Consider the following 144,179-nt stretch of genomic DNA (forward strand, 5'->3'; position numbering starts at 1 on the left):
TTTAATTTGAATATTTTTTTCCTTTTATATTTTTTTAAAAATATTTTTAAATTTTATCAACTAGGTTCCATTAATGTTTTCAAATTTAATAAATGTTTTGGTTCCTATAAAATTTTATTTGGTATACTAATTTGAAATGTATACAATTATAATTTCTTGATAATATTTGATATATCGAAGAAACAACTCTCCTCTTAATATTGAATATTTTATAATATTATGTTTCCTTTATCGTAATTTTTAATTATTTTATAAAAATTAATTAATATTGAAGCATTAAGAAAATATGTGTGAGTATGGGTATGAGAATATACCCGTTATCTGGTGGGGATGAGGATAGACAAAAATTTGATATGGGGATGAGGATGAATGATTTTCTGTGGAGATAAGTACAGGATAGCGAAACTCGTCCACATCTCCGGTTGTTAACCCTATTTGGTGGGATGATGTTGTTGGCTTAAATTTGTACTTTTGGCTTATATAATAATATTTTTAGTATTCAAAAAGTGGTTTACCATAACATTCACAAATACTCATTGTTTGTTTGTGAATATCTTATGGTTCTCCTTTGTCATCTTGTTGTTTCAAATTGGTTAACTTTTCTTATTCATTTGTATAGAGAAGTATAGTTCCTAATAAATCAGTATTAAAACCTCCACTTTTAATGGACACATGTAGTAATGTTACCATATTAAATTATTTGTTGGAAAGTAACTATCCAGTAGAAGGTTGAACATAACTTATTATTTATTTTCTTGGTCATGTTGTTTATTTGATTTTAAAATTTTAATTATTATTTTGAAGGTGACTAAATTTATTCACACAATTTTGTATAATAGGATTAAATTGCATCATCAAATATGTCCACAGAGGCAACAATTTCAGCGAGAACAACTAATCTAGATTCTCATTACATTCTAGATGCATATGAAACTGACATAATGCATAGAATTACAGAATGGGATGGACACCAACCAAATCTTAACATACATGTTCCAGTTTCATCTAGTTTAGTTGTATATCTGAATCCACATTTCAATGCTTCGGGTGCTAGTTCTTCAATTGCTCACCATAATACAAGGCACACTGAAATTGGCATTCCTATATTACCCTACTATGGTTTTGGGGAATATATGATCACACATGACTCTAATGGTTTCATTCTAGGCAACTATTTAGGTGATCAACACTATCAACCCATTGCCCCTCTTTGGTCAGACCATCCAGAGTACCATGTCTTTAATTTTCAAACACAACCTGTGCAAGAGGTCAGAGGTCACTCAATCAACTTTCATCTCCCAAGCAGTTTTTCAACACCCATACAAAATGCTTCATTTGCGAGTGCATATATGCAGCAACCTCCACCTCCTGGACATCGGATGAATTCTTCTCGTGTTTCCTTTCTTGAAACTGTAATATGTCATTCTCTTTAATTTTTATTGGATTTAATATAAACAAAACACTAGCTCTTGTTTTCTTTTTTTACAAGTTGTCTTTTCTTGTGCAGGATGATAGTTTATTATATGACTATTATTTTGACTTGGACATCGAGAACAAGTCATATGAGGCAAGTATATTATGTATATTTTGATTTACGAATGTTTTATGAGGTTTTGCATACTAAAAAGTTGGTGATTATGAAAAGCTTTAATTTGATAACTCCTTGGAATTGGACAATAGGAGGTTGTTGAGTATTTTGAACAAATTGGCAACGTAGGCACGGGCTTGTCAGAAGAAATTTTTACATGAGTAGTGAAAACAAAAACTTTTTTAGCGCCTAATAACTTGGAGGGAGTTCTGATGAACAAGAAACTGATCTTTGCGTTATATGTCAGGTATGGATTTTAGTAGCATGTATAATTCAACGCATTATTATCCATCAAATGTCTTATTTTATTGGTATTATTTACTCTTTTTAATTTACTCCACTAGATTATTCATTTGGGTCTGATATATCACAGAGTAGTTAACATTTTCCTTTTGCATGATTTCACAGGATGAATATAAGAACCAAGAGGAGATTGGAATTCTTCGATGCCGACATGAATACCACGTAGATTGCATAAGAAGATGGTTACATGAAAAAAATGTTTGTCCCATTTGCAAATCAGAAGTATTAGATCATGAATAGAAGATGGAATAGAAAGCACTTATTTCACTCTTTCTATGTGCACACTTCTCATCTACTACACACTCTAGCACATGTAGTTAACATTGCCGATTTCATTTATTACGATGTACTAGAACAATTGTAATCATGTTGTATTGATGTTACTATGTTAACTTTAGGAGATTACAATGTTGTTAGTTGTTTTTAGTTTTTGCAACCATACTCTTATATATCATATCAAATAAATATATTTTATAGAAATACAAGTTATTATAAATATATATTGGATTTAAATTACAATCGGATTACTTTTAACTATTGATACCTAAAAATTTGATATTTAACATATAAACATAAATGAAAGATGACTAATTGAGATAATAATTAATAATATTAAATATACAATAATATTTTATATGATTTTTTTTCTCAGGAAAAAGTTCAAACTAGACATCACTGTATACTCTGAGTTTGAGTTCAGGATAGGATTGAAAAGCTTGATATACTTCTAGAAACGACTTAGTTAAAATGTTTCAGAAATTATAGATTTCTTTAGTTTAGGAATTATAAAATCATAACAAAATATATTTTGGTTGATATCTAAAACAACAAATAAATTTAAAAACAAGAGGTATTAAGAATCAAATCAATCAAAAACATACACATATACACACACATATATATATATATATATATATATATATATATATATATATATATATAGTAAAATAAATGTTGTGTTTCATTGTAGTCTGGGTCATACAACAACAAACAACAACGTATGGAAGTTCATTGTATGATGATGTTGAAGCTGGGTCACACAAGAAGAAACATGGTGGCGTGGTTGAGATGATGTAGAACTAGTTAAATACATTATAGTCTGATCGATGTCGTTGTCTGTCTAGTCTTGTTCCTGTCTTCAAACACACACACACACACACACACACACACATATATATATATATATATATATATATATATATATAGTAAGACAAATGTTGTGTTTCATTGTAGTCTGGGTCATACAACAACGTTATTTTATTTTCCCTATGTTCATTCTTCATAACAAATGAACAAGATCGGCAATGGCGGATCTTCACCAAAATTTTTGGGGGAACCAAAATAATATACTCAAAATTTATATATTTAATATTATTGTGACTAATTCAATAAAAATGAATACATAATCTAGTACATTTATATTTATCAAAGAAACTGCACATATATAAAGGAATGTCTATCATTTTTTCATATTTTTAAACTCATGGTAATTGAATTATAATTAAATTTTTCAGTTAACTTTTTCAATGTAAATAACCGTATGATCTGCAAAATATTCATCTTCCATTTTATTAACATGCATTTTATTCAAAAAATATTCACAAGCTTTCATTTCATTGTTATGCGATAAATAATCATATTATCATGTTTTCATCTTCACCAGTAGTTTCTCTATCAATTTTAAAAAATAAATTTATTCTTTTGTTTTTCATTAATATACCTATTTAAAAAATAAGTTTAAGACTAAAAAATAATTTATCATAATCTAATCAAAAGTTGAGAGACACAATCTAAAAAATTTACAGGACAATGTAAGTAATATTAAGTCTTGACGACTTCTAAAATAAATTCGTCCTTGAAAAAGTTGAAATCATCATAGTACCTAACGTGTAATCAACTGAAGTCGTTAGGTAGAATTGGCGTAATTGGAAGGGTGCTAATGTCTAATGATTCTAGTTGATTACAAATATAAAGAAGTTGTTAGGAATTATGACGACTTTAACTTTTTCAAAATTTATAAAGTAATCGTTTTTATACATAACGACTTTACTATAGAAGTAGTTGAGACTCGGCACGATTCATCTCTTTTTGTAAATTTTTAGTTAACTAGCTCATTTTTGCAAAAAAATAGGTTAAGTTAATCCAAAACCGTAAAAAATTATCACAAACATGATTTAGAACTTGTGGGCTTTTTTGTATTTGGGGTCTATTTGAAGTCAAATTTGTATAAATGGGTTCCTTTATTTTATTTATTTTTTTGCAAAAAAGGGTTAAGTCGTTAGGGTGGGGGACGACATTGCAGGTGAAGTCATCCTCCACCTAAACGGTTTTATTTAAAAGTCAATGTCGTCCTTACAGAGGACGTTTTGCGTGTGGTGGAAAAAGTTAAGTCGTCCTTTAACATGACGACTTCACTTTTTCAGTATTTTTTTTTGGTTCTGATAACCCAAATTTAAAAGCATTTGGAATCTGACTTGTCTGTACTTAATTCAACGATGTCAACCATGAAGACGACTTCACTATGGAGATGACCAGAAATCGGCCTCCAACCTAACAACATCGCTTTTTTTTTTAAAAAAAAAGTGAAACCAGCTGGTAGAAGGACGACTTTACCTTTAATGTCGTCCTCTCCCATGACGACTTGACCCTGTTTGAAGTTACAATAAACCCCAATTACCAAAAAGCCGAACTTGTGGAAAAGTTTTTACTATACTAAAATACAAAACCCGAAAGCATTAAAAAACTAAACACACTCACAATTTTAAAACTCCAATGCTTAGATATCCTTCCTCCATAATTCATTGTTAGTCAAAATTAAAGAAAAAATGAAAAGTTAATGGGGTGAGAGAGGCTCGAACTCTTGACCTCAGTATCACTCAAAAGCTATGAGACCTACGTGCTAACCAACTGTGCCACCACCCCAATTTCTCACGTGTGACCTATCTTGCATTTCTAGAAAATAATCAATGTTAATAGTAAATAGTGTGGCTTAAATATGATTTTAGTTTTAGTAAAATAAGTTAATATTTTATAAAATTAATATTATAAAATATTAATTTTCAGTTTGAACACACACATTTAAAATAATTGGCTATAATTATTGTTTGGTAAAGAATATTTTAATGTCTTTTTGTCACTTCATTGTCTTTAGTTAGTTCCTAGATTAATTATCTTAATTATGTGTCACGGATTCTACTTGTTTATGGCGTCAAGTTGGTACGGGGATATGCTGATTAGATCAATGTTTTTAGTTGACATTTCAATTGTATCATGAAACTAGTGAAAAGGATTTAATCTCTCTTAATGATGTTGATGAATTTTCCTTACTTTATTTGCAGAGAAGGGTTGAGTAGATTAAGTTTCATCTTCTTATTTATGGTTTGGAATATTTTTTTTCAGCCATCTAGAGTAATCTGACACACATTACATTTTCTTGTTGAGAATTTTGTAAAATATCTTATTATATCATTTTTATCTTAGAATAATTTGAGGAATCTTAACTAGAATATTAATTAATTTGTTGCTTCTTTGAGTTATAGAAGCCTTTTCATATTAGCTAGAGTAATTTTTGTTGTGTAACAGATATGACTATTGAGAATATCATTGTTTAAAGTGTAAAAGAACAAAATCAAATTTTAACTTATTTTAAAAATGATAACAATTATGAATATGAAAGATCTGGTATTACAACAATAAGAAAAAACAAATACTTTGAAACACTTTTACACTCATTTTCATGTATTCTTACTCTTTTCTTAATTACATGTAAGTCTTTACCATGATTGAACAAAATTTGAATGGATTACATTTGGGTTCGGATCATTCAATTTGTTAGCCTTCCAATGTTCAAACTTCCAAATTTGTTAAGCTTAATAGATCTAGTTAAAAAAATATTATATACACCTTTGTTAACATATAACATAAAATGAAAATAAGTTCCTAATTTCTAAAATTACAGTTAAAATAATAAATACTCTACAAACATTTATTTATTTAAGACTAATTAAGATATTTCTTTTTCTGTTCATGCACTCATCAAACATTTACCACAATTAGACTTTCAACACCTCAAAGTCAAGTTAGATGAATCCTCGTACCACATCATGTTCCTTCTTTCCAAAGTAGTCACAAACTTGTCTTATGATCGGAGTCATGTATGCAATCACTACAAGAAAATATTTCATTAGTAATCAATTTTAGTGATTAAAATTTGTTAGTTACTATAGTGACCAATTTAGATATCAATTTAAAAAATAAAAAAATTATTGGTTACTAAAATAATCACTATTATAAATAAAAAATTATAATTGATCATTAAATTGGTCTTTAAAATTAGTTACCATGGTTTTGGGTATCAAAGAAAATTGATCACTAAAAATTAGTTAAATTGGTCACTATAGTGACTAACAACTCTCCCGTATTCTACCTGCTAGATAAATATTTGTCTCGTACCCGTACTCATATTCGTTGGGTATCAATTATGCAGGTACTTGCCTTTTTTTTATATCTGCGGGTATCCACGGATACCCGCGGGTATTTACAAAATTATTTAAAAAACAAATATTTAATCATAAATTCAAATAAAATACATCAATGTCATAAATTTTAAATAAATTTATTTCCTACGGAAAGGAATAAGGAATGTGAGGGAACACAAGTAATGCCTTACCCCAATCCTTGACTTCTCGAACTGGCTTCTTCTTGACTTTTACATGTCGTCTCTTAATGTTGGCGGTTTGGACCCTTAAGGGGTTACCTGCGGAAAGGGCTTCGACGATCAAGTCAACAAAAGACTCTCAAAAGTCAAATCTCATATTAGTGGATTAATGAAAGTGTACCTTTAATTGTTAGGGTCCACATGTATTTATAGAGTCATTAATTGCGCCTAGTCCCCCATTTATGGGCTAAGCCAGTATTCTGATTCTCGATGGGCTTGGGCTAGGCCAAGTCATGAGTCTCTATGGAGAGCCTAAGTTTAGAGTTTAACGGACCCTTACTGCATTGTACCCTTTATAGTAGGCAGCCTAGGCCGGTATGTAATTGTGGTTGACTGCTTCTGTCTAAATTTGCCTAGATATAGTACAAAGTTCAAACAAACTCAAGTTCATACAAGTCCAAATAATTATAAAAATAAATATAGAATGACGTTCAACACAATAGTTGCTTTGATCAACAAGTTCACTTTCTCCTTGATTCCTGAAAAATAATCAAATAATAAACCTCAACTGCCACGTGCCAAGAATTCTTATTTTGATTCCATCATTTGACAAGAAACATGCCATAAACGTCATTGTCTATATAGGGTTTAATGTATATGTCCAATTTCAAAGAAGGAAAAGAGAAGAATGTCAAGGGGTTTACTTGGAAGAAGACAACGTACCAATACTTGAAGCTGGAAGAATGAAGACAGAAGACAAGACAAAATATGCAGCTTAGAAAAATTTAGGTCAGAATGGTTCACTAATATATATATATATATATATATATATATATATATATATATATATATATATATATATATATATGAGGGTATTTTTGTTAAATAAAGTTTACCGGATACGGGTATCCACAGGTACAGATACTATGATACTCGTACCCGCCCTATTAACATTCGGATATCAAAAATACCCGTACCCGCAGGTAGCGGGTATCCATTTTTCATATTCATTTCCTACCCATTGTGGGTTTTATCCGTGAATACCCGCGGGTATGAATATTTTTGACATCCCTAGTCACAAACATCATACATAGTGTTTTTTTGGCTTTTATAATTAAACTGACAGTGAATTCTGACTGAATAAGTGTACATTATTTTTTATATTGGTAATGTGTATTTATATTCTAAAATAAGTGTACACAAGCTTTGTTCTCAGTCTTGTTTTCAACTTCGTGTGCAAATTCAACTTTGCTAATTCCCGTTGTTGAGGTTTGCAACTACACTAAATAGATGTGCCTTACTCAGAGAACCTTTCACTCGTCACTTCTTGCATCTTCTGGAATTGTATTCATTAGTGTGTTTTTAATTATCTATTTCATTGACCACCCTTTTGGTCTTATATTTTGTACTCTTCTCAAAAGTTAGTATAAATAACATACCACTGAATGCATGTTGTTAGTTAAGAAAAAAAAAACATGAAAATCAGACACCCTTAATTGAGATAAAAGGAATATTATAAGCTTTGTTTAAAACATGTGCAATGATCTTTCTCTGTAACAAAATGCCACCCTCAAGAAATATGAAATCCTGCAAAAACAGAACCCATACCCTATAAACAAAATTGTCAAAAAATATGTACATAAAAAAATCAGAAGCATTAGAAAACTAAACACTCCAATACTTAAATGTCCTTCCTCCACAATCCATTGTTAGTCAAAATTAAAGAAAAATGAAAAGCTAATGGGGTGAGAGAGGCTCGAACTCTCGACCTCAGGATAACTCAGAAGCTGTCAGACCTACGCGCTAGCCAACTGCGCCACCACCCCAATTTCTCTTGTGTGTTTGTTTCTTCATTCCTGGAAATTACTTTCATGTTAAATAATGTAGCTTAGGTATGATTTTAGTTATAGTAAAACAAGTGAATTTTAATTTTAATTTATGACATTGAAAATAGTAATTTTCAATCTTAGTACGTATGATATCATATAACGACTTATATGTTGAACAAGTCTAGTAACTATTTTTATGTGATACATAACAATATTGTGAAACTATTCTTTCAAGAAAACATTGTGGGTCTTCCAAGATAACGTGGAAAAATTGATCATAGATCGAATAAAAGGGAAAATTATTCATAAAAGATTCTTGGACGTTCAAGTTAGTGAGAATATAAAATATATGAATATATAAAGTAAGTATGTATGAAATAAATTGAAAATTGATTATGTACTCCCTGTGAGAATGTGTTTATTTATAGACATTGAATTTTCAGAATATTCTTTATTTCATTTATTATTTCCATTTATGTGTGTTAATTATTGAATTTAATGAGATTCGTATATTATTATGCATTATGCTCATAATTATTTTTAGGGTTAAATGTGTTTTTGGTCCCTCAAGTTTCAGTGAATTTTGGAATTAGTCCCTCTTCAAAACTTTATATCAATTTAGTCCTTCATCTTTAGAAATGCGTGGATTTAGTCCTTCTTACCAAATTTTATTAAGTTTATTTGACATTTTAAACACATTTTATGATAATATTTGTGTTAACATTGAAGCAAAAATGTGTCAAACGGGGTAAATAATTCAAATACTATCATGAAATGCGCTTGAAACGTCAGATAAACTTAACAAAATTTGGTTAAAAGGACTACATTCACGCATTTCTAACGATGAAGGATTAAATTGGTCAAATGTTTTTTAGGGACTAATTTCAAATTTTGCTGAAACTTGAGGGACCAAAAACATATTTAATCCTTATTTTTATTATGGTATAATATTTAAACGAGAATAATATATACATATTGCATGGTATCATGAGAATATTTATATTTATTTAATATTATTATCTAGCTCGAATTGAGGGGAAGTATATAAGCCCCCAAGCTTAGAGCTCTACAAGGCAAGCAAGCGAGCTTGTAAGTCTGGTTCGATACAAGTTGGAGATCTTTTAATTATCCTTGATCATTGTGTTTAACTTTTCTCATTTTCAAGTGATGTGATAGTTTGTTTTCAAACATGTTTTTACCATTCATTTGTGATTTGTTGTTTTATAAACAACCTCAAATTGCATTCTCCAACATTGGTGTTGTAATCACGATATTCAATTGTGTTTTGGCTGAGTTATCCTTAACATTGTTTGGTCATTTGGGCAAACCCGAATCAATTTTTTCACCTTAGTAGGTAATGTGTACCTCCACCTTTGTTGGACAACTCACCTTACTCACTACCTCAGTTGATAAAGTGTAACTACACACTTTTAAGAAAAACTAAGCCTTTGAAAACATGGTGGCATTTTAATAATTGACATTATCATGTTTTATTTTTTGTTTATTTCAATTTTTATTGTAATTTTATTATTATCCTTTTATATATTTTAGGGGTTAATTTACAAATTTGGGTCATTTATAAACGTAAATTACAAAATGGGGTCAGTTGAGTAATTTATTATTACACCACAAGGGTGAAGTCATTAGGACTCTTGATACACAAAGTGAAGTCGTTATGTGTTGCAACGGTTCTTTATAAATTTTTAAAAAGTGAGAATCGGTACCACTAATAACGACTTGTGTGCATATGAAAGTAATAGAAGTCGTGGTAAATCAAAACGACTTGCATCTAAAGTCGTATACATTCCTAACGACATTAGTTTTTATTTTTTTCAATTAACTTTATTTTTATATATAGGCGCGTTTTTTACTAGAAAAATTAGAAAATTAATTAAAAAACAATAAAATACTAATCCTTTTAAGTTCTGTGCTTGGTGATGTTTGCAGGAGTTAATAAGGTTGTTATTATATTTAGAGATATTTTAGGAGCAGAAGATAATTTCATTTTTTGTGAGGTTGTTATTATATTTAGAGATATTTTAGGAGCCGAAGATAATTTCATTTTTATTATTATTTTATTTTGTATATCTAGAATTTAATATTTTGTAACTGATTATGATATAAATAAGAAGGTTGCTCCCATGGTCAAGGGACGAGAGTTTTTTGGCCTAAGCAAGTCACAAAAACTTTCTTTTTGTTTTGGTGAAGAATTATCTAGTATTTTTTCTGAACTAGAACATTGGCGCCCACCGTGGGGCTCGGTAAAACTCGATCCTTACCCCATTAGAATAACAAGCAGAAAAGAGACAAACTTGAGGATGAACAAAGGCAGAGGAGCGACGCGTGAAGGACCTACCAGGCAGCAGATAATGCAGAGCATTCTGGAGCTGCAACGACAGAATGAGGAAATCAGACTGAAGGCGGAGGCTGATCAGGTTCAACTAGAAAAGGAGAGAGAGGAAACTCCTAAGAAAGCAGAGGAAGATTTACAGGCTCTTCGGGAAGAGCCTTTGGGAGAGAGAGAAAGATTACGGAAAGAGGCCGAAGAAACACATCAGCGATTAGAAGAGGCACTTCGGCAACAAGAACAACCACGAAAGGTAAACGAAGAGATGCAGAACCGATTGGAAGCCACCAGGGTTGGTTTCCGATATGCTAGTCGGTTGAACCCCGATGTGGGTGATGCCAGTCCTCTAGCAAATTTGATCATGGAGGAGCCAATTCCATAGAATTTCGTAATTCCAAAAATCACGCCTTTCATGGGGAGTTCTGATCCCGAGTTACATTTAAAAGCGTTTCAGGCCCGGATGTTGATATCAGGAGGTAATGACGCAATACGTTGTAAAATGTTTATGGGCATGCTAGCCGAGATCGCTCTGGAATGGTTCAACACTATACCGAGTTCTTCAATCAACTCGTTTAATGATTTTAAACATCTTTTCTTGGAGAGATTTTTAGCCAACAGGGCCAAACCAGTGGAGATGGCAGACATGTTTGATATACGACAGACAACTGAAGAAACATTGAAGCAGTTCCTCAATCGATTCACCAATATTAGTATGAGGTTAATCGACCCTAACGAGGGTTTGCTCATCAAAGCCTTCGTGAAGGGACTTCGACCCAGTTCTTTCGGTGAATCCTTGTACCGATTTCCTCCAAGGAACTTAACGGAGATTAGACAAAGGGCGGCTGTGGAGATAGAGACCGAAGAGGCCATGCGTCATAAAAAAGCAGGGGACAAAAGAACGTTGGCCCATTCCCGGAGTGAACGAGATATGAAAGCTTATCGAAGAGAAAGGACTCTACCTCGGACAAAATCGGATAGGCGTTTTGTCCCTTATATAGCACAACGAAGGACCGAGTATCGACGAGTTCAGAAAATCCCAAGTTTCAGGGTGGCTCTCGCCCAAATACTAGAGGATGCGGAAATATCAAAACATTTGCGTTATCCTAATATCACGGGGAGGGCACTCGACAATAGACTGGATGCTTGGTGTGAGTTTCATCAGGCTAGAGGTCATGACACAAATTCGTGCGATGCTTTAAATAATCAGCTTTCTACGTTAGCAGATAGGGGACTTCTGGAGAAATTCATGAAATCTGATACAGACGCGAAACCATCTGAAACTCGCACGGTTCCCGATTTGCATGAGACACCCGTCTTGGGGGATTTTAATATGATAGCAGAAGGTTTTGCGGGAGGAGGACAGACTAGCTCGGCTAGGAAGCGATATGTAAGGAGTGTCATGACTACAGCCAAGATTGACAGGCTGAAGAAAGTTCCAGCTATAATATTTTTGAGTGATGATTTAAAAGGAGTAATCCCACATGAAGATGATCCCATAGTGTTGTCTGTGATTATGATGGGAAGGAATGTTCATAGGATGCTAGTTGATCAGGGGAGTTCCGTCGATGTGATGTTCTGGAATACCTTTACAGGGTTGCAAATACCGATGGACCAATTAAAGCCATTTGATGGAGTACTTGTGGGTTTCTCAGGAGATCAGGTGGAGGTTAAAGGGTATGTTGATCTTCGAACGACTTTTAGGGACAAAGAAGATGCAAAAACTATATTTATACGGTATATAGTTGTCAACGCTCCTTCATCATACAACTTACTGTTGGGAAGGCCTTCTCTCAATAAATTAGGAGCAGTGGTATCGACAGTACACTTGAAGATGAAGTTTCCTTTTGATGATGGGAAGGTGCTCACTTTATCCGTAAATCAGGAGGTCGCTCGCAAATGTTATGAAGATAGTCTAAGGTCAAGGAGGAAAGTTGCATATTCAGTAAGCACAACGGAGGTAGTCATAGATCCCGAGTTAGATCCTAGACTAGTACATCCTGAGAGAAGACCTCAGCCCGTAGGAGAGGTGAAAGAGGTGCTTATAGAGGGTAAAAAGTTAAGAATTGGAGGGGATTTGAGTTTAGAGCAAGAACAACAGCTTATACAAGTACTGAAGAAAAATCTTTCTTCATTTGCTTGGAGTGTAACGGATTTGACGGGAATAGATCCCGATTTTTTATGCCACAAGCTCAACATTAACCCTTCGGCTAAACCTAAAGTTCAGAAGCGTAGACGGTTGAGTGGAGATCGCACCCAGGCAGCTACTGAGGAGATATGTAAGTTATTAGAAGCGGCTCATATACGAGAGATACAATATCCGACTTGGTTAGCAAATGTGGTGATGGTGAAAAAGTCCAATGGAAAGTGGAGGATGTGCGTGGATTTCACGAATTTGAATAATGCATGTCCAAAGGATTCGTATCATTTGCCTAATATAGATGCCTTAGTTGATAGTGCATCGGGTTGTGCTTTGTTAAGTTTCTTGGATGCTTATTCAGGCTATAATCAGATCAAGATTCACTCATCAGATGAAGATAAGACAACATTTATGGGAGGAACGGCTAATTACTGTTATCGGCTAATGCCATTCGGGTTAAAAAATGTGGGAGCCACTTATCAAAGGTTAATGGACCGAATTCCGGCGTCCATGTTAGGGACGAATGTCCATGCGTACGTGGATGATATGGTGGTTACTTCGGTAGAAGAGAAGAGGCATAAGGGAGATCTGAAGGAATTATTTGTTACAATCACCAAATACGGACTTAAGCTTAACCCCGAGAAGTGTGTTTTTGGGGTTAAAGCAGGAAAGTTTCTGGGTTTCTTGCTTACCGAGAGGGGAATAGAAGCTAATCCTGATAAATGTGCAGCCATCATAAATATGAGAAGTCCAAGTAATGTTAAAGAAGTACAAAGACTGACGGGGAGGATGGCGGCCTTGTCCCGTTTTCTTACTAAAAGTGGAGATCGGGGTTTTCCCTACTTCCAATGCTTGAAGAAAAATGAAAAGTTTCAATGGACCGATCAATGTGAGGAAGCTTTCCAAAAATTGAAAGAGTATCTAAGCAAACCACCGGTATTGTGCAAGCCTGAGAAGGGCGCTGATCTAGTGTTGTATATTCCGGTGACCGAGCACGCAGTCAGTTCGGTGTTAGTCCGAGAGAGCGATGGGGAGCAGAAACCGGTGTATTTCGTAAGTAAAGTGCTTCATGGTGCTGAGGTGAGATATCCCACTATAGAGAAAGTTGCGTTGGCTGTAGTAGTGTCCACTCGGCGTTTAAGACATTATTTTCAGAATTATAGTGTCAAGGTGATGACGGATCTGCCGATCAGGTACATATTACAAAAACCTGATATATTGGGCAGGTTGGTTAAATGGGCAATAGAGCTCTCGAAGTATGGGATACAATATGAATCATGAGGGCCGATCAAAGCTCGGTTTTTGGCTGATTTTGTGGTAGAGTTATCTGAACCACCTGTTGCGGATCAGAGCGTAAAGGAGATAACATGGATCCTATCAGTGGATGGGGCTTCTAATTTAAGAGGTAGTGGTGCTGGTATAGTTTTGGAAGGGCCAAAAGGAGTATTAATTGAACAATCGTTGAGGTTTGCTTTCAAAGCTAGTAACAATCAGGCAGAATATGAAGCTTTGATAACAGGGATGCTTTTGGCTAAAGAGATGGGTATCACTAGGCTGTTAGTCAAAAGTGATTCCACATTAGTAGCAGGTCAGGTGACCGGAGAATTCCAAGATCGTGATCCACAGTTAGCTAAATATTTAGAGGTCGTCCAATCTGTTGCGAAGAATTTTGTTCTCTTTGAATTTGTGCATGTTCCGAGGGAACAAAATTGCCGAGCTGATTTATTATCCAAGTTGGCTAGTTGTTCGAAACCGGGGCAGCATAAGTCGGTGATAAGAGAGACGTTGGTGGTTCCTCGGGTAGATACGCGAGAGAAGCATAAGGTTTTGGAGATTTTGACGACTGAAGAATCTTGGATGACACCTTTAAGAAGCTATCTTGCAGATAACAAATTACCTGAGGATGCTAATGAGGCGCAAAAAATAAAGAAAAATTCAAGCCGATATACGCTGATAGATGGTCATTTATTTAGGTATGGATTTTCCAGACCTTTGATGATTTGTGTAGGAAGGAGGGAGGCGTCTCGGCTCATGGCCGAACTTCATGAGGGCATTTGCGGGAGTCATGTTGGGGGGAGATCATTGATGTTGTGGATAGTTCGGGGAGGGTTCTTTTGGCCCACTATGAAGAATGACTGTGTGGAGTATGTCAGGAAATGCGAATCGTGTCAGAAACATGCCGATTGGAGCCATGCTCCGCCAGAGGTGCTGCACTCTATTAATACACCTTGACCTTTTCACACTTGGGGAATAGACATTCTGGTACCGTTTCCTAAAGGGGTGAGACAATTCAAGCTTTTGATTGTGGTTGTAGAATATTTTACAAAGTGAATTGAAGCTGAGCCAGTTGCTGTGATCTCGGGTAGTCGGGTCCAAGAATTTATCTAGAAGAATATAATATGTCGATTTGGTGTTCCACGCCGAATTATTTCGGACAATGGAACTCAGTTTGCATGTTCACAGGTAAGGCAATTGTGCGAGGAAGTCGAGATTAAACAGGTTTTCTCTTCGGTGGAGCATCCTCAGACGAATGGACAAGCAGAAGCAGCCAATAAGGTGATATTGATGGGTGTGAAAGGAAGATTACTGACAGCAAAGGGAGAATGGCCAAATGAGATACACCGAGTGTTGTGGGCATACCATACCACTCCCCAGACGTCTACCCGAGAGACTCCCTTTGCTTTGGTGTACGGCACCGACGCGATGATCCCCATAGAAGTTATGGAGAACACGGGAAGAGTGAGGTTGTTTGACAAGGAGATTTCTGAAGTGGGCTTGCGGGCAAACCTTGGTGTTGTAGATGAAGTTAGGGATTTGGCTCAGATTTCTAATGAAGCAATGAAGAGGAGGCTAGAGAGAAGTTACAAGACTAAGGTAGTACCTCGGGGTTTTCAGGCACAAGACCTGGTATTAAGGAAAGCACAGTTAATTCAGATGGATAGCAAGTTGGCGCCAAAGTGGACTGGGCCTTATCGTGTTAAAGAAGTATTAGGAGAAGGAGCTTATAAATTAGAGACATTAGAGGGAAAGGAGATCCCACGGACATGGAATGCGGCTAATTTGCATTTTTACTTTAGTTGACATTTTGGTTAAATTATTTTGGTTTTTGTAGAGATATTTTTTCTTGATTTTAATTTTTTAATACTACAGTATTATTCAGACCTATGTGTTCTATTCCGAGCCTATGAGCTTGAGGTTAAAAGAACCTATGTGTTCTATTCCGAGCCTATGTGCTTGAGGTTAAAAGAACCTATGTGTTCTATTCCGAGCCTATGTGCTTGAGGTTAAAAAAACCTATGCGTTCTATTCCGAGCCAATGTGCTTGAGGTTAAAAGAACCTATGTGTTTTATTTCGAGCCTAAGTGCTTGAGGTTAAAAGAACCTATGCGTTCTATTTCGAGCCTATGTGCTTGAGGTTAAAAGAACCTATGCGTTCTATTCCGAGCCTATGTGCTCAAGGTTAAAAGAACCTACGTGTTCTATACCGAGCTTATGAGCTTGCGATTCATGAACGACTTATTATTTGCTTTAAAGTTGATGTTTGCAGGATTGAGAGCTCGGTTCATGAACGAGTTATTATTTGCTTTAATTTGGATGTTTGCAGGATTGAGAGCTCGGTTCATGAACGAGTTATTATTTGCTTTAAAGTTGTTTGCAGGATTGAGAGCTCGGTTCATGAACGAGTTATTACTTGCTTTAGTTTGGATGTTTGCAGGATTGAGAGCTCGGTTCATGAACGAGTTATTATTTGCTTTAAAGTTGTTTGCAGGATTGAGAGTTCGATTTATGAACGAGTTATTATTTTGTTTAAAATTTTGATGTTTGCAGGATTAAGAGCTCGATTCATGAACAAGTTATTATTTGCTTTAAAGTTGATGTTTGCAGGATTGAGAGCTCGGTTCATGAACTAGTTATTATTTGCTTTAGTTTGGATGTTTGCAGGATTGAGAGCTCGGTTAATGAACGAGTTATTATTTGCTTTAGTTTGGATGTTTGCAGGATTGAGAGCTCGATTCATGAACGAGTTATTATTTGCTTTAAAGTTGATGTTTGCAGGATTGAGAGCTCGGTTCATGAACAAGTTATTATTTGCTTTAGTTTGGATGTCTTCAGGATTGAGAGCTCGGTTCATGAACGAGTTATTATTTGCTTTAGTTTGGATGTTTGCAGGATTGAGAGCTCGATTCATGAACGAGTTATTATTTGCTTTAAATTTGATGTTTGCAGAATTGATGGCTTGGTTCATGAACGAGTTATTATTTGCTTTAGTTTGGATGTTTGCAGGATTGAGAGCTCGTTTCATGAACAAGTTATTATTTTCTTTAGTTTGGATGTTTTCAGGATTGAGAGCTCGGTTCATGAACGAGTTATTATTTGCTTTAGTTTGGATGTTTGCAGGATTGAGAGCTCGATTCATGAACGAGTTATTATTTGCTTTAAAGTTGATGTTTGCAGAATTGAGAGCTCGGTTCATGAACGAGTTATTATTTGCTTTAGTTTGGATGTTTGCAGGATTGAGAGCTCGATTCATGAACGAGTTATTATTTGCTTTAAAGTTGATGTTTGCAGAATTGAGAGCTCGGTTCATGAACGAGTTATTATTTGCTTTAGTTTGGATGTTTGCAGGATTGAGAGCTCGATTCATGAACGAGTTATTATTTGCTTTAAAGTTGATGTTTGCAGGATTGAGAGCTCGGTTCATGAACAAGTTATTATTTGCATTAGTTTGGATGTTTTCAGGATTAAGAGCTCGGTTCATGAACGAGTTATTATTTGCTTTAGTTTGGATGTTTGCAGGATTGAGAGCTCGATTCATGAATGAGTTATTATTTGCTTTAAAGTTGATGTTTGCAGGATTGAAAGCTCGGTTCATGAACGAGTTATTATTTGCTTTAGTTTGGATGTTTGCAGGATTGAGAGCTCGATTCATGAATGAGTTATTATTTGCTTTAAAGTTGATGTTTGCAGGATTGAGAGCTCGGTTCATGAACGAGTTATTATTTGCTTTAGTTTGGATGTTTGCAGGATTGAGAGCTCGGTTCATGAACGAGTTATTATTTGCTTTAAAGTTGATGTTTGCAGGAGTGAGAGCTCGGTTCATGAACGAGTTATTATTTCCTCTAAATTTTTTATGTTTGCAGGATTGAGAGCTCGGTTCATGAACAAGTTATTATTTGCTTTAAAGTTGATGTTTGCAAGATTGAGAGCCCGATTTGTATCGAGATTAAATGGGAGTGAATAGGTGATGGTTAATTGAAATTAGTTAAACTAGGGTGATATCAGACGTTGCTTAAGTTAATTTAAAGGTTGAAATTGTGAAGTGTAGAAATCGATTAAGGGTGGGGTGTAGTACGGATAGCGATCTGGATAAATTACCGAGTTGATTAAACTTTTATATACAAGCTGTGTGATTTCTGAAGTTTTTAAGTGTAGAGTTTAAGGAGGAAAATGAGTAATTTAATAGTAAAATAGGGGAAAGTAAGATTAAATATTAAGGCATAATGTTCCAAGGAAAAACAAGGAAATAAGAGTAGGAAAACAACGAAATAAGTTTGAAAGGCGATATGGGAATGGAAAGACTTGAATGATAAAATAAGGATTTTTAGTCATCAGTGTCCACCAGTTGCCCGTCAACCACCGACTTGGAGATATCCGCTGGAGATAAGTCTGCGTCTGGATAGAGAACTCAGACTTGCTCAAGGGCCAGTTGGAATCCCTTGTTTAGGGAGGAACCGATCTGATCTTTGAGAAGTTCTGAGTTGTGGAGGAGATCCTTCTCTTTAAGAGTCCAGTTTTCCTTCTCGGCTTCAAGGGTTCTCAGTTGGTTCTGCAAATCGGCGAGTAATTCATCCTTTCTTTTTACCTGGTTGGTTAGCTCTGTGACTTCGTTGGTCAAACGGGAGGATTCGGTTTTGGAAAGTATCAAGGCTTGATCTTTCTGCTCCAAGTCAAGGGATTTCTGAGTGGATTGGAGGCTAAATTAGTCCATCAGCATAAGACTAGATGCTTCGGCCTTATGGAGATTAGCCAGGATGCTTTCGTGAAGAGTTTGGAGGTCCTGGGTTCTTAGCAGGCTGATGTTGTGGCGGAGGTAGTTGTGTTTCTGACTATGTTGGGAATGAAGGAATTGGGGATGCCAGAAGCTTAGCTCAATGTCATCTGCTGTATGGAGGGGAGCCAATTGAGTTTGGGAGGTTGAATGTTGGGAGGTGGTTTCGAGGACCTTTTTGCCTCGGGCTCTGAATTTTCTGGTTAGGGGCTCGAGGTCAGGCTCGGATGTCTCTTCGTGGAGTTCAATACGAGGAGGGGGAGCTGAAGGACTTGCGCCAGGGGTGGAGGTTTTTTGTTTTTTAAGTTGGCGAGCTCGTTTTAGCATATCTTCGTGGGACATCGCCATCAGGTTCTCTGCAAAAATAAGTAGAGTCGGTTAAAAGGGGGGAGGAAGTATTAAGCATGTTATAATAAGAGGACAGTTGTAAAGTAAGTACCGATGTGGGATTTTAGATTCTCCACTCGAAATTCAAGCTCTAATAGTTTTCGGGTATCAAAAATAACATCCAGTTGTTCCAGCATCAGGCAGTCTTTTTTCTCAGAGGGATCCAGGTCTTCTAATTGCCGAGGGGATTGAAGGTTAGGTGATTGGCACCAATACAAGGGGAAGCCTTCTAGAAGGGAAGGGCTGTGGTCGGGGGCGACTATCTTTATGAAGATACCTTTGAAACCCTTGTAATAAGAGTTGTATAGGGTTAGGAGGGCTCGACCACTAACTCCACTGAGAGATGCTAGTAGTTGTTTATGAGGGGCTCGTAACTCGAAGAAATAGAGAAACATGTTGCTTGAGGGGGTAATACCGAAATGGGTGCATAAAATTTGAAAGGCGCGAATGAAGGCCCAGCTGTTAGGGTGAAGTTGACAGGGAGAGACATCCAGGATAGTGAGGAGTTCTTTCTCGAAGGTGTTAAAAGGAAGACGTAAACCTAGCTTTTCAAATAAGGTGACATACATAAAGGTAAACTTTTGAGGGGAAATAGGGAATAAATTGCCATCCCTACAGATAGGTTCATCACCTTCGCAGGCGATTAAAGTTACATCAGATTCATTGCTTTTACATAAGGTTTGGTGGCGTCTAAAAGCTCTAACCCTAGTAAGGGTAGTCATGGTTGAGGTTTCCCTCCGCAAGGCCAGAGGGGCCCAGGAATAGAGGGCATTATAGTGATCATTCATGGAGGGCGATTAAAGGTATGTCGAGGGAAAAGTTTTCTCAAAATAAGTTAGGGGTGATCAAAGAAGGGAAAAACAAGTGAAAGCTAAAACACAGCGCAGAAAACAGAGATAATGTATAAGAAGTAAGTACAGAAAGCAAGAAAGTGCAGGTGTGGAATTTGAATGGGAAAAGAAGAAATACCTGGAAGAAGGAAATGGCGGTTGAGCAAGACGTTGGGGAGTCGAAAAAGCTTGAGTGTGACGAATGTGAAAGGTGAGGGGATAGTTTAATGGTGCGAATTAAAAGGGGGAAACAAGCGTCGTTTGGTATTCAAAAAGGGGAGTGAAAGGGTAACCGTTAGATGGGTTACACGTGGAGGCGTAAATGCAGGGAGTAATAATGATTTTACGGGGAGTGGTGAAGGGCAGTTATTGACAAGACAAATTCTGCTCTCCTCGTTTTAAAGGCGAGATCGTGCAGAATTTGGAGAGCTATGTACTGGACTAGAGGATTGATTCGGTTACAGACCGAGAGGACAAGTGGGTTTTGGTATCGGGTCAGTAAGGCACCGAGGTAGAATACTAATCCCGTTAAGTTCTGTGCTTGGTGATGTTTGCAGGAGTTAATGAGCTTGTTATTATATTTAGAGATATTTTAGGAGCAGAAGATAATTTCATTTTTATTATTATTTTATTTTGTATATCTAGAATTTAATATTTTGTAACTGATTATGATATAAATAAGAAGGTTGCTCCCATGGTCAAGGGACGAGAGTTTTTTGGCCTAAGCAAGTCACAAAAACTTTCCTTTTGTTTTGGTGAAGAATTATCTAGTATTTTTTCCTGAACCAGAACAATATATATACCATTTAATTTATGTATATCCAACTACTTTCTATCTTTAATAAATAAATAAAATAATTATATAAAAAACAGTACCAAAATTAATTATTCCACAAAACTATCGCAATATTATATTGTAAGTTTGATAGATATTCCGTTGTACTTTATCTATGAAATATTTGTGGAACTCAAATAAAAGATCAAATATATAATATTTGATCTTAGTTTTTATTATTGTGCGTAATCTATTTTATGTGAGAAGATATAATTTATCCTTTGTATATATAGATACGTCGAGTTTTTAATTAGAAGTCGTTGTATTTTCTGTATTTTTTATTATTATATGTATACATTGTTATATTTTATCTTATATATTTCTTTACTTTTACTTTTAAAGTTTTAAAGTTATAGACACACATAGCATTTATTTTATGAAATAAAATAATCTTTATATACCTCATTTTTTTCAGTTTTAAAAGATAAAATGGCACCCATATCAAATAAAATAGATATTTAGAATTAAATATTAAAAATTGAATTTATCTTTACTAAAGATTTCCTTTTATTTTAATTTGTATACATATAAATAATCCATGCTAGTTTTGCAAACTACACACTATTAACCATTTCTTACTTTTTGCTCACCTCGTTGTCCTCGTTGCTAGTACTTTCTTTGGATTCTTTATTTTCACTAATTTTTTCTTCAAAGGGAACCTGAGTCGAAAATCTACGAAAAACTTGTGAGTTTGATAACGAGGTATGTATATGTTCTCCTCGTTTTCAGTTTTAGTTGATAAGTGATGATAATCTTGGATCCAAACTTTGGTGTTATTCTTTTAATTCCTTTTAATTTTGGGTTTTCATCATTGGAATATTATTCTTGGCATACAAATTAAGTGATTTTCTTTGTATTTTTGGATTACTAGTTGGTGGTAGGGATGACAAATAAACTTGTTCTCGTTGGTATTTCCTTAACTCGTCCCCATTCTCTTAGGGAATCCCCGCATTGATTGAGTATGTGTATGAATATGGGAAATCACTGAATTTCAATTGGGTATGAGGATGTAAATATCCACCATGTCCTTGTCCTCATACCCGCCATAATACCTGTCCCCACCATATCCTCTTTCCACTTTAAATTATTAAAATTGTAACCATATATATATATATATACACACACACACACACACACACACACACACACAAAACACTTTCTATTTTTTATTTTTTCTCATGAAATTTATTTCCATCTCCAATATATTTTTCATATAATTATAACATTTGCGTAATTATGTTTAAATGATGTATGTCAATTAAATATTTTTTATGTCTCACATTTAAATATTTTTGTTCTTTTTTAATAATTTTATTTATTGTATATTTTCCTTTCAATTTAAGTGTTTAATAGCATAAATCTTTCATCTACTAGGTAATATAAAATTTTTTTCTTCTTAACTCTATTTTATTAAATTTTCTTTCATTTGAAGAACTCTTTTAGTTCGCTAAATCAATTTTCATTATTTCTCAACCATTCATTGTGTTGATATTTGAAAAGTTTGTTAAATCTCTAAGATATTCTTCATCTTATCATACCCTTAATTATATTTTACATAATTATTTTTTATTTTCTAATTTATTATCAATCATACTGTAATTTTGTCACTATAATTGAATAACTAAATTCTATTTATTATAATATAAAATTTTAATGTAATTTCCATGAATTATTTTTATCACTATCCAACAAATATTGAAATTCAAAATATACAACATCTATGTTAAAATTTTGTTATTGTTAGTTTAATATTTGTTTTGTGCATGATTTTGATCAAGTCATGTATTATAACATTTATTATTGGATAAAAAATAGATTCATTAAAATTTAAAAAATTGAAGTAAACAAACATTTAAAATATATTTTAATTTGAATATTTTTTTCCTTTTATATTTTTTTAAAAATATTTTTAAATTTTATCAACTAGGTTCCATTAATGTTTTCAAATTTAATAAATGTTTTGGTTCCTATAAAATTTTATTTGGTATACTAATTTGAAATGTATACAATTATAATTTCTTGATAATATTTGATATATCGAAGAAACAACTCTCCTCTTAATATTGAATATTTTATAATATTATGTTTCCTTTATCGTAATTTTTAATTATTTTATAAAAATTAATTAATATTGAAGCATTAAGAAAATATGTACGAGTATGGGTATGAGAATATACCCGTTATCCAGTGGGGATGAGGATAGACAAAAATTTGATATGGGGATGAGGATGAATGATTTTCTGTGGAGATAAGTATAGGATAGCGAAACTCGTCCACATCTCCGGTTGTTAACCCTATTTGGTGGGATGATGTTGTTGGCTTAAATTTGTACTTTTGGCTTATATAATAATATTTTTAGTATTCAAAAAGTGGTTTACCATAACATTCACAAATACTCATTGTTTGTTTGTGAATATCTTGTGGTTCTCCTTTGTCATCTTATTGTTTCAAATTGGTTAACTTTTCTTATTCGTTTGTATAGAGAAGTATAGTTCCTAATAAATCAGTATTAAAACCTCCACTTTTAATGGACACATGTAGTAATGTTACCATATTAAATTATTTGTTGGAAAGTAACTATCCAGTAGAAGGTTGAACATAACTTATTATTTATTTTCTTGGTCATGTTGTTTATTTGATTTTAAAATTTTAATTATTATTTTGAAGGTGACTAAATTTATTCACACAATTTTGTATAATAGGATTAAATTGCATCATCAAATATGTCCACAGAGGCAACAGTTTCAGCGAGAACAACTAATCTAGATTCTCATTACATTCTAGATGCATATGAAACTGACATAATGCATAGAATGACAGAATGGGATGGACACCAACCAAATCTTAACATACATGTTCCAGTTTCATCTAGTTTAGTTGTATATCTGAATCCACATTTCAATGCTTCGGGTGCTAGTTCTTCAATTGCTCACCATAATACAAGGCACACTGAAATTGGCATTCCTATATTACCCTACTATGGTTTTGGGGAATATATGATCACACATGACTCTAATGGTTTCATTCTAGGCAACATTTAGGTGATCAACACTATCAACCCATTGCCCCTCTTTGGTCAGACCATCCAGAGTACCATGTCTTTAATTTTCAAACACAACCTATGCAAGAGGTCAGAGGTCACTCAATCAACTTTCATCTCCCAAGCAGTTTTTCAACACCCATACAAAATGCTTCATTTGCAAGTGCATATATGCAGCAACCTCCACCTCCTGGACATCGGATGAATTCTTCTCGTGTTTCCTTTCTTGAAATTGTAATATGTCATTTGTAAGACTCAGGAAAATTAAATAGTTATTTAATTAATTATTTAATTAGGACGGGTAGCGAGAACATTTAAAGCAATAAATGTGAGGGACTATGACGTGGAAAAGTGCTAGCTCATGTGGTTGAGAGTACTTTATTGTGTGTGAGGACTTGGGTTCGAGTCCTATGTGTGTCACTTGGATGTTACTAAATTATGTATTTTTATGTAATTATGTATTGAATGCGTGGTGTCATGATAAACTCTCAAAATTGTAGGATTTATCATGAAATAAGGATTGGTTGAATGGTTTGGCCTTGGTTGGGTATATGCATTAGTATGGGTTCAAACCTTGGTGAGAACTAAATAAGTACTTTTTGCCAAATTTTTCTTTTGCATGGATGTGAAAGGACTAGAAACCTAGCAGCCAAAGAAGAGGTAACCTAAGGGTTGGAAAACAGAGGGTTAATTGAACATTTGACTAGCATAGGTGTAATCCTTAATTAAAATTCGCATAAGGCACTAAAAGGGTAATAAGTGAGGGTGATTGTAAGAGAGAAGGTCATAAGCAGAGGAAGAGTGCACTGTAAATTCGTACTCACCATAAGCAAGGTTTTTTCTGAGTTTTGGGGCTGATTGAGAGAAGTGGTAGGGCTGAAATCACCAAGGCTTGGACTGGAAACAAAGGCTAAGGAGGCTTAGTGAGAGGATAGGCATACAAATTCGAATTTGGGCAAAGAATCCAGGTAAGGGGAGTTGTTTTCGATGCTTTAGATATATATATACATTGTATTGTGCTTTGGTGATTGAAACTACATGCCTTTCACCTGTTTTTCTGCACTGTTCGATTGGGTTTCTGGGTTTTTCCCAGAAACCGCCTGGTGGTTTGGCCCCTACCGCCAGGCGGCTCATCAGAGGTGAGCGTCTGTTCTTGTTTTGGCTTGAACCGCCTGGCGGCGATGAATTCCTGCTAGGCGGTGCGACAGCGTCGCGTTCCTTTTGATGTTTTTGATGCTATTTGTACAAGAGTGTATGTGGTTTCTGTGATTGATGTGTGTGGGTGTGATCGAATACTTTGCTAGACCGAAATTGAATACCAATTTGGAGTATGGCAAGGTTGAGAGACGATTGTGTATGAATCGATTGGGGTTACGCATGAGTGTAAACATAGAGACACCTTTATGAATCAAATTGAGAATAGAAACTAGCGCGTAATGCAGGTCTGTTGCGTCCTGATGATTGGAATTGATAGGAATGGAAACTGGAAAATAGATGGGGTACGCCATAGGTAATGGGAATCTGCGCTGCTGCAGAACACTGGTGTACCGCCTGGCGGTGTGCTACGTGCCGCCAGGCGGCGATGGGTGCAGGTCTGGCTTTGTGTGTTTAAAAAGGGGGAGAAAATGATGGAAAGGAATAGAACTTGGATGAGTCATGTTTTTTTAGTCAACTATTGATAAAAAGGTATGAGATAAATAAGCTGTAGCATATAACTAGGGAAATTGGATTAATCATGAAGGTATGGGCATGAGGTGGAAAGATTGTAAGAAGGTTAGTTTGTAAATATAAGAATAAGAGTTTAATGACAAGTCACAGGTCTGAATGAACATACTTGTTGGGATCGTATCGCTGGAATACGAGATAGTGAGATTAAAATTCGAGGTAATACCATGATTTGCGTACAACGAATTATAAATTAACTGAGTAGAGAGTGTGGTACTGTGATAATGCCATCTGAGCAGGGAATGTAGTATGAGGAAAGGTACTGTGTGGTTTCATTAGGAATTTGGAGAACTTATGGTATAGAGTTGGAGGGAATTGATGAATCGTAAGAGTGATAGGGAGATTGGGAATGGGAGTTATAGGCACTACGATCAGACATGAGGCTGGTTAAGAATTCAGAATGAGAGTGCGATTCACCAAGGTTGTTTTGTTACTTTGGAGAGATTAGGAGAGTGTGAGTTACTCTGAAAGAGAGGTGAAATTAGTGAGTGGTACTGTACTGTCACGGCGCCTGGCGGCTGGATTGGGTGCGCCAGGCGGTGGGAGACCCATTAAGGGGGTCTACAGAGGCTGGCGCCTGGCGGTGAGACGAGATCCGCCAGGCGGATGCGAGACAGCGAGCTCCTGTTAGAGGCCATAGCGCCTGGTGGTGGGACGTAAACCGCCAGGCGGCCTGAACCTGTTTCGCCAGGCGGTACTGGTGGGTGCGCCAGGCGCTTGCGTGGCAGGTTATGAGCTGTGTGTGTTGTTTTAACTGATAATGATGTTTTGATTGGATCGGGAGATGCTGTGCCATGAGCGGGTAGGTTCATGGATGGTGATTGACATGTGATGATATGAGCGGGGAGGTTCATATTAAGTTACTCTCACGTGGGGATACGAGCGAGGTAGGTTCGTATGTTCCGTGCTCACGTTGAGAGATGCCACGTGTGGGGAGGTACGGGGGCTGGTGGATCACATGTGTTGGACTACGGGCGGGCAGGTCCGTAGAGTAGGACTACGAGCGGGGAGGTTCGTAGAGGCAGGACCACGAGCGGGCAGGTTCGTGTGAGCATCATGTTCCCGAGTCCAAGGCTAACCAATTGAATGATTTGAAGACTGATAAGTCTTGGGGTTAAGGTCTTGGCCAAGAAATAGATATAATGAATAAAATGGGTGCACGATTTATCTTATGATTTATATACTTGTTATTTATTTTCTCAGCTCACCCTTTCTGTTTGTGTGTGGCGATGATAGTGTAATTCGTTACACGGGAGCAGATGTTGATACAGGTGGTGCTGAGGACGTTCAGATGGCGGAGTGAGGGCTAGCCTGGGACTAGAGCTAGGATTTTTCTCTTACATGTATTATTTTAAGTTTTATTATGAACACGAATAATGGGAACTTGTAACCATTGACTAATTATGATATAAATTTTGGCGCGTGCTTTCATGAAATTGAAAATTCCCGCGTTGGGATTTTTATCGAGACGACTGTTAATATAATGAATTTCTTTTAATATTTATTTTTAAGTAATATTCCCTTGGGATGTTACATCATTCTCTTTAATTTTTATTAGATTTAATATAAACAAAACACTAGCTCTTGTTTTCTTTTTTTACAAGTTGTCTTTTCTTGTGCAGGATGATAGTTTATTAAATGACTATTATTTTGACTTGGACATCGAGAACATGTCATATGAGGCAAGTATATTATGTATATTTTGATTTACGAATGTTTTATGAGGTTTTGCATACTAAAAAGTTGGTGATTATGAAAAACTTTAATTTGCTAACTCTTTGGAATTGGACAATAGGAGGTTGTTGAGTATTTTGAACAAATTGGCAACGTAGGCACGAGCTTGTCAGAAGAAATTTTTACAAGAGTAGTGAAGACAAAAACTTTTTTAGCGCCTAATAACTTGGAGGGAGTAACTTCTAATGAACAAGAAACTGATATTTGCGTTATATGTCAGGTATGGATTTTAGTAGCATGTATAATTCAACGCATTATTATCCATCAAATGTCTTATTTTATTGGTATTATTTACTCTTTTTAATTTACTCCACTAGATTATTCATTTGGGTCTGATATATCACAGAGTAGTTAACATTTTCCTTTTGCATGATTTCACAGGATGAATATAAGAACCAAGAGGAGATTGGAATTCTTCGATGCCGACATGAATACCACGTAGATTGCATAAGAAGATGGTTACATGAAAAAAATGTTTGTCCCATTTGCAAATCAGAAGTATTAGATCATGAATAGAAGATGGAATAGAAAGCACTTATTTCACTCTTTCTATGTGCACACTTCTCATCTACTACACACTCTAGCACATGTAGTTAACATTGCCGATTTCATTTATTACGATGTACTAGAACAATTGTAATCATGTTGTATTGATGTTACTATGTTAACTTTAGGAGATTACAATGTTGTTAGTTGTTTTTAGTTTTCGCAACCATACTCTTATATATCATATCAAATAAATATATTTTATAGAAATACAAGTTATTATAAATATATATTGGATTTAAATTACAATCGGATTACTTTTAACTATTGATACCTAAAAACGTGATATTTAACATATAAACATAAATGAAAGATGACTAATTGAGATAATAATTAATAATATTAAATATACAATAATATTTTATATGATTTTTTTTCTCAGGAAAAAGTTCAAACTAGACATCACTGTATACTCTGAGTTTGAGTTCAGGATAGGATTGAAAAGCTTGATATACTTCTAGAAACGACTTAATTAAAATGTTTCAGAAATTATAGATTTCTTTAGTTTAGGAATTACAAAATCATAACAAAATATATTTTGGTTGATATCTAAAACAACAAATAAATTTAAAAACAAGAGGTATTAAGAATCAAATCAATCAAAAACATACACATATACACACATATATATATAGTAAAATTAATGTTGTGTTTCATTGTAGTCTGGGTCATACAACAACAAACAACAACGTATGGAAGTTCATTGTATGATGATGTTGAAGTTGGGTCACACAAGAAGAAACATGGTGGCGTGGTTGAGATGATGTAGAACTAGTTAAATACATTATAGTCTGATCGATGTCGTTGTCTGTCTAGTCTTGTTCTTGTCTTCAAAAACACACACACACACACACACACACACACATATATATATATATATATATGTATATATATATATATATATATGTATATATATATATATACATATATATATATATACATATACATATATATATATGTATATATATATATATACATGTATATATATATATGTATATGTATATATATGTATATGTATATATACATATATATGTATATATATATATGTATATATATATACATATATGTATATATACATATATATACATATATATGTATATATATGTATATATACATATATATATATATATATATAGTAAAACAAATGTTGTGTTTCATTGTAGTCTGGGTCATACAACAACAAACAACAACGTTATTTTACTTTCCCTATGTTCATTCTTCATAACAAATGAACAAGATCGGCAATGGCGGATCTTCACCAAAATTTTTGGGGGAACCAAAATAATATACTCAAAATTTATATATTTAATATTATTGTGACTAATTCAATAAAAATGAATACATAATCTAGTACATTTATAATTATCAAAGAAACTGCACATATATAAAGGAATGTCTATCGTTTTTTCATATTTTTGAACTCATGGTAATTGAATTATAATTAAATTTTTCAGTTAACTTTTTCAACGTAAATAACCATATGATCTGCAAAGTATTCATCTTCCATTTTATTAACATGCATTTTATTCAAAAAATATTCACAAGCTTTCATTTCATTGTTATGCGATAAATATTCATATTATCATGTTTTCATCTTCACCAGTAGTTTCTCTATCAATTTTAAAAAATAAATTTATTCTTTTGTTTTTCATTAATATACCTATTTAAAAAATAAGTTTAAGACTAAAAAATAATTTATCATAATCTAATCAAAAGTTGAGAGACACAATCTAAAAAATTTACAGGACAATGTAAGTAATAATAAGTCTTGACGACTTCTAAAATAAATTCGTCCTTGAAAAAGTTGAAATCATCATAGTACCTAACGTGTAATCAACTGAAGTCGTTAGGTAGAATTGGCGTAATTGGAAGGGTGCTAATGTCTAATGATTCTAGTTGATTACAAATATAAAGAAGTCGTTAGGAATTATGACGACTTTAACTTTTTCAAAATTTATAAAGTAATCGTTTTTATACATAACAACTTTACTATAGAAGTAGTTGAGACTCGGCACGATTCATCTCTTTTTGTAAATTTTTAGTTAACTAGCTCATTTTTGCAAAAAATAGGTTAAGTTAATCCAAAACCGTAAAAAATTATCACAAACATGATTTAGAACTTGTGGGCTTTTTTGTATTTGGGGTCTATTTGAAGTCAAATTTGTATAAATGGGTTCCTTTATTTTATTTTATTTTTTGCAAAAAAGGGTTAAGTCGTTAGGGTGGGGGACGACATTGCAGGTGAAGTCGTCCTCCACCTAAACGGTTTTTTTTTAAAAGTCAATGTCGTCCTTACAAAGGACGTTTTGCGTGTGGTGGAAAAAGTGAAGTCGTCCTTTAACATGACGACTTCACTTTTTCAGTATTTTTTTTTTTGGGTTCTGATAACCCAAATTTAAAAGCATTTGGAATCTGACTTGTCTGTACTTAATTCAACGATGTCAACCATGAAGACGACTTTACTATGGAGATGACCAGAAATCGGCCTCCACCCTAACAACATCGCTTTTTTTAAAAAAAAAGTGAAACCAGCTGGAAGAAGGACGACTTTACCTTTAATGCCGTCCTCTCCCATGACGACTTGACTCTGTTTCAAGTTACAATAGACCTCAATTACCAAAAAGCCGAACTTGTGGAAAAGTTTTTACTATACTAAAATACAAAACCCGAAAGCATTAAAAAACTAAACACACTCACAATTTTAAAACTCCAATGCTTAGATATCTTTCCTCCATAATCCATTGTTAGTCAAAATTAAAGAAAAAATGAAAAGTTAATGGGGTGAGAGAGGCTCGAATTCTTGACCTCAGGATCACTCAAAAGCTATGAGACCTACGTGCTAACCAACTGTGCCACCACCCCAATTTCTCACGTGTGACCTATCTTGCATTTCTAGAAAATAATCAATGTTAATAGTAAATAGTGTGGCTTAAATATGATTTTAGTTTTAGTAAAATAAGTTAATATTTTATAAAATTAATATTATAAAATATTAATTTTCAGTTTGAACACACACATTTAAAATAATTGGCTATAATTATTGTTTGCTAAAGAATATTTTAATGTCTTTTTGTCACTTCATTGTCTTTAGTTAGTTCCTAGATTAATTATCTTAATTATGTGTCACGGATTCTACTTGTTTATGGCATCAAGTTGGTACGGGGATATGCTGATTAGATCAATGTTTTTAGTTGACATTTCAATTGTATCATGAAACTAGTGAAAAGGATTTAATCTCTCTTAATGATGTTGATGAATTTTCCTTACTTTATTTGCAGAGAAGGGTTGAGTAGATTAAGTTTCATCTTCTTATTTATGGTTTCGAATTTTTTTTTCAGCCATCTAGAGTAATCTGACACACATTGCGCCTAGTCCCCTGTTTATGGGCTAAGCCAGTATTCTAATTCTCGATGGGCTTGGGCTAGGCCAAGTCATGAGTCTCTATGGAGAGCCTAAGTTTAGAGTTTAACGGACCCTTACTGCATTGTACCCTTTATAGTAGGCAGCCTAGGCCGGTATGTAATTGTGGTTGACTGCTTCTATCTAAATTTGCCTAGATATAGTACAAAGTTCAAACAAACTCAAGTTCATACAAGTCCAAACAATTATAAAAATAAATATAAAATGACGTTTAACACAATAGTTGCTTTGATCAACAAGTTCACTTTCTCCTTGATTCCTGAAAAATAATCAAATAATAAACCTCAACTGCCACGTGCCAAGTATTCTTATTTTGATTCCATCATTTGACAACAAACATGCCATAAACATCATTGTCTATATAGGGTTTAATGTATATGTCCAATTTCAAAGAAGGAAAAGAGAAGAATGTCAAGGGGTTTACTTGGAAGAAGACAACATACCAATACTTAAAGCTGGAAGAATGAAGACAGAAGACAAGACAAGATATGCAGCTTAGAAAAATTTAGGTCAGAATGGTTCACTAATAAAGTTGGGGATACGGGTATCCACAGGTACAGATACTATGATACTCGTACCCGCCCTATTAACATGCAGATATCAAAAATACCCGTACCCGCAGGTAGCGGGTATCCATTTTTCATATTCATTTCCTACCCATTGTGGGTTTTATCCGTGATTACCCGCGGGTATGGATATTTTTGACATCCCTAGTCACAAACATCATACATAGTGGTTTTTTGGCTTTTATAATTAAACTGACAGTGAATTCTGACTGAATAAGTGTACATTATTTTTTATATTGGTAATGTGTATTTATATTCTAAAATAAGTGTACACAAGCTTTGTTCTCAGTCTTGTTTTCAACTTCGTGTGCAAATTCAACTTTGCTAATTCCCGTTGTTGAGGTTTGCAACTACACTAAATAGATGTGCCTTACTCAGAGAACCTTTCACTCGTCACTTCTTGCATCTTCTGGAATTGTATTCATTAGTGTGTTTTTAATTATCTGTTTCATTGACCACCCTTTTGGTCTTATATTTTGTACTCTTCTCAAAAGTTAGTATAAATAACATACCACTGAATGCATGTTGTTAGTTAAGAAAAAAAAACATGAAAATCAGACACCCTTAATTGAGATAAAAGGAATATTATAAGCTTTGTTTAAAACATGTGCAATGATCTTTCTCTGTAACAAAACGCCACCCTCAAGAAATATGAAATCTTGCAAAAACAGAACCCATACCCTATAAACAAAATCGTCAAAAAATATATATATAAAAAAATCAGAAGCATTAGAAAACTAAACACTCCAATACTTAAATGTCCTTCCTCCACAATCCATTGTTAGTCAAAATTAAAGAAAAATGAAAAGCTAATGGGGTGAGAGAGGCTCGAACTCTCGACCTCAGGATAACTCAGAAGCTATGAGACCTACGCGCTAGCCAACTGCGCCACCACACCAATTTCTCTTGTGTGTTTGTTTCTTCATTCCTGGAAATTAGTTTCATGTTAAATAATGTAGCTTAGGTATGATTTTAGTTATAGTAAAACAAGTGAATTTTAATTTTAATTTATGACATTGAAAATAGTAATTTTCAATCTTAGTACGTATGATATCATATAACGACTTATATGTTGAACAAGTCTAGTAACTATTTTTATGTGATACATAACAATATTGTGAAACTATTCTTTCAGGAGAAGACTGTGGGTCTTCCAAGATAACGTGGAAAAATTGATCATAGATCGAATAAAAGGGAAAATTATTCATAAAAGATTCTTGGACGTTCAAGTTAGTGAGAATATAAAATATATGAATATATAAAGTAAGTATGTATGAAATAAATTGAAAATTGATTATGTATTCCCTGTGAGAATGTGTTTATTTATAGACATTGAATTTTCAGAATATTGTTTATTTCATTTATTATTTCCATTTATGTGTGTCAATTATTGAATTTAATGAGATTCGTATATTATTATACATTATGCTCATAATTATTTTTAGGGTTAAATGTGTTTTTGGTCCCTCAAGTTTCAGTGAATTTTGGAATTAGTCCCTCTTCAAAACTTTATACCAATTTAGTCCTTCATCTTTTAGAAATGCGTGGATTTAGTCCTTCTTACCAAATCTTATTAAGTTTATTTGACATTTTAAATACATTTTATGATAATATTTGTGTTAACATTGAAGCAAAAATGTGTCAAACGGGGTAAATAATTCAAATACTATCATGAAATGCGCTTGAAACGTCAGATAAACTTAACAAAATTTGGTTAAAAGGACTAAATTCATGCATTTCTAAAGATGAAGGATTAAATTGGTCAAATTTTTTTATGAGGGACTAATTTCAAATTTTGCTGAAACTTGAGGGACCAAAAACATATTTAATCCTTATTTTTATTATGGTATATACATAAGGGTGCTAATGTAGTTAGGTAGAATTGGCGTAATTGGAAGGGTGCTAATGTCTAATGATTCTAGTTGATTACAAATATAAAGAAGTCGTTAGGAATTATGACGACTTTAACTTTTTCAAAATTTATAAAGTAATCGTTTTTATACATAACGACTTTACTATAGAAGTAGTTAAGACTCGGCACGATTCATCTCTTTTTGTAAATTTTTAGTTAACTAGCTCATTTTTGCAAAAAATAGGTTAAGTTAATCCAAAACCGTAAAAAATTATCACAAACATGATTTAGAAGTTATGGGCTTTTTTGTATTTGGGGTCTATTTGAAGTCAAATTTGTATAAATGGGTTCCTTTATTTTATTTTATTTTTTGCAAAAAAGGGTTAAGTCGTTAGGGTGGGGGACGACATTGTAGGTGAAGTTGTCCTCCACCTAAACGGTTTTTTTTAAAAGTCAATGTTGTCCTTATTGTAGTATTCAAAATGTTAAGGAGTAGCTAACTCCCTTATTCATGTGGGTTGGGTTTAATGTATTCTTAACTCTTTATGAATTTATTCAATATAATTCTTTTACATCACTCTTGCGTTCTATTCTTGTTTTAACCGCATATTCTAGATTGATTGCATATGTGGGAGTACTTGTTGATTGAAAGATAGTTTGGGAAACCTGATTAGGATAGAACAACTAATATATTTCACATGATAGACATAGATGTTGAACATTTAATCATTCATAATTTAAGAATCTTAATCATTAATGTGAACTTATAATAAAAATGGTTAAACATAGTGTTTTTATTATTTAAGTTTAGACTTGTTGGTAATACATTACGACTTATTATAAAATGTGTAAATGCTAGAGAAAGAATTAGAAGTATATTGTTTAGTGTTTTTGCTTTGAATTGGATCATTTAACCTAATCTTAGTGAATCATTTATCATATATTGTTGCACACCATATGTTTCATAAAAATATAAAAATAGTTTTTTTTTTAAAAATTTGTTATCTAAATGAGTTATGAATCGCAAGAGTTGTCAAGTGTTGCACCAATCTCTTGGGAATCAATACTTGGACTTTCCACTTTATTACTTGTGTGATTTGGTACACTTGCCAATCTCGTTACAAGTTTTTGGCATCGCTGTTCGGGAATTGTGTTCAAACACAAGGAAATTTAGGCATTTGTATCTCTTTTAGACTTTGTTATGTGTTTTATTTTATTTTATTGTGTTCTCTTTTATGCATTTGGTCTATAGATGTTTATGATTTCCATTGATTTATTTTGTGCTTAATGCTTGTCTCGGGGTACGCCTTAGAGCATGATCTAGTTGTTGGAAGGTCCTAGACATGGGACTTCAGTACCCTAACTAATCAAATCAAACCAAATATTGCAATTCACTAGAAATGAGATTATGTGTTTGGCCCACATTGTTATGGTTCTTAATGCAAGTTTTGATGCATGCTTAGTCCAAGAGATTTGGTAAGTTATGTGAGACTTAGATAGGAATTACAAAAGATACATGTGTGTCTAATCTTAAAGAACAAGGAAAGTAATATTCATCACAAATGAGAGTATTGAGTAATTTTGCAACAAGAGACATTTCAGTGAGATTACTTTGGAAATATGTTTAATAATTCTGCATATTATAATTATTGTTTGGTTTGTGTTCTTATGTTTTTGCAATTAAGAGACATCAAAGTGAGGTTACTTCATATTTTTTAGTGTCTAGTAGTTGGCGGTAGGGTTGGTCGTTGTGCGAGCCAGGTTGGTGATGCAAAGGGCTCGTTGGGCGAGTGGCGGGGTAGTTGGGTGAGGGAAAAATTGCGAGACGAAGTGGTCGCTGGGCGACTGGTGATTGTTGAATGATGATTGGGGTGGTCACTAGGCGACTGGTGTTTTCTGTGTTGATACTTGTTTGGTCGTTTTGATTGTCATGTTGCCTATTTGGCATGTTTTACTTGTTTTGACTATGATTGTAGTTATATGGTGATGATACATGTATGGTATGATGAGTTAAGTTATTTTATAATGAATTCACCTATTGAGTTGTGGTATGTTGATCATATGATGATATATACATGTACGTATGTATGTATGTATGTATGTATGTATGTATGTATGCATGTATGTATGTATGTGTCTGATGGTGGTGTATGTATTCTTTTGTAATTATAAAGTCAAGTTGGTTCTTTTACCCATAGGGCTTCGGTTTGTGCGCATGTAGAGTTGTTGCTTGTAAGTTTTATGGAAAGCAAGGGAAAAGCCCTTCCCAAAAGGTGTTGGTGCTCAGGAAAGGTAAACGATTTGTTATGAAAGTATGACATTCCCAATGGTAATTACTTGGTGGTAATAGGACTGAAGTATTTTTCATGTTGTGGTTTTGGAACATGTGATGGGTTTGTTTGGCTTGGAAGGTATGGGTGAGTATGTGTTTGGATAAATATTGTATGTGATGTTTTATCTAGTTAGTTCAACCTCACTTTTTTTGTCTTTGTGTTTGTGTGATGATCGTATAACTTGTGTTATACAAGAACAGATGTTGATATAGATGTTATTGGTGATGCATAGGTTCGAGGAGACGTGCTGGGGAAACTTTGGGAGTTTTGGAAAAGATTTCGGAATTTCTTTTAGCATGAATTTTTCTTGAAATTTGTTAAGTTAAAGACACATATGGAGCTTATGATTGTTTTGGATATTTTGCAAGGTTTATATTTAAATGAACTTTGGCAGGTTTGTTTTTTTTTTTCTGAAATAAAGTTTTTAAAAGTTCCAATTTAATTAAAATGATATTAGAGATGTGTTATGGTATTATTTATGGATTTACAAATAACATGTGGCATCCTGAAATAGGTGTTACAACAGCTGCAACTAGCTCAAACCTGCATCTGTTCATGCACCATTACAAAGCACACAAGCAAAAACAATACCAAAATAGCACTAGAATAGTGGTAAAGATAGTCGCAAAGCTAAGACTATATCTAAAAAAATATCACAAAAAAAAGGAAAAGAAAAAGAAGAGTGGAACAATGGGTGGGGGAATTCATGGTTGTGGCCACATCAGCCACAACATTCTCATTCATTCTCTCAATCTAACAAAAGAACCATAACCTTCCATTCCACTTAAAAGAAAAGGAAAACGAAAGTTGCAAAGAATATGTAGGTTTAAGAGTGAAAAATTGAGGTAACCTAATTTAGGAAAGACGCAAATTGAAGAAGGAATCGGGTGTGGTACTTGAATGCCAAGGGAATCGAAGTTCATGATGTAGATCTTGGCAGAGACATCACCCAAAACACAGAGTTCCTTCATAAAAAAAATCTAAAGCAAAAATTTGGCATCCTTCACAACAATTCAATCTCTAAGCATAGCGATGCAGTGGTGCAATAATGTGACGGTATAGCACTATAGTAATGTGATGGTATGGCGGTGCAACAATGTAGTGGTGAAGAGGTGCAATAATGTGTTATGGTGAAGCGGTGCAATAATGTGTTGTGGTGAAACAGTGTGGCGATGTAGTGCGACGATGCGGTACTACATTGCAAGTGAGGCAATGTGGTGGCACTTAGAGAGTGTTGATGTGGAGGCATAGGGTTTGGAATAAAGAAGGAAAAGAAGGAGGAAAAGAATAAATTAAAAGAGGGAAAAAGTAAAATGAAATTTATTAAAATTATTTGCTTATGAAGAATATTCAAAAATTATTTATTTGTTGAGGTTTGAAAAAAAACCCATAGTATTTTTGTGCAACTTAACAGATGTTAAAAAACCTTCGTTAGTTAAATTCATTATCAGCGTTATATTAACTTCTAGTAAAAAAACCTCTGCTAAGTATGATTTTTTTTCATAGTAGCAACATTCACTTTTATATCACATTCATTTGAAAAACTACTTCCTATAACTTGTCATTCATGTTGAACTACATAAGAGAAACTTTTAGCAATTGAAGGAATGAGGTCCATTAAGATACGTGAGACTTTATATTATTCATTTAAAACTTGTAGGAACTACATTGCATGATCTTCACTCTTTCTTTTAGCAATTAGAGATATCATACCAAAGAAAGAAAGGGAAAAAGATGGGAATCTCACCTCATGATGAGATGAAATGACGAAAACAAGAACAAAGAAAGAAAGGGAAAAAGAAGAAACAGAAAAGAGGACAAAAGAAAGAATTATAGATACTTCAAAATAACTTGGCTCTATGTCATATACAAAAGTGAAGCAAGGACTGAATTGAAAATTCTTCCTCATTCTGTTAGTGAGGTGGGATAGCTGGCATCAAATAATAAAACAGTAAAGAGAGAGAGAGAGAGAGAGAAAGAGAGAGAGAGAGTAACAAACTTAAGTGGAATTATGGGGTGAGGCTCAAATAGATATATAGGTCATGGGGAATAGTGAGAGGGGAGAAATGGGTAGTCTATGTTTTCTTTCTTCCATATTCTTCTTTCTTTGATATTTTATAAATTTCTACTTAGGTAGCACTTCTTTCACTGTTAAGTTTCTTTTCACAAAAATAATATCACAAAGACTATCTTTTTTCAACATCATTGCAGTTCATTTGTTATTCTTTGCCTTGGCTATTAACATCATAATAATTAGTGCTTTCATCGAGCTCTTCCATGGATGAAAATACTCGCTTGAAGGAATTAACTTCTAATGTTCAAAACTTAGCATCTGATGTTAAATGGCTACACAACATGATGGAATCACGCCATACTGAATACTCAAACAGTTTTGATAGTATGGAAGTTACAATCACTACCCTAAATGTCGTGGGTGATCATCAAGACTCTCCTAGGTTAACAAATGCGAACTTCATTGCATCCCCATTCTAGGTTTGTAACATAAAGCTTGATTTTCGATGATTTAATGGGTCTAATGTCCTAGAATGGATTTTTAAGGCTGAAAAGTTTTTTACATATTAAAATACCCCTGATGCACAATACCACATTACTGTTGTTGTGCACATGGATTTGGATAGAGGTGTCAAAATAGGTAACCTAGCCCGGCTTGACCCTCCACGAGTTAATCACTTAGTAAGCCAACCAACCCGGCTCATTTATTAGCGAGCCAAAAAAATTTGAACTCGGCCCGGCCCACCACGGGTTGGTGGGTTAAATGGGTTGGCTCACAGGCTCACTTAATTAAAAAAAATACAATTTTTTTATTTTTTTTCAATCAAAAATAAATTCTAATTCTAATTAAAATCTAAATAAACTTCAATACACTCCAAATACAAACCAAAATCACAAAAATACAAATTATCTATGTGTTGGCTAAAAAAACAACATAATTTGACCCAAATTCAAAGCCCAACTTAACAAAAAACACTTATGTGACCCTTTATTTACGGGTTGGTGAGCCAACCGGCTCACCACGGGTTCAGCCCAGGTGAGCTGGGTCAAAAATCAATCCGTATTGAAATTTGTAAAAAAATTTCAACCCTACTCGGCACGAACCCGTGGTGGGCTAGGTTGGCTCGCGGGTTCCAACCCATTTTAACAACCCTAGATTTGGATATGATACCTTGGTTTCAAATGCTTTATAAGAATAATTCGTTTCAATCATAGGTCGGATTTACCAGAGCTTTAGAACTCAATTTTGGGCCTTCACCATATGAATGTCCACGTTCTACTCTTTTTAAGCTTAACCAGCAGGAATCGGTGCAAGACTATTATCGTGAGTTTACTGCTTTAGCAAATTGTGTGTATGGGGTAAGTCTAGGGATGGCAATGGGTCGGGTCGGACACGGATAGTATGATACCCGTACCCGACCCGCTACAAAAAAATCCGCCCGTTACCCGTCCGTTTACCCGCCGGGTATCCGCTTAAAAAATATCCGCGGATATTTTTAAAACCCGCGGGTACCCGTGGATACCCGATACCCGCAAATATTTAAAATAATATGTATTTTATAAATTTTTTAATATAAAATTATAAAAATAAAATATAAATTAAATTAAATTATAACTATAATTATAATTATAATTAAATTTGACATAATAAAATATACTGTTACTTCTAATTTTAATTAAGTTTAACTTAATAAATATAAATTAAATTTTAATTTTAATTTTTTGCGGGTTACGGGTACCCGCGGGTACGGATAGTATGATACCCGTACCCGACCCGTTTATAAGCGGGTATTAAAATACCCGCTACCCGCTACCTGCGGGTAATAAATACCCGCGGGTAGTAACTATCCATCGCGGATTTTATCCGCGGATATCCGCGGGCATGGGTGTTTTTGCCATCCCTAGGTAAGTCCAGATGCTCTATTAGACTGTTTTCTTAGTAGCCTTAATCCTGAAATACGTAGAGATGTTATTGCTCAAGATCCTACCTCCATGATTCGTGCAATGTCATTAGCCAAATTGTATGAAGAAAAGTATACCCCTAAATAACAAACTCACCTATCGTTTTTATATTCCAAGCCTTCCACAACCACAATGAGCCAAACACATAAAACCACTAGCCTTCCACCATTGTTACCTACTCCTACTAATATACAACCCAACCAACCAAGATAAAAAAAATTCTAGCATCCGAAATATGTCCACTATTGAAATGCAATTAAGACGTGAGAAGAGCTTATGTTCACTCCATTACATCGTTGTCCTAACCAGACATATTTATTATTACATATGGAGGAAGAAGAAACGAAAGTTGAGGAACCAGAGCCGCCGGATGACAAGAAGGGCACTCATAGTTTAGAATTAAAATTTAGATCATCACTTGTATTTCAATGCTCTAACGGGAAGCGTAGGCGTGGGAACTATGAAATTTTAAGGCACTATCAATGGTGTGGCAGTCCAAATTCTATTGGATAGCAGAAGTTCAGATAATTTTCTACAACCTAGCCTTGCACATTATTTGCAATTACTTGTGGAACCAACTTATGGTTTACAAGTCATTGTGGATGAAGGTCATGATTTGACAATGGAGGAATTGATTAGAAACGTGGAAGTTCACATTCAAAACTATGCTTTGTAGTTATCGATGTTTAGTCTTCCAGTTGCAGGCACAAACTTGGTGCTTGAAGTAGCTTGGTTAGCTACACTTGGTCCTCATATCTTGGATTATAATGCACTAACATTCAAATTTTATGTCCATGGCAAGTTTATTACTTTAAATGGGGAAAATCTAAATTACCGACTCCAACTCAAACTCATCATATTAGTTGAATCAATGCCACTCGCGTTGTTTCAAAACCTTTTATCATGCCTCTCCAATTGCCTTATTTTGCTCATGATTATGCCTCAAAAAGCCCAGAGGCAGGGGATCCATATTTCGCAACTTATAAGGATGTGATGGCTATTCCTCAACGCTTACCTCTTAGAAGTGACAAGGATATCTTGGATACTAGGTGCTACTTTGGAATGTTCCCAACGCTCACCACATATCTCATAATTTTCTCCTTATGATGGAACATGACATTGGTTCAGTGCTTCCAGTAGTGTAGATTTTGTAGAGTCGAATTATTATAGATGGAGGGCAACAAGTGCAAGAAGTATTAGTGAAATGGGAAAGCTTAGATGATCTCCATGCTACATGGGTAGATTGAATACTAAGTCAATTGATTTACGTTGTTGATACCAACCTTGAGGACAAGATGGATTTCGGCAATGGTTGAATTAAAAATTCTTCCTCAGTTTGTTATTGAGGTGGGACCGCTAACACTGAATAATAAAACTATAGAGAGAGAGAGAGAGAGTGTGTGTGTGTGTGTGTGTGTGTGTGTGTGTGTGTGTGTGTGATAGAGAGAGAGTAACAAATTCAAGTGGAATTATGGGGTTAGGCCTAAATAGATATATAGGTCATGGAGAATAATGAGAGGGGGAAATGGGTAGTCTATGTTTTCTCTCTTTGTATTCTTCTTTCTTTAATATTTACTAAATTTCTACTTAGGTAGCACTTCTTCTGTTAAGTTTATTTTCACAAAAGTAATATCATAGAGACTATCGTTTTTCACATATCACTATAGTTCATTTGTTCTTCTTTGTCTTGGTTATTAACAACATAACACTTTGGTCATGTTGAAGACAATGTAGTTGTGGTGACACACAAATTTTGCAAGGAAAGAAACAAGAAGTAGAAAACCATGAGAAGAAAACTAAAAATTTTATTTTTGTAACTTGGTAAAACTTTTGTACAAAAGAACAAGAGATATACATGTATAGAGAATAGAAAAGAAGAAGAAAAAATGGTCTAAACACTAAGTGAAAGGAATTAGTGTTGAACGACTGGGTTCATGACTGGGAGCTATTATTTTGAGAGATGTAGACATCTCTAGTTATTAAAAAAAATTTACTCCAACAGCTCTCCTAATTTTGTATCCATTTTTATTCTATATTATGTATTTAAGTTTATGGATCATTTCCTAATAAAATGTTATTATAGAGAAAAGAGATTTCATAGATTGAATGAATAATTATCTGATGTGTGAAAATAGAGTAGGCCCAAATGTAAAGGGGCACCAAAAGGGAAAATGAACTCCCTTCAAGATGGGAGAAAATATTATCAACTCCCATTTTGGAAAGAATAAATAAAACGGAATGTCTTGGCAGGGAGTTGGTGAAGACATTTGCAATTTGATGATGCCTTCTGATATGGAAGAGTTTGATGATGCCCTTATCCACTTGTTCTCGGACAAAATGAAGATCTATTTCAAAATGTTTGGTCCGCTCATGGTGAGTAGGTTTTTTTGTCAAAATATACTACGGAAAAGGATGTAAATATATGAAAGTTAATGAGCGAATTTCTAAGCCAAGAGATTTCAGTAGTCATAGATGCAATGGGGTCTATACTCAGCTTCTACAGAAGATTTGCTAATTATAGGTTGTTTCTTGGATTTCCAGGAAACCAAAGAATTCCCGAAGAAGATGTAGAAACCAGTGGTTGAACGTCGCGTATCAGGACACAAACCCCAATCAACACCCACGTATGCATGTAAAGAATGGTCAAAATTAGATTTAAATAATAGAACTTGACCAATCGTATGTTTTAAGTATCTAAGAAGAAAATGTGCAACACTTAAATGTTCAAAACACTATTTAGACAAACAATTGGCTTAGTTTATGGACAATAAAACATATGTCAGGTCTAGATATAGTGAGATAAAGAAGTCTGCCAATAAGGCGCCTATAAATATCGGCATCGGGTAAAGGATCTCCAAAGCTAATATGTAGTTTGTTATTAGGCATCATGGTAATAGAAGAAGGCTTACAACCCATCATGCCACAATAAGAAAGAATAGATAAAATGTAGTGTCTTTGAGACTGGAATATACCATGCTTGGACTGAGACAGTTCTAATCCTAAATCTTTCAATTTAAAATGGTTATACAGTAAAGTAGTAGCATATTTAATGACAGTGGGATTAGGGTCAGCAAGCAAAATGTTATCAACATACACTAATATGGCTAAAAAATCAAAACTAGTGCCTTTAGTGAAGAGAGAATAATCATACCTTGATTTAGTGAAACCATTTGAGGTTAAAGTGGAACAAAAAGTATGACACTAACTACGAGAGGCCTATTTAAGACCATATATGGACTTATTCAACCTACAAGCTAAAGTTTGGTTAGTGGTAGAGGGGCAATTATGAGTATAGCCTTAAGGAATATTCATAAAAATTTCTTCATTAAGTTTGCCATTTAAAAAAGAATTGTTTATGTCATGTTGAGCAAGATTCCAATTTTTAGAGACAACAATAGAAAGAAGAAGTCTAAGAGTGGTAATTTTAGCCATAGGGAAAAAAGTTTCTTGAAAATCAATACCAAATTGTTGGGAAAAACCTCTGGCCACTAATCTAGCTTTGTGTTTAGAAACAATGCCATCATAGTTTAATTTCAATTTAAACAACCATTTACAACTAATAGGCTTTTTACCAAGGGAACAATGGACCAAGTTTGACTTAAATCCATAGCTTGTAACTCAGAATCTATAGCAATTTTCTAATGAGAATGTTTAACAGCTTGACTATAAGTTTGCGGTTCAAAATTAGATGATATTTGACAAATAAAATGCATATAAGATATAGAAAAGACGATAATAGTCAAGGTAATGGTGGATAGGATAAACGCTATGAGAATCAAAGCATATATTATAGCAATGATAATCTGAGAGATGAGTAGGGGGACGAATGTTATGAAAAGACCTGCGCGGAGGAGGAGGGGCATTGTCAACAGATTGAGATGGAGGTTATGTTGTAGGTTCAGTTAGAGGTGAATTTAAAACAACTGGTGGAGGAGAGGTAGGCAATGTAATGGATGGAGCAGCAGGTGTGAAAGCGTCAGTAGAGGAAAAAGTATCATGTAAATCAGAATCATCTTCAACAAAATCATTAGTATAAGATAAGGTAGGCAGAATAGGTTTAAACATGTTTTTTAAGAATAGTTTTCAGGAGGATGATCTTTAAATGGGAAAATATGTTCATAAAACTGGACAACTCGAGACACAAATATTTGGTGAGTATGTAAATCAAGCAATTTATAGCCCTTATAATTAGAAGGGTAACCTAGAAAAAGGGCAGCAGTGGCTCTAGGACTAAATTTGTGTCTGCATGAAGATAGAGTGGAAGCATAACACAAAGAACCAAAGACCTTATAAGAGGTGTAATCATGGTTTTTATGAAACAAAATTTCATACGGAGATTGATTTCCTAAAACAAGAGTAGGAGTACAATTCATAGTAAAGAGAACAGTGTGTATACAGTCACCCCAAAAAGTAATAGGCACATTTGATTGAAATACGAAGGATCGGGAAATATTAAGAATATGCAAATGTTTGCGTTCAATGATGTTGTTTTGTTGAGGTTTCTCAACACAAAAATGTTCATGTAAAACACCTTTTATAGAAAAAAAATCTTTGATAGATAGCTTTGGAGCATTGTCCAAATGAAAAGCTTTAATAGTGGTGTTAAACTGAGTTTGAACATATGCAAAATCTTAGGAATAAGATGCAAATAATCATTTTTATTTTTAAGAAGGTATACCCGAGTAAAGCGACTTTTGTCATCAACAATAATGAGGAAATAACAACAATCATTATAAGTAGCATGCTTAAAAGGGCCTGAAATGTTAGCATGGACGATAATGGCGAAACTTCAACAAAAAATTTAGGGGGGCAAATTATATTTGTTATATATAAATTATTTTTTCTGGTTAAAAAAAGTTTTCATTTTCTCACATCATTTTCTCTATTCAAAACAAGCACTCATAACGATAGAATTCAAAAAATATGACAATAATATATATATATATATATATATATATATATATATATATATATATATATATATATATATATAAAAGTAGCATAAAGTTTATCATCAACAATAATATATTAAAAAAAATAGCAAAAGTTACCTTTCCGGGATCACGTTCTAAAGCATTTCAAAATTCATTATATATAACTTTAGGAACCTTAGAGAGTTGTTTTTCATTTTCTTCAATTTTTGGATTCTCATAAAGTTTCTCAAGTTTATATGACATAGATGTACTTTTTTCATCTTCATCACAAGCCTTCCACTTAAAATAAAATCAATTATTTTACTCTTTGCCATAATTTTTCTAATATAAATGTGTCACCTCTCACCTATTTAGAAAAATATTAAATTATGAATATCATAAACTAAATCTTAAAACCAAGACTCAATATTCTAAGAAAAATAATAAATTCTAGATTATTACATTCCCTTACCTTAGAGATTCTTAATCTTGTTTAAAAGTCTAGAATAGCTCTATCTACACAAATAAGAGTTTGATGAACAATTAAAGCATGATTTTATGATCTCTAACTGATAGAGATATGCCTAGAGTGTAAAAAAGGCACATATTACTTCGGAAAAAAAGAGTAAAAAATGAATTTATTCAAAAGAAAAAATTATTCAATCCAAAATGTTCCTTTAACTCCTCAATTTTTTCGTGATGCAATTTGATTTTGAAAATAATAAGAAATTGATTATGAAAATTGAAATGGAAATAAAAGAAGAGAAAGAGATAGAGACACGAAAAAAAGAAAAACCAAATAAAGAAGTAAAAGAAATTATAATAAAAAAGAAAAAAATATTTTTAAATTTAAAAAAGTTTTTTTAAACTAAATTAATATAAATAAAATAATAATATATAAAATATTTTTTAAAATATATAAAAAAATAGAAAAAAAAAAGTGTTGGGTGAACCATGGCTTCCCTATGTCAACACTAAGTCCCGCCAATGATGGACGAGGTCAAAATAGTTAGGACTGAATTTATTATGACTAGAAAATATTTATTTTATTTTGAAAGATGACAATATCACAATGAAAAGAGGGATCAATATTAGCTAAATGAGTTTTCTTAGAAACAATTTTATACACAGAAGCAAGGATGTGACCTAAACATTTGTTCCAAACATCATATGAAACAAAATTACAAGAGGAAATAATGTTTGTAGGGGAAACAAAATCCAAAACCAAAATCCCATGAAGGAGTTTATCTTTGCCAATCTTCCTCTAGGTGTGAAGGTCCTATAAAACAAAGAGATTAGGCTCCATAACAAAACGAAATAAGTTGGAAGAGATGAGAGTAGTTAAATACAGAAGATTTAAGTGAAAAGTAGGAATATAAAGAACATTGTGAAGAAATATGTTTTTGCTTAGTCTTATACTACCAATACCTTCAATCTTAACTCGCATAGAATTAGGAAGTAACACATACAATTCAGAAACACTAGTGAACATGTTATAGAGATTTGAAAATCAACAAATATGGGATGTTGCACCAGAATCCAAAATCCAGCGGGAAGAATATTTAAAAGAAGAAAAAGGAGATTACTTAGCACATTTGTAGCAACATCAACAATAGTAGTAGTATTAGGCATAAGTTTGGTAGAAAGAAGTTTAATTAATTGCTGGCATTGAGCCGGTGTAAGATCAGTGGAAGAAACATGTGAAGTATCAATTTGATTGACAATACTAGGATAACGATTCTTGAAATAGTTGGTTGGTAACCAATAAGCTTATAGAACTTTTCTGTAGTGTATCCAAGTATATCACAGTGGCTACACTTAGGACGTTGTTTCTTAACAATTTTATCATATGAATTAGGCAAAGGGCATTTTTTTATTATCATGAACACAGAAAGCAAGGTATTCAAAATTCGAAGTGTTTTGATCAACAATTTCATGTTGTGCCTCGTCTTGTAAAATGAGTGAGAAAACATTATTGATAGAGGGCAAGGGATCAGAGAGGAGGATTTGACTCCAGATTTGGGAGAAAGTGTCATTGAGACACATGAGGAACGTCATCACATACTCTGAGTCAGTGTAAGCTTGAAGAGATTGAAGGCCACCTCAAGAACATTGGAATTGGGGGCGATATTCTGACAATTCTTCCCAAATCGATTTAAGGTTCGTGTAATAGGCATTGACAAGATCAAGACCTTGCTATAAAGAAACAAGTTGGTGACAAAGCTAGTAAATTCGAGGGTCGTTCTTCTGAGAGAAGTGAATCTTCAAATCTTCCCAAAATTCACGAGCAATGGTTGCAAACAAAATATTACCGACAATTTCCTTTGAAATCGAATTGTAGAGCCACGAAATAACAACACTATTTGCTCTAGACCAAGCAGTAAAGAGTGATTCGTCGTCAGAGGAGAAATGCTGCCATCAACGAGGGGAAGCTTGTTCTTGACCGATAAGGCAAGAACCATGGCGCGACTCCATTTTATGTAGTTCTTGTGGTCAAGAGGCTGAGAAGTAAAAAACAAGTCAGGACCATCCGAGTTATGTAAAAAAAATGGGTGATCAGGATCTTGAAGAACATCTTTGGCGGGTGGAGGTGGTGGGTTTGTAACGGTGGTCATGAAAGAACAAGAACCAACAAGAAAGCAAGAACAAGAAGCAGAAAGGGAACAAAACGATGAACGAAATAACGGAAGAGGGAAAAGAAGAACCATAACGTGGCTCCGATACCATATTACAAAGAAAAGGAGATTTCATAGATTGAATGAATAATTGTCTGATACGTGAAAACAGAACAGACCTAAATGTAAAGGGGCATCAAAAGGGAAAACGAATAAAACCATAAAACAAAATCATAAAACAAAAAAGAGGCCAAAACAACTAGGATGTCAACGGGACGGGTAGGATACGGATAGTAACTTCCTGTATCTTACCCACTGGATAAATATTTGTCTCGTATTCGTACCTATATCCGTCGGGTATCCGTTATGCGGATACCCGTCTATTTTTTTCATATTCGTGGGTATCCACTGATAACCGCGGATATTTACAAAATTATTTAAAAAATAAATATTTAATAATAAATTCAAATAAAATAAAATAAAATACATTACTGTCATAAATTTAAAATAAAGTTCAAACAAACTCAAGTTTATATAAGTCCAAATAATTATAAAAATAAATATAAAATGACGTTCAACACAATGGAAATTCTTTAATTAGTGTTTTGATTAACAAGCTCACTTTCTCCGATTGATTTATGAAAAATAATCAAATAATAAACATCAACTACCACATGCCAAGTATTCTTATTTTGATTTCATCATTTGACAACAAGCATACCATAAACGTCACTGTCTATATAGGGTTTGATGTATATGTCCAATTTCAAAGAAGGGAAAGAGAAGAATGTCAAAAGGTGTACTTGGAAGAAGATAACATACCAATACTTGGAGCTCGAAGAATGAAGACAGAAGACAAGATGTGCAGCTTAGAAAAAATTAGGTCAGAATATTTTTTACTAATATATATATAAGGGTATTTTTGTGAATTAAAGTTTAGCGGGTACGGATATCCACGAGTACGGATACTATGATACCCGTACTCATCCCGTTAACATGTGGTATTAAAAATATTTGTATTCGCGGATAGCAGGTATCCATTTTTAATATTTATTTCCTACCCATTATGGATTTTATCCGCGGATGCTCGCGGATACAAATATTTTCCACATCCATATCCAAAACCCATTATAAATGTATCGCTCGGTACTAGTCTTACCCTGGTTCTTTCTCTAATATTTTGTTTGGAGATATTATATCTTTCTTCCTTATGTCTTTCACAATATTAAAACAACATTTTTTTATGTTTTCTTTTTCTGGGTAAGCATATATTTATTTTAATATTCTTCTTTTTGTTTTTTTATTTTTTTTTTCTTTGAGGAATATGTTTCTTTAAAAACATGAATTGTTATTCACTTGACTTTCTTCTTAGAAATCAGTGGTATACCACTTTCTCATATATAATTTGTCCACAAATCGGTTCTATTGAGATCTTTAAAAAATAGACTAAAGAAATTTACCACTGCACGAAAATAGAGGTATTTTTATTCCTATCCTTAAATCAAGACATGTTAGCATTCTCTTTCGGAAAAGATATTGATATTCCAGCACATAATCCAACTTTTCTATTGGCTCCTTTTCCTTTAAAACAAGAGAATCAACCTCATCAATTCAAACATTTTCCAAATCAAGTTGAATAGAACTTAAAATCTTTTTTTATTGGCAACCAGATCCTGAACATTTCCAAAAACTTATTCTAAACTCTTAGAGCTTGTTTTAAATTTTGTAACTTTTATTTTTTGTAAAACATAGGACAACCAAAAACAATTTCAGACCAAACTTGTTTAATTAGATCTTTACACCCATGATGTTGCTGCCACATTTTAAAACATCTGAAACAAAAAGGCTTTCAAGGAAAATTGACATAAGAAAGAAAAAACAAAAGGGGTTATGATTTGAACAATTTGTAGGGAGAACAGAGTATCTAGAATTGCCCCACTGATCAATACAAGAAAAAAAATTAACTAAAACACGATCCAGTTTCGTAATAATCCTACTATGCCCCAATCTACCAGTACTCCATGTAACAAATGGATCTCTAATAGGCAGAGTAAATAAATCATTGGAATTAATCCAGCTATGAAAATCAGAACAAGCAACTTGGTTAGGCACAATTCCTTTTTTAACTTCATCAGAGCCTAAACGGAAATGATATTATAACTTTATTTTTTCATTCATTTTTTACACCATCTACGTCTCATTCATAAATTTCATTTTTTATTTTTTTAAGTATAATTACTGATTTGATACCCAATCTTTTGGTTAAGTTCAAATTGGTCTCCATATTTTTTATTTGTTCAATTTAGTACCCAATTATCTAAAAAGATTTAATTTGGTTTCCTCCATTAAGTTGGAGTTAACATCGTGTCTGTACACGACACGTATCAAGCCATAAAATTTTTAATTTAAAAAAAAAAATTTCTTTAAAAAAATTTTTTTTTCAAAAAAATTTTAAAACTACTACGTGTCAGTTTACCATCGTGTCACATGGCAGCTTACCTTCATGACACGTGGTAGTGATAATAATTGTTTTAAATTTAGTCATCTATTTAAATTTTTTGTTCAATTTAGTACCCAAATTTTTTAAAATGATTCAATTTCGTCCTTTCTAATTTGAGACCAAATTAGTAAAGTTTAATTATAACTTTTATATATAAGTTGTAATTAAGTTTATTTACTAATTTGGTCTCAAACTGGAGAGAACAAAATTAGATCATTTTAAGAAATCAGGGTACTAAATTGAACCAAAAATTTAAATAGAGAACTAAATTGAAAATAACTATTACCACTGCCACGTGTCATGATTGTAAGCTGACATGTGGCAGTTTATAAAATTTTACAAAAAAAAGTAAGAAATTAAAAAAAAAATTAAAAATTTCACGGCTTGACACGTGTCCTGTACGAGTACGGACACTAACGAAGATGACCAAATTGAATCTTTTTAGATAATTGGGATACTAAATTGAACAAATCAAAAGTATGAAAACCAAATTGAACTTAACCAAAAAATTGGAATACCAAATAAGTAATTATACCTATTTTTTATTTGTATTGTTAACGTGTGGTAATTAAACCAAAATTATTTAACAATGTTCTCCTCCATAGATTTGGCAGAATCAAATTTAAAAGACTTTTTCCTTCTGCTGTTTCCAAGAACATGCCTAATCATCTTACAAGAAGAACAAAAAGGGAAAAATTTTCATGTATGTCAACATTTCAGAAGTAGACCATGTATCCTCATGCACCACCGAGCTTTAGTTAGTTTTATTAAATCCAGAACAAAATCTTTTATCCAAGCAAAATAATAAACCCTTCATGTATGTCCTCAAGAGGCAAAATCAAACTCATAAACCCTTCATCTAAAAGAATAATTTTCCAAAATCCTAAAGACTTTCATGTATGTCCAACTTTTTACATACATCACTATGAGTAAGTGATTTATCTCTCTCTGACAGAATAATTCTACCATAAAGATGATTTTTACATTCTTCCAAACCGGTCAGATAAATCTCCTTAAGAAATCTGTACTGCAAGTATATCTTCTTTATTATATGATGATGTAGATAACTGAGATAAACAAATATTATAAGCATTATTTAAAACATGTGCATAGATTTTTCTTTGTAACACACAAATACCCTCAAATAAAAAAATGAAATCCTGCAGAAATAGAACCCATACCCCCTAAACAAAATCGTAAGAAAAAAAATACAAAAAACAGAAGTAATAGAAAGCTAAACACCCAAAACCCTAAGTCCAAGTCCTTAGATATCCTTCCTCCACAATCAATATTACTCAAAAGTTAACAAAAATTAAATTGGGTGAGAGAGGCTCGAACTCTCGACCTCAGATCACTCAGAAGCTATGAGACCTACGCGCTAGCCAACTGCGCCACCATCCCAATTTCCCTTATATGTCTACTCTTTGATTTACCAAAATCTGATATTAAATAGTGTAGCTTAAATATGATTTCAGTTTTAATAAAACAAAGTAAATTTTTATTTTAATTTCTATGACATTCAAAATAGTAATTTTATGATATCATATAACGACTTATATGGTGAAGAAAAGTCAAGTGTCTCTTTTTAAGTGATACATAATAATATTGTCAAACAATATTAATATGCATATGAAACCTAATAAACTCTTAAATTAAGAAATATATTTATTCAATAAATATTAAGCTTTTTTGGGATACACATAATAAAATACGATGTTTAAACGTAACTCATTAATTCTACATAAAAAAAAAATCATTTTTAAATCTAAAAGTTATATTTAAATCATGTTATGTAGTCTGTATTTATGTTTCTGTACCATTTGCTAATAAAATGTATTCCTCATCTCGTATCATTCTTACCCTTTATGGTTCCTTCTGCTTCTCTAATGTTTTTTTCTTTTCAGACTTATTATATATTTCTTTCTTGTGTCTTTCAATAGTGGTAGATTTAAAATTATTAAAAGAACTATTCATCTATGTTGTCTTTTCTTATGTAAGCATGTATTTATCTTAATATTCTTCTTTCTGTTTTTTCTTTACTTTTATTTCTTTGATGAATATGTTTTTAAAAAAACATGATTTGTTATTCACTTAACTTCCTTCTTGGAAATAAATGTTATACCACTTTCTCATATATGAGTTGTTAACACAATATCGGCGCTATTGAGATGTTTAGAAAATAAACTTATGAGATTTACTATTGAAGTATGAGTTGTCTATGTAAAAATTAAACTTATCATTTTCAACTTAAAATTTTAACATTCAAGATTTGTAGATTTTTTTTATATTATTCAACTTGAAAAAAAAAAGTCTTAGTATAACTAAGTGACTTGATGACTCCTGATAAATGCTCCTGAGAACTAGAACACATGGGAAACTTCACTGGTCTTTGACGCTCAAGTAAGTAAGATAGTTTTAGGATCTATGAGAATAGAGTAATGGGTATGAGAATTTGTGTGTATTTCCTAGTGAAATACCATGTGTATTTGTGGGGGTTTATGGGCCTTATGAGGTTTGTTACAATAATTGATAATATTAAAAGAATATCAAATAATATAAACAAATATAACAGCTTACAATATATATGATAATTAGCGAAATAATAATAATAATAAATGTGATACCTTATCTAATATACCAAATATTCTGTAAATATATAATATTAGGGAATATCAAGACATAATCAAACTCTCGAGATTTGGTCACGTATATTGTTAATATATGAATATTTGAACCAATAAATATATCTCATAATATCTTCCAACCACTTTAGCATATTTGTTGAGCTGGGTATGTACATAAGCCCTACAAGCTCGGAAGTTTGATTAACATACAGGAATGTTTATTGCGATTGTAACTAGCCCTTTGGTCAAGTCGTAGCCGACTTTACGTTTGCAGGTGGATTGGTCGTTTGGTCGAACTATATGTGGTCATCTTTGACCATGCTAAACTTGTTGTTAACTTAGGTCATTCTTGATTGTATTGTGGGTGGTCGTCTTTGATTTTGTAGGTGGATTGGTCGTTTGATCGAGTTGTGGGTAGTTGTCTTTGAGCATGGATGTTGTTTTGAGCACTTTGAATTATTGACTTAGGCAAGATCTGATGTCACTTATCTAAGCAACATTTGTGTTATCGACTTAGGCAAGCTTTGTGTGTGTTGTCGATTTATGCAGGCTCAGGTGTCGCTTGAGAGGGTTTAATTTGATGCTACTATTTAGGTAGGCTAAGGTGCCGCTTGAGCGGGCTTATCTTGTGTTACCATCTATGTAACTCGGGAGTCATACTTGTGAGCTTATGTTGTCATCTAGATAACTCGGGTGCCACGTGTGTGAGCCTTTGTTATCGTCTAGATAACTTGGTGCCTCGTTTGAGAGTTGTGCTTATGTTACTATCTTATAAGTAACTTTGTGCCTCGTTTAAAGGTTTTACTTAGGCAATTGTCTCAATAACTTAGTGCCTCGTTTGAAGGCTTTCGTTTATGTTACCATCTAGATAACTCAATGCCTCGTTTTGATGGTTTTTCTTATGTTATTGTCTAAGTATATTGGTGCCTCGTCTAAAGGCTTTGCTTATGTAATAATAGGTTTCTTCTATGTTTTCCCAAATGTGACATTTACTTGGGACACACAATCATACACTTCTTCTTCAGTTAAGGGTGGCAGTGCAATTTTTTCTTCTTGACATCCATTGGAAGCCTTTTCCAATCGATGATATGGGTGATTACATCTCAAAAATCTTCAATGGCCAATGTAACAAGTATTCCTCCCATGTTTTAGTTGACGATAACTTGTGTTTTATTCACATATCGGACAAGCATAATGTCTTTTCACTATAACCGCTCAAATTTTCATAAGTTGGAAAATCATTAATGGTGCGAACTAACAAGGCTCATAAGTTAAAATTCATTTTTGCATATGCATCAAACATCTCAACTCCTTCATCCCCCATCAATCTTAAATCTTTTATCAACGAATTTAGATAAACATCAATATTGTTTCTATGATGTCTTGGTTCAAATATCATCATAGATAACATCATGTATTTTCTCTTCATGGTCAACCAATAAGGCAAGTTATACATGATAAGCAAAATAGGCCACAAACTATGCTTTCTACTTACATTACCATAAGGCTTCATCCCATCAAGTTATAAGACCAAGCCTCAAATTTCTTGGATCACTCCTAAATTATGGGTATATAGTATCAATTTTCTTCCATTGAGGTGAATCAGCAGTGTGTCATAACAATATAGCACTTTTTCTTCCATTTTCATGCCATTTAAGGTTTTTTGCATCATTAACATTGGAAAATAAATGCTTAAATTGAGGTATGATTGGAAGATACCATAACACTTTTGTAGGAGGACCATTCTTCATATTATCTTCATCATCGTCGTCATCCTTCACTTTGTATCATGATACTCCGCATCTTGGACACTTAGTCAATGTCTTAAACTCTTTTTCACACAGTATGCAATCATTGGGACACGCATGAATTTTGTGGTACTCCATACCCATTGAACATAGTATCTTCTTCGTCTCATAATGACAAGTTGACAATGTATTACCCTCTGGGAGCATGTAATGCAACAGTTCGAGCAACTCAGTGAAACTTTTATCCTTCCACCCATTTCTGACTTTAATGTTAAATAATCTTGATACAACTGACAAACGACTGAAACTCGTATAATCGGGATATAAAGTCTTTTTTTGAATCATCTTTCACTGAATCATACATGTGTGCTTGTTGAAAATTGTCTTCTTCAATATCTAGAATCATATCTTCCATGCGATCCTCACAACGTAGATTGGACTCTTGACTTTGAGATATAGTTGGAAGGTGTACAACTTCACCATGTTAGGTCCATATTGTATAACTCTTTAGGATACCATCACATAGAAAGTATTCTAGTATCAACTTGATTTCTTGTTGTCTCCTGTTCAAACAATTAACACAGGGACAATAATACTTTCTGTTCTTAGAAGGTTGAATCTCCCAAACAACTTTAGGGGTTAACAAACTCAGCTCCAAAGAGAACTCATCTTCCAATCACAAACAAGAAGGGGGAGGTGTCTGCAAAAGACACTATGATGCCAAAGTCCCTTGACGCCTGTCAGTGCAAGGACAGACATCAATTTCAGCCTTTTTTTCCCTCCTGTTGGCGAGAGTTGAACGTCGAGTGCGAATCGAACAGACGTAAAGGGATGTCAGGCACCAGTTTTCAGACGTTAGCTAACGTTAGTTTTTTTTTCAAATGTTAATTTTTACGTCACATATATGACGTCGGTATTTTTGCAGACGTCAAAAGCTGAAAATAACATATGTTATAGGCACTTTTTGTGTTAGTGGACTGAACAATTGTACACTGTTTTTTTATGCATAGTTATCATATTCTAAAATAAAGATATCAATTAAAACTAATGATATAAATTTAGTACGGAACAATTGTATTCTTTAAAGAGTAAAAGGTTAGTGTTGGATATACTGTACTAGGAATATTTGGTCCATGACTTAAAGTAATCTTTGTAATGAAAACTTTTCAAAACAAGAGGTTGATCATTCCATATCAATCATTCACATATGATAACCCCTTGATTAAATTGTAGTAAGTAGAAAGAAAAATATTTTCTTTTGATATCGATAACTACAATTCGATAATTCATTAGAAGAGTATAAAATGATTCTAATGAAAATGTCAAATGATTATAAAAACCTTTTTTATGTCAAAGTATTATATTGTCCTTAGAAACTGTTTGATTCTCTAGATTTTCCATTGTTAAACAAACTTCGCCAATTTGTTCAATCTGGTTACCTCATATAGATTTGTTGTGATCAGTCTTGCACTACCCTTCTCAAGATGTGGCTTTCCCTCGCCAGGAGAACATTGTCATTCAAACCTTCGATGTTGCATTTTCTGGAATTGCATTTAGTATAGTGAGTTTTTAATGGTCTGGTTTTGGTTGTATATTTTGTACCCTTTTCAAAGTTGCCATATACAATATAGCACTCAATGCATTGTTAGTTAAGAAAAAAAAAAACATGAAAACCAGACACCCTTAGTTGAGATAAAAGGATAAGCATTGTTTATAACATGTGAAGAGATTTATCTCTATAATAAAACAGACGCCAAGAAATATGAAATCCTGCATACACAGAACCCATGCCCCCTAAACAAAATCGTAAGCAAAAAATACAATAAACAGAACCCATGGAAAGCCACACCCAAAACCCTAACTCCAAGCAAAAAATATCCTTCCTTCACAATCCAAGTTACTCAAAAATAAAATTTTTAAGAAAAAAAATTAAAATGGGGTGAGAGAGGCTCGAACTCTCGACCTCAGGATCACTCAGAAGCTATGAGACCTACGCGCTAGCCAACTGCGCCACCACCCCAATTATGTTGTACATGTGATGTCCACATAGCATATATTCTTAAAATAGATATACATATCTTACTTAGGCCCATCTAGACAAGGTCCAGGAGAAAAGGTATATAAGTCAATCACTAAGTATAAGATAAGATTTTCTCTTATAACACACATAATATATTACTTGAGCCTCAAAATATTTGTAAGTACCATATTTCAAATCGGAAATATGACTAAGGAGAGAACACCTAATACAAGTAAGTAAGGAGAAAATATTTCGGACAACAACACAAGAAAACTTAGGGTATTGTGAGAACATTTCGGTCACACATAAAAATATTATTAAACTTTAACCTTTCTTTTGTTTTCTTAATATGAGACCGTCAACGAGTAGCAGATCTTCAGCCAAAATTTTGAAATGCTAAAATTTTGGTTGAAATTACTTCTTTGATCCATTTTTTCGTCCAAAAATTTTAAGTTGCTCCTCTAGTTTTTTTAAATCTCAATTTGGTCCGATTTTTTAAAATTGATGTACTTTGATCTTTTTCATTAAATATTTTGAAGCAAAAGAAATTTTTTTTATCAAAAATTGATACTAGGATTATGTCAATTACACCAACAAATCAAACAATCATTCTTGTTCACAACTTCAATTTTGATGAAAAATTTGATTCAAGAAATTTAACGAGAATGATAAATTTGATCATTTTTTTTCAAAAATCGGAATCAAATTGAGACAAGAAAAAAACTAGAGAACCAACTTGATATTTTTGAATGAAAATAGAAACCAAAAGAATAATCTCAAATTTTTTATATAAACTAGTAAAAACATTGTATTTAATTTTTTCATAATAATAAAAAATAATTAAATTATAATTATTGTCATTATTATAATTATAAAATTAAATATAAATAACTTTTATAATTTTACTATAATTAATTTTCATTTATAATGATTAAATTTTTAAAAAATCAAATAAAAAAATAGTTAAATTACACAAATAATCATTTAAAAGATAATATTAATAAAATAATTATTTTTATTTAAAAAATATTTAAAATATAAAATTTGAAAAATAAATGTGGACCCAAAAGAAACTTTTTCTTATATATAAATATAGATATATACAAATTTATTAAAATATCAAATATATGAAATATATTATAAATATTAATTTTTGAAAAACATATTTAAAATTATATATTAAAATATATAAATATATAAAAATAAATAAAAACATAAAAACATAAAAACATGGGGCCATGGTCCCGTCCCTGTGAAGGTCACCACTGCTGTCAACTCATTTTGTATTCTTAATTTCTTTCTCTCTTCATGTATATAATTATGTTTATTTAAAGCAAAGGTTTCGATCATAAGGAATGAAATAATTAGGTAAAATAATAAATGGGGAATGTGGCTTGTGTTGTCCGAACAAGAGGGAATCTACATTCATCACGTATAAAAAAGATACACTATTGGTGACTTTAGAAAGATAGACTATTGTACATATTAGGCCTAACAAATATATTAAGTGATGTGATCCAATAAAATCCATTTAGTTTTATTGATCTAAAGTGGTTGAATTTTGATATATATTTGTTGGTGTAAATATTCATATATTCATATATTAATATTATATGTGATTAAATCTCAGTAGTTTGATTACGTCATTATATTCCTTAATATCATATATTTACAGAATATTTGATATATCTGGTAAGGTGCTATATTATTATTATTATTGTTATTATTTATTCAGGATAAGTTGTTATTTTATTGATATTGGTTAATATTACATTATCTATTTTATCAAAGGTTCAAAAGGCCCTATAAATACACATATTATTTCTAAGGAATACACATTCTCTCATATACTCATCCTCTCTTATTCTAAAAAAATTCAAACTCTCTTAATGATTTGAGCACTACTTGAATCTTACGTCACTACTCGGATTTGTCATCTAAACAAGGTTCACGCTCCAAATTTCGGTAAGAAAAACTATATTTTTATACTGACATATCAATTAAACTCTTCCACCTGAAGAATAATTTTAATGTTTTTTTGTCACTTCATTGTCTTTAGTTTGTTCCTATGTTTATCTTAACTAAGTGTCATATTCTGATTGTTTATGGTGTCAAGTTGGTATGGGGATACATTGATTAGATCAATAGTTTTTAGTTAATATTTGAATTGCATTATGTTGAACTGTCAAAAGACCTTAATTAATCTCTCTTAATGATGTCGATGAATTTTCCTTACTTAAGATTGATTGGTTAAGATTCGTCTTCTTATTTATAGTTTGGGATTTTATTTGTTCCCGTTAATAAGTCATCTGGATTCTAGAGTAATGACACATTAACTACATTTTGTTGAGATTTTTGTAAAATATCTTATTGTATAATTTTTATCTTAGAATATTTTTTTGAAGAATCTTAACTGGAATATTAATTTTACCTTGCTACTAATGACAAGTGACTTTCATCCAACAAGTTTTAATTAAACCAATAAAAATTATTTGTTATTTTCATTAATAAAAATGTCATCTTATATTTAAAACAAAATATTATATTTCTTAACTTGTAGATACAATTAGTAAACTAAATAATGATAAGATAATAATTACATCATTTAATTATTAACAGACAAATTAAAAATAGAGATTCAATTAAAAAATATAAAAAATTTAAGTCTTGAATAAAAATAATTAACAGAAGTTACGTAAAAATACTCAAATATATAAACAACTTTAATTTCAGTTAAGTCTTTATTAAAATAATAACATCTCTTTTAATATATATATATATATATATATATATATATATATTATCTATTACAATAAACCCAAATATTAATGGATTTTATTTGAAATAAAAAAAAATAGGATTTATATTTCTTTTAAGCAACTTTCATTCTTTTAAGAAACTTTCATTCAGCTTGCAATGATAAACTTGTACTATTTGTATAAATATTACATTATTATATTAAATACTTTTGAACACTAATAGTTAAATTTTAATATTTTCTTAATTATTTTATATACGAGCGCTTAGATGATAATGAAATGGAACATGTGTGTTTGTTTATCTCCTTCCAACCCTTGCATTGAAAGTTCGTTTTTATTTCTATGAATGACTATAAAAATTTTGTCTTATTTCTTTTTCTGTAAGAGAATTGATATTCGTTCATCTAAAAATTCAAATATTAATTAAATGTGTTTTTTTAGACGTAATCTTTATTGAATGGGAAAGAATTGTAACTGATAAATATTTAATTTCAAATAGTTAATACAATTAATTATTTAAGTTTAAATGTGAAACTGTGTATTAAATTAGAACGGTCCAACGTCAGTATATCTTTAATTTAATTTTTATTTATTGAATCATAAAATCTTAGTTTTCTTTTTGATGAATTCTATTCTATTATATTTAAGATCTATAATTTATATTTAAGTACATAGGTTTAATAATATTCTAAAATAAAGATATGAATTAAAAGCTAGTGATAAATTTAGAATGAAACAATTATATTCCTTAAAAGAGTAAAAGGTTAGTGTTGGATATTCAACTGTAGCAGTTCCTCCCTAAACAAAAATACAACTGTACAAGGAATATTTTGTCCATGACTTAAAGTAATCTCTGTAATGAAAACTTCTCAAAACAAGAGGTTAATCAATCACATATGGTAACCCCTTGATTTCCTTATCAAAACTTGTAGTAAATAGAAAATGCTTGATTCTATAGATTTCCCATTGTGTTTTGGTGAGGTCCCTAGACATGGAAGAAGAGGGTAACGTGAAGGGTGAAGAAGCATTCAGGACGACAAGGGTGCCACCATGGACAAAACAAATCACTGTGAGATCAGTGGTCACGAGCTTTGTTCTCAGTCTTGTTTTCAACTTCATTGTGTGCAAACTCAACTTCACCACAGGGATCATTCCATCCCTCAATGTAGCTGCAGGGTTGTTGGGATTTGCAGTGATCAAGTCCTACACTACCCTCCTCAACAGCTGTGGCTTGCTCAGAGAACCTTTCACTCGTCAGGAGAATACTGTCATTCAAACCTTCGTTGTTGCATCTTCTGGAATTGCATTCAGCAGTAAGTTTTTAATTCTTATTTTCATTCACCACCCTTTTCCTCATATTCTGGAATTGCATGTTGTTAGTTAAAAAAAAGAACATGAAAACCAGTTTATGTGACCAACTTGTATTATATTTAATGTGTGTTGTGAAAAGGTGGCATGGGAAGTTATCTACTTGGTATGAGTCCATACATTGCAGCTCAAGTTGATGGGGGGAACACACCAATCAATACAAAGAGCCTCTCTCTGGGTTGGATGTTTGGTTTTCTTTTTGTTGTTAGTTTTGTTGGACTCTTCTCTATAGTGCCTTTGAGAAAGGTATGTTGAAACACAACTACAGCAAAGTTTTTCAATTGCAGTTTATTGAACCTAACATTTCAATTGACATTACACAGATGATGATATTGAAGTACAAACTAACATATCCTAGTGGAACTGCCACAGCTCTTCTTGTCAATAGCTTACACACACCAAAAGGAGCAAAACTAGCAAAGTAAGTATTGTTTTGCAATTCATATGCATACAACATAAACAGATAGTACACCACATTTTTTTTTAACTTTGTGCCATACTTAACTTCACCACATTTGTGTAAACAGGAAACAGGTTGCTTTGCTCTTCAAAAGTTTTTGTGGCAGCTTTGCTTTTGGTTTTTTCCAGTGGTTTTTCACTGCAGGAGATGGTTGTGGGTTTAACACTTTTCCCACGTTTGGTCTCCAAGCCTACAGCAAAAGGTATTTATATATGTCTTACAGCTTAAGATTGATTGGGATATGACTAGAAATCAACAAAAATCAGATTACTGAATTTCCATCTAGAAACTTATGTCTTTAATTAGACTATAATCCTCATGTGGTAAATTATTTTAAAAGTGATAGGATAAAAGTCTTTATAGTGACAGTATAATAACTCTTACTGTGCATATTTCCCAACGCTCTTTTCTCCCTTTGACTGTATAGTATTTAAGTAATGAAATGAATAATCTGAATACAAAATTTACAGGTTCTACTTTGATTTCTCATCTACCTATGTTGGAGTTGGAATGATTTGCCCTTACTTGATAAATGTATCTCTGCTTCTTGGAGCTGTAATCTCATGGGGAATCCTATGGCCTTGGATTGAGAAAAAGAAAGGAATCTGGTATAGTGCTCATATACCTGCTAGCAGTCTAAGCAGCATCCAAGGATATAGGGTACACATATATCCACTTAGCAAGCTTCATTGTTCATAGTTTTTAACATGTCATTTGTTAAAATTTGTATACAATATTCAAATTGTCTAGTGCTAATTATGAGAAAAATCCATGAACAGGTATTCACTGCAATTGCTATGATGCTTGGGGACGGTCTTTACCATTGTGTCATCATGCTGATAAGAGTTGCCTATAGTCTCATCATGGAACACCTTGAGAAAAAAAAGTCACGCCATCAAAACCCAGACAATGTTGATAAAACCCCGAGTGCAGACTTAGATACTCAACGTCGCACAGAGTATTTCTTGAAAGATCAGATTCCCTCTTGGGCTGCTTTCAGTGGCTACATTGTTCTTGCAGTTATTTCCATCATAACAGTGTCACACATCTTTCCTCAACTGAAATGGTATCATGTACTAATCACTTACCTCATTGCTCCTATTCTGGCCTTCTGCAATGCCTATGGATGTGGTCTCACTGATTGGTCTTTGGCATCAAACTATGGCAAAGTTGCCATAATTATATTCAGTTCATGGGTTGGCCTTGAGAATGGAGGCATCATTGCAGGCCTTGCATCATGTGGTGTCATGATGAGCATTGTTTCCACAGCTTCTGATTTGATGCAAGACTTCAAAACCGGGTACCTCACCCTTGCATCTCCTAGGTCCATGTTTGTGAGCCAAGTTTTAGGTACTGCCACAGGGTGTCTTGTGTCCCCTTTGATGTTTTGGTTCTTCCACAAGGCCTACACACTTGGTGACCCTCAAGGCTCTTACCCTGCACCCTATGGAGAAGTTTACCGTGGAATGGCCCTTCTTGGAGCTAAAGGTTTCTCTTCTCTCCCCAAACATTGTCTTCAACTAGCTATCATATTCTTTTTCTTGGCTGTGTTTATTAACATAGTGCGTGATTTGTTGATGCATTATGAGACCAAGTATAGGATATATAGGTTTGTTCCTAACGCCATGGCTTTGGCCATCCCATTCTATCTTGGTGGGTACTTTGCTATTGACATGTGCATTGGGAGCTTGATTCTATTTTTGTGGGAGAAAAAGAACAAATCAAACGCAAATGATTTTGGTCCTGCTTTAGCATCTGGACTTATATGTGGTGATTCTTTGTGGAGTGTTCCTGCTGCTATAATGTCTCTTGCTGGAGCCACTCCACCAATTTGCATGAAGTTCTTGTCTAGTGCTGTAAATAAGAAGGTTGACACCTTCTTGAATGGTGGTCCTTGATGCTTCTTTAGTTGGATCATGATGTTCATATGAAGTTAAGGAATGATCAGACATTGTATTTGGATTTCTTGTTATACAACTTTTCTTTTCTGAATAAATATGGAGGCTTGCATTGCTTTCTTTTTATCTTTGTAAAAACATTTCTTTCTTTTATATCTCTACAAAAGTATGAAACCATTATTCAGCATTTCTGATAATATTCCCTGAACTACACATCTCAGACATAGAACAGAATAAGATTTTTTTTAGTACCAATTGTACACAGAATAGGAGATTTACATAGAACAGAGGAAGGTTACCCAATCCTATTCTATCCAATGTTTATAAATGATTATTCCTAATTGATATGGTAAATTCACAATTAATATTACACAAATATATGTATGCTGCAGTATATACTTATGCTTTGAAGTTGATAAACAAGTTCTCTTCAGGTGAAGGCCTTTTAATAAGATCTAATTGTGAAGATGTTAAAGAGGGAACAAAATCTTCAAGAACAAGTCTTCCTATCAAGCATGTGATAGAAAAAAAGTAACAAAGGAAGTAAGTCGTCACACATTACAGCAAGAAAAAAAATAACCGGATTTAAAGAGTACATGTAATGTAATAAATAAAATTAGACAAGAAAGCCGATCAAACAAATAAATTTTGATAGAGTCTAAGTGATCAGATCAAATAAAGAATAATCAAAATGAGTAATATAAAAGTAAAAATCTACGATATACAATTCCTATACAAACAATTTGATTAATAAATAAATGTTGTTATCCAACAATCATTATCCAAAAAAACTCTACCAAATTGTACATGAAAAAAAATAAGAATTTTACAACTTAAGAATTCTACGTAAACTCTATAAAAAAGACTAAACATTGGACATAAACTTAATATAAAAGGAAGCTTACTGCATTTTAATGTCTTCTATTAAATAGGGTTGCACTTCACTCTTTATTTCCTACCCTCTGGATGACAACAGGATCAAGAAATCCATAAATATAAGCATTCTTCTTTTCAATACAGGGGTAATGCAAATACCTTAAACATTAAAAAAATAATATTAGAATAAATATTAAACTATTTTTAAGGTTAATGAAAGCATACTTACAGATTCCAAACACTTTAACTTCAGTGACAATTTTCTCATTAGTTATCAACAAAGTTGGTAGTTAAATATCAAAAAGATAGTTAAGTACTCTGAGCCTGTTTACATGCTTTTAACTATTTCAATCACAGAAGACATCCTCCGAATATTACCTGCAGCAGATCCAAGGGTCTTGTGAAAGTCTCTTAGGCATCTTCAGAGAATTCCATGTAAATAGAACAGACTCCTTGATACAAAGTCAACCTTTGTTGTGTCCTCTTTCCGCATGGCCAGTAAAATTAGGTCATGGTTTTCGATTGAATTATATACTCCAATATAAGAAATCAGATTCACATACATCCAGTTAAGAAAATGAGAAAAACTAACAGTTAAGGAAATATATTGATAAATGACAACAATAGAAAAACCAAAACTCAAAAACAATTGGCTCCTTTTGTTGTTTATGCTTGTGTTGTGTGGGACAATTTTCTTGGTGGATTTCTTTCATTTTGAATGCTACATTTGGTGAAGACATGAATCAAATTTATCAGTCTCTTATGAAAGTTTGAGAGATTGTGACATTTTTTTTATATATTTTACTTTATGTTTAATAAATATAATTTTATATTTATATATTAACTTAATAATATTACATTATCATATATATATATATATATATATATATATATATATATATTCTTATATATATTTTTATCTATATTCTTTTACACTAATTTTGTTTTATTTAAAGTTTAATTATATTTATTTATAATACATTATTTAAAAATAAAATTAATATAAATATATATGTATATATTAATATTTTATTTTACTTTTAAAATATATATTAAGAGAGAAAAAATTGAAAAATATATAAATTTAAAAAAAAAACCATTAAAAAATAAAAAAACAGTAAAACAAAAAAAATAAACTAAAGAAAAAAACATAGAAATAAAAAAATTAACCTTTAAATAAAATTAAAAAATATAATTTTTTAAGATTAATTATTACATAATAAAAAAATAAAAAATAAAATAAAAGATATATATAATTAATTAGTTAAATTAAATAAAATTATAGAAAAAAAATCATTTTAAAGTTATTTTTTGTTGAAACTTTTGTTAAAAAAAATGATATTATGTTAAGTTGAGCGTAGCTGCACAGAGTGAGAGAGACCAATCCGCTCCTCCTCACTTTCATCAAAGTACAAAACCTATACGGTGAACTGAGCACACCGCCGCTGACCAACCCATTGACGGCCACCGCCGCTGCCGCAGACCGCACCACTGCCGCTGCCGATTGACGGTCTTCCCCCACCATTCACGGTCCGCTGCCGCAGGCTCGCAACCACTCACGACCAGCGCCGCCACAGAACCGCAGTCTCGCAACGCAACCACTCACGGCTCTCGTTGTTTTCCTCCCAGCCATTGACGGCCACCGCACCGCAAGCCAGAGGAGCGCCACCACTCACGAGCTCACGCGACGCTGCGGTTGTTTCCTTTCCCGCCACCCATTTGACGCTGCGTCGCTGCCGTTTAACGTTTCCTCCCAGCCATTTGACGCCACCTCGCCACGCTACGCGACGCGAGGGAGATTGAGATCAGGTGAGGAGGCGCGCACGACGGTGCCCAGAGCGGCGGTTCCCACGCAGAGCAAGGAGGCGCGCCACGAACAGGTTCGTTTATTTATCCTGATTTTGCCCTAAGCTCCATTGAAACAATAATACTGAAACCAACGAAACGAAGAACAGTGAGAGAGAGGAATATGGAAGAATTAGTGAAGAAAGGTACTGTGACTTCACTAGCGTCCCTGTTCCCAGTAGAGGAGGCGCAGAAGGCGGCGAAGCGCGTCGAAGACGCCATTGCCGACAAGCGCAGCGAGCTCGATAGGGTACGAGATTTCGTCGCCGACAACAACAACCTCGTCAACCTTGTCCATAAACTGCCTGAAGAACTCTCCCACGACATCATGGTAACCAATAAAAAACCCCATTTCACGGGGCAATAATATATAATCCGAGATAACTTAGTATTTTTTATTTTTTTTTTACTTTTTCAATTTAGGAGGAAGAGTGAGTAAAAGCAGAAAACATTAGGTACTGTTTTTGGAGTTATCTTTAGAATTGATGTTTTATCTCGATAATTTGTTCAGTCTTTTAAGGCATGTTTTATTTGACATTTGATCGAGATAGAATTTTAGTTTTTTTTGAAGAATAACTAATAATCCTGAAATATTATATCTAGTTTAGTACTTATGGTTAATTTCACCCTTTTCGTGTTTCAACTTTTATATTTTTCTCTCATTAAACTATTTCAGTTATGGGGTTCTTAGGTTCCGTTTGGAAAAGCAGCGTTCTTCCCTGGTCGTTTGATTCATACCAATGAGTTCCTGGTATGCGTCTTACCCCTTTCGATTCCTTGATTGAATGTACGTTTTCTCTGTGGCGAAAGGTTTTGATTTGTTTTGGTTATTAGGTTCTTTTGGGAGAAGGGTATTATGCAGAGAGAACTTTGAAGCAAACTGTTGAGATTTTGCAGCGAAGAGGGAAGTCCTTGGATTCGCATGTTGATTCCCTTGAGGCTAATATCAAGGACCTTGAAGCAGAGGCTTCGTTTTTCAATGCCACAGCTTCTCAAGTAGCGGTGAGGGTTCACTTCTTTGTTTTGTTCTTCACTTTGATGATAAGTTGAATTTGATTTGTGTTTAGGCAATTTTGACGGTGACTTATGTATTCTGCTTTAGAAATAGGTTGTGGTTTGATTGTTATAACCATTTAGACCATGTTAGAATAAGTTTATGTGTAAGCACCTGCACTTGCAAGAGATGGAAGTAAGAATTTGCAATGAATTGAGCTTTTCTCATAACATATGGGATAGTTTCTCAAAAAAGTAGTGTATAGTTTTAGGTTATGAAAAAAACTTAATTCGTTTTACTTATTTTCTTCTCCTATAAGTGCTTATTTAAATGCTTCTATAATGAGTTCTTCCATGATAAGTGCTTCGTCAAGTTGTTTACCCAAACACATCATATGTTATGATATTAGAAGTTTACCTTTTTTCACTGAACCAATAATCCAAATTAGGGTGTTGTTAAACTCTGGGGAAGAGAGAAGCATTGAGCTGAAACCATGTATTTTTGAGACAGCACGAGTACTTTATTTATATTGAGAAAAAGGAATCTATACGAGAAGATTTGATATACTTTACTAACAAATATATGATACGAGAAAAAATAAAAATATTTCTAATAATACATGTATAATCTAGATATTCCTGATTACACAAGCTCTGCTCCTTATTTTTACACTTAGAACAATATTTCTGGTTATATAGGATCAGTTCCTTGTTTCTATAATTATAAGGTGTTTTATTATACCATCATACTATGCTTCAATTTTTTATGATATTCTCTGTGTTTGTATGCTTTTGTTAGCAGTTGGTATTAATATTTTGATGTTTGTATGAATTATTAATTGCTGTGGTGGTTTAATTTGGCACAGGAGGGTCTCGTGGAGATAAGGGAAGATTATGTGGAGGAAGATTCTAATGAAGGGGAATCCGAATCATGTATGTTCTAGCCTTACATATATATTTCTTTCCAATATTTAAGGTTGATATAAGATGATAGTTAAAGTTCATGATAAGTGGAAACTGGTAGAGAGAAGGCTGGAATGTCTGGATAAATTGAAGTCTTTTGTCTAAGATTTTATATTTTTATTAAGATTATACATATAACAGTAATTGCCATCCTCTGGGAAATCAAATTTCATTTTTGTTTTACTTTGACTTTTACATTCTACTACAATTTGTTGGCAGTAGCATTTATGATTTATTATTTTGATGGATATCCAGATATTTTGTTTGGATTTGCATGGAAGATTTGAAATTTTTTACCATTCTTCTTGAACTCTGTACTTATGTTTTCGATTTTATGATAAACAAATTGCAGAGCCACTTACAGTTCTTTTTCCATTTCACACACTTATGTCCAAGCTATTAGCTTTCAGATACTACTTATGCTTATTTAAATAGCTTTTATATTTGAAATCAGTCATGTATATTCTAATATAGTGTTGAGTACTACTCTCCTATGCTTTGTTTCGTTGTTTCTTTCACTTTCTGAGTACTAGTCAAAATATTTTTGGATTAAATCAGTTTTTTGTGTTTGTTTTACTTTTGTAGGAAGTAAACCTATATGTACACAATAACTGATAAATAATTAATTTGAAGTATAAATTGATATAGTAATTTCAAAAGTATCAACATATTCAAGTATGAGATGACATAGTTCTATAAATAAAATTATGCACTTGCAAATATAATTTTGTTTCAAATTGGACTGAATTAGTTTTCAAATTTATATTTGAAGTCTGATACAATCTGCATAATCACAGTTTTTCCTGCTCTTTTTTCTGAGCTTAACAGTTCCTGATGTTTAAGTGTTTTAGATCATGCCTATTCTGTTCCAACTTTATTTCGTTTTGGTATAGAGGTATGAACTAACCAATGACCATACTTGTAAATATGATGGCAATTTTGAAATAATTATTAATTGAAATGTTAATATTCTTTGCCAGGTAAACTGCAGCAAGATGCTCCTAATTTGGGAAATGCTGCACCTAATGATGGGGAATATGCTCGAATGCTGGCAATAATGGATGAACTTGAGAAAGAAGAGCTTGCTGCAGAAAGTGGCAATCAGAGTGATGAAAATGATGAAAGTACGGGTGATGTTGATGAGATGTCTTATCAAGGACATATTGATAACAATCTCCAAAATTCAAAAGTAATATTTTTATTACTTTGTTGAATTTTGTCTTAGAAATCTTGATAACAATAGACTTTGATAACTCATAACTCATTTTCTGTGACTGTTCAAACAGGATTTTCGTCAAAGGGCACCACTGGATCAGACTAATGATAAAATTAAAAGAGCTCAGCTTCCAGAAAAGCAACATCGTAGAGAAGATATAACTGATCAGTTAAATGTAAGATACCATCTTCCTGTATTGTAGTTCCAAATAAGCTCATGCTGGCATTTCTGCCATAACATGAAGATTTTATTAAAAAATAAAAAAACAAAACAAAAAAACATGAGGAGACCATACCAAATTCATGATAAAAATACATCTCAAACATAGGCAAGAAATACCTTTTATGAAAAAATTAAGTAAATACATAAATGGAAAAAAGTAAATCAATGCAACACCAGTAGAAAACTAAAGCTCAATAATCAGATTCCTCAGTTTATCATTAACTAACCTGTTCACCATCCACAAATGGCCTTGAAAACTTATTAAAGCATTTTAGAAATCCTTACTTTTGAAGATTTAGCATTAACTTTTTCTTAAAGTTTATTATGGTATGTAAACTCATCAGCTGAAGAATCATGCTTTCTCATTCTAATTTTAAAAATGCAGTTTGCTAGCCTGGGAGTGCAATCTGCTGTCAGAGGTTTGTCCTTAATAACTTGCATCTCATTTCCTTTGTGTCAGCTGTTTGGCCACCATTTTGAAATTAATTTTTCCATTGTTTCTGAACTATCAGAGAGGGAAAAACATGTAGAATCCATTTATCCTAGTGAAAAGATTCCTGTTGGTTCTAAAGAAAAACCAGCTCAATCAACTATGACTTCAAAAACTGAGGTATGATGCTCTTGTGATTAAGGCTCTGAAGGGCTCAAGGCTGTTATATTGTAGGATACTTAAGGTTTCATTTTAAAAGCTTTAATGAGAAAGCTATGGTTTAGAATAAATGAAGACTGAAATTTTGATATTTTAAATTTAGTCAACGTATGTTGGACTTAGAATAAGGTTGTATTTGGTGCTTTGAACAGTATTCTTAAACAGCTATTTAAAAATATTACAAAAAACTTGATGGAAAATTATGCAGATGCTTTTACCTTACAGTGATCCTTAATATGCATACAATTATTTCCTTTTCAGGTTCCATACCAAACTGCACAACCATCATTTGACAGTCGCAAGGTGTGTTTACACATCGTAGTTTTTGGACTCATTGGTCTTAATTCCATGTGTTTACACAACCAATAATTTTTTCTAATAAATATTTTCTGCAGGCTTTTCCTGGCTCTATTATAGAGCATGCTGAGAATATAGAAAGATCTTCAAGAGAACAAAGTTCTGCTTCATCACAGGTAGATTTAATTTTCTGATTATGTATATGAAAAGATTTTATAAGCATGGTGTTTATACATGATGTTTTGCAGTTTCATCATTAGCTTAAATGTATCTATGCTAATCACGAATTTGACCTCCACAGATTTCTGGTTCTCAATCTTCAAAACCAGTTTCCAGATTCAAAATGCAAAGAAGATAACTAAAAAGAGAAGGTTGGAATTTTTGTATTTGGCGATCTAATGGCGTAGCATCCACGATTCTAGGATGTGCTGCTTGAGGTCAAAAGTAGAAAGAGTAAAATGGGGATAAACTGATTTGACTTTTGAGTAATGAAAAATTAGGACCTTGTTTCATTCTCTTCTCACTTATTTTTTTTTTAAATTTTTTTTCTATAACATGTTTACAATTAAATTTTCATCTAAAATCTATTTAAGTTTCAAAATGGTTTCCAAGTGTTTTAAAGACCAAAATATAGAAACTGTTGGTGAGATGTTATTTCATCTTCTTTCTTCTGTTTTTTGTTCAATTCCTCAAGGGACCGTGTTTTTTTAGAAAGAAATATGTTTCTGAAGGAATTGATTCTCTAAAGTTCTTTAGGCACAGTTTATGAAGCAGATTTTTTTTTTAATCAGTAAAAGGAAAATGCTTTAATGTTCTTGGCAAAAAAGGGAAAAAGTGGAAGAAATATAGAATTTGACATTTTTATACAAAGATTATGGTTCAAATAGACTTTTATTAACTGATTTATCTTTCTTATTTTCACTTATGTCTAAAATTATGAATTCGATTTAATGTATTTGTTATTCCAATTATTATCATTGAAATATTCTGAAGCCTCTGTTCTATAAATTTGGTACATTATTCCTTAGAAACCATTTGCGTTTAAGAGGTCAGTAAGAATAAAAAATGTTCTTAATCCAGCTTTAATCAACAAGGAAAACCTTTAATTTTCCTACTTTGTGGTTACTATATATTATTATTAATATCGTTGTGTTTTCTTGAAAAATTATCTAGAGTAGCAAACATGGAAGTTTATTTTACTTTTTCATTAATCTTATTATTTAGTCAATGCAATTTACTTTTCTTAATGAAATTCATGTAGTTATTTTCTGAATAACTAATTGAGTTACTTTTAGTTTTAGCACATTCAGATACCATTTAAAAATTGAGATGGGTAATTAATAAGAAAATTTATAATGAAGGGTAAATGATGTTGGAGAATAAGCGATGTAGTGCATTATAGATTACAAAATTAAGAATTGCTATTGTAATAAGAACAACAATTAAATTGGGATTGTTTTCATTTCTCATCTCTCCTTTTTTTTCTTCTCTCTTTCTTTTCATCTTTATTTTTCTTCTCTTTTTCTATATTAACGTAAAATGTACTAATATTTATATTATATTTGTTTGAATTACCAATATATGTATCTTAAAATTACTAAATACATTAAAATCAGCAAATACCTTTTTATAAAACATTACCATGTATTTTTTTATGTAGAATAGAAATTAAATTATCTTACCCAAACTAAGAATTTAAAATTTAAAAAATAAATAAATAAGTTTATGAAAACATTTAAATCTAAATACTTACAAATTCAAATGCTTTAAATTATCTAAAATTTAAAAATTATTTACCCAAAAAATAACATAAAAGAGTAAAGGAAAATGTGAGCTATTGAATTTTCTTTTCCGTATTCATTTTAATATGTTAACGGAGGTTGGTGTTTTGCTCGTGCATATGAATAAAGACTTTATTCAGATAAGTACAATTCACTTCAGAAATCTCTAAACCTTGAGACATAGTTTGATATCTTTTAGTTATGAGAATATCTTTTAATAAGAAAAAATGTGTTCACTAATATATTAAAATGAATCAAGTAATACAAAAATGTCAAATTACTCCTATGAACACGGAGAAGAACACAAGAATATACAAATGTCAAGATTCATCAACTGTAAACGTTACAAAGTTTGGAACTCACCTAAACGAGCTACATTTAACATATTCAAGTTGTAAAAAGAAAATATTATACATTTTTACGTACAAAATTTTACACAATAACATGGAAGACCTTTCGCCATCCATAACAAGCATCTTCAACCATTAGGCATCTTCTTTTTCTTTTTGTAGTCAAGAAGCACTTTTTCTCTCTCAAGTGGAGTCGCTGATAATAACCATTTGCTAAAAGCAAGCTCTTCCATGCCCATAGACTGAGCAAGGAGCTTATATTGGGTTCTCTTCCTATCATCAATCAAACGAACTTTACTTTTTTCTGGTATTTTTCTTTGATGGTCCAAAGAGATGTTTGGTTTGACTAAGCTATCATTTGATGGGATGCTGGCATTTATTTTCCCTTGAATCCCAGGTCCAAAGTTGACAATGTCTTCATTGCGATGAGTATATACAATGCCTAGAGACAACAAATTTAAGGAGTTTGAAATAGTTACGTCATTAATTATCTTAAGAATCAATTATATGTATAATTGGTTATTGTTACAGTATTATAATTAGAATAAGTTTTGACTGAGTGAAAATGACTGTTAGTAACTGTCATTTCACCAATATCTTAACTGTTTTCTCGTTGACAATATCTTTATTATAGAAGAAAAGGAGTTTCCTAGTGGAGGAGATTAAAGATATGTGAAACATACCAAGGTCTTCAAGATCTTGTTTACTTGTTGCAGCCCCAGCAGACTTATGACATAATCTGGTTTCTGACTCTGATACCGATGAACCTCTTTGTTCTGACAGATTTACTTCTTCCAATTGTTCTGTTTCGCGTCCATGTTCTTTATGCAGTTCAATGATCTCACTGGTAAATAGCTTATCTGACAAATCTCGGAATAAATTGGAAATACCAAATAGCTCTCCTTGAAATTCTTTGCAGTCCTGCAAGGAAAAAAGTATTAATCATTAAGAATTATCTAAAAATTATATTAAGAAACAAATGAAAATCATAATACCAAAAATATATAATTTGGTACCTGGACGCCTTCAAAATATCGTTTTTCCATCTTTCCGGAGACAGCAATGTTGGAGAGCTGCTGCTTATACACCTGACGTGAGTAAACAAGTTCTTCAAGTGAACCAGCTGCAAGAAGACGGAACACCACGACATGCCGCTTCTGTCCAAATCGAAAGGACCTGTCCTGAGCCTGTAAGTCTTGAGCAGGGTTCCAGTTAGGGTCAAATATTACAACACGGTTTGCACTGACAAGGTTCAATCCAAGCCCACCAGCACGAGTTGATATCAGGAACACCTAGAATATAAACGAGCGTCCAATCACAAATTGGATTGGGAAAATGCTTAATCAACTATTAGGTTTGAGATATACTTGTTTGCTTGGACTTGAGTTGAAATCATCAACCAGGGATTGGCGTAAATTAGTAGGAGTGGACCCATCAAGTCTTGAGAAGCAGTAGCCTTTTCGAATAAGAAATTTCTCCAGTATGTCCAGCATCCTGGAAAAAGAAGCTCAAAAGTTAAACAACAGAAAAAAAAATATTTGTTTCAGAAGAAAACAAGGCATCCAGAGAGAAGTTACCCAATGCCAGCAAAATTCAGTGCTTTGGTTATCCAAAGACTGAAAGCCACCACTAGGGCATAAAGGCAATAAATAAGAGGAAGTAAAACAACTTGCATTGGAATCACCGTTGTACAAAATTCGTCTTAACTAAACAGGCAACCAGAAAATTATCAAACATGATCTGAAGGGTATATTACTCGTTCACCTTACTGAATAGCTAAACAAAAGAACTTTGTCGCCCTGTGAAAACCATGAGAACAATAGCTTCTCAAGCGCTCGCATTTTGCCACAATGTTTCACATCACTTAGACCCATGAAACTTTCATTTTGTGTTCTCCCACCCACTAAATCAATATCAGGGCCAAAGACAGCAGCAGCAAACTCTGCATCTTTACTTTGTTTCTCAGGGTCATCTTTGGGGTTTGGTTTGATGAGCTCAAGGTGATTGCTTATCTAGCAAAAAGATACATACACGAGTAAGATCAAAATAATGTAATGATGCATACTGATTACAATCATAAATAAGTTTTTTCATGAAAGAAACATTTAAATATAGTGTGAATTGTAAGGCCTTGTACAATTGTGCCTTAATCTCACAACAAAAGTATTTATGAAATTGACAATTAAAATAATAAATTCTTGGTTCACTGACAAGTTCATTCTCCTATAAAATCCTGAAACTCTCAGATAAATTAATTTCTCCTCAGAACATGTAGATCTCGTTCAATATAAGAATGTCAAAAATAGAGAATCCTGATAAAACAGCTCTACAATGGTCATCAACTACTTACCTATATGAAAAAGGTAAAAGAAGGAAAATATTTTTTATAATTATGCAATGTAACACAGTCCATGTAAGCCCAGCAGTATGGAGGTTTAAACAATGAACAACATCCACCATCGTGTAATGCTTGAGGTTTCACTTGCAAGATTTAAATTTATTGTAAACCATATCCTTCTAAAATTGAATATTCATTTCATATCTTAGTCATCATCAGATCATCTACTTTTATCTTTATAGATAACAAAAACATATTCTCTTACATTTAGAGTTGAATCATAATAAATGTTTTGCTACAATTACAAAGCAGACTCTCCTACAAATGAACTAAGCTGCAACAGATGTCCAGAGCAATGAACAAAGTTCTATTAATATATTTTGCAAGGTATAATAAAAAGTAGAGACAGAAATTTCATAAATCTGAATTCACCTGTTGGAGCTTGACAAGGCACGGAAGGACAAGGCAAAAGGGACATGAATCACAGCCATCTGGGTTATCTCTATGCAAGTAAGGCCAAATAACTCCATCTGGTACTATCCTCTTGCAACATTCAACTTGAGTGAGAGGGCTACCACAACTACATGGCAAGTTCTTATTTATAAGGCATTGAATATCAGGAAGCTGTAACATTCTCCTGTAAATACGTTTCTGCACATCACTCATTGCACAAAACACAATGTTATCTTCCTTACCCATCATAAGATGCCCGATGGTCTCTTCCTTTGTCCTTCTCAACATATATTTATGAAGAACTTCCACAAGGTGTTGTTTTCTCTTATTAGCAATTTGTACAAACCTATCAGGAGCAGTTGACCTCTGGCCATGCTTAAGGGGTTCATCATAGTAGTCACGAAAGTGTTCCCGTGTTCCAAGAGATCCGGGTGAAACCCAGTCGAAGAGATTGAACAGTTCCATTATCTTATTTTGCATTATAGTCCCAGTGAGACCATATCGTCTAAGGGTTTTAATTTGTAAACATGCTTTATAGAGTTTTGATTTCTCATTCTTAAGTCGATGAGCCTCATCGACAATCACAACATTCCATTTGACATCTGACAACAGACTTCCATGAATCCTGTATGTGTCAAAACTGGTAATAAGTATCTCTACTCCATTTGCTTCCAATTTATCAAATATCAAATCTCGGTTTGCACCATGATAAATAGAAACACTGAAGTTAGACCACTTAGAGAATTCGCTCTCCCAGTTGTGGATAACAGATGTTGGGCATATTATTAATGCAGGGTCTCTTTTCTCTAGCTGGTTTTCATTTAGGGTAGAATGTTCTTTACCAAAGACAGCAGCAAGAAATGCTATTGCTTGGATGGTCTTCCCTAGACCCCTGTTTCAAATTTCAAATCTCAAAAATGAACTTCAACATAGTAATTACTTATAGCTAAAATTGTGATGAAATGAAATAAATTAACAAAAACAGAAATATAAAATATCAACAGATAATGTAGACAAAAAAAAGAGAACTCCACCAGAAGATGCAGCTTGCAGTGCTACAATTTTCTCAATGAATAACTCAATAGAGATATGAATGTGAAGTTTTAAACTGCTGAAAAGGCCTAAGAAACAAAACAGAAAACTTTCTCACTATTAAAATGCCATCAAATTTTTAAAAGAAGCAGTTGATCCAAAATGGAACATTTCACTTAAAATAAAACAAAAATAAAACTTTAGGGGTTTAATGACAAAGCACTGCGTGCCAGGGGGTAAAAAGATTTTACGCAAATAGTATGTACCATGGTTAGTAGGACAGGGTTCTGTTCCATTTGGGTATTTGGGGGTTGGGGAGGAGGGGTCCCTGTACACTAGAATTTTCAAAATTGGAAAAAAATAAAAGTCATGTGCTTGAGATTGAGAATTACAGAACATACTAATTTGTTGCAGATACATACAACTTCATATATCCGAAATATACACATGTATACGTGATTGTTCTAGAAGGCATAAAGACACCGCAAGCCAAGAGGGGCCAGAGAGCAAAGGGAAGAGGATATAATTTGCAACTCACATGTCATCTCCAAGCATGCCTCCATGATTGTTCTTGTACAAACCATGCAAAAACCGCACACCCTCTCTTTGATGCTCTAGCAGTCTACAGTTTATAGATGCAGGAACCTGAAACAGCAAATAACAGCTCACAACAACATTCAGTCCTGTTTTTCAGCACTTAAACCATCTATAAAAGTTCCAAATCATTCCATATAGAACCTAAACTTATGTTAATGGAGCATTGTGCTAACCACACAATAATTCCTATAAAAACTACATCGTTCAATAAATTCACAACCATTGTGCAATTTATTAATGAATATCATTTAATTTTTCATTTTCAAATGATATCTAATTTTCCTGTCCATAATGAAATCAATGACCAATGAGTCATTGGTCCAAGTGGTACTATACTGAGCCATCAACTTAAGCATGGTCCCTAATCAAATGAGAAGGCTTTACCAAAGATGACGAGTCAGGTTCTCCAACGTAAGTCAGTGGATACTTCCTATCAATATCAAGTTATCTTAAGAAAATGCAATCATTATGTTGACAATAACTAGAGCAAGAAAAAAACAGGCATTCACATTCACACAATCGTAAATCGACACCACTGAACGAAGATCAGACGGTTGATATGAGTAGCAGATCTTCATCCAAAGGTTAATTCCGAACTCACTGAATCTAACTACAGAGCAAGAGAAATTAACGACCTGAACTACAGGAAATTCTCCATGCGAAGACAGGAGGAGAGGCTCAAAGGGTCCAGTGTGGTCAAATTGAAACTGTGGTAATTTAACTGAAGCGAATTTTGGTCTCTCTATCTCAGGTTCTTCTTCTTCTTCTAGTAGCTCCTCTTTTTTTTCTTCTTGTTGTAGGGTTTTGGAGTGTATTGGGGATAGTGAGTCGTTAAGGCGGCGAAGCTGGTCGGAAAGAGATGATTTTGGAGGTTTTCTGTGGATTGGGAAGAGGGAATCGTAGTCACGAAGAATTGAATTGCTCTGTGTTTGGGTAATTGTAGAAGAGGAAGAGGGTTTTTGGGTCGAACAAGGTTGCAGAGTTTCCTTCAGAGCCTGCAGTGACATTGATTCGTTGTTTTGTTCCTGATTCTGTTCCTGCGTCTGCGCACCGTTTTGAATTTTGATCACAAAACCTTCGTTTTTCAGAACCGCGATTGTTAACCGCCAAACTCATTTTTCATCCCAATTTCGATTTTCTGGTACCGTTTTTATCCCACTTGCTATGGTATTTTCCATTTTTGCTAGAAATAGATTTATTTTCTAAAATAATTATTTTAGCATTTTTAAGTGAGACAATATAATCATTTTGTGATTGTTTTTTTTTTTCCTTTTTGTTTCATTTCACTCTTCAATATATTTAAAAAAAAAACATTTGTTTCATGAAGAAAATTATTTTCACATTCTTCTCAACTTTCATTCGGTTGTTATAATTGTAAGTTCTTTACTCTAATATATTCAATTTGTTCTCCTTACTATAATTAATAAAGCCACACCTTTATATATAGGTCAAGCCATATAACTTAAAATCTTGGATAATGTGTTCTTCTCCACTTTGGTTAATTAGCAAACTTTAGGCCTTAACCTATATTGTTTGCAGTTGTGTTGGCTCCCCAACCACTTTAAAAACAAAGCTAGTGTATTCCCAATTAAGTGGGATTAAATCTAATATTGCGGGACATCATTGTAGATTGGCAAGTCTTGAACGGGTGGACAAACAAACTATTTGGGTCAAACTACTCCATTTTTTACTCTTAAGATTTATTTTATTAAATCTAATTTTTGTTTTAATATATATTTGAGAACTTTTTTCATATTAGATTTCCATTTATTTAATATGGACTTTAAATTTTAAAAAATCTAAATTTTCAATCCAAATTCTATAATCGAAGGTAAATAAAAAAAATACACTTCATTTACTTTTCTACTATGTAACTCACTAATAAATTTCAATATTATATATCCTAATTTATGATGAAAAAGGAAATCTGTCTCGTTTATCACATCTCTGTAGATTTATTTTGATGTGAATCCAACTTCACAGCACTGAGGTAGCAACAGCCAAAATGGTGGCATCGAGGCAACAAAATTTCCATAGCACTTAGGCACCTACAATCATAATAGTTGCATCTACATCTTCTCAAAAGAGAATGAATGTTTCTGTTGTTCTTCCTTTATATATAGATTATATTCTTATAGCCAATTAATATAAAAATGAATTGATAGATCTAAATAAGCTTAGAGTATGAAATGAAAGATCATGGTATTATGAGGCAAATACTAAGAATAGAGATACAAAGGGATCAAACTATTAGAATAATGTGTCTATCTTAGCAGGGATACTTGCAAAAGATGGTTGAGAGGTTTAGGATGCATGAATCTAAACCCATGGGAACACCTTTAGGACATCATACAAAGCTCTCAATTACCCAAGCTTCTAATATAGAGGAAGGTAATAGGGAGAGAAGACTCCTCTGTATGCTAATGGAGTAGGAAGCACCATATATGGGATGGTCTACAATAGAACAAATTTGGCACATGTTGTTAGTGTGATTAATAGATTCATAGCAAATCATGGACATACTAATTAGGAGGCTTCGAAATGGGTGTTGAGATATCTTAATAGAACAATATTGTTTGATAAAGTGTATATGAGATCTACCTATAATAAAGTTGGTAAAAAGGGAGTTTCTAGATGTTGATTATGCATGGAATATTGATATCAAAAAGTGACTTTAAGGGTATTTTTTTATGTTGTTAAGAACCACAGCTTGTTGGAAATCTAGTTTGCAATCAGTGATGGTTTCATCTACTACCCTAAGAAAGTATATTGCACTTACAAAGGGGTTTGATGGACCTTGGAGCACGAAAGTGGAGAGAAGAAAGTCCATGATTGCAGCAGAAATGGAGTTGGAATGGAGGAGTGGGCTCAAGTTTTGAGGCTCTTGAAGCAATGAAGGCAATATGCAGAGGAAACCTAGAAGAGAATTCTATTTTAGGGAAGGAGGCTAGAAGAGTTCTTGGTAGAAACTAGTCTAGCAGAGTGACTCTAGAGGCAATAGGTGGAGTATTCTCAACACTTAATCTATTACCAATCCAAAGTAACCAAATACAAGAATAGGAAGCTCTCATTTATAGTAGAGAGCCTTCCTTAATGCAATGAAAATGAGAAAGGAAATGAAAATGAGCATGTGGGCCATGGATTGGGCCTTGAGCATGATTTGGGCCTAGGCGTTTGCCCAAGCTATAAGCCTTGGGGTGGATGCATCAGGGTTGAACGAAGTGCTATGGTTGAAAGGAATGATGAGTGAATTGGGTATTGTGTAGGATTGTGTGACTATTTACCGTGATAGTCAAAGTGTTATTCATCTAGTTAATTATAAAATCTACCATGAGATAGAAAAACACATTGATGTTAGACTTTACTTCAAGAGAGACGTTGTTGAGTTTAGGAGGTCAAAATTGGGAAGACAGCCTCATAGTAGAATCTATGTGTTTACAAAATCCTTGCCATGATCGAGGTTCAAAAGTGCTTAAAGTGGATTGATTTTTCATTTGAGAATAAAGAATAAAGGAAGATGATGTTGGGAGCTCTTCCATGATTTGGAGTTAAGCTGGAAAATTGTGATGATTGACTCTATTCAATAGAGGATCTACTAAAGAACTTAGTTAGACAATGCCATCTTATGATAGAAGGGAGCAAAAAATTGTCTACTAAAGATAGTCTAGTCAATCTAGTGCAAGCATTTGTTGTTGTTTAGACTTGGATGCTTAATGTTGTTTGTTATTCCGTTAGCTAGGTTCAATACATAAAGACCATTATGTGCATATATGAAAATTTGTATCTTATTACACTTTTTATTTATAGAATCATGTTTTCTTTCAATCAAAGAATAAAACCTTAGGTAGACTTTTAAGGTTCCAAATAAACATGAGGCATTAAGGTTCCAAATCAATATTAGATGATAAACAATTAGTTGTACTTAAACAATACATTGTAGTTAAACTAGACATACTTTGATTTGAACCTTTATATTTATATTATTTAATATTATATTTCATATTATCTTATGTTATCTTCTCAATATTTATGATGAAAGAGTATATTTGAAAATGTACAAACAAAATGTTGAATTAAAAAGACTATAAATGTCTACATTTTGAGAAGAAGAAACATGAAGAAAACACTACAAGAAATTTTATTATTATTTACGAAAATTGACTCATTGGTAAATTTAAATTTATCAACAACTTTTAGAATTTAAATTATTGACGAATATCTTCGTCGGTAATGCATCTATTAGTAAAATTCGTCAATAAGATCTCTCGGTAATTTAGAATTTGTATTACAGACATGTATTTTTGCTAGTAACTTGTTTGACTATCAATTTCGTTTGTAAATTTTGTCAATAACTTATAACTCCTATTATTGAAAAATTTGTTCGTTGATTAGTCTATTGATAAACTGAGCATAAAAATTATTGCTAAGTCTGATGATATTTTATATATATCAAAATATGAGTGAAAAGAAGAAGATAAGAATAAGAGAAGGAGGATGAGGAGGAGGATGAGGAGGATGATAAGTTGGAGTTAGTGGCGATGAAGATTGTGGAAGCATGACAACGACATGCCATGGAGGAGCAGAGGTAGTGACGATTGGAGCTAGAGGAGAAGGAGGATGAGTCGGAGGCAACATCAATGGCGATGGACACGACAACAACGATAGTGGCAGTGGAAGCACAATGAGGAGGAGGGAGGAAGAAGAAGAAGAAAAAGGAAAAAGAAAAGGAAGAGAAGAGGGAAGAAGAAGAAGAACCCAATACAATTTTACCGATTACCAAAATTTGTCAATAACTATCAGTGAATATTTATTTTATTGATAAATTTGTAGTCGTTGATAATATGTCACTAAATTTTAATTATCAATTTTTGTTCTTATGCAAAGTCAAAGATAACATATCAACTATAATAAAATAAAATAAATAGATTATACTATCTTCTCTATAGTCATAAAAACACATATAATACCAATTAATAAATATCGTTGACAATTACTTTTTTAAGGCTTTATATATATATATATATATATATATATATATAACGATAAAAAGTTATAAAAAAGATTAAAGCTTAATTTTTTTTTGGAAGATTTGGAATGATTATTTATTTAGAAAAATATATTAAGAAAATATTTTAGAGAAATAAGTAAAAATAATACTTAAATATTTGATCAAAGGTAAATGAGAATACTAGTTCTCCGGTATAAAATATAGTAAAAGTTTCCAATAGTTTTAATCAATAAGATGAATTAATATAATATGAATGATCTTTCTTTCTTAATTTTTTTATCTCTTCATAAGTTCCTTTAAAGTAAAAAGAAAGTGTTTAAGAAAAGAAGTTGTTGAAAACATAACTAATCCTTTTTGTCCTTTTTTTCCTCTAATATTTTCTTAAATTTTGAAGAAACAAACCGTATTTATATTAAAATTTAAAAACTAAATGAAAATTAAATCATAAAACCTTTATGTACGGACGGAGCAAGTAAGATTGAACTTATAACAACTTCTTTACAACTTATTTTATCTTATCTTATGAAATAAATACTTATGTAAATGTGTGAGGAAACTTTAAAATAATATATCCATAACTGTTTTATTTAATTTTTTAATAAACATTTTATAATAATTCATAAAAACAACTTACAAATTGCAAAAATATTGTTTAAACTAATTCATTATCAATTGTTGAAACAATTTCTATATCTGCATAATAAAGACGTTTTCAATACATAATAAATTGAATCATTTGCATAAAGACTCCCTAAATATAACTCACGAAACTGCTATCTATCCTTGAGTTTTGGACCGATTAGTATTTTTCAATCTAGAGAAATAATGAAGATGAGAGAAAAAAGAATATAAAATATATAAAAAAAAACACTCCTTTCACTGTTTTCTTAAATTTTTTAATTAATAAAAACGTTCATTTAATTTTTTAAAGTCTAACACGGTTATTTGTGTTTTAAAAATTATTAAATGTTAGAAAATTCTAAAAATATAAATTGTTTATCACTTTATTCTCATCATAATATATTTCTGCATAATAGTAACACATGGTTATTTAATGTCATTAAAATCCGTGAATTTGACCATTAATTTGGATATTAAAAAGATAATAAATTATTAATAAAAGTTTCACTTCAAACCAAATTTTATTTTAATATTTGAATTCAAGTTTAAACATTTCATCCTTTTTATTATATCATCTATCATTCTCCTTTTCTCTCTCAATTCAATCCCTAAAGGTAACTCTCTCACCTTAATAAGAGATTCAAAGGTCAAATAAATAACCCCAATTATTTTTCTCTTTTTTCTCCTTTTTTTTTTCATTATATTATTTATCTTTATTCTCATACGTCTTCTTCAAAATGAGTTGTATATTAATCATAATAATAAAAAATAAAAAAAAAGTGTGTATATTACCGTTGTATCTCTTGCATGTCGCCAAGTGTATACGTAGCACTGCATGCTCCAAATCAACCACACAACACAAACTCTCAAAACGTTCACTTTCTCTCAACACACTCTCTTCTCTTCTTTCTATATAATGCCAGCAAATACCTTACACATCAAAGCATTTTCCTTGCTCTAATCCCCAACGGTTATCTCTTCTCTTCTCAATCCCAATCCCCCACTATATATATACATATATTATCACAATATATATCACCTTTCACTCTCTCTCTCTCAGTTCATAATCTTTTTCAGACATCATTTGAAATGGCGTTTCTGGGTCTTTTGTTTTCGATGATTCCTACGCTGCTTCTTCTTGCGTCATCATCACCTAGGTTTCAAGCTGAGGCAAGACAGTATGATGTCGGTGGAAGAGATGGGTGGGTGGCGAAGCCTTCTGAAGACTACAACCACTGGGCTCAGAGGAACAGATTTCAAGTCAACGACACTCTCCGTGAGTCCAATCTTTCTCACCATTTTCATTTTCTCTCTTTTTTTGGAAAACAATATTGATTTTTTTTCAGGATTTTCTCTCTGTTCATAGTTCTGTCATCAGAGTTTCTAGTGATCTGTTTTTTCTGAACCTTGATAAGCAGATTCACTAGAAAACTTTCAAATCTGAGTCATTTGATCTTCATCTTATGTAAAGAAACAGAAAACCTGGTTTTTAATTCTGTTTCAATCATGGTCATGGCCAAAAAGAATCTGTTAAGGTTGTGTTGTTTTAGTACAACATTGATTTTCACTGTTTTTTGCTTTGAAATGTTGCATGCGTGAAGATTTCAAGTACAACAAAGGCATAGATTCAGTTGTGGTGGTGAAGAAGGAGGATTTCGATTCATGTAACATCAACAACCCCATTCAGAAAATGGACGATGGTGATTCAATTTTCCCACTTTCTCATTCGGGTCTCTTTTACTTCGTAAGTGGCAACCTTGACAACTGCAAAATCGGTCAAAAACTCATTGTTCTTGTCATGGCGGTGAGACAACCTCATCCTGTGACTGCGCCGCCGCCGACAACCACCCTGCCGCCGCAGACTGTTCCGGCAACGGGGTTGACCTCTCCGGCGCCGCCTCCGTCGGAGAAATCGGGCTCGGGGAGGGTTGGTGTGGGTTTTGGAGTTTTGGTTGGTTTTGTGTTGGGTGGGTTTATAGGGTTGGCTTAGTGTGTTGGTGTGGCCAATGGGTGAGACTTGTGGTTTGAACTAATGGTCAAAAATAATTATTGTTTCAACATGATTTCTACTTTGTGTGGGTGTTTTGTTTTATCTGATTTCATCATTTTTTTTTCTTTTTTTCTTAGAATTATTGGATTCTACTTTTTTTTTTCATGTAATGTGGTGGAATGATGATCCATAACTCATAAAATTTCATAGACCATGTATTTGTAATTTACATATGTAATTTTTTTTCACCTTTTTCTCTATTTATTGAGTGGTTAATAAAAAGTTGTTTAACAGTTTCAAGTGTTTTTTATTTATTTATTTACATCAATTTATGAGCACTCTTTTAACCGATTTAGACATGTTTTAATAGATTCTTAAATGGATTTCATAGTACACGTTAATATTAAAGGATTTCTTAAATACCTACACATTTTGTTGGTATTTCTTTCTTCTAATTCAACGTACCTAAGCAAATTATTAAAGGAATCCCAGTTGCTTCCTTATATTATTAATTCTTTATTTCATATAAAAAAATTTGAAAGAATCCCATGAACAACTCAGTTATTTTGTAATTTATTTATTAAATAAGATAATTATAAGAAATACAAAAATTACCCTTATGCTTGCTTGGAAAAGTTGTATGAACTTTCTATCCTTGAGTTGATTTGATAGAGTGAAAAATAGTGAAATTTGAGATTATATTATGTTTTCTATTTTTATTTTTTTAATAAGATTGTCATCAGCTTGTAGTCTTGTGAATTGACATGATCCATGAAATTAGTAAGTGGTGATTGAAAAATGAAAAATTGAATGAAAATGAGAGTAAGAAATTGAAAATTGGGCATATTTAATTTATTATGTAAACTTAGTGAAAGTGAAAAGATTATGAGGATTTGGTTCAATTGGAGATTAACAATTTGATGTCAAATTTAATCAATTATTTATTTCGTTTTGATTCATTTACCGAAAAAAAAGGGAAAAACTTGAGGATCTTATATATGTGAATAAAAAAATAGATAAGATAGAATTTATAAAAAAAAAAATGGGTAAGAAGGATAAATAAATTTAATGAAACAAATAAGAGAATTTGTTTAAATAAATGTTCATCTTAATTGTTTAAATGTCAACATTAACATTTTAGCGTTTCAATTATAACGTTGAAATTCTAATGTATCTTTCTTAACGTTTAAATGCCAATAAAAAAAATTATTATAGCAGTTTTATTTTCGTGGCATAGTGTTTACCTTTTGCAAACAATTTTAATTATAAATGGAACCAAATAAGTTCAATACTTATTGGAAATAAGTTATTTTAACGTTATGCTTTAAGTAATTCGATATATCTAAATTATTTAAACCAACAATGATTTATTTTCATTGTTAAGTCGATCTCAGGTAAATTATATAAGTAGTATTTTCAAAACTTATGAAAAGCGAGTTTTCTTTTTTATTTTGTAGAACAAATTTTCTTTTTTATTTTGTAGAAGAAAATAAAAACATTAACATGCTGTATTATTAATTTATGAATTAGAATAAAGGTTTGCTGCCACCTATATGACTAAAACTTTTTCATATTAAAACATGAAATTATAAAAATGAAACCCAAATTATAGGTAAATGTCTCTATAAAATTTCATAATAATCTTAATTATTTAATAAAATCTATTTTTTTTTTCAAGAATATATTTTATTGGGAATTAATGTGAAAAGTCATTTAAAAATGTGTCACTCATTCATTGTTCACAGTCATTTTTCATCTCTACAAAACTATAATATATATATATATATATATATATATATATATATATATATATATATATATATATATATATATAGTATGCAATAAATACATTAATAAAGTACTATAATTAATAATAATATATTGTAATATGATAGTTAATCTTAATCAAATTAGTTATCATTTCGAAGTAATGAGCTTTTTTATATTATTATTGCTCTTTTCTAATCAAATTTGAAAAGAGGATTTTCGGCTTCGAATTTTTTTTTTTTTTTTAAATTTGAATAATCGGTTTATCAATTTTGTACTTTAAGTCAATGTTTTAATATTTAATCAATTTAAAAAAATATTAAATTTTAAAGAAAATCACTTAATGATAAAATTGGTAAAATAATTATTTTTTATTTAAAAAATATGAAGAGGTAAAATTAGAAACAAGATGTGTAAAATTCTCTTTTGTATAATAATAGAGATTCATTGTATTTTATACTTTCGAATGTTGTTAGAAAATGATTAATAATTTGAAAAACTCATCACTTGAACATAATAACTAATTTTTTAATATTAACTATCATATATATCAATAATTTTTTATTTCTGAAATTGATCGTTATTTAATGATTTTTTTAGTGTAAAAAATACTTTATTTTATTAATTAAAAAAATTATTTTAAGACTATAAAAGAAATATAACTTGAGTATCACTAAATTAATTCTTTCCACACAAACAGTTAACTTTCTAATTATTTCATAATATGAACTTATTTTAAAAAAAAACAAACTATTAACCAAATCAAATCAAATCTATTATATATAATTAGTGATCTGGACGTATCTAACATGTTTGTGGATTCTCACATTCCCATCTACCTCTTAGTTCTTTCTCAACCTTATCTTACTTTACTTTTATATTTCAAATTTATTTTGTTTTTCAGATTTCAGATCCATCTCATAATAAAAAGAAATGAAAAATAAAATAAATGGAAATAAGAAATGGGGAATAAAATGATATGAAAATAAAATAAAATAAAGTAATTATATTAAGAGAAACAAAAAATATATGTTTAAAAAAATGTGAGTGGGCAAGAGAGTTAGGTGAAGATAGAAAGAAACAAAATAACTTTTCAAACATATAACTAACAAGTTAGTTAATTGACCAATGGATAGGTAAGTTAAAACTGTATAACCAGTAGGTAATGTGGATTATGTTTATAAATTAGAGCTTAAATAATTTGAGTATATTCCATAGATACTATAATTACATTTTCATAATATTTGTTGAAACGTATTACTTTTGCAGATAACTATTCTCTAAAATTTACAAATAAATAAATAAATAAAATAAGAGTAATTTTTAAAAGGTGATGATAGATAAATATCCCATTTTCTTTTAGTGAACATTCATCCAAAATGGACGATATAATATTTTTCTTTTAAAATATGAATAATTTAGGAAGAATCAAATACAAAATTAAGAATACTTTATCTCATTAAGTGTTTTAGAGGTGAAGAAAAACTTCAGTGTTGATGTAAAATTTTCCATTTATAAAATGGTTTAATAACTATTTTTATCTCAACAATGGTTTTTTTTTTTTTTTGTATTGTTTTGAAGGTTTTGATCCCACATTTCTTTTGACAATAAGTTAATATAATTTTTTTTATCAAATTAATGATAATAATGTACAATAATAATAACATGACGTAAATAATAAATAAAGAAAAGTAATTTAATTTAATATTTTATTGCTATATATTTCTATTACAGAAATAAATAATTGAAATCAAAAATCAAAAAATCAAAAATCAAATCAAATAATTAATTAAATATTTTATTGATATTTATATTTTATATCATAATTAAAAATTATTAAGTAATAAATATAATAAAATTATATACTTTAAATTTTTATTTTCAGTAAATTAATTAAGAATAATATATTTTTATTTCGGAAAATAAATTTTTTTAATTATTAAATTTTATAATAATTTTTTTTAAATTAAAAAATTAATTGTAATTTATATATTTTTAATAATTTTTCTATCAATTATTTTAAAAAAATATTTTGCAAACTATTTTTTAAATATATTAAGGTAAAAAGGTTGTTTTATTATATCAATTGAATCAAACCACTAACTTTTCATTCCTTTTTTCTCAATATAAACAAACACATTTTTCGCTATTTTTCTCTTCTTTTTCAATCTAACAGATCCATCATTAAGTCCAACTAAAACCTTACAAATAATGCTAAAGTTCACATTACATCAAATTTGCAGTTCCAAAGTTAAGGTTATAAAATACTTTTGAATAGAAAAATAAAAAACAAAAATTTGGTGTAATCTAAAACAAGTGAAACCTATAAACTGAAGTTGTCTATCTAAGGAACTAGTAGTTGTACCAAAACGGTAAGTGAAAGGATAGGAAGATTGGTACGAACAAGTGATGGAATATTATATTATAATTGGAACCAAACTAAAAGACACTTTTCAACTTCGTATTCTAAATTGTTACTTATTTTGGAATTTAGTTCAATGATTTAATCTCCTAAAAACATATTTTTTACAGTTCATTTTTGAAATTTTTTATTTATCACTTTTTGTTTCTGTTTCTTACACAAAATAATAATAATAATAATAAGCTCTATTTATTAGATTGCGATTACTAGATCAAATTCTTATAGGTAATTTTGACAATGTTTTAATCTTACATTTTAGATTCGGAAAGTCTTTTAATCTTTTTAAAATATTAGTGTCGTGAGGATTTAGAAAATAGTATTTTAGAAGAGATGATATTTTTAAAATAATGAGACTCTATTATTTTAATAATAAAATGATTAAATATAAATAGATTTTTATAAAGGAGTCTCATTAATTAAAATTATTTTATCTCTAAAAACTTTTTTGTAAGAGTCTTCTACCATCTCTTCAAGATATCTTACTCCTCCATGTTCATTTTTTTGAAGATTAAAGACCATAGGATTGTTCTTTGCGGCAAGCTAATCAAGATCAACCGATCAATTTCTTCATTTAGGATAAGTTATATTTTCGTCTTTTCTCATCCTTTCTGCTTGATCTAGGTTGCATGCGAGATGTTCTGGTTCGCATGTGTTATTGTGAGTTTTCTTTTGAATCTCTACTAACTCATGTTCTTGTTGGCATGGTCGTATTGTTTTGTTTTGTCTTCAGGTGTAGAAAGGAGTTTTTCTGTTTGAGCTTGTGGGCAGCTAGGTCAAGGTAAGGAAAGCTAGAAACTATATGTGAGTATGAGTTTATAAAGTTGATTTTGGTAGCTAATGAAATGTTGTAATTGCCTAATGAATATGAACTTGTTGTATGATTTGGTGTAAATTGGTGTGTTGTATATATGACTTGATACTTGATTTGTTTGGTGGGATTTTATGTTGATTGGAAAACTTAGAATATGATCAATTGAGCGAATTGGTACTCCTTTTCATGTAGAAATATTTTAAACCAAAATATTGAAGGAGGAAATCAGGTCTGAGTTCACTCAATTGCATAAAATTCTTCTATTGTGAACTAATATAATGCTAAGCAACATTCTCCATCGCTACGTGTTAATGATCACTGCATGCCTAGTACCATTTTAGCTCCAGGGCGTTGAGCAACATTTCTCCACCGTTAAGCACCTCTTTTTGCAAATGTTTGAGCGCTAGGTGCCACTTATTGCGAGGGGAACGACGTTGAGCACTAGTTTCCTCTGTTGGCTCTGTTTCTTTTCTCTTATATCCTTGATGATGGTTTCTATTGAGTGAGCTAGTCTATTTTTTGTTTATGATTAGTAATGAATATGAGAATGATTTTGTGAGCATTTGGAATGATGATGTTTAAAGAGTTTCAAGGGAAATTCGTTGTGATAGTATTGTTAGTGTATGTCTAGATATAAGAGATGTCACAAAGGTATCATGAACTCTAATAATCATTCACACTCAAATGGAATAGAATGAGTTATGTGGTGAAAGTCATAGGAGATCCTAGTCTTTGGACTTATTTTTGGGTCCTAGGCATGAAAGAGATTAACCTTGTGTATGGTTGGGTAATAACCCCTTAAGGCTATGCAAAGTCTAGGAACCATCGCAAGTGCACACCTCTAGTGAATTCTATATCAAAGACATGTATCCGGATAATTGAGTTTATATATATATATATATATATATATACACACACACACACACACTAGCTTATCTTGTGGTGTGTTTTGTGTTGTTTGTTTCTTTTGCAATGATCACTTAATTGTGTGAACAGAGAAAGACACAACAACTTTAGAGTAGGGCTTAGCTTTTCTTTTGGAGTTGTACAGAAAGAGATAAATATTTTGAAAAACTCTTAGGTGTTTTGGGTTCGATTTGTATATATTATATTTTATGGTTATTTGTTATGGATAATTATATGAATATTATATATCTTATCATTATCTATTTTGTTTCATCAAAGTTTAAATATTTTATTTAATAATTTTGTACTATTAAATCAGATGTTATAACTATCGTGAAATTTTATATATTTCGGTCAATAATATTGAGGCACATTAAATCTTGGTTTATTTATGTCCTTGGTTTCCATTTTCGTTCCAAAATATCGATTTGTTCCCTCTCTTATTATAAGTCTCAATTACGTCCCCAATTTTGTTTAATGGTATCAAAGATGCCCTTTATGTTAAGTTGTGCTAAACGACGGTAAGTGAACAGTGAGTTGGCATGATTATGTGTGTTGAAACAATGACAAAGACCATAAACATTAAAATAATTAGTGACGTGGAAGACAAATAAACATGTTATTTAATATTTTTTTTTCTTTCATCGGTGGATTTTGTTTTTCTTTTCTTCCATTGGTGGATGATAATAGGTTTCCTATTTTGTAGGTTCTACTGACTACATATGCTGATGGATTGAGATTTGTGAAAGTAAGAGTGAGATATGTTCGCATACCATAGGTTGGTGATAAATTCAGTAGTAGACATGGTTAGAAGGGGATAGTTGGTATGACTTATACACAAGAAGACATGTCCTGGACTGTGGAAGGCATCACCCCTGATATTATTGTCAATCCACATGGCAAATCTCAAGAAGAATTCTTTCAAGTGCAAGGTTTGCAAGAACAAAACAGACATTGTTTTGGTGGATGATCATTATCTTATATGCTACTATAGTCAAAGTCCAAGGTGTTCCTTGTGTTGAATTCTTTGCCTTTCTATTGTCCATGTAGGCTTACATCCCTTACGCATGTAAGTTGCACTTCCAAGAGTTAATGGCTTTGGCCATATCGCTAAGAATGCTTACGAAGGAGATCAAATCTACAAAAGACCAAAAAATGAAAGGAGCTTGATTATCATGTTTGACTTAGGCCACTACTATTATATCCTGACTTACTATTATATCCTGACTTGAACATCTCTAGAAAATGAAACACGCTCATGATTTCTGAATATACCAATTTTATTTTATTCCATTTTTGAAATCTGAAATTAGATAGATCTTTCAATGTTGGTTTCTTCAAATTTTGTTGCAATCCATGAGAGCTATGTTGTATTGTATTTGTAACAAGAGATCCTACAACAACAATATTTAAGTTCGATTCTTATACAATTTAATGAAACGAGACAATTTATTGATTAGTGTGTTTTTTATTTTCCATTTTTACTTTATATAAGCTCAATTTTTGTACCATTTTGACCAACATCGTTTAGATAAATAAGTTACATTTCGTGTCAAATTATTTGTTATTTTATTTTTTGTTGAAGACATGTATCAATTGCTGGTGAGCTGACATGAGTTTCCAATGTACCATTAGACTTCCATTACAAGTTACAGTTTTATAATGATATTTGTTCAATAAAAAGATCATTTGAGTTCTTTCAAATTCAATCATCCTAAAAGTAATAAACATTTCTTATGCATATTTTTATAGTAACTTTTACATCTATTGTTGGTTAATTCTCTTGATACTAGTTCATGTCTATCAACTCATATACTTGCCCACTAATTATAAACAAATTTATATATTTCTTCTTAAATACTCAAATTTTTGAGGAGATTTAAGCAAATCGTGGTATTTATGTATGCGACCATGAGCATGGTTTAGAAACATGTTTCTGGTGCTGGTTACTTACCATGATGGGTTTATCTTGGGTCTTTCCACATTGGTCAATGATGCAAGTAAAGAACAAATTTTTATCATGGCTTCCAGACTTTTGTTCAAACTTTCAAGATCAAAGACGAAGCTTGAGGTCTAACTTTCCAATCACGATCAACCTTTGTGGAATCCTAATAAAGCTTCGAACAATAGAAGCCAACAGAATCTTCAATCTGTTTTATCTACATAAATCCTAATTTCAAAATTAATTTTAAATATTAAATCACATATTTATTTCTCTACCACGTCACTAATTACTTTGATGTTTATGGTCCTTGTCATTGTTTCAACACACATAACCATGTCAACTCGTTGTTCACTTAACGACGTTTACCACAACTTAACAAAAAAAGTGTCTTTGATATCATTAAATAAAAGAGGGACTAAATCAATATTTTGGAACGAAAATTGGAACCAAAGGCATAACTAAATCTTAAATCTTTTATGGTAAATTGAGTATTAATAATCAAAAAACTATGATTTCAATTTTACGTGATTTTTAGCCGAAGGCCTTTTCTTTAATGGTTATATGATATTACATATTTATTTTAATATTTTGTATAACTTTCAAGTTCTGAAGACATGTGTTTTTTAGTTAGATGGTTTCTCTTTTAAAGAAAGAAGAATAAACATGCACCAAAAAGTAGAAAGATAATACAGGAACGACTTCTCATAATCCTATCGTTGTATAACCGGAGTTGTACTCAGTATGGACCTCCAACCAATTGGGTACGAGTAATTTCTTCCACCTCCATAAATATAAAAAAATTTACTTTGTTATTTTTTATGAATTATGCGATTCAAAAGTAAAAGAAGTGTCTTTTAAATTTTATAATTTAAAAAGTCAATTTGATTTCACAATTCAAAATATTTTTTACTTTTGAATTATATAATTTGGAAGTTATTTTTTAAAAATCTAAATTGCACAGTTTAAAAGTAAAAGTTAACTTTGGATTTTGCGACTGAAAAGTCATATCACCCTGTCTTCTTTATTTTATTTCATTTTCTAGAACCTTTATTGTCTCACTTTGAAGTAGATATCTAGATGCTAGAAATTCAAGTGTGAGTCTAAGTTCCATATTGAGTAAACATGAAGGTCCACAAACTCATCACCTTAAGGTTTTGGGTTAAGAGTATGGTGTCAATCTCATATGTGTAGGTTGGGCTCATGTCTCATTGGTGTTGTATCTCCCCAGTGATCCTCTTTCGAAAGATCCAACATTGGTATCATAGTCAGGTTCGTGTGGTGACTGGCTTAGACAAGATCTTATATCGAAAATCTTCTTAATAGTGGGTCAGGTAAGTGTATTCTGTTAAGAAGAACGACGGTACAAAAAAAGGGGTACCCAAAAGTTAGCTTGAAGGGGAAGTACCAATGTGAAAGGACTCACACTTGAGGGAGAGATTGTTGGGAATCCAAGTGTGAGTCTAAGTCCCACATTGAGTAAAAATGAAGGCCCATAAATCCATCGCCTTAATGTTTTGGGTTAAGAGTGGTGTCAATCCCTTATATGTGGATTGAGCTCATGTCTCATTGATGTTGTATCTCCCCGATGATCCCTCTTATAAGACCCAGCATTATTCTCCTTAACCAATTGAGAACTTTGTCATGATGTCGATGCAACCAAAATTATATTGATCGCACAAGCTTAAGAACTTGTAGTTTTTTTTTTTGGGTTGGTGGCCATAAGATCACCAGCTTCTTGGAGAGGTGGAGGGCATGGAAAGCTAGAGGACCTCTATGGTAAGGTAAAGGTTGGAGAATTATGTGGTTTAGGCGATGAAGTGGTGTGACTCAGAGAGCTCAAACTTTGAATGTAGGGTGATCTAGAAGGCAAACAAACAATAGAAGGAGATAAGAGGAAAGTTGGAAAAGAGAGGGACATATGACTTCCAAATTGCAAAATCCAAAAGCAAAAGTGATAATTTTGGAATTGTGCAACATAATTTATTATTTTAAGAAAAAAATTACTTTTGGATTTATGCAATCTAAAAGTGGAAAAATGATTTCTTGATCGCGCAATTTACGAAGGATAAAGTGGGAAATTTCATATTCACGAGATTGTTTATGGAAAATACATAGGTGAAGTAAGAAGTACTTTTGGTATGTCAATGTTTCATTAGGCCCATTGCCTATGTGGGTCAACCAATTATTAATACAGTTCACAGGACATTTATTCCTACACCCTCGTAAAATGTAGTATCCTTATTTCACCCCTTAATAAAATATATTAAAAATCCTAGACTTACGTTTTATTTTCCCTTCTTTCCTCCTTCCTCAAAACAAAGCATCGCTACACCTCCCTCTTGGCCTTCTTTCCTCTTTCTTCATAAGCAAGCGACGCTGCAACTCCCTCTTAGCTTTTTTCCTCCTACTTTCTCTAAACTAAATGGACAAAGAGCTTAATATAGTAGTTCTCTTAGAGAAGCTTCCTTTGGGATTAAATGGGTAGAGGTGAATCAACTTTCCTTCCTTAGGAGGACACTTTTATTCATTTTGATTGAGGTTGCCTTCACACAACCAACACAGAATATTTATAGTTGGTGGTCTCAATCGGTTCACGACAATGGTTGGAGCAACATATATTGCAATACAATGAAAATATATTGGCTTGTTTAATTTTTTATAACAATAGAATCAAAGTGTTTACCTAATTCTCCAATTATTATTATTATTATTATTATTATTATAAAGATAATAATTTAAAATTAAATTATTAACGTAAATAACTTGATAAACAAATAAATTAAGCATCTAAATTTTCCAACATTATTGAATAATATTATACTATTTAAAAAATCAAATTTTGAACCTATATAATTAGTAGTAAATAATTATAATAAAAAAATTGTAAACAATTTAGTAAAATGTTGTTGGTGGTGGATTATGGGTCAACCTGACTTGAACTCGTTTAACTTATAGATTAAGTGAGCTGGATTTAGCTCAATTCACGTTTTAAAAAATTGAAAATTTTTCAATCCAAATATACTCAAACATATAGTGAGCAGAGTTGGTTTATGGGTCATAATCTATTTTGACATCAATAACCATCAGACTTACCCATTTGATGGAAGAGGAAGATGAAGGTTGAGAAAAATAAAGGTGATGAAGAAGATCGGGGAAAAGAAAGGGAAGAAACATGGGGTTGGGAGAGCAAGACAAGACACTAATTTCAAAATACACTTTCTTTTCATCTTGTAATCTAGAAGGTATTTTCTTAATATTCAATCTAAAATATAACAATATTTTCTGGGTTGAATGTTTATAAATACATTTTCAAATGTCAAAATACCTTTCAAAATTTTCAATCTAAAAAATATTTTTCGATTTCTGAATGTTTTCAAAGATATTTTCAAATTTGGGAATACATTGTGAAACATCCTATAAAAAATGTATAAAAATTATATTTTGGATTGAGTGTTTTTCTGGATTCAAAAGTACCTTCCAGAACATCCAATTCAAAAATATTAAAAATAGGAGTCACATTTACCTTTTTAATATAAAATGTTACGAGGAATAGATCGGGAATTACAGGTTTTATGGGGTGCAAAAAGAAAAAAGAATAAAGAAAAAAAAGGAGGTGCAGGAAAAAAACAGGCCAGTTCACAATATGAATGTCTTCAGGCTTTCCCTTCCATAAATAGAAGCTCAAGAAGGTTAGATTATTTTTCCTGCAATGGACTTAAACAAAAAATAAAAAAACATTGTGTAGCAATTCTATAAATTTCTTCTGTGAGAAAAAGTGATGTTAGTTATTTTGAAAATAAAATTACGTACATGTGTAACAATTTAGTTTACATCAAGTTATATCACATTTTGAAATTAGATCCAGAACTTATTTAATAAATGAATTTGGGTTTTTATTCGATTTCGGTAGTTAGTGATCAGAACGGTGTGGGATCAAAACTTAGATTTTGTAGTCTGAATTGAAAGAGTAAATGCAATATGGAACTTGCACTTATACTTTTGTAACTTCGTTCAGCATTTTATTTGTAGTCTTCATTTGATTTCAAATTTCAGACGATTTATAAGAATTTACAAGAATGTTCAATGATTACTCTTTTTCAGGACTTGGTAGTTTGGGGAAATGTTCTTACTGTTAATCCATTTTCATGAGTCACATATTGTATGTGGACATTGATTGGAATCTTCCATGGTTGGTTATATTTGATCTTCATCTTCCTGCAATATTTTCAATCATAGTATAATTGTTATAAAATTTAGTGGTAAGCTAGTTTGTTGTCAACCCTACTAACGAAATTATGAATCTTATTTAGACCTTTTTTAAAGTAATGGAACACATTAACTTCCTGATACATGTGATATATACATATAATATTGTATGGTGTATGGAAGTAACGAACAATCCTTATCACACTACAAGATCAATTTTTTGAATTGGGCTATCTCCTATTCTCAAGTTGCAAAAAAACTCGAGCACAATCGACAGAAAATTTCGTAAAGGGAAATATCAATGTAAAGTCAAGCAACAAATTAAACCGTGTTATTTGGCCCCTTTAGAGTAAGGGTGGGAAATAACCTATTCACGGACCATTCATTTATCACCACACAAATTTCAAAATCCAGTTCAATGAATGCACACAACAGGAGAAAATTGTGAATCATTGCTCCAAAAATTATAAATTTACAGAGAGCATTTATACAATCATACAATTATACATACACTTATCTATGTATCTACATTATAAATAAAAATTATAAATATAAATATAAATCAGAAAGCATGTGAGCATTGTTCAGTTAATATGACGGGGAGGCAGTTGGCCTTTTCTGAGAAAGGAGAGAGAGTACTCTGCGGCGTCGATTAGGTCAGCAATGTTGTGCACTGAGCGTTCATCGGAACCCACCCAGAACATTGCTCGCACCTCCGCCTTCTTCGCCAGCCTCGCCGCGAAGCTCAGCGGCAACGCCGGCGAATTCAGGCTCCGCAGAATTTGCCTATAAAGCGACAGCACTCGGGCTCTGTTGCGGCTCAAATCCTCCGCCGTGGCCCATATCAAGCCCATTCCCAATTCCCGACTCGCTTCTGCAACAACACAGGTTCGTAATTTCGTTTGTTTCGAGTACTGATATCACGTTAAATAAAATAAAGAAATAAATAAAACTAAAAGAGGCGCGTGAATGGTGATTGAAGGTGAATCAGAAAGAACGTAGCGATGGAGAATTTGATCATATCAAACACGTTATGTAATGTTTGATGAGCACTCATCCTTTTTTCATCATGTTCACCTTCTTTACCACATTGCAGAGAAACGAAATGAATGATTTAGGGTTTCTGAGATAATACCTTAATCCAAGTTGCGATGAGGAGTGAAGAGTGTATCTATGACGGCTTTTAAAGCGTTTTCATTACATGAATAACTCAAAGAAACCAAGCTCCCCTAGGTTTTGAATTCTGGGCCTTGTTTTCGGATTTTGCTTCCTGAACCCATCATTACTAAATGCAACCCCATGCTAATTGAAAAGACTAAAATATAATAAAAGGAGAGAAAATGTGGAAAAACTTGTTAAAAAAAACTTATTTTAAAAAAATATTAAATATATTTTGAAAGTTTGTTTTAAATATTATGTTCTAAAAAACCTGTTCCATAAAACATTTTTTGCATTCTGTAAATTTCATTAAAATTCATTTTGAAAATTTTATCCAAAACTTTCACTACAAAAATCGTATTTTAGAAATTTCATAAAGTTTGTCATGAAAAATTTTCAAAATAAATAATCTAGAAGTTGCCCTCGTTAAAAATTGAGTGTTATGCAAATCCGATTTTGGGTACATAAAGAAAAAGTCTAGTATTTTCGTTTTTTGTGAGCCTATTTTTGTTAGTTATCACTTGTTTGTCACTTATTAACCAATGAGCATATATGAATAATACACTTAAAACATCACAAAAACCAAAATTTTAAAGGTCAACCAAACACAAAACATACAAAAATTAATTAAAAGTAGAAATTATAACACTTGAAAATGTTACAATTGGCATTGTATTTTTTTACACATTGCATTTTTGATCAATTATATATACACTTAGGAGTTTAACATTTGGTAACATATGTTCTTGACATGTGGCATAAAGTGAGGATATACTTCAAAAAGAGATGTAGACTTTTTGCTAGGAGGAAATACTTCAAAAGGGAGGAGATAAATAAGATCTGGGTTGATTTGCTTCTATCATGTGTCTATAAAAGAGATGTAAGATTTTCTTTCTTGCAACATAACATAATATTTTGTTTTTTCTTGTGTTTCTCTATTAAAATTTCTTTTTGTTTCCTTCAAACTGTTCTATTAATCCAAGATTTGGAGTTCTTCCTCTCACATTTAATATCATATTTTTGTTTTAATCTATATTGTTTTCTTTTTTTTCATTTGTATTTGTCTCTTCTTCTCTAAAAAATCCTTTCTTTTTATCTGAAAATTTTGACCGATTAACATCATATTTGTAGTTATTACTCTCTTCTATTCACATTTAGCCTAAGATTTATGTTACGTTTTTTGTTGTTGTTGTTAAAAGTGCAATAAACACGTGATCAAGGTTACACCCAAATAATTAAAATACTATGTAAAACTTGGTTATTCTGCTTAAAATATTTTGCTATTATGTATGAACATGAATATATCTTTTTTTAATGGCTATTTTTTTAGGTATAAACTCAAGCTTTGTGTAATTGATGCTATGAACCCTATAACTTTTGTGGGATTTGATCATAATGCTACTACAATACCGAAGAAATCTAGCTCTGATATCATTGACTCTTTGGAAAAGGTTTATTTTGTGATCTTTAATTTAAATAGACTCTTTGGAAAAGGTTTATTTTTGTGATCTTTACTTTAAATTTAAATTCCATATTGTTTGAGGTTTAAAATTCCATGTTTTTTTATGTTTGGAGTATCATTTCGAAACATATTTTTAAAGCACAGTTTGAATAATGTTTTACTACATTTTGATTCACCAAAGTAACTTTTGTTATTTAGAATGCTACTTTTGAAAATATGCCTAAAGAGTTTGAAAGCCTCATTGATAAGACTTGTCCTTTCAAAGTTGAGTTCAAGATTGTCCATACTTCGAGATTTGATCAACCTTTTAGAGTAAAAGAGGTGTGCATGGACCAAAAAAAATCATTGAAAGCTTTAATGAGGGTATGCTAAAGTCAATGGTAAGATGTTGATTACTTTTAAAGTCTTCTAATATATTTGTTATTGTCAACAAGTTTTTATTCTTATTTAATGTTAATGTCAATATTAAAGGATCAATGCACTAAAAGTGTAGAATTGGAGAAACCCAAATAGTCAACTAATGATATGTCACGTGATAGCATTGCAGAGGTATTTCAACATTTCAAAATTATAATTTGCTCCACTTATGTATTGAATCCCAAATTTCGAATGTGATTTTTCAGAATTTGTTGACGAAGTTTACTAAAGAATCAACTCATCTTGAGAGACTAATCGTTGATTTGACTATTCATTTACTTAAAAGAGATTGTGAATCTTTGTCGCTAGAAAACCAGAAATTTCCCTTTAAGATGTAAAGAAGAAATGTTCATATTAAGAAGTGACTTTTGTAATTTGAACTTAAATTGTGTGAAATTTTGTGCTTTGTTCTCGTTAAGAAGAATTTTTAATATGTTTATGTTGTCAAGTTTTGTGTTATGTTTTCATTAACAAGACTTTTTAATATGTTTGTGTGTTTGGTGTTTGTCATATGTATTAGATCGAACTTATGTTAATTGTGATATGTTATTTATTTATTTTTTTATTTATATTTTTCCTTTTATTTGTATGCTTTTTACTTTTTTTTAGCTTATTGAAATTATAAATTGTTGGTTGAATAACTAGTTGTTGATATCTTTCTTGGATTGATTGTTTTTTAGGTCTAAAAATTTTGTGGAGCTTGATACCGAAGAAAATCATCCTTTGACACTCTTAACTATGAGGATAGGGTTTGGAATCTATTTTGCTTTATGTTTTTTGATAGATTTATTATTTTCAACAACTTTGTTTATTGTCTTGTTATGTTTACTATTGTCAGTATTGAAGGATCTAAAATATGAGAGTGTATAATTGGAGAAAGTCAAGCATTCAAGTAATCAAATGTCCCATAAATCTTCTTTACAGACAGAAAACCAAAAATTGTCATTCAAGATGTTCAGAAGAAATGAACATTGAAAGCTGAGTTTTGTAATTGTATGTCGAGAATAAGTGTGAACTTAACATTCAAACATGTTTCATGATAGTATTTGAGTTATTTACAATGTTTGACATATTTTTACTTTAACGCTAACTGAGAAATACGAAAAACATGTTTAGAACGTCAAATAAACTTAAAAAAATTTGGTTAAAAGAACTAAATCCACTTATTTCTAAAGATGATATTTTTAGTGTATTTATTACTAATGTTGGTAAAAATATGAAAACAAATTTTCAACACTTAAACAAATGAACAACCTATTAAAAAAATATAAACTACTATAGTTATATCGTAAAAAAAAATATCAAATAAGTATTTATTTGAAATGAATCTTAAGCATTTGTTTAGATAGAAAATTTTATAATTTAAAAAATATACTAAATTTTAATATTTTATTATTTTAATATGTTGTTTGAATAAAAGAATTCTAAAATTTATTGAATTTTAATCTAATTTGTTTTAATAGTTCATTTCAATTAGTATTAAATACAAAAAATATTTTATTATTAACTTAAAAAATTAGTTTGTGATGCTATTCAGTCAATAGTTTTTTTTTTTTTTTATCAAATCTGCTAAAGGAAAATTAACTAATGTTGAAATGTTTTTTTTATTAATTTCTATTAAGGTTATTTTAATCAATGATTAGTAGATGGATTTAGTTCTTCAAAGGAATTTCTTTGCCAAATTTTGGTTCAATTAATTAAGATTCGTAATGATGATCCACTTTGTTCTTTATTTTTATTTATTTATTGTCTCGAAAAAAAATTCAAAATAAATTGGAGATATTAATGTACTATATATTATTCTAATTTCATATATACATTCAATAAAATAAAAAATTTATAAATAAACTATTACATAATAATATCAGTGAAACTCACATATATCACTTTTAATATCAAAATCAAATTGTTAATGACATGTTTGTTTCATTTTGTACATTGTTTATTCTCATGAAAAAGCTTTATTTATGCATATAGCACAAACGCAGTATGGCTACTATATACAGTATATAATGAAACATTGATTGACATTATTATTAATTAAGTTGTTACTTATTAGGAGAATACAGATACTAGTAATTGTTGGAATTTAATGCTTTGTATAACCATCACTAAAATTATATGGTTTATGATCAAACACATGTCTCAATGAAACTAAAAGTTTCAACACTATTGATTATATATCTATCCATATTATCCTCTTTGATTTGGACTATTGCAAGAAGTCAAATTATCATTCATCATATTTTTTAAATATATTTTAGTCATTCTGAATATAATTTCTGTAAAAGTATTTGTTAGTTTTAAATCTTGATATTTTTGAACTTCTTTTTCTAACCATTATCATTGGTTATAGTTAATTGGATTATATAATTGAAAATTATTAATTAATATAATAAAAGAATATTTCAAATTAAGATAATAGTAATTTTTAAGTATGTAACTCAATTAAATAATATATTACTTTTATCTTTTCATTTAATAATTTTTAAAATTTATTTTAATAAAAAATTATTATATGTTATTTAGAGCTTATAAATGACTCTCTATATAGGTATTTTAAAATTATTAATTATAATATATTACAATTAAATGTAATAAAATTTATTTATCACTTATTTATATTCTTATGTAATTTAAAGATAATATATAACAATATATAAAGAGAATTCTTTGTTTTGTGTTCATATTTCATAATATCAATTTTATCCTTTACAATTTAATTATTTATTAAATTTTTTTAAAATTAACGGTTATTCTTACCTATTTTCTATATCTTTTTTATTTATTTTTATTCATGAACAATTAATTTCTCTATTCATTTCACTTTATTTTTAATAAATATAAATTTATTTTATATATTAACTTAATAACATTACACTATTATCATTTACTAACATACTATCATTCATATTTAAAAAATGTGTACACACAGATGCGACAGAGCCTGTATTTACGCTAGTATAAGATAATTATTTTAAATATATTTTATGTCCTGTACTTTTTTGCTATTTTACAATCTTTACCAAATTGTTATTTTTTTGGCTCTTTTTTATTATTAATTATAATTAATTTAACAAAATATTAATTAAAAAATAGATAACGTTTTAGTGTATAACTCGATTAAGTAAAATATTCAATAGTTTTTTTTATCAATATGATAGTTATATATAATTGACCTTTATTTTTAACATATTATATATTAACGATGTATTTTTTTTTCTATAATTTTAAATAATATTATTTTTTTCTTTGAATAACACTTTTGCATATATGTTATTTTATAACAATAATAATAATAATAATAATAATAATAATAATAATAATAATATATTTTTGTATTACATACAATTATAATATTATAATAACCAATTCCGAAAATATAAATCATCATTTATATTTTCATCTTTAGCGATAAAATAGGATAGAAGTTTTCTTACTTTCGACCTAATTTCAATGATTTTTTAATGTACTTTATTCTGCCCTTATAACTAAGGAAAGAAAAGTCAACAAAGATTATTTATATTACTAAGGGCAACAGAGATGGAACAGTTCAATGACATTTAAATTATTGAGACAAAACTTAAATATTGAATAAATGAGACACAAGAGGTGTCAAGGAGTTTGGATTTAATAGGAATGTTTGAAAATCAAACACTACTTTTTTTCAAGATGATACAAAATGTCAGAGAATATCATAATAAAACAATTATATTATGATAGGATAATAACCAAATTCGATATAATAACATGATGCCTAATATATTTATTGTTTCTTATACACAACAAAATAAAGTCTTACGATATAACATATTATATTTAGCAACAATTTTTTTACTAAAATTATTTATAACTTTTAAAAAACGTTTTTAATTATTTTTATAAATTATGACAACTATTCAAAACTAAATATTAGTTAAATTATAAAAATTCATATTTATTTATATAACTATTTTCATTTTGTACACAACTTTAATTGAGTTAAATATGTTCTTATTTTTAAAATTGTAAGTGAAATTGAAATTTATTCATGTTCTAAATTTTTATATATTATGAACGTTGTAACATCCCATAGAAAATAAATTCTATAAATGAAATATCACACAAAATATAATATAACAGAGCAACACCAAGAGGTACACATGTATAAACCATTACAGTTATCCAGAATGTACTAGAAGAGAAACCTAAGGCACACTGCGATACCATTAAAAAAAACAGAAAGTAATAGTTTGACAGTTGATCAAAAGCTTGTTCCTAGAGCAAGATATTACATAGGCAACAGTGCCTATAGAGGTTACTTGAAGGAAAAAAGATCCAACCCAAGCCTGGATATACTGCAGAATTTCCATCACCCTAGTGATAACTAGGAGTTTCCACATATGCTCACATCAATAAACTGATGATCATTGCAAAAGGAAAAACCACATCCAAAACACACAATCAAACAGAAAAGGTAAGCTAGAGTATAAATCATTTTAACATGTTATGGCACACAAATACTTAAAACATATCGTAAACATGCAACAAGATAGACAAAAAATTATGTGATAGCAAACAATCAAGACTCTAAGACTCAATTATCTCGATACATATAATCCGTCAGATTCACTGGATGTTTTCACTTGTGGTGGCCTCTACTGTTATGCAGAGCCATTGCCAATGAGTTTTACCCTACCATGCACAAGGTTAGCCTTCAAACATTTAAGGCCATTATCCTGCCAAAGACTAGGGCTTCTTGCTACTCTCACCACTTGAGTCAGTCTGCTCTACGTGAGACTAACTGACTCTTTAGAGTTTTAGGATGCAATCCTTACTTGAATCCTTACCTAATTATATACACTAAGGCACCACCACGAAACCTTACTAAGAGGTTCGTGGAATTACGTCCATCACATAAGGCACCACCATGAGATCTCACCAAAAGGTTCATGAAATTACATCCATCACATATGGCATCACCATGAGATCTTACCAAGAGGTTCATGGAATTACGTCAAACTCATACCATAGCCATGTTTCACCAACCATAGATTTATCATGCATACCAATCTCATGCCAATATACAACCAACCACCCAATCATGTTTCATACGCATATTCATACCAAGCTCATCAATTCCAGCCCATAAATCATTTAATACATGCATATTCACACATTTCATCCTTTAAATAGGGTAATCCAATCAATCATGTGACCATCAACCAAAAACAGAGAAGAAAATAGTACTTGAGCACATCCCTGCACAATTCTCGTTCAGGTTGGAAGCACTCGCTCAGGCGAGAGAGGTTCTCTCGCTCAAGCGAGCTCCTTTCGCCTAGGCGAGAGCTCGAGCAGTGGAACAATGAGTTTTTGCGTTTTCTCGCTTAGGCAAGACCTCCTCGCCTGAGAGAGATGACTTCTTGCTCAAAATGGGAGCTCGTCGCTTGAGCGACAACGCGAGCTAAAACCTGGGAGGGTTTCTGGTACTCTCGCTTAGCCGAGACCTGCTCGTTTGGGCGAGAATATCAGGTTTCTCCACTGTTCGCGCAGACAAGCCAAGAAAACTAGACAAGGCCACATCCAGTTCAATCACATGCAAGCATAAACGTCAATCAAACATTTTAATCATGAAACAGAAGCCAAACAACAACATATTGCAAAAATGTGAAAAATCCTAGCTTCCCTTACCTGGAAAATGCTAGCAAAACTGCACAAACAATCGAAAAGAGCACCACTGAACGTGGTAGCTTGCAGAACCGGGAGTAGAGTTCGATTACCCAACGGAGGAACTAGCTCAAACCCTAGTAGAGCTCTGAAAAGAGAGAAGAGGGAGGTTGAGAAATGGGTTTTTTGCAAAGTGAATGCATAATGAAGGGAAGCAAATGGCTGTAAGGGGTCTTGGGTACCCTATGGACCGACCTTAGGCCCAACAGATAAGGCCAGACCCTTAAACATTCAGAGCAAAAAGAGTGGGTGTTACAAACCTCAAACTTTAAAAATGAATGGCATATACTTCTTTTAAGCCAACAACATTAACTTTTTTTGTAGGTGTTAAACGATATTTCAAATTCACCTATGAGATGAAATATGATAAATTGTGTAAACAACTCAAATATGAACCTAAAAAAAAGTTAACTATTAACGTCTTTGAGTAATAATAAGGACTATATCCTTTAATTTTTTTAAAGTTTGAGAACAAAAATATATCAACGTTTGAGATATAGACGAATCCCAATTTCGATGTAAAGACTAAAAATATATTTAACTCATTTTAAATTTATAATTAATATCTTCATAAATATTTAAATTTATTGTTATTTAATTTGATATTATAATAAGTAATATAATTTAAATTTATATATCCTACTAATCATAAATATAAATATATGAGGTGATATATTAAATAAAAAATTACGATATATATTATCATCTACACTATTGCATAAAAGAGATTTTCAAGTGTGCACATCTGGTTTTCATTTTTATCTTTTAAATAATTGTTTTTTTAAATTAAAATAATTATTTTACCTTTTAAGTACCATTTTTTTATAGTTTACCATTTTTATATTAAAATAACTATTTATAATTAAATTATAAGAATTATTTATATTTTCTTTTATAATTATAGTAATAATATATGTGACATCGAATTTAATAGAATAATTCTAATAAATAAAGCACCACATAATTATAAATAATTATAGCACAAGAGATGAAGTATAAAGGATTAATTATTACAATTATCCCACATATACTGAAAAAAATGAAATACGACTTAAACATAAATAGTTGAACATGAAATCCTTTCCAAAGCAAGGAATTACAATTAAAAAGGAAATGTTCTTCAAAATAGACTCAACAATGAGTCAGATCCAAGGCAGAGCTAAACTACACTACAACGTCTCCATCACCATGGTGATCACCAGGGGTTTCCATATCTCCTCACACCAAATATTTGGTGATCATTGTAAAAAAGGAAAACCAAACAGGAAAACAGACACAAAAAAAAGGATAAACTGGAGTAAAATAAAATAACTTTCATCATATATATATATATAGGCTTAAATATACATTTGGTCCCTATTTTTGTTGATTTTATTCAATTTGGTCCCTATTTTCGTTTTATGTTCAATTAGGTCCTCATTTTCGTCAAATTGTGGTCAATTTGGTCCTTTTCACTAACGGTGTTTAAATAGTTAACGTTTTTGAACAGTACATGCCACGTGTCAGCTCCGGGTTTTTTTGATTTTTTTTTTAATTTTTTTTTAATTTTTTTTAATTTTTTTTAATTTTTTTAATTTTTTTTTTAATTTTTTTAAATTTCAAAAAAATGGTCCACGTGTCAAGTCATAATTGTGCCACGTGTCAGTTGTGGTAGTATTATTATTTTTGTTCAATTTAGTCCCTATATTCGTTATTTTTGTTCAATTTAGTCCCTATATTCGTTATTTTTGTTCAATTTAGTCTGACACTAAATTTAATATCTTTTATACAAATTATATTAATATCTTTTCTAAAATTGATCTTTAAATTTATTATTTTTTAAATTCAATTATAAATTATTAAATTTAATTATAAATTGAATAAATTCTTATATTTAATTTCTAAATAGAATATAATTATTTAAAATATTATGAAAATATAATTATTAATTTTTTTTCTAATATTTATATTCTAAAATATTTTTAAAATTGATATATAAAAATATTTTAAATATTCAAAATATTTTAGAAAAATAAACTAATATTTTTAAAATTAACATTTACATATAAAATATTTTAGATTTTAATATCTAAAATGCAATAAAAATATTAAATACTTTAAATTTAAATGTAAATTTTACAAATATTAATATATATTTTTAAAATTTTAATAATTATATTGTAATAATATTTAAATAATTATATTTTAATAATATTTAAATAATTATATTTTAATAATATTTAAATAATTATATTCTATTTAACAATTGAATCTAAGAATTATATTCAATTAATAATTAAATATTATAATTTATAATTAAATTTAAAAAATAAGTAATAATAATGTCAATTTTAAAAATTAAATGGTTCTATTTTCACAAAATTTGGGACTAAATTAAACAAAGATAACGAATATAGGGACTGAATTGAACAAAAATAACGAATATAGGGACTAAATTGAACAAAAAAAATAATACTATCAGAAATTGACACGTGACACAATTGTGACTTGACACGTGGACACTTTTTTTGAAATTAAAAAAATTTTAAAAAATTAAAAAAATTAAAAAAATTAAAAAAAAAAATTAAAAAAATTAAAAAAAAATCAAAAAAACCAGGAGCTGACACGTGGCATGTACTGTTCAAAAACGTTAACTATTTAAACACCGTTAGTGAAAAGGACCAAATTGACCACAATTTGACGAAAATGAGGACCTAATTGAACATAAAACGAAAATAGGGACCAAATTGAATAAAATCAACAAAAATAGGGACCAAATGTATATTTAAGCCATATATATATATATATATATATATATATATATATATATATACACACACATATATATATATTAAAGGGTGCAACTATTATTGGATTTCCCTTATCATCCCTAAGGTTAGGGAGTTGGTATTGTGTTTTTGGAGGTAGTTCGGTTTGAACCTTTTCTCCATCTTTGAGATGCCATATCGTGATGACATTAGTGGTTTTGAAATCTATGGTTTCTTCTTGGAAAGGATATTTTATATCGGTTTTGATGGTATAAGCATGAAACCAATCAAAAAAAGGGATATTTAGTTTTACCTTTTCAAGAAAATTGTAGTAGATTTCTTGAATAATAACCCTTATAGAATTTTGGTAATTTAAAAAAAATCAATTTCTTTGAGGTTGTAATTCCTTCGAATAAAAATTATTTCGAAGTGACTCTTTATCAATAACGAACTTAGATTGTATCATAAGGTTCATTAAGAGAAGAATAGGTTGGAGATTCTTCATTCATTTGAATTGGTCTAGCTTTAGTTGGTATTTGAGTGTCTCTGAAATCTTGTTCATAGGGTAAGTCAACTATATGTTTTTTCCTAGACCAAAAGTTATTTGGTAGGTCAGAACAAATGGTTGACTCAATTGAATGGAGCACTCTTTTGATTTTTTGTTGAATTTGGGGCAAGTTTAATTGGGAATCAATATTTTAAAAAGAAATTTCTTCTTTTAAAAAATTGATTTGATTTGATTTTTGTTGAATAAGATTGATTTGTTTGGTGATAGGTTTTCTAATAAAATCTAAATATTATAGATTTACCATTGTGCTTGGTCGAGATTCCTTCTTCAGATATCTCTAAAGGGAACAATGCTTTAATAAAAGGTGTCCCTAAAATAAATTCATTTTTGAGGTCTTTGACTAGCAAAAATGGGGTTTCTATTCGATAATCTTGGTTTTCTATAATTGCACTAGATAATTTGTATTTGATTTGCAATTTAGAACCGTTAGTCGTGCTAAGTCTTTCAGATGTTTTTTCAAAGTACCTAGTAGGGATTAATCCTTCTATATATGTATGTATGTATATATATATATATATATATATATATATATATATATATATATATATATATATATATATATATATAAACAGGCAAATTTTAAATAGGCATTTCAGTAAACATACAAGGCGTGTGATGACAAACAATAAAGATCCTCTAACTCAAGTATCCGGATACATATAATGAGATTGGATTCACTAGATGCTTGCACTTGTGGTGACCTCTACTGCTCTACAGAGCCATTGTCAATGAGTTTCACCCTACCACGTACAAGGTTAGCCCATGATCATATAAGGTCATTATCATGCCAAAGGTTAGGACCTCCTGGTACTCTCACCACTTGAACCAATCTACTCTATGTGAGTCTGACTGATGTTTTAGAATTTCAGGATGCAACCTTGCTTGAATCCTTATCTGATTATATACTCAACAACACCACCATGAAATCTCGCCAAGCTCATACCATACCCATGTTCCCACACCAAACCCACATGTTCTTTCATAGCATTATAATTTCATGTCAATGCACAACCAACCAACCAATTCATGTTTCATTTCATACCAAGCACATCAATTTCAATCTCATTATATCACATAAAACATTCATGGTATCATTCATGGTGTTATTAAGGGTAAATAAATCAATCATTGAAGCAATCAAGGAGTGAAAACAATTCTTCTACCAATCTCGCTCAAGCTAAAGAGCTCTTACTCGCGCGACAAGAGTCTCTCGCTCAAGCAAAAAACCCTCGCCTTGGCGAGATTGCAAACAGGGAGCAATGTGAGGTTTTGCGAGTTTTCATTTAAGCAAGACCTTCTCGCCTGAGCGAGATTACTCGACGCTTAAAACAGAAGCTCATCGCCTGAGCGACAACTCGAGTAAAAATCAGGAGTGAGTTTCTACTACTCTCGCTTAGGCAAGGATTGCTCGCTTGGGTGAGAATAGAAGGTTTCTCCCCTGCTCGCGCATGCAAAGTAGAAATCAATATCAAATCACAACTAGTTCATTTTCATGTAAGCAAAAACGTCAATAAGGAATTTTAAACATGAAATAGAGGCCAACACAAGCACTATACTTCAAAAACGTGAAAATTTTAGCTTCCCTTTCCTCGAAACTGCAAGCTAAATTAAAGAGAGGAAAACTCTTAGTGGGAGCAACACCGACTTTAGGAGTTGAAAACAAAAGCACAAACAAACAAGACTAAGACCACAACAGATATTTACGTGGAACTAGAGCGACCAAACAGAAAAGAAATACAAAGATAGGGGTTTGAGTTCTACTTATGCAAAGGGGAGCGTTCAATGAGTTTGAAGGAGGGAGTAACTTAAGCCCTAGCAGAGTTCCTATTTCAGAAAGGGGGAAAAGTGAGAGAACTATTTTGGTTTCAGGAGACATAATAGGAAGTGAGTGGGCATCTGGGAGGGGTCCTGGGAACAAGTGATTGGCTATGGGCCCTTGCAAAACTAACGCTGAACCAATAACGTAAAATAAAAGTGGACCTTATAATATATTACTATTTTTTATTATCGTAAAAACGGCGAAGTGTTTTCCTAATACAAATAATATTAATAAAATTGTACAATTTATTTAATTTATATAGTTACATTTTATTAAAATTATAAAATTAATATTATGGTGCAAATAATTTTCTATAAAATACATTTAAATGATAAAAATATACTTTTATCATATTTTATGTATCGAGAGGGGTTGAATTGTATAATCCAAAATTTAAATAATTTTTGAATTATGTACTCTGAATTATTTTTTTTCAAAATCAATTTAATTTTTCTTTGAATTATATAATTTAAAAATCATTTTATTTTTTAATTATACAATCATAATATTATTTTTTTAAATAATAGCTTTTAAATTGTATAATTGAAATATAATAAAATGTTAAAAAGGAAATTATGAAACTATAGAGAGTAGAGGAAGAAACTGCCTGAGTTAGACCTACTGTCGGGATCAGCATTAATTTATGGGAAAATTTGACTTTTCTCTTGAAACTAAGACAGACATAATGGCGCAATCAGCATTCATTTATAGACAAATTACACTTTCCCTTCAAGTTAAGGCGGACATACGGGCGCAATCACCATTAAATTATGGGCAAATTAGACTATCTCTTTAAATTAATTTCCCATTCTATATAAATATGACGTTGAAATTTTCACCTAATATAAGGACATAAGACAAGTTTAGTAAAATAGATGCAAATTTCATTTTAAAATTCACTTCGTAATAAGATTTCATAGGATAACTATTGTATTTAAAGTTTTATATGATTCACCTTAAATTATTATAAGATTACGTACTAATTATTCTTTATCTTAGTATAAATGGATACTCAATCTCCAAACATTACAATTAGTTTCCACTTTCTAAATCCTATTAGTCCAACAACAGTGCAATGGAGAACTCAGAAGATGCTACAGAGCCAGTGAGTCCCAGTGGACGATACTTCAACACCACAGTGCTGTGTGCTTATTGTTTTGGCTTCTTAGAATCAGAAACTCCAATTGAATTATCTCAAGCCAAGTATTTGTTCGAAGAGGTGTTTCTACCAGTGAATCCACGATTCTCTTCCATAATGGTTCTTCTCACTCTCACTGTTACTCCAATTTTGTGAATGTTTTTATTCATGATAACTGTGTAACATTTTCACAAACACATGGTAGGTGAGAGACGAAAACGGAGAAATGAAATGGAAAAGAGTAGAGGTAAAAGCTGAAGATCACATAAAGGTTCCAACATTCCCAGAAAACGAGTCCCTGGAATCGTATGACCAATATTTTGAAGAGTACGTGACAGAGTTATTGATGGAAAGAACGGCACAAGATAAACCCCTTTGGGAAATTCATGTGATCAAATACCCTACAAGCACTTGCGCTGGCACCTTGATATTCAAACTTCACCATGCTCTTGGAGATGGTTATTCCCTTATGGGAGCTCTTCTGTCTTCTCTTCAAAGAGCTGATGACCCTTCTCTTCCTCTCTCCTTTCCCTCTCGAAAATCTTCATCATCATCGTCGTCATCTTCTGAGAAGGGTTTCTTCAGATGGTTTTCTTCCACGGTGTTCTCTTTTTTCAACTCTATTTCAGACTTTGGATGGAGCATAGCGAAAAGTACTGTTGTTGAGGATGATATATCACCTATCAGGAGTGGTGAGGAAGGTCTGGAGTCTTTGCCTTGTGTGATATCAAACATATCCTTCTCTCTTGATCAAGTCAAAAGTATCAAGTCCAAACTTGGAGTGGTAAGACTAATTTGCTGGTATTTGGTGATAAAATATTGAAATTTTAATCGAGCTAGTGAAATTGATTTTTTTTTAATTGAAACTTTGATATATTTTAGTTCTCAAATTTTAAAACTGAATGAATATAAATTTTTTAATTCAATTATACGTTACATTTTTTTATGTGTCAAACATATTTTTCAGGTGACATCAAAGAGAGAACATGTCAAATGGTATAAACAACTCAATGCTAACATGAAACACATTTGATACGTTTAAAATTTCAAACACAAACAAATTTCAATTTTGCATCAAAATTCAAAAATTAAAACATATTTAACTAACTTATTCCGAGGACAAAAAGTATTAAGAGATGACTTTTATAAATATAAATAATTATGATTATATTTATTGACATTATTTGATGATGAACTTTTTTTGTTAATTATAAGGTAAATAAGAGTAACTTTTGTGTAAATGCAGACAATAAACGATGTGATCACTGGGGCAATCTTCTATGGGATTAGGCTATACATGCAAGAGATTGATAACGAGGCAAGTAAAGCAAATTCAACAGGATTGGTGATACTGAGTACAAGGAACATTGGAAGTTACCAATCAGTGCAAGAAATGATGAAGGCTGATTCAAAATCCCCTTGGGGGAATCATATCTCTTTCTTGCATGTTCCAATACCTAAGCTCACCCAAACCAACATTTCTAACCCTCTTGAGTTTGTGTGGAATGCCCAAAAAGAAATTAAGAGGAAGAGAGATTCTTTCACTGTGTTTCTCATTGAATGGGTTTTAGATATGGAGCTGAAATTAAGAGGATATGAGGTGTGTTCTTACAAGTGCAATGCCAAACTTTCTATATTTTTTAATGACATGATACTTTAACAAACCTTTTTTTTACAAAATTTGTTTTTCAACACAATAAATATTATTTTTTCAAATCACATCAAATCTTTCTTATATCTATTCAGATGTTGTCATGCGTACATTATCAGAATTTTGTCGATAAAATTTTATTAATAAATAATTTTCTATTTTTTAAGTTGAAAATATTTATTTAATATATTTTTATTTAAATTGATTTTTAAGAAATATTTCTATTTCTGTTTATTAGTGCAGTTTTGTTTTATTTTTTCTTAGAATGTTTGTTTGATACAGGCAGTGGCTAAACATATCTATGGGACACTGAGGAACTCAAGTGTTGTTGTGTCGAACTTGATTGGACCAGTGGAACCTATGGTTTTGGCAAATCATCCTGTGAAAGGCTTGTACTTCACAATGACTGGTGGACCAGAGGTAACAAATTTATTATGAGCTTCCTAATTGTGAGTATTAATAATTCTAAAAAATCTTTTTGAAATTTGAAAATAATAAAATTTTTAAAATAAACTGAATTAAATTCGTATGAACTATCACCTATAATACACCGATATTTTAATTTGGATTACATATCTGTGTTCAACACATATCCATATCTGATACTTTAGAGTACTTTACTTATATTTATCAATGAAATATTTAATCTATAAAATAAAAGTACTTATATGATAACAATAGTTATACATTTTTATGTTACAACTTTAATATATTTTTTTTAATTTATATTCAGAATAATAATTATATATTTATCATGTTTTTTTAAGAATGATTATACACTTTTCAATCTACATATATATGTAACACTATGTAACGTATCATATCCTATTATTTTCAAAAGAAAGGTATCGACATATCAAATAGATGTAGTATATTGTTCGATACACATTTCATATGTGCATCATAGGCTATCACAGTTTACAATACATGTTCTATTCCTGGATCACTCTTAAAGAATACAAGCTACTTCTTTCCACTACTGTACGGTAATGTAGTGTTATCAATATTTGATATCACAACTTTATATATTGTATTTAGTAATTTACTAATTATTTAAACACAACTCTTAAAGAATTGAATTAGTTAACCGTGTTAATTACCATGACATGTTGCAGAGTATAAATATTTCAGTTATAAGCTACACAAAAACGTTGAGAATTACCTTGAAAACACAGAAAGGCTTTATTGATGAGAGGAAGTTCAAATTGTGCGTGGTGAAAGCTTTTGACGTCATATCCAAAGCAGCAATGGAGATGCCCAACAAAACCAAAGCTTAAATTAACCAAAAATGTTATGTTTATAACAATTCTTACAACAATGTTATTTCCTGTCTATCACTTTTTTAATTATAATTACGGAAAGCAATAAATACAAACAAATAATTCTATATAAATCATATTATATATGTTTATTCCAATTTTGTTTAGTGTTAGAATGTAATTTACATTTAATAATAAGAAGAAAATTTCTCAGGTCTTCCTTGTCTATATTATTGTTCCATCACCCATTTGCTAACATTATTAAATCACCACCTTTAATGCAAATTCCTTTAATTATAGGTTTCATAACCATGAACAGATTTTTTTTTCCATACTTAATACATAAATTGACATCCAGTGAAAATAAAATTAATCTTGACCATTTAAATTCAAAATTGTTAAAATTGTTATGTTGGATGAATTGCTTGTTTGGGCATTAATGTCTTAGTTATAGTTTAGTCTAGAAAATGTGTGTTGAAAAGCTAAGAGAAGAAACTTTAATATTCAATATTTCTGTCACGATTTTATTTTGAAAAAAAGAATGCATATTTGTGGACTAGGAAAAAATATATTTATAAAATTGTGAGAAACTATATTATTCAAGATTTTTAATACATGGGATAAATTTCTAATTGAAATTAAAGACAAAATTCTGTGTTTTAAAGTATATAATACTTTAGATACGGTGATTATTTTTAATAATCTTATATTAATAAACTTAAAGTTTAAATATTTTATAGGAACAAAAAGTAAGTTACAAAAATGAATACTTGTTTTTCAAACACATGAAAAAGTGATTTCAGATATGAATTTTTGTTAACTTTGCCCTCAACCGAAAAAATAAAATGAAATTTTAAATATGAACCCTTAATCCTCTTACACCTCAATTAGGGGTTTTGTTTTGGTAGTCCAATAGTGTATTGCATCACTTATGAGTAGAGACCAATGATAAATTTAATTTTACTGTTATTTTTTAATTATATTACTATAATTTATTTACTTTTTATAAACTTTCATTAGTTCATATCTCATATGATGCGTGTCCTTTCCGCATTTCTCAAAGTAAATTTACCCCAAAAATGAAACTCGTTCATAGTTTTTTTTTGGGGCCCATCCGTATGAATGTTGGTCCAATGCTCTTGCTGTTACATTCATTAGACCCATTTGTTTTATTTTAATTAATAGTTTAATCATTACGCAAAAGTATAATACAATTTTTAATAAAAAATATATAAATGTTAGATAATTATTATAATAATTAATAAATTTATATATAAATTAAGATTTAAATTTACTTTATAATATCAATATCTGTACTATATTGTTTTAATTAAAATTAGTTTGTAGCTGATTCTGAGAGTCATTCTGTTTTTTTTTTTTGGCTTGAGAAATCAATATACCTGCTTTTTGATAATTGTCCGACTCCTTGTTTTAGGTACACTGTCTTATCGTTATGATAAAGAGGAATGAAATGTCTGGAAAAGAAAAAAGAAAATATTAATTAATCATATATTTTTGTTCCTCATGTTTGAGAAAGAAAATAATTTATTGAACTGATCTTAATGGAGAAATTTTTTGCTACGTAAAATAACGTATACAATTATGAATTCTCAACCCCTTCATATGGTTATAAATAGATAACCATGTAAATTTACAGTAATATTTCTATTAGATGGAAGGGAAAGAAAGAAAGGAAGGAAAAAGTGTAGATTCATTTCTTTTGGGAAGAGTTTAAAAAAAGAGGAATTTTAATAAACTTTTGACAAACTATTTATTTAGTTATTTAGGTAAAAAATACTAAGGTTGGTTAGGTGAGAGGTAGAAGAGAAAGTGGGAGAAATTGTAAGTTTCACTACTCCACTAAAAAAACTAAGAAATAACATTTGCTAATAAAAATAAAATAAAATTTCTATTTGAGTTTTTCTTTTAAAAATTACAAACCAAATATCTTATTCACTGTATAAATATATTCTTAAATATATTGTTAGTTCTAATAAATTGTATGAGTTTAATTTTAATTTGTGTAAAATATTTTATATTTTTCTTATTTCAATAACCACTAATTTTAATCTTATGCTACATATTGAATAGGTAAATATCATATATTTTACAATATTTTTTAAATCATTACATATTCACATTATATCACAATGCTAACACACATAACTTACCGTGATACCTTTCATGTTAATCAGGGTAACATAATATTAGACATTAAAACCAACAATGTTTTTCATTAAAAATAAAACACACCCATTTTATGAGAACTAAAAACATATTTGAGTCTACTATATTTAGTAAAACAATAGAATAGTGTATTTTTGCACCTAAATTTAAAATTATTGGTGATTAGGTTAATGAAATTTTATTGTTTGTGTATAAGATGTTAGATTATGATCGAGACTAATCATAAGAGTATTAACCACTATCATACAATAAATTATCCCCGATATATTAGGAGCAGAATGCGGAAGCATACTTGATTATCAGTTAGGAATCAACGAAAGATCCATCTCTCTCATTCATTCTAGATATGTGTGTGCGAGGATAGTGTTCTCTTCTTGATAGGGTATGTCTAAAAGATTGAATGTTCAAAACAAAAACACTATCTAATTTTGTTTTTCTCTATCTAAAACGATTAATGAGATATCAGTTTTATATCCTTACCAGTAGAGACCATGGACCTTTCAATAGGTTACTAAACAATCAAGTTCATCACAAACCGTTCACTGAACAGTCTAACCCACCACGGACGATTCATCAGAAATCCAAAATTATATATTATCCATAAAATTAATAATCATGTGCAATATAAATGATACTAACAAATAATATAATTTATTGATTAATGTTAATTCACAATAATAACAAAATAGAGAATAATAATTTTATATAATAAAATTATATAAAATACAACATAAGATTGTGTTATTGTATTTGTGTATCTACTCTTTGTCAATTGTCTTATATACTTGAGTGAAGTGTCTCTTACCTACCCAACTGATGGAGTGCATATGGTTAAGTTATTTTGTGGAAATAACTTAACATATTTTGTGGAAATACATATTGTATAATCACCTACATCTCCTACCATGTAGAACAAACATATAAGTGTTCAGGTCTTAGGTCTTGTGTTAAGCGAAGAATACATGTTTTATGTGTGATATACTCTATTGAGTAATAAATGTTGAGATTCATGATGAATTAGTTAATTTTATGTTGTTTAAATAGGTGCCTTGTGTAAAGCATGATAATATATTGTTATTATGTTGGTTGAAGGCTAAATTGGGGCATTCGTTATATTAGAGAGAAATGATTGAGTTTGTAATCTCTCTTAAGATGTTTCTATAACTCAAGAGAGGAAGATGAAATTGTTCATAGTGAAGTTTTTTACCATTGTAATCGAACAATGTTAAATCATGATGTGTTTAATTATTCTTCCTTCTTATTCTTTGTTGACTTTATGTGATTTGTAATTTTGTATTTCGATGAAAATGTTTAATTATTTCCATAATAGATTGGTATAAAGAACATAACATTTGCATCCAATCATCAGTATAAGGTTAAGAAGTTCATTGGAGTTAATGACTTAGGATTATGACAATTGAAGATTTGTGCATACTTGGTTCAACAAGACTATCAAGAAGTTTTCAAAAATCAAGCCAAACTTGATGTTTTCATGGCTATGAATGATAAGAAAACATTATTGGAGAAAGGTCAAAGTGGAATTATCCTATGATTTTTTATAGGATGTCAAGGCAAATATCAAAGGAGAAGAGAGCTTGAATATGACGAAGTCCTTGATCAATCATCTATATATGAAGCAAGTGTTCTAATCATAAACGATGAGCTATAAAAAAACAACCAACCAATAATTGGATGAGTTCAATAACTAATTCTCAATTTAGAGAATATTAATGTACAAATTGACATAAGGATCAAGTGTTATTGTTGTTATGTTCATTATCTAAGACGTGTGAGCATTTTAAGAATACATTGTTGTATGAAATAGAAAATCTCTATCTTAAAAAGGTTCAAATGGATCTTAGCTCAAAAGAGTTAAATGAGCTAAAGACATCTAGAGATGACCTAATAGAAAGGGGGGAAATGTCTAACAATGAAAATAAAAAATAGACAGAGATCGAAGTTGAGGTCATGAGACAATGGTCAAGGTAATGTGTCTAACATTAAATGTTACTATTGTATAAATGAAGGAAACATTAAGTGGTTGTGTCCTATGGATGAAAGAAGTCTAACCACTATGATAGGTTTTTGAAACTAGTATACTGTCTAAATGATGACATATTCTTAACAATCAATTCCAACAAGTGTACTAATGTGTTGAAATATAATTCAAGTGTCGTATCCATAGAGATTTGTCAAGAATTGTCAACTTCTAATGTATAATAAAATAATGCTTTGATAAAGGTTATAAATGCTGTCAAGTTTCAATTATGCAAAATATAATATGGTGAGAAAAATATTAAGAATATGTGGCAAGGTTGAACATTTTCTCCCTTTTCTTAAATATAATTTTGATTTCTCCTCCTTACACCTAAAATCTATCAAGATTCATTACACTGGAAGTGCTCTTTTAAAGTAGATCTAGACTCATTCCTACCGTCTATAACTTAAGAGAATTTTAGACCCAAGGTGATTCCTCCACTCTTGGTTGAATAAACCCTTCTTTAATGCACAAGACTTTTCTACCCAACATCCTTTCTAGGTACCACGCAGACACTAGTACATGTATGACAATTTGTTTAGACCATAATTCAAATTGGTTTTCCAACTTAATTTAAACCAGTTAAAAATAACAAAGATACTAAAACAAACCACAGACTAATGAAACATAATAGAAATAAGCACATCACATGATTAATCATAAATAGACAAAGGTAAGTTCAATTACATTCAACCTTGAAACTATGAAATTAGCAACGTATAGTGATGATCAGTCCCATTTCTACACAAGAATTAGTGATTTCACTCCTATACCTCACCCTAAACAAATTTTCTAAGGATTTTTACAAATTTAAAAGGTTTATCTCCCTCCAAATAATTTAGCTAGAGGAGAAGGTCCTGTTTTATAGATTGATTTAGACGATGCTCAACCAAGTTTTATGCAATCAACCACATGAGCTTTTCTTTTGGGTTAATTTGTTGTTTCTGCTCAACATTATTGTTCTAGTGCTTGAGGCATGAATTTCTTTTATGAATTCAATTTTTGTCCCATGTTTTGTACTTCACAACTCAAGTCCATATATGTAGCTCAAAATTACTTATCAGGCTCAGTAAAAGAATTCATGTGCTTGTTTTGTATTTTCTACTATCATGGCTTAACACCCTCAATAGTGGCTCAACCCTTTGCCTGTTATTTTCTCTTTTCTTCTGTAAAACAACATAATTTCATTAGTATTCACACTTCTCATTTATCTAGGGAGGATGCTCACTAATGTAGTTAAAAAGGGGTAGTTTTCCCTAATAAAAACAATTTAAGCATTTGATGAGTGTCTAATTTGATGTATTAATGCTATGGAGACTCTTATCACTACGTCTAACTAATCGTCTACATTTGGTGAAATTGCTCTTGTTGAAAAGGGTTATGAATGATTAAAGATCCTTATTATGTCAAGAAATATTGATGATTATGAATGAATTATGAACTCTGGATGTTAGCTACACATGACACTAAATTTTCAGTTGTCCTAGAAGTTTATACTGATTGAAGGAAGGTAAGTTTTCATTGGTAATAACTAGTTTCATATAAGTATAGTTAGAACTATCATGTTTCATCTACATGCTATAATTGAAAAGTATTAATTGAAGTTAGGTTTACACCTAACTTGAAGATAAATATTATAACCTTTGGTGATTGTAAAAAAGAGGGTATGTATCGAAAGGTGAAAGGGAATGCTAAAATTGATGAAAAGTTTCATGTTTCTGATGAAGGGTGTAAGAAGAATGACTTGTATGATGTTGTAGTATCTTGTTCAAGAATGAGTTGTGATACAAAAGGCTAGGTTATGTAAGAAAGAAAGAATGTGTTGGGTTGTAGGACTGAGACTTCTTCGATAGTGACAAAGTTTATAATCTAAAATTTTGCGTAGTCTATCACACTCTGGTGACAAGTGCTTCCTATTAATAGTAGATGACCATTTGAGGAAGCTACATGTATACCCTTAGAAGGTCAAATATGAAGTCTTTGAGAACTTCATAAGTTAGAAACGTCTAATGGAGAACAAAACCAATAATACAGTGAAGAGGTTTAAAACAAATAATGCTACAAAATTTTGTTTAATAACTTTTATAAGAAAAATGACATAGTGAGACATTGAACAATAGTTGAGACTCTTATGTAGAATGGCTTATCAAAAATATTCAATAGAATCATTACAAAAAGAATAATATGTATGTTGTTAAGTGCTAGAATTCCCACTTTGGGCTAAAGCTATTATGATAGTTAATTATCTTATTAATAAATTTCCTTTAACAACACTTGATATAAAGACTTATCAGGAAAATTCTTCAATATTTTTCGTCAACCTTAAAAATATGAAAATATTTGGTTGTGTTTCATATGTTTATAAAAGGAAAGGAAAGAAAGGATCATGTGTTGTCAAATGCATGTTTCTAAAGTAAATAGAAGGAGTAAAGACACATAAATTGGTGGTGCTCCCGTTGAAAGAGTTGTAAACTCAACTTATCCTAGATGTTTGAACTCTAGAAAATCTCTCACTAGTTATATGTTTACTATATATGTCACTACTATTAGTTGCAAGACAAACTACAAAAGGAAATCATTTTTTTTATAATTGAAGCCAATTACATTACCATGATAGAAGCGATGAAAGAAGTCTTGTTGTAGGGCCTAACCGAAAAGTTGAGGGGGCAAGACAAGTAATTTTGAAAGAATGAAATACATTGTTATCAAGATACATTTTGTAAAAGAGGTGATTATTAGAAGATTTGTGAAGATAATGAAAGTTTGAACAAATCACAATTACTCTAACATAATTACAAAATGTTTGTTAAGCAATAAGTTCTTCATTGTTTAGATTTAGTCCAATTGATTAATGATTAAACTTGTGATGAACTCAATGGCAATTGAAGTAAGTTTCTTTTTTTAAAGGATTTGTTTTGAACCAAGATAAAAAAAATGGAAAGTTATTTCAAAAGGTGGTAATTTGTTGAAAATTGTTTCAATAAAATATGATCAACTTATTGTATAAGATCATTTAATGATACAGGTAACTCAACCCTTCGATGGTAATTTGGTGAAAACCTATGATAAACTTAAGCGATATGCATCTTGTTTATTTGTGTAATAGAGTGTATCTTCTAAAGTTGTCTACTAAAAGAACATCTAATGTGTTCAAGTCTTGTGTTAAGAGCAAAACACATGTTCCACACATCACAAATTCTATTGGGTGATATGTAACATGATTCATGATTAGTTAGTCATTAGTATTTATTGTGTTGTGTAAATAGACACCTTTTATAAAATATGATGATGTGATATTATTGAATTACTGGTAAGAAAAAATGAACATTTACTATATTTAAAAAGAAATGATTAAATTGTAAGTTTTCTTAAATTTTTTCTATAATCAAATGGTAAAAATGAACTTATTTTTAGTGAAATTTATTCATAAATATTAATTGAAGTTTATTAACACTTTAATAAAATTATATTATTTTTTTATATATTAGATTCTCATCACTACAAGAAAAATTTCCATTAACAATCAATTTTAGTGACAAAAAATTGTTAGTTATTATAGCGACCAATTTAGATACCAATTTACAAAATAAAAAATTATTAATTACTAAATTAGTCATTATTATGAATAAAAAATTATAATGGGTCTCTAAATTAGTCTTTAAAATTTAGGTTTCAAGTTTTTGGCTATCAAAAAAATTAGTTTATAAATTAGTCACTAAACATTAACTTATCATAGTTTTCAGTATCAAAAGAATTAGTTTTTAATTAATTAGTGATCAATTTAGCGATTAATTATAACTTTTTGTTCATTGAATCAATAAATTTTTAATTTGCAATTGAACATTTAAATTAGTTATTAGTAGCCGACAATTTTTTGTTGCTAAAATTAATTATTATTTAAAAATTTTCTCATGTTTTTTGATAATTTAATTTTTATTCTTTATATTGTGTAGTATTTAGGTGAAAGACGTCTTGTATTTTGAGTTTTGTTCATTAAATTTTACAACTACCAAAAGCAATTATTCCCTCCATCATAAAAGCCATGTATACAATATTCCAAAATACGTAGCTTAATTTGCATTAAACTGACATAATATATTTAGACATTTGGATTCTAAAAGTCATATACCTATTGTTGTCGTATTAATGATTCAGAATAGAGATTTGTACAATAATTTTTGGTTAGTTAGTAGTCATTATAGGGGCCGTTTGGTCATTACGAATTATCAAGACTAAGAGATAATTAAATTAATTAATTAGTTGATATTGATATGTCATGGGTTAGATTGATGGCCATGTGTATGATACATTCATCATTATTCGTCATTTTGTCCAATGGAAATTGAATGAACACATAACGTGCATCCCACACTATTAAGGGAATTCCAAATATAAACTTCACCATTTAATTCAAATAATTAATCAAATCAAAAGTTTACGAAAAATTGAAAGCTAGCTAAATTAATTAAGCGTATGGTCATGTTCATATAAATCCTCATGTATGTTCAACATGCATTTGGATTCATTAAGTGTCATTTGACATTTAACTTCAAAACTGCTTTTTCTTCACCTCATATGCCCATCCTAATAAAAATATAGGCTTTTATAAACTGATTTAATCCAATAAAAACCGAGAATAATGATAAAAAAGTAGAATAAACCAAAAATTTAAACTTAATTTTTTTATAGGATTAGGTCTGCCAATTTTTTCTTTTAAAATCTAATTAAAAAACCAGTTATATATAAATAAATATATTTTCATTTATAAATTTATAATATATCTCATATTTAAACACCTTTTTTTTAATAAATATATGCATACAAGAATAAGTGATACCCAAATAATTTTTTATTACTAGAGACAGAATATAATCATTACGGTCTCTTAATTTAATTTTAGTAATATACATTTCAAGAGTTATCATCATTTGTTATATTATAGCTTAAATAAGATAATATTTGGTATTTTAAAATTTTTCTTCCATATTTTCTCTAAAAATAGAAGTGAGATTAAAGCTATATATGAATTGATGAAATCTGCTTTAGATTGTGTGGCATATAACTTGAACTAAAACAAATAAATAAAAATAAGAAAATATAATAAAATTAAATGGTTTTTCTCTTTAATATATCCGATCTAATCTCTTCACACGTGGCTTGTTAGAAATACGTGTCTTTATTTTGTCTCAGCATGAACTCGTAGTACAAAATCATGACACGTAAAGTGTTTTATTTCATAAAAAAAATATGAAGAAAGTGCTCTTAACACCTCTTTCTAGAATCAACTTTCTTACAAAACTGTTAGATCAAATATTTATTTTTAGCCAAAGATTATAACTATTAGTCTAGATTATAATTATTATTTAGGGTGGACGATTTGATCATGATTCGGTTTATTTAGTCTTTGTCACATATATAAGATAATTAATATTATTTACAATAATCTTTTATCAGCGATTATTATACTAATTGATATCATTCACAATAATCTTCTTTTAATAATCGTCATACTAATTAATACCACTCACAACAATCTTTCCTCAATAATACTAAGAATTCGTAATATTGATTCTGATATTAATTATTAGGATTGAATGTTTATTACTTGACTAAGAACTATAATAATTAGTCAAGGTATAACTTTTTTATTTAAAAGTATAATAACACAGTTAATATGATTCAATTATAACCACTATAATCTGACTCACTTAATCTATGGCACATAACAAAAACAACTTAATACTACTGTATTTAATATTAAACTGTTGAAAATAATATATTTAATTGAAACATAAATTATATTATTTAACAAAAAGATAAAAAAAATAATTATAAAGTGAATTATAATTATTTCCTAATTATTCCTGTGCTATCTTCCAACAACTAATTCCAGAGTTTTCTTTTTCTAATTTACAGTAATCTTAATAACAAATTATTTCTTTTATTGCAACGTTATCAAACTTTTTCATTGATAATAATTTATTATTTATATCAGCAAAAGAGGCTCTTCATTGATAATAATTTATTATTTTTACTTTAGATTGTTTTAATCACTTTATTATTAGTTTCTGAGAAATTTTGAGATAGAAAGTATGTGTTGTCGTTTTTGTGTATTTTAAAAGACATTTAGTGGTGGGTGTAGTTTGCGCAGAAGTTCAGATATTAGATTGAGTGTTCTTGAACTTTTTGGATACGTTTTTCAATTAAGATTTTGGTTGATCTTTTATACTTTTTCTTTTAAAGACTCAGTATCAGTATATATCATGACATTTCAGTTAATATCTTAAAAGTATACCAATCACTTATTCATCACAAAAATATATTATTAAAAAAATAAAAATAAAAATATGAAAATCAAACCATATTCGTATACGAGAAAACAAATTTTCTTCCCACAACTGTGATTAATAGGTTTAAGTAATTTTTAATATATATACATATATATATATATATATATATATATATATATATATTATTTATTATTGTAAACACAGGTGCATGTGTGATGTATTTTTTATATTATATTAATAATCAATGATATTCTAATGTTATTAAGTTAATAAACAAAATAAAAAATTAAGTAAAATGTATGGAGAAAATATGAGAAAAATAACTGTTGATGAATAGTAAAAAAGAAATAAGAAAGAGATAAGTAAATAATTTTATAAAAATTTGTAAAAATAATCATTAATTTTAAAAATTTAATAAATAATTAAATTGTAAAAGATAAAGTTGAAATTATGAAATGTGGACAAGAATCCCTATATACCTTTATATATAGTTATAGATTAATAATTTAAATATTTGTCCGAAATTTTGGTTTTCTACGTATATGGCGGTTAGTTAATCTTTGTCCCACGTTGTTTGAGACACTTGTCTCCCATGGTTTCCTCACATGCGTGTTTTAACCTTGTTTCTACGAAAATCACCTCTCTTCTTGTTATTCTTATCACGTATACTCTGTTCTTTGTTTTTGTTTTTTCTATATTTTGTTAGTACAGAAAAATAGGTTCCGATAGTACTTTAAGATCTTGCCTCCTATACAATCAACAGTGGCCTCAATAAGAAGTTTTGTTAGTTTTTTTTTTCTTTTCAATAATATTTGAAGGAGAGGAAATAAGGAAGAGTAACATATTATTATAAAAATTAGGGTTAAATATGATTTTGTCTCTTAATTTTCAGTGAAAATTGGAATTAGTCCTTTTTCGAAATATTGATCTAATTTAGTCCTCTAACTTTAGAAATGTTTGAATTTAATCCTTCTAACCAATTTTTTTTTTAAATTTATTTAATGTTTTAAACGTGTTTCACGAGAGCATTTGAATGTTTATCCGGTTTGACACATTTCTATTTCAGTGTTAACTAAGAAACTATCTTGAAACATGTTTGAAACGTCAAATAAACTTAACAAAATTTTGATAAAAAAAATAAATTCAAATATTTGTAAAGTTTGAGGACTAAATTAGGCCAAAATTTCATAGAAACATTAATTTTAGTTTTCACTGAATTAAGGGACAAAAACATATTTAACCATAAAAATTAAGAATTAATTTCTAATGAATTGATATATAAAATATTTAGGATATATGTCATCGTTTAAGAATTGAAGTTAAATATAATTTAAATATTTTTTTATTTTTTCTTTCATTCTTTATATATATAAATAAAAGAATAAAGTTAAAAAAATGTTGTTTTATTCCTTTATAATTCTTTCTCCCCATGCCGTGGGACGTAGGATGGCGTAAAGATAATAAAGTGTATGGTTGGCCATACCTTGACTTTCCATTTCATTTGGAGGCACCAGAGGACCCTAATTATGATTTTTGTTTTAGTCTAAAGAGTGTATTAATTAATAATAAAATATACCTAATTATGTGCCATAAAAGTACACACAAGTGTACACAAAAAATAGTTAGCTGAAGGACCGGATCCTGCCTTAAATAAATTATTTTTGTTTTTCTATATATTAAGAGCGCATTTAAATAAACTTAAATACTTTTTTTAATGATATAGCTTTTTAAAATGTTTTTCTAGATTAATTTTCTTTAGCCACACTGAAAAAAAATCACATGACTTTATTGAAATAACCTTTTTAAATACAGTCTCGACAAATTAACCAATAATATTTCAAGTATGGTGATGCTAAACTTTGGAAGAAACAAAATTCGATGAAAATGACACTCATTTGTTTTTTGGTTTCATTAAAATTATACTGTAACAATTTTGGTATTTTAAATTTATTTTGAAACTATACATCGTTCATCATTTTTGACTTTTCACCCGTACATTAATTGGATATATCCATATCAATGAACACACTTTTTCCATTGTGATCTAAATGGCTCAATAATTATTGGCCATGGCATTATTTCAAACTACAAACCCATATATTTTTCATCAACAATGTGAAAGCAATGGATTTGCCACCATCATTAATGCATCAAACAACAGTTGGCAGTTCTACATCTTATCTTATACAAACAACAATGGTGGTGCTATATATTGATCATGCTTTGGCTTGGCTTAGCATCCAAAAACAACATTTTCTCAAGTCTTATACAATTTCACTCTCTAATGGATGAATCATATGAAGAAGTTGAAGAAGCAGTGAGTCCCCCAGGTCAATATTTCAACAGTTCAGTGATATGTTCCTATGTTTTTGGCTTTCTTGAAATCGCAATTCCAATTGATGACTCAAAGACTATACCTTTGATTAAAGATGTCTTCCTCCCCATCAACCCACGTTTCTCTTCTATCATGGTTCTTTTCTCTTCCATCCTTTACTCTTTTTATAATTGCATTTACATTTATTTTGGGAATATATACTTTTGTTTTTTAAAGTATCACATGCTAAGATATACAAACATTATTGAATATATATGATCCTCGCGTTCTTTCTTTTAGTACATGAAAAGAATGTCACATATATAATGGTAAAGATAAAAAGTAATTCTTTTATATTTTTAAAAATAAAACAAAAGAAAATAATAATAAAAAGCCTCATTCAGTTATAATTATATGAATTAAGCGGCAAAAGTACAAAAATGGTGCATTTTTTTTCAAAATTATTGAAATAGGAAAATTTAAAAAATTTATGAAAATAGACAAGTCATGTCAATTTGGTACAGTAATGAAGTCGTGCTAACTTAACACAACTTCAGTGTATTGTAATATAAACTAAGTCAGAAGTTGTGTCAATCTAGTACGACTCATTCATAACAAAGTCATACCAAGCTAACATAACTTATCTATTTTGTACAGTTTTGAAAAAATAAATTAACCCATTTTGGTATTTTTGTCTAAATTATCGGCACCAATTTCAAATTATTGATATTATGGCTAGATTATTGAATTGATTTCTTCACACAGATAAGAGATGAAAATGGTAAAAGGAGATGGAAAAGGGTAGAAGTGAAGCCTGAAGAGCATGTAAAGATTCCCAAGTTTCCAAAATCTGAATCATATGATCACTATTTTGATGACTACGTAACAAGTATTTTGACCGAAAGAACACCTCAAAACAAACCATTGTGGGAAATTCATATTATTAAGTATCCAACCAGCAATGCTGCAGGCACAATAATTTTCAAGCTTCATCATGCTCTTGGAGATGGTTACTCCCTAATGGGTGCCCTTCTTTCTTGTCTTCAAAGAATTGATGACCCTTCTCTTCCACTAACTTTTCCTTCAAGAACATCATCAAGTTCACAGGGGTCAAAGAAAAACATGATTCAAAAGTTACCTTCTTTTATCTCCTCCTTTTTTAGCTCCATGTCAGATTTTGGATCTAGCTTAGTGAAGACGAGAATGGTTGTAGATGACAAAACACCCATAAGATCTGGATATGAAGGAACTGAGTCCATGCCTTTTGCCTTGTCAAGCATATCACTATCTCTTGATCATGTCAAAGCAATCAAAACCAAGCTTGGTGTGGTAAGATTAGATCATCCATTAATATGCAAAAAAGATTGTATTCTTTTATATCATTTTTTATAAAACCTACACGAATGTTGTATTTTCTAGAGTTAAATATGTTTGTAGTCCTAAAATTTGGATATGAAATTTGAATTTGTTTTTGTCTTAAATTTTAATATGTTTGGCTTCCAAACTTTAAAAATTAACGAATGTGATCTTTCTAACCCAACTACGTTAAACTTTTTTTACTTATTAAACGATATTCTAAGTTGACATTTGAGTTGTAACGTGTCAAACAAAATAAACAGCTCAAATGTTGACCTGAAATATCGTTTAACACGTTAAAAAAGTTTAATGGAGTTATGTTAGAATAACTATATTTGTTTATTTTTGAAGTTTGAGACTAAACTATACCAAAGTTTGGACATGGATGAATTCCAGTTTTGCGTTGAAATCTAACTAAAAACATATTTAATCCTATTTTTTAATCAACTGATATGACTTTGGCTATGAAATAAGTCGTGTTGGAAAAGAAATACTCACTGATTCAAACTTGTTTCTAATATGACTAATCTATATACTTATACATGGTTTGAAAAAGTTGATTAACTTTTTTTGCATGCATGCAGACAATAAATGATGTGATTACTGGGATCATTTTCTATGGAATTCGATTGTACATGCAAGAGATTGACTACATGGCTAGAAAAGCAAAATCCACTGCTGTGGTAATGCTCAACACAAGAAATGTTAAAGGCTACCAATCGGTGAAGGAAATGCAAAATTCAAAGGTGAAAGGTTTATGGGGGAATAAAATTTCTTTCTTACAAATAACTATTCCAAAGCTTAGTCAATCAGAAAACTGTAACCCTCTTGAGTTTGTTTGGAACGCTAGAAAACTTATAAAGAAGAAGAGACGTTCTTTCAGTGTTTATCTCATAGGCTTGCTCTTAGATTTGGAGATGAAGTTAAAAGGCCCTGAGGTATGTATATGTAATTTAGGGGGTGTTTAAAAAATTTTAGGGTTCTTTTCGCTCCTTTTAAATTCATTTTAGTAAGTTTTTTATGATCAAATTTATAACACAAACTATCACGTATATTCATTGGTATATATATATATATATATATATATATATATAATATGATTAGAATGTGAGGTTAAACTAATTTAAACTAAAATTAAATTATAATTTAGATATCTTATAAGGTGTGAAGTTGATTTTAAGTTTAATTAAGTTTTAAGCTTTTCATAAATTTGTGTATTTTCAAGTAAGTTCTTATTAAATTTTAATTTTTTTAGTTCATTTAGTATTCAATTTTTTTATATTTTTCAATTGAGTTCTTATTTTATAATTTTTTCATTAACTAAGTAACATGATTATTATCTTATCATGCCATCTTAATTATTTGTTTGCATGTGTTAAGAAAAAGATTTTGTGGTTATACAAAACAATATTGTGATAGCAAAACATCAAGTAAACTTTGATTACGTTTGTTGAAAAAATATTGAAGTCACTTACATCAACAACAGTGATGACGACACTCCCTTGATCATTGTAAGTGACGAAATGAAAGATATTGAAGAGTTCCATGATCTTATTAGTTATGGAAAAGATCGGTGATCTTATTATTAAGTATCTTTAATAATAATAATAAGTCATTTGTTATTTTACATTAATCATAATATCATTTTATTAACTACAAAACCTTACATTTTTAATCATCTGAAGACAAATAAACAAGAAATGACAGGACAAAATAATAGTCATATCACCCATTTAATATAAAAATAAAAATTAAACAACAAATACTCAATTCAAAATAAAAAACAAATTGAATACTCAATAAACCAAATAATTTAACAAAGACTAGATTAAAAATACCAAAATTTAAATAGGTATTACATTTGTTTTAAAGAGAATGAATTATTTCTTTAAAAAATAATATATATTTTGATTTTCAAAATAATCATAAACTAAAAAAAAGCATAAAACCTTATTAAAATAGTTTGAAGCTAGGTTGAATAACTACCAATAGAATAAATCAATTTTATTTCGAAAAAAAATGTTTGTTAAACAAATATAAATTAGTTTATATTCTTTAATTACTTTAACTATTTAACATAAAAATCATTTCTTAATTTGTAAAATCTAACCCTAAAACAACCCCATATAGTATGAAGAATCACCCTTAATTGTTAGAATGCAACTTCTCTACCATATTCTATTCAACTGCTCTGATTTTTTATGTTGGTGTCTTAGGCTGTGGCTAAAATCATCTACAAGACTCTAGGAAACTGCAGTGTTGTTATATCCAACATTTTTGGACCAATGGAACAAATGGCTCTGGCAAATCATCCCATAAGTGGTTTATATTTCACTATGACTGGTGGGCCAGAGGTATTTATTGAACTACTCATTTGTTTTTGGGACTTAAATTCATTCACATAAGAAAATGCATCAAAACCACTAACTTTGTAGGTTCTAACACGCTTTTGTGTGTGTTGACAGAATATAGACATAACTATTATGAGCTATGTGAAAGTGTTGAGAATCACCTTGAGAACACTAAAGGGATTCATTGATGAACAGAAGTTCAAGTTGTGCATTGAGAAAGCCTTTGATGTGATATTCAAAGCTGCCATGGAGATTTCTCGAACACCAAACAAATAATAATTGAGACAAATATATTTGTGACATTGTCATTGCACAATAAGTCACACATTCAAGTTAAAGCATGTAGCTGCTCATTTATTGGACCTTAGTTTTTAAAACATTGAATCTTCCCTTTTCTTTTTATGAAAGTGAAATATGAATGCTAATTAAGGCAATGACGATATAGAAATCCTGTTGAACCATTCAAATGTGGTTGCTCTTGCTTTTCAAAATCTTGCCACGTTACACTTATGATTTATTTTGGTGTGCAAATTTTCTGTTTATTTTCGTCAAGTCTATGTTGAATAAAATGAAGTTATGAAGGAAAAGTTTACATGCAATAATAATTTGCATACCCAATAATTTATTAATTTCATAATCAATCAATGGCAAGTATATATAATTAAAAATCTCAAAGAATACATTTCATTTAATGCATTCATTAATATAAATAGCGAGCAAATATTTTCTGTCTCTGGTGAGAGACCTTCTGTGTGTCATTGTCATGGCTATAGGCATAGAACATCAAATTGAAGTTATCACCATTTATGAACAGGATGTGATCTTCATTGCCTTCTCTTTCTTTTAGGGGTGTTATTGGAAACTCAAATTATAATCTTATCAGTGAATGGGATGTTATAGTTACAATTATTGGCATATGCAATTTATGGTTGAAACTAAAATTGAGTTTCCAATTCAGCATTTGAAAAGAATTAGATGTGTTAATTGCAATGGTAACATGCAATTCCAAACAGTACTTTAAATCCTCCTCTGAAGTTTATGTTGGCTTTGAGGGAGGGTGTTGAGTCCATGACCCCTTTGAAAACTCATGAAATATATGTAATCAAATACAAACTGACAAAAACAAAACTTCTTTTTCTATTTTACTTGTTTGTAAATGTTTTGAAGCAGAGATTCAAATACAAGATCTATTTATTGAATCAACATGAAAGATAAAACAAAGCCTGGATCTAAGACTACAATATAAGAGGAAGCTCAGTCCAAGACACTCTTCCTTATGCAAAAGAATATGATTAAATGATGAAAAAGTTACGGTTCTTCCTTTCCTTCATTTGCAATTTCCTCCATGATCAAATCCACCCTTCTGCTTTGTCTTTACTGCTGTTTAGTTTAGCAGTTGTTCAATTAAGAAAGGTTACAAAATAGGCATGTTCAGTATTTGCAAGACATCTTTGAACTCAAAATCACGTGTCTCTCTGTTGAATCTCTCAACCAGCTTGTACCTTGCATCATTCAGATAAAAAGACTGAGCAGTTTCCAAAAGCCATTCTGCCTCTGAATCAGTAAGCTTGCTGGTAAATACGATATCCCCACGGATCAGTACCAAATCCTTGCTCTCTGCAAATTCAGTGTAAAAGGAAACAGTAAAATAGGGTGATGCTTGTGTTCCCCTGGCCTTGTAATCTTCAAGACTTGTAAAAATCATGTGTGGCGTCTGGACTGCAACAAAATGATGAATACGTATGAGACAACAATGAAAACAATGGTTTATAATTGAGGTTGTTTAGTATGTCTAAGCAACAATCATTCTCAACAGTCAAGAAGATCTGACATGAACATAAATTGCTAAAACGTGTCATTTTCATATTGGAAGTTCCGTTAAAACGTTAAAAACTACAGGTAATCGAAACAATAAAAAAAGGAATATGAAAAAAATATTTCACTGTTGACACTATCATAATGTTGCAAGTAGAGATATGACGATTGATGGGAAGAAAACAAATGAAAACAGTCTTTCCGAACTCGTTATACTTATCTGTGGACAAGTTTTCAACCAGATTCAGACATTTATAAATGCAATGAAAATTCTAGGTCTTGGAAATTACTCTTTCATACTAGAGAAGCCAATGAAAATAGTTTCTCAAACAAAATGGGAAAATAAACAAACCAGAAAAGAAAAAAAGGAAGGTAGAGGACAACTACCTTATCAAATATCAAAGATAGCATAGGAAGCATGTTAAGTCCCCAATTTGTTTTGTTTTTAGTAGTTAATAGAACTTCTTTTGGGTATAGTTTAGTCTTAATTTCCTATTTTTAGAACAGATTTGGTTTTTATAGAGTAAATTTCCCAGTTCTTACAAATCTGTGTTAATAAAGTGTTTTTAACTATAATTTTAGTTTAATTCTGATTTTAGTTAATTTCTAATCTAGTAAATAATAAATTTTAGATTTGATTCCTATTTCTAGAATAGATTGTAGTTGTGCTTTAGTTAATTAATTTCTGTTTTAGTCACTTTGATTAGTCTAAACCAGTTTTTAATTTGATTTTTAATGTGTAGTTCAGCCTTCTAATTAGTGTTTATAGGTACTGTTATGTGCTTGTGCAGTTCACTTGAGAGGAAGTCCAGCTTGTGACTTTGTGTACATTGAAGAGCCAGTCCAGTTATAAAAGCTGCGTGACTTGAAACTTGCTGAAGAAGCTGTCAACGTAAATACAGCTGCACCGCAACATGACTAAGCTCTGGCTGTGATGAGTGGAGAAGTTTGCAAAGGGAGCCGACCTGCAGCCAAAGAGACCTGGAACTGGTCTAAGCTGTTGAAGCAACCTGCTGCCAGCAGTAAGCAACTTCACTGCACCAGCCTGTTGGATGAAGATGCACTGACTTGGAGGACTGGCTACTTGAAGAAGCTGGATATGCATTTGCACTGGCTGGAACAGTTTGCACATAAATCTAACTTGTAATTGTCAGTTAACATGACCTGTTGTAGACAGTTTTAACAGTTTGTAGGTTCCATTTCTTAGGCTAGAGTATAAAAGACTTAAGTCAGAAAATTAGAAAGAGCTTTTCAATTTCTGAATTGTCAGTGTAAACACTTAACATTTCACTAAAGTAGAGTAGAGATTTTTTCAAGTGCAAGGTTGTCTTGACTACAAAGTGAGCTTTCATGTTCTTTGTTCTACCGCTGCTGTTTCTTCAAATTCCAGTTAGCTTTCAATGCAAAATTTACCTTTCTTGCAATCTTTTAGCTTAATCTACTGTTTTCTGCTTTTAGATTCTGTCTTTTACCTTTATGCACATTTACATTCAATGTTTGAACCAATGTTCTTCTACTTCCTCATCAGAACTCATTTTTCTAGTGTTGTGCATATGAATTCTACTTTGGTAATCTACTAAACTCCGTTATGGATTCATGCCGAGGCTTTGTGAGTACAAAGTAACCACTTATACTCCAAGGAATCAGAAATGATCCTTGGCAATCGAAAGCAGAACCATATGAACATCATTGGGGAGTGTTTTCTAATGTAGATAGTTTTACTTGCTTTGATTTACTGTTTTCTTTACAATTCCATTTCTGAACTTCCATTTACGTTTTAGCACTTGTTTTACTTCTGTTTGTATGTTTAATATTGTCCTTTAATCAATTGAATTTTGTTCCAATGCATGTTTTCAGTTTTTACATTTTAGTTAGGTAATTCAATTTTCTAGGCTAGGTTAGAATTGGGATTTTTAATTCTGCATTTTATCTTGTTAAATTTTTAATTCCATCAGTTAAGTAGGATCATTGTACACTTGTTTACATTTACATTTGATCAATTTACTCAGTTTTGCATTAGTTAAGTAGGCTGGAATTTTCTCGGGCCATCAGGCCAGTTTTAGACCACCACAACAGGCTTGGACTAATCAAAGTCAGAAACAGCAGGCCTACAACCCATTTTCAAATACGTATAATCCAGGATGGCAAGACCCCAAATCTGAGAAGTGGACCACAACAGAATCAGTTCCAGCAACAAAACAGCCTAAGTCGGCCATATAATGCCTAACCAGCAGCAGAGGTATACACCATCATCATCAAGACAAAATGCAGCACCGACTGATGGGCAGATTCAGATGGCTAGGAAACCATAAACAGTTCAACAGCAAGTGAGATCAGACCCTACAATGGAAGCCCCTATTCAAGACTTGAACGGTCAACTGGCTGCTGCTATTAATGAGCTAGTGCAGCAGAAGTCTGGTGCAATACCTGCACAGTCTTTGGTCAATCCAAAGGGGGCGCAGAACCAGTGATTGAAGTGCCTCTAAACTGAGTTTACTCCTCCTTTACACTTTACTTTCTTTTATATCAGAACATTTTGCCTTTCGTTTTCTGCTTAACTTTGCTGAATCAGTTTCACTCCCTTACACATTGAGGGCAACGTGTATTTCAAGTGTGGGGGTAGAGCTGAAAAATTCCGACAATTTTTTTTTTTTTTTTTTGCTCCTAGTTTCTGTATGATACATTTGCTCTTTTTAGATTTTTAAGTCTTTTTTTTTTTTGTGTTTTTGTTTTTTGGTCAGTTTCTGTTTTTCTTGTTTGGTTTGAGTAGCAAAATTTTGTTTCAGCTTTCTTTGCTATATTTGATAGTGTCTAGGTATTTTCTTATGATGTTTTCAGCTCGCTGAAATTTTTTTAGCTAGTTTCTGTTTTTGTTTCTTTGAAAACCTTTTACAAAGCTGTTTAAAATTAATCTTTTTACTGTTTTTGCTGATTTTCTAGTGACTTCTTTGATCTGCATGCATAATTAGAATTGTTGACCTGTTTAGAATAGTTTGTTTGAAGTAAAATGCATAATTTATTGTGATAACCAGTTCTGCATCAGTTCTGACATATTTGAACCAAAGTTAGTTTTGCACCTTTGCTTTTTGTTGTGTGATTGCATGATACTAACAGAACTTGTATTATCTCTTGTTGATTCTGCTAGTTGTATGATGCATTCTTGACATTATATAGGCATTCCTTGTTTTTAACTCACTAGCCAAATAGCCTACCTTGATCAGATTTTCCATTGCACCCAGTTTTGAGCCTGTTTTAACCCTTTTATAGTGATTTCTAGCTCACTACAAGCCCTTAGACCACAAAAATCAATGATCAACTAACCATGGATATGTGAGGAGCTGTGAAAGTACTTCACAAAATTATGTGAAACTCAAATGTGGAGGAAGTGTGCCAAAACAATTTGATCAAAGGAAAAATACTGAACAGGTGTGAAAAGAAGTTTGAAACTGAGAAAAATAGAAAATCTGAAAAAAAAAAATGTGGTCTATGATTGGAAAGAAAGAAGAAATAGTTAAAAAAAAGAAGGAAAGTGGAAAGTAAATAACAAAACAAAAGGATCTGAAGGTCTGACTTGTGATGAAGATACTGAACTCACACGTGTATTCTAGATTTTTCTGATGGCTGCCTCATATTTCCTTGGTTTTAGCTCTGCATCCTTTCCTATCCTACCCCTACCCGAACCACATTACAAGCTTTGTAAAGACCTGTTGATCATGAGTGCATTGTTCTAACTTGGTGGTTGATATGAGATATTTTCCAAGCCTATGACAATGTTGGTATGCCTGGTGTGCTGAGACAAATACTTAACCCAAACACACATGAGAGTATGAGGGTAAACACTATCCAGTGGGGTCAGTTCTGTTTCTAGAGATTGGTTTGATCAATTCTTAATGTATTTGCCTTATTTTAGCTAATTCTGATTTGGTTAGAGGTTCAAAGTTTTGTTTTGGCAGATTCTCTGGATGCTCACGGATTCCAGCTATGCAGTAAAAGTTTTTGATTCTGTCCAGTATTGTAAATTGATGTTTTGCTTTTGAGTTGTTATCTTCTATGTAGTTTTCCCACAAATGCAAAGTTTAAGTGTGGAGATGTGTTAAGTCCCTATTTTGTCTAGTTTTAGGTAATTAGTAGCACTTCTTTGCGCATTGTTTTGTGCTAATTACATTCTTTTAGTTCAGATTTAGTTTTTGGTAGGACAAATTTGTGTTTTTGGAAAAACTTGTTAATAAAGTGTTTTTAAAGGTGTTTTTGGTCTAAATAGTATTTTTGGTTCTATGATAGCTTTCGTAGAAGTAGAATTCTGTTCTAGGAGCTAGCTTTAGCAATAATTTCAGTTCTAGATTCTTATTGCAGCGGTGTTTCTGAGTTTTGATGTTGCTAACTTGGATTCATATCAACATTCCAGTGTCTTAGAGGTGAGCTACTCTTACTACAGCAGAGATGGTGCACAAGACAGTTCAAGACCAAGTTTGACGGTGTTTGGAGAAGCTGAACTTCTCATGAACCTGAATAACGCATATGGACATGAGTAAAGCTGCCTTTGAAGGTGTGATGGGCTGAGAATGAGTCCAAGTCAGAGATGTGTGATCTTTTGCAGCTTGTTGCACTGCATTTGGAAGCTTGGTGCTGTTAGAGTCAGCCTTGGAATGCTGAGTTGGGCTTAGACAGTTTTGGGCTAAGTCAATAAGCTGATACAGCCTTCTATTTTCTTTAGTTTTTAGCTTAGTTAGCTTTAGCATAAAAAAGTAAGTAATGACAAAAGATGGAAACTGATGCGTGCAGCTGTATAACCCTTCAGTAATTCAAGTTTTCTTTCCTTGTTCTAATCTTTTCTTCAATCTTTAATTTCCAGATTCAATCTATTTTCATTCTGCACTGTTTACTTTCCTTTTTACTTGCTTTATTGTTGTTCTTGATTTTCTTTACGTAATGTTTTCTTCTATGTTTGATGAAGTTGATTTTAGAACTCCTAATAATAGCTTGATCTGACTGAATCTTTAATCTTGCAAAAATCTAATTCCAAGGCTTAGGATGTGATCTTTACGTTTCAAGATGTCTTCTCTTTCATAAAGGATAAAAATAGTCTCCAAACATGATTGTGTATGCTCCTTACTGCTTCTCTTTTGGTTGATTTGTTAATGGTTATGTTATGTTATTTGAAGTGTACAGGCAAGCCATTTGAATTTGCTGTAATTGCCAATTAGGATATCCTTATTTGCTTAGCGGATTACAAAATAGTCCATATATATAAGTGGACACATTACAATATCTTTGCCACATTCTGTAGATATTAATATTAGCAAGGGGAAAATTCCCTATCCTGACCTGTACACATATCTCTATTCATGGACAAGAACAACTGTCAGTCCATGCATAAGTCTAATACTGATAAAATAGTTTTATTTAGTTAAGTTGTATAGTGCAGTGCATTTTGAGTTCAATCAAGGTGGTTATGTACTTGTTGCACGAGTACGTGTTCTAGATCGTTATTTATCAGTGTTATGTACTATAACTATTCAGACTCTCTTTCCTATGTCATACTTAATAGTGCTCCTGGTCTATCTTTGTCTGCCTTTCCAATTTTCCATCTAATCCTACAATGTCAACAGTTTCCTAGAATGATCTTTTTCTTTTTCTTTCAGTCTTTCAAGTTCTCTCATATGATCACATCCAGAAATAGATAATATCATTATAATACCTACATAAACTGGGGAAATAATATTTACATTTCCATCTTTCCCAAATACAAATCATCAATCAAGTGTAATATAGTTTTAATTGAATAAATTATTAACTTTTTACAAACAAATAAATAAGTAAGAGTATTGTTTTGTCAAACCTTGAACAAACATTGTCGTGTATCCACTTCCCTTCCACAAAGGAATCACAAAGTATCGGCTGCCGAGGATAAAGAAAGTTGAGAACATGAAATCTAGAATACAACAAATTCATAGTATCAATATTGATAGAATATAAATACCATTCTGAAGCTCTATGTGCCAGCAAGTTATAAAGTTTTGCTTTCATAGATGCTCCAACATGACCTCTTCCTATGTGATACTGAAAAAGAAAAAAAACAGTCCAACACAAGTATTTAAAAATATAATAACGAAAATATAAGTGAATAAATAATACATAAGAGCAACAAAACTAAAAGTAGATTCAAAGGAAAATCCTAGAGGCCCACACAAAAGAAGAACAACTCAATTGCTGCAACAGAGATCATCAGCATTCTTCTATGTGATAATGGACATTTTGTCTATATCATACTAACCACACACAAGAAAGGCCTCTTGATTCCCATTGATCAATTAACTGCCCAAATTTTCATTTGTTGTTTCCTTTTCCATTCTTCCTAGAGATTATATCCAAGTTATCTATCTTGTCCAACTTATTTTTCACTTCCCAGAACTCAAACAAGTCTAACAAAAAGAACAAATGGCAAGCACAAACAAAAACAATTTGTTGCTCTTAGTGCGAACCATAAGAAGCTTAAGTAAATTGAGTTATGAAGAGCGACAGAGTCTACATGTGAAACAAGTTTAAATGGCATAAGAACAAGTAATCAATGAGACATTACATCATCCCAAATAGAAGCAATATCTTCAGGATACCGATCTTTCAGCCTGTGGACATCTACAATAGAATCCAACGGTTTCGGTTGCAGAGGGTTGAACCCAGAGGCGAACTTCGACGTCCTACAGAATCCAACCGAACCCCATTTCTGGAAATCGCACGGAATCTCCTGTTTATGCAATTTCGCGGCTGCTGCAACGGGAACCGCGGAGAAAGACCGCACAGCAAAAGGTTCGTTGATGGAAAACAAGTTTTTTCTGACCTTAGAGACTATGTTCCTCCAAATTGTGGAGTTTGGGGATACCCTTTGCATTGTGGGATCGGGGAATGAGGAAAAGAAACGAGCTTTGTGGAATCGGAGAATGAGGGAAACAAATGAGCTAACCAAGTTAGTCAAAATCGCGTTTCAACCCGTTAGATTGTAGGAGTCTACGATCTTCTTCTCCTTCTATGAGTCGCCTGAAAGTCACTTTTTCTGGATCGGTTTGGATCGACGTTCAAAATCGCAATTCGAGTGGAAACAGCGAGTTCCACCAGCGGGGAAAAACCGACAGATCTCGTGGCGGCACTTCTCAGGGCAATGTTACTTGTGGTGGCACCTCCAGCGGCGGTGACTCTCGCTGCTGCGCCTCTCGTGGTGGTTCCTCTAAGAATATTTTATTTTTATACATGAAAATAAAATAAGTTTTATAAACTTAATTTAGTAATAAATTAAAAAATCTTCATATATATAAAAAAATAAAAAAATAAATCCAATGCATTAATTAATACTTTAATAATAATTGGCATATACACAGGCGCACAGGCGCGATAGCGCCTGTATGTATAATTTTTTAAATATGCGTGATATTATATCCGTAGATAATAATATTGTGATGTTAATAAGTTAAGGGTTAAATATGTTTTTGATCCTTCAAGTTTCAATGAATTTCGGAATTAGTCCCTCATCAAAACTTTATACCAATTTAGTCATTCATCTTTCAAAATACGTGAATTTAGTCATTTTAATCAAATTTTGTTAAGTTTATCTGACGTTTCAAGCACATTTTATGATAGTATTTAAGTTAATATTGAAGCAAAAATGTGTCAAACAGTGTAAATAATTTAAATATTATCATGAAATGCGTTTGAAACGTCAGATAAACTTAACAAAATTTGGTTATAAGGACTAAATTCATGCATTTTGAAAGATGAAGGACTAAATTGATCAAAAGTTTTGATGAGGGACTAATTCCAAATTTCGCTAAAACTTGAGGAACCAAAAACATATTTAACCCATAAGTTAATATATAAACTAAAATTATATTTATTAAAAATAAAGTGAAATATATTAAAACAAATGACAGAATAATAATTGATAAATAAAGAAAAAAAGGGAAGAATGAGAGATAGTCGATTTTAGAAAAAGCCTGTAAAAGTAATAGTAAATTTTAAAAAATTTAAGAAATTATTATATTTAAAGGGTGAAATCAGTATTTTAAAATGTGGACACAAAGAGAGGAATCCCCTTTATATATTGTTATAGATAATATACAAGTAGGATTAAAAGTATTGAAATTTGAATTTTAACGCAAAATTAAAATTTATTCCAATTCAAAACTTTTGTGTATTTTAATTTTTTTAAATAAATAAATATTGTTATTTAATTTAATTATGTTAATTTTTTTACATTTTAAATGTGTTTCATATTTAAATTTGATTTGTATGTACTTTATGACATATTATCGTTTTTGAAAAACGTGTTTGACACATCAAAAAAATTAATATAATTAGATCAAAAGAACTATATTCATTCATTTTAAAAGTTTGAGGACTAAAATGTATCAAAATTTTATACAAGAACGACTTTCCATTTCGCGTCAAAGTACGAGACTATAAACATATTTAACTCATCTATGTATATGTTAAATCTGCCCTTCTTTATATGTTGACAAGTGTCCAATTTTGAGGTTTTATTGTCCTTTTCCTATTATTATCTTCACTTTGACATTATACCCTAGAAGTAGTATTGACTCTCCATCTTTTGAGGTTCTTCTGCTAAGTTTTTAAGTATTGTTCTTATCTTCTTCTTTTTTTGTGTATTAAGTGTGGAGATGTTTATGGGTTTTGTCTTGTGTATTGTTTTCATGATTTTGCCATGATGACTGATGAATTTTTTTGTGTATTGTGCATTGTTATTGTTTTGTTTGTGTATTGTTGTTCTCTCCTTGGCTTATTTGGTAACTTGTTATGTTATTTTTTCCTTCTTATCTTCATTCTAACAATGTTTTGTTTTATTTTTTATATGTTGTAATGAAGGTTAAATATCCTTTTTATTTTTTGGGTTCTCTTCTTCGTTTGTTCTTTTATCTGTTGTGTTTTTTTTTTCTTCTTATCTTCATTCTAACAAATTTTTTTGTTTCACTTTTTGTTATTTTTTGTCTATTATAAACAAGGTTGAACCTTTCTATTTTCAATGTATATTTTGCACTACTGAATGTAATATTAGTCATCTTTTTAAGCTCTCCTTTTATGTGTCTTTGGTTTATTTCATTTTTCTCCTTCTGTGTATTATTTTGTTCTACCTTTTTTTTAATTTCTCTTCATTGTAACAATATTTTTATTTCCTATTGTGATATTTTTTTCTTCGTGTACTGAGGGTTGAATCTTTCTATTTTCAGGATATATTTTTGCAATGCTAAATGTAATATTAATGATCTTTTTAGCTTTCCTTCCACGTGTCTTTGATTTAATAAAAAAATATTTATTATGTTCTACCTTTTGTTTTTACTCTTCATCTTCATTCTAATAATCTTATTTTGTATTTTTTTTAATTACTTTCAGCTTTTGGTGGTAATTTTTTCTCGCTGAGGTATAACTAAGTTCGATTTTACAATTTAATATTAACTTTGTCATCCTAAGTTGTTGTTGAACCTTTTTTTCAAACTTTGTAATGTTTATGTATCACTAACAATATTTGTTATAGATGGCCAGAAATATGGATTTGAATAGTGGGATTGATGGAAAGAGAGAGACTTTTAAGCTAGCTTTTAGGATAAAAGACTTTCTGTTCAAAACCATGATTCTAATATACACATGGAGGTTTGTTTCTGAGACTCAAGCAAAAGGTTTTAGACTAAACAAGAGGTAATAACAAAGGATTTAGGGTTTGATGAAGGTTTTCTCATTAGTAATACAAATTATTTTAGTAATTTATGATTTAGGGTTTGATAGTATTAAGAGATTTATTGTTTATAGAGATTTATTGTTTATATTCCTCTGCCTAATTAAATCTCTTACAAAAGTCTAAACTTGCTTATTTCAAATTCAAATTACCACCTCTTTATTTCATTAAAAGTAGACAAGGAGACTTGTGGAATGGTTTATGAGCATGCAAATTGGAAGCAGTAAAGAGAGTAATTATTGGATCTTTTGCATAAAACATAAATTAGAAGGATTTTCTAGGGCATGAAAGATCATTGTCCTTAAGGATTTATCCGTTGTGTATGCGTAAATCCCCCATGGTACAACATGAACATCTCAGATATCCCGAGGATCTCATAATCTAACAAGATAAACTCTTTATAGAGTATCAATAAATCCAAGATCTCGAATAAAGAGAACATAAAATAATAATAGAAGAGAGTGAGAGAACGAAAGAAGAAAGGAGAAGAAATAAGAGGTTGAAAGTGTGTCTTTGTAGTAAGCATAAGACACCTAATTATAGGTAGAGAGAGGGGTTGGGATTTGTAACAGCTACTAACGGTCAAACAATTGTTGCAAATACCAAATCAAAACCGTTGTAACAATAATGGCCAAATTGAAGTTGTTGCCGCAACTTTCATGTGTTTACAATAACAATTAAAACCATTATTTTTACAATAGTAACAGGGGTGGAGAGAGGGTTGAGAAATTGCTTGGGATATTTGTTGTGTGGGTTTTAGAGTTAACATTGGATGAAAAGACTAAAGCAAAACAAAGTAGCTAGATTGTTGTCATGGTTTGGCTAAAAAGATGTTATTGACAAAGGAGAAATGGAGAAGGTCAATCAAGTTTCTATGAAATCAACTCCAATTCTATTTGAAATTTAATTGCTATTTATTGATTTAACAAAACATTGTGCTTGAACCATGATGTGTATCCAATTATTGTTAGTTATTCATCCATCGAGCACAATTTCTATTTAGAGCTTTGTTACAATTTATCATTTTCATTTCAACCTGACTACCTTATTCATATAATACTTAATGTATTGGCCATTAATAGTAACCACATAAGGATTTTAATTCTTTTGTGTGTGTGTGTGTATGGAAATAACATTGTAGATCTTTGCATCAATCTTTATTGTTTAGTCAATTTAATTATTTCGATCATTTAGATTTTGTGAATTTTTTTAAACTAAATTGTAATTGAAGCATTTGGTTGGGGTTTGGGAACTCTAGGTGCCGAAGATCCTCAATGTCCCATTGTAAGCTCGAAATTTCCAATCTCCAAGGCAAGTCAAGCATACAAAGAGTTTTCAATGTGCAGATAATTTATTTGTATGTACCAAATGCTATTGAATACTAATCGTGAGGTTCAACGGATTATGCCATTGAATACAATGGATTTTAACCGTACTAGAAGGGTGCAATGATGCTAACTAAATTTTTGATTCAAACGAGACAAAATTCATCAATGGTTATGTCTTCACACTTGGGGTAGTGTGATTACATCAAGTAATCATTATTGCTAGATCAACAATGAAATATGAGTTTGTTTGTCTTGAAAATGATTGGTAGTGAAATAGAGTAGTTAACAAACTTTTTAGCTAAGATTCTACTAAGAATGAAACCAACCTCATATGTGCCAATTTGTCAATTGGCAATAGCTATAGCTAAAGAGTGAGACTATGTCCATTGATTATGTGAAGTCAGAATGAAATATAGTAGATCCTCTGACAAAAACCCTAGAAAAAAATTATGATTTTAAAAACATTGAGGGGAATGTGATTTAAGCCAAT

The 144,179-nt window shown here is 31.2% G+C and overlaps 9 protein-coding genes and 2 non-coding genes across 13 annotated transcripts; 6 read left to right on the forward strand and 5 right to left on the reverse strand.

The window, feature by feature from the left end:
* Window positions 1–8,289: 8,289 nt before the first annotated feature.
* TRNAV-GAC lies at window positions 8,290–8,374 on the reverse strand. The gene is given in 2 exon segments: window positions 8,290–8,325; window positions 8,337–8,374. It is a non-coding gene; the product is annotated as a tRNA-Val (tRNA).
* An 11,905-nt stretch (window positions 8,375–20,279) lies between these two features.
* Window positions 20,280–27,992, forward strand: LOC114170343 (probable E3 ubiquitin-protein ligase ZFP1). The gene is made up of 6 exons (XM_028055820.1): window positions 20,280–20,338; window positions 20,489–20,621; window positions 21,902–21,961; window positions 27,350–27,409; window positions 27,523–27,681; window positions 27,843–27,992. The coding sequence occupies exons 1-6, from the start codon at window positions 20,280–20,282 to the stop codon at window positions 27,975–27,977; spliced, it is 606 nt and encodes a 201-aa protein (XP_027911621.1). The 3' UTR covers window positions 27,978–27,992.
* Window positions 27,993–60,251: 32,259 nt separating this feature from the next.
* LOC114169154 (probable metal-nicotianamine transporter YSL7) lies at window positions 60,252–63,196 on the forward strand. The gene is made up of 6 exons (XM_028054192.1): window positions 60,252–60,645; window positions 60,783–60,946; window positions 61,024–61,121; window positions 61,228–61,362; window positions 61,631–61,820; window positions 61,940–63,196. Exons 1-6 carry the CDS (start codon window positions 60,324–60,326, stop codon window positions 63,056–63,058), a joined length of 2,028 nt encoding a protein of 675 aa, XP_027909993.1. The 5' UTR covers window positions 60,252–60,323; the 3' UTR covers window positions 63,059–63,196.
* A 2,501-nt stretch (window positions 63,197–65,697) lies between these two features.
* Window positions 65,698–70,697, forward strand: LOC114168363 (RNA polymerase II subunit 5-mediating protein homolog). 2 transcript variants are annotated; one of them, XM_028053146.1, is made up of 12 exons: window positions 65,698–65,814; window positions 65,890–66,110; window positions 66,471–66,530; window positions 66,614–66,781; window positions 67,639–67,705; window positions 68,716–68,924; window positions 69,022–69,126; window positions 69,559–69,592; window positions 69,686–69,783; window positions 70,084–70,125; window positions 70,218–70,295; window positions 70,421–70,697. In XM_028053146.1, exons 2-12 carry the CDS (start codon window positions 65,904–65,906, stop codon window positions 70,475–70,477), a joined length of 1,125 nt encoding a protein of 374 aa, XP_027908947.1. In that variant the 5' UTR covers window positions 65,698–65,814; window positions 65,890–65,903; the 3' UTR covers window positions 70,478–70,697. The 2 variants fall into 2 exon arrangements, with proteins under 2 accessions (XP_027908947.1, XP_027908948.1); XM_028053147.1 differs by having other exon boundaries at window positions 65,731–65,814; window positions 65,962–66,110.
* Window positions 70,698–72,198: 1,501 nt separating this feature from the next.
* On the reverse strand, window positions 72,199–77,813 carry LOC114169973 (switch 2). Its single transcript, XM_028055398.1, has 8 exons — window positions 77,306–77,813; window positions 76,612–76,718; window positions 75,021–75,933; window positions 74,015–74,262; window positions 73,618–73,744; window positions 73,267–73,542; window positions 72,934–73,171; window positions 72,199–72,692 (listed from the first exon to the last, which is right to left on the reverse strand). Exons 1-8 carry the CDS (start codon window positions 77,675–77,677, stop codon window positions 72,379–72,381), a joined length of 2,595 nt encoding a protein of 864 aa, XP_027911199.1. The 5' UTR covers window positions 77,678–77,813; the 3' UTR covers window positions 72,199–72,378.
* A 5,348-nt stretch (window positions 77,814–83,161) lies between these two features.
* On the forward strand, window positions 83,162–84,587 carry LOC114168790 (early nodulin-like protein 2). The gene is made up of 2 exons (XM_028053737.1): window positions 83,162–83,575; window positions 83,901–84,587. Exons 1-2 carry the CDS (start codon window positions 83,389–83,391, stop codon window positions 84,287–84,289), a joined length of 576 nt encoding a protein of 191 aa, XP_027909538.1. The 5' UTR covers window positions 83,162–83,388; the 3' UTR covers window positions 84,290–84,587.
* Window positions 84,588–96,798: 12,211 nt separating this feature from the next.
* On the reverse strand, window positions 96,799–97,554 carry LOC114170008. Its single transcript, XM_028055469.1, has 2 exons — window positions 97,482–97,554; window positions 96,799–97,220 (listed from the first exon to the last, which is right to left on the reverse strand). The coding sequence occupies exon 2, from the start codon at window positions 97,198–97,200 to the stop codon at window positions 96,931–96,933; it is 270 nt and encodes an 89-aa protein (XP_027911270.1). The 5' UTR covers window positions 97,201–97,220; window positions 97,482–97,554; the 3' UTR covers window positions 96,799–96,930.
* Window positions 97,327–97,425, reverse strand: LOC114170956. The gene has a single exon (XR_003601307.1). It is a non-coding gene; the product is annotated as a small nucleolar RNA R32/R81/Z41 (small nucleolar RNA).
* A 13,649-nt stretch (window positions 97,555–111,203) lies between the features above and the next one.
* On the forward strand, window positions 111,204–114,407 carry LOC114169035 (O-acyltransferase WSD1-like). Of its 2 annotated transcripts, none has more exons than XM_028054049.1 (5): window positions 111,204–111,481; window positions 111,567–112,145; window positions 112,608–112,961; window positions 113,295–113,432; window positions 114,188–114,406. In XM_028054049.1, the coding sequence occupies exons 1-5, from the start codon at window positions 111,299–111,301 to the stop codon at window positions 114,287–114,289; spliced, it is 1,356 nt and encodes a 451-aa protein (XP_027909850.1). In that variant the 5' UTR covers window positions 111,204–111,298; the 3' UTR covers window positions 114,290–114,406. The 2 variants fall into 2 exon arrangements, with proteins under 2 accessions (XP_027909850.1, XP_027909849.1); XM_028054048.1 differs by having other exon boundaries at window positions 111,205–111,481; window positions 114,128–114,407.
* A 12,592-nt stretch (window positions 114,408–126,999) lies between these two features.
* Window positions 127,000–131,232, forward strand: LOC114169076 (O-acyltransferase WSD1-like). The gene is made up of 5 exons (XM_028054095.1): window positions 127,000–127,256; window positions 127,866–128,429; window positions 129,041–129,394; window positions 130,673–130,810; window positions 130,922–131,232. Exons 1-5 carry the CDS (start codon window positions 127,005–127,007, stop codon window positions 131,081–131,083), a joined length of 1,470 nt encoding a protein of 489 aa, XP_027909896.1. The 5' UTR covers window positions 127,000–127,004; the 3' UTR covers window positions 131,084–131,232.
* Window positions 131,233–131,921: 689 nt separating this feature from the next.
* LOC114168178 lies at window positions 131,922–139,860 on the reverse strand. Its single transcript, XM_028052917.1, has 4 exons — window positions 139,203–139,860; window positions 138,603–138,682; window positions 138,462–138,520; window positions 131,922–132,526 (listed from the first exon to the last, which is right to left on the reverse strand). The coding sequence occupies exons 1-4, from the start codon at window positions 139,509–139,511 to the stop codon at window positions 132,222–132,224; spliced, it is 753 nt and encodes a 250-aa protein (XP_027908718.1). The 5' UTR covers window positions 139,512–139,860; the 3' UTR covers window positions 131,922–132,221.
* Between the last annotated feature and the right edge of the window lie 4,319 nt (window positions 139,861–144,179).

The sequence above is a fragment of the Vigna unguiculata genome, chromosome 11 (assembly GCF_004118075.2).
Source record: "Vigna unguiculata cultivar IT97K-499-35 chromosome 11, ASM411807v1, whole genome shotgun sequence".
In the NCBI taxonomy this organism is placed as follows: Eukaryota; Viridiplantae; Streptophyta; class Magnoliopsida; order Fabales; family Fabaceae; genus Vigna; species Vigna unguiculata.

Bases quoted from the DNA above. Each gene is read 5' to 3' on its own strand.
- LOC114169973 (XM_028055398.1), bottom strand. From the start codon at position 77,677: ATGTCACTGCAGGCTCTGAAGGAAACTCTGCAACCTTGTTCGACCCAA. The intron at 73,745-74,014 runs GTGAACGAGTAA...TTCTTTTTCCAG, and splicing joins TTGTTTAGCTATTCAGTAAG to GATGCTGGACATACTGGAGA. The intron at 72,693-72,933 runs GTATGTTTCACA...TGTTGTCTCTAG, and splicing joins ACAAGATCTTGAAGACCTTG to GCATTGTATATACTCATCGC.
- LOC114169154 (XM_028054192.1), top strand. From the start codon at position 60,324: ATGGAAGAAGAGGGTAACGTGAAGGGTGAAGAAGCATTCAGGACGACA. The intron at 60,947-61,023 runs GTATGTTGAAAC...GACATTACACAG, and splicing joins CTATAGTGCCTTTGAGAAAG to ATGATGATATTGAAGTACAA. The intron at 61,821-61,939 runs GTACACATATAT...ATCCATGAACAG, and splicing joins GCAGCATCCAAGGATATAGG to GTATTCACTGCAATTGCTAT.
- LOC114168790 (XM_028053737.1), top strand. From the start codon at position 83,389: ATGGCGTTTCTGGGTCTTTTGTTTTCGATGATTCCTACGCTGCTTCTT. The intron at 83,576-83,900 runs GTGAGTCCAATC...GCATGCGTGAAG, and splicing joins TCAAGTCAACGACACTCTCC to ATTTCAAGTACAACAAAGGC.
- LOC114169076 (XM_028054095.1), top strand. From the start codon at position 127,005: ATGCTTTGGCTTGGCTTAGCATCCAAAAACAACATTTTCTCAAGTCTT. The intron at 127,257-127,865 runs GTTCTTTTCTCT...TTCTTCACACAG, and splicing joins CACGTTTCTCTTCTATCATG to ATAAGAGATGAAAATGGTAA. The intron at 130,811-130,921 runs GTATTTATTGAA...GTGTGTTGACAG, and splicing joins CTATGACTGGTGGGCCAGAG to AATATAGACATAACTATTAT.
- LOC114170008 (XM_028055469.1), bottom strand. From the start codon at position 97,200: ATGGGCTTGATATGGGCCACGGCGGAGGATTTGAGCCGCAACAGAGCC.
- LOC114169035 (XM_028054048.1), top strand. From the start codon at position 111,299: ATGGAGAACTCAGAAGATGCTACAGAGCCAGTGAGTCCCAGTGGACGA. The intron at 111,482-111,566 runs GTTCTTCTCACT...AACACATGGTAG, and splicing joins CACGATTCTCTTCCATAATG to GTGAGAGACGAAAACGGAGA. The intron at 112,146-112,607 runs GTAAGACTAATT...GTGTAAATGCAG, and splicing joins TCAAGTCCAAACTTGGAGTG to ACAATAAACGATGTGATCAC.
- LOC114170343 (XM_028055820.1), top strand. From the start codon at position 20,280: ATGGCGGTTGAGCAAGACGTTGGGGAGTCGAAAAAGCTTGAGTGTGAC. The intron at 20,339-20,488 runs GTGAGGGGATAG...GGAGTGGTGAAG, and splicing joins GAGTGTGACGAATGTGAAAG to GGCAGTTATTGACAAGACAA. The intron at 20,622-21,901 runs GTCAGTAAGGCA...CCATTCTCTTAG, and splicing joins CAAGTGGGTTTTGGTATCGG to GGAATCCCCGCATTGATTGA.
- LOC114168363 (XM_028053146.1), top strand. From the start codon at position 65,904: ATGGAAGAATTAGTGAAGAAAGGTACTGTGACTTCACTAGCGTCCCTG. The intron at 67,706-68,715 runs GTATGTTCTAGC...ATTCTTTGCCAG, and splicing joins TGAAGGGGAATCCGAATCAT to GTAAACTGCAGCAAGATGCT. The intron at 68,925-69,021 runs GTAATATTTTTA...CTGTTCAAACAG, and splicing joins ACAATCTCCAAAATTCAAAA to GATTTTCGTCAAAGGGCACC.
- LOC114168178 (XM_028052917.1), bottom strand. From the start codon at position 139,511: ATGCAAAGGGTATCCCCAAACTCCACAATTTGGAGGAACATAGTCTCT. The intron at 138,683-139,202 runs GTAATGTCTCAT...TTTCTTTTTCAG, and splicing joins TTGCTTCTATTTGGGATGAT to TATCACATAGGAAGAGGTCA. The intron at 138,521-138,602 runs GTATTTATATTC...TATCCTCGGCAG, and splicing joins GCACATAGAGCTTCAGAATG to CCGATACTTTGTGATTCCTT.